This window comes from Eutrigla gurnardus (genome assembly GCF_963514095.1).
Source record: "Eutrigla gurnardus genome assembly, chromosome: 9".
Lineage (NCBI taxonomy): Eukaryota > Metazoa > Chordata > Actinopteri > Perciformes > Triglidae > Eutrigla > Eutrigla gurnardus.
The window spans coordinates 23,826,534-23,970,712 of NC_139923.1; the positions used below are offsets into that span (position 1 = coordinate 23,826,534).

The following is a 144,179-nucleotide window of genomic DNA, read 5'->3' on the forward strand; positions in this document are numbered from 1 at the left end:
TTATTATCTTTCCAGTGAAATTGCAGCGTGTGTGTGTGTGTGTTTATAGATGTAACCGTTTTCTTTAAGCTCCTGAAGAAATTCTGGTTTGTCAACTAAGATATTTGTTGGTTTTGCCTGAGCCTCTCACTTCCTTATTCTCGTGTCACTTTCTCTGTGCTTGTTCAGACAACAACAACAAACCAGCTGGCAACAAACTCCCTTGTGTCACCTCTCTGTGTTAATGCCCCCGAAGATCCCGGGAGCAAGTATGACGTCTGTATAGGATTTCAAACGCACACATACATGCACTCGCCAGCTGTGACCTCCCGTCACGGCTCTCACTCTCCTGTTTATTAGATCACCCGCACCTGTTAGGATGAGAATGAGAGGAAGTGGCGTGAAATAAGGATTGTGTGTTGCCTTAATGTTCCCCAACATTAAGAGCATTTTGAATTTGCTTCACTGTTTATTTCAGTGTTTTGTTTTATTAGATCCCTGGATGGATCACTCTCCAGGGAACTGCTGCTGAGACGTCGGCAGGTTGGTAAGACGGTTCTGCAGAAAATCACATTGGTGTGTTCATTTGTGTAGATGAGTGCACACGGATGTATTCAATGTCAGCAGGATCTTAAAGAGCTTTTACCAATTGTATGTTAATTATTGTGTGTCACCCTGTACTTACCTGGCAGGTGGTTCCAGGTAGGTGAGGCAGAGCAGGCCGTTCACTAAAGTAAGGGGAAGAGAGATGGGTTGGTTGTTTGCTGTGAGGTTGGTCTTTTTTCTCTTTAGTTTAATTAACTTTTATTAGAATTCCCACATTAAATTTTTGTTCAGTAAACTTTTTTTTGCTTATAAATGCCACTTTTTTTAATATATATATATATATATTTTTTACGTGCTTCTTTAACATCCTTTTTTTAATCTCCAAACAACATCTGCCCTTTATATTAGGCGGTCGCTCTACACAGAGAAGAATAAAAACAGGTTAACACATAACAGGTCAGCAGGAAATCATACATCCCTGACCTGACTGACCGAAGCTGAAAGGACAAAACAACAACAAACGACGAGACACAGACAGGAAGCAGATGTCAGTACATGTCGGTTAACGAGATATACAGAAGGACAGGATCAAACATAATCACGGCACGGCACACGACTATATTAGGATACCATACATCCTGATGTATGCATGCTATATAGGTCAAAGGTCACTCCTTTTGTGACGATGCAGTTCATAAATGTTTAAGGGATGTAATAGAGATTCTCAGGCGGATATACACTCAGCCGTTTGATGACTTAGATAAGTTTAGCAGATGTTTATCAGACGTCTATTTGTCTGTAGACGTCTAGTTTCAAATATTCGGAGTTGAAAAGTGAAGTTTAGTAGACGTCTAGTCTTAGATGTGCTAAGTTTATGCATTCTTTTTTTTAGGATGTCTTTAAAATACGTGTGCTATACATAGCCCAATAACTCTTCCTCGACATTCAAAGACGTGTCGTGCTCAGGGCTGGTGCACTGAGGTGGTGGTGAGCTGTTTAGTGGTAAATCCCCTCTGTGTGTGTGTGTGTGTGTGTGTGTGCGTGTGTGTGTGTGTGTGTGTGTGTGTGTGTGTGTGTGTGTGTGTGTGTGTGTGTGTCTTTAAACTACGGGATGGGCCGTGTGCTCCGGGACAAGACCAGACAAGAGCAGCGGCTCTACATGGAAACCCCACGGGCGGGCAAGCACCGCCGCCATGGCAACCAATCAAAATGTGACACTTCACAACTGGTAATAACTGTATTTGAAGTTTAGGTAATTGATGGTTGCTGGTTGAATTTCTTATATTAGAATTTAGCACGAAACTGTTCATTATGACACCTCACTGCTTTTCTGGCATTTTTTCTTTTCACTTCAAAATAAATGTTGCATCTTGGGAGGTAAAAGGAGACGAAGATCTCCTCTGAATGCTCCTCTGTCTGTGTTTTAACAGGCCGAGTCTACCTGCCTGCACAAGAAGAACTTTTCCTAGCATTTACATCACACGCTGTGGGCGGTTGGCAGAGCAACAGACTGGCAGGGAAATGCTGAAGCCTCCCCAACAAATCGGTACTCGCCGTGAAGAAATTTCCCTTTTTATAGTGAAACGGAATGATTCACCCTATGAACCATCAAAGGTCAGGTTTGATGAGTAGATTTAGAGGAAACCAAGAACTCTGGGTTTGGTTTCAATATCTCTTTAGAGAGAGGAGATGGTCAGGCTCCATACATACTACTGAAATATACAAAGTAAGACACTTTACTGAAAGTAATCTGCTGTTGTCCCAAGACCCAAATCTCACCACAAAAATGATCTCATTAAACTACAAAAAGATGAATCTGTTAAAGCATGAGCCTCCTGACTCCGACATGTGTTAACCCTGCGGTTAGAGAGTATCAAATCAAAAGCAACCCTAAACTTAAAAGTATCAAAAACACTCGGATCAGACGCATTAAAAGGATTTTTGTTTTCTTGTTAAGCTCTAAATCCAGAAGTGGAAGAAGTTTTTCAGCATTTTATGTGAAAGTAGTAATACCCCTCTGTGTTAATATAAAATACTGTTACATTACAAATAAAAGTACTTGAAAGTACACACCAACACTTCCAGGTCTCAACCAGTAAAATATATTATATCACATAATATTTTAGAATTTGACCAATTTGTATATAACAAATATCATTTTGCAAAATGACTTTCTAAAGATGTCAAATAAGGGTAAAACAGTTCAAACAGCAGCATCACATGGTCTTCATCATCATCATCATCATGTGATATGGTCGACAGCTCCAGAACAAGCGAGAAAGTGGACCAAGCCAACAGCGATGAGAAGAAGAAAAGCTCAGAATAATGGAAAGTTTGAACACCTACGCTTCCATAGCAACGGGGGGAGCTTCATCTGCTGATGAAGACCATGTGTTGGGGTCAAAAGTGCCACAATGTGGCCCTTGGGTTGTCTAGAAGGTGGAAATATTCAAGTAAAGCACCAGTAAGAGACAGTACTTTAGTTACTGAAGGCTACTTAGTTACAGTCAGAGGAAGAGATGTTACATTACAGGACTATTCAAATCAAGATGTCACTGATTTACTAAGAGAAGTTAACTTTATTTCACAAACATAGGAGATGCATGAAATTGGACCTAAGCATTTCGGAGCAGTGGGCTGCTATGAAATGCCCGTGGAGCATTTTTTGTGATTCAGTTTCTCGCTCAAGGACACATCGACATGCAAACTAGAGGAGCCGAGGATCAAACCGCCAACCTTGTGATTAAAGCACCTCCCCGCTCTTATCTCCTGAACCACAGCCGTGACAGCGTGTGATCTCGTGCAGCGCAGATAAAGAAACAGACACATGACACACGTCGCCTCGGGTGGACCAGACTCCCTCCCTCCTCCCTCCTCCCTTTTCTTCTCCTTCCTCTCCTCTGCTCTCTGAAAAACATGCCCAGACAGATCCTCTGTCTCTGCCTCCCTCTTGCATATTGGGGATGGGCCTGCAAGCAGAGCGGCGACCCACAGAGCAACCCACCCGACCTGACATCCGACCTGACATCCGACCTGACTCCCGCAAGCACCTTCAGCCAAAACAAGCAGGACACGCCTCGGTGCAGCTGGCCTCTCCCTCGCTTACCTGGGGAGAAAGAACGCAGAGGTGGAGCGGGAGGCCATGGATCACAGAGGAAGAATAAAGGGATTATTATAATTATTATAAGTATGGCTCAGTGCTGAAGCAAAAACAGACGGCAGCTGCTCAAAAGGATTTATAGAAAGGAACCTGCTCATTAATGCCCATTATAGAAAAAACACATTATTATATATCTTAATTACTTATATTTCATAATATGATGTGTTTCCAATTGAACGGAATAGTTCAATTAGACGAGTTGAATGAAAATATCAATAACACGCTTATGTCTGCTCCCTAAAGTTGAAGCTACAGCTCTAGTAGCAGCCGGTTGACTTAGCTTAGCATAAACACTGGGAACGGAGGGGAACAACTAGCCTGCAAAGACTTCTGTTCACAAGAAAGTTTCACAAAGACATACCATTGCTGTAACCACCACAGACGTATGGATACTAACAGGTAAGCAGACGTATATGAACTGGTGGTAACAGGCTGCCCACGCTCCTGTTGATGGATCACTTTTTGACACTTTAACCAAGAAATGCCCTCATGATGGGCCATTTTTACACCTTAGATTTGGTACGGGTTAAACAAATAGGATAGTGTTAGCTTTAGAGGCGCCGGTTGTTGGATTTTGTTACAGATCCGGGCTAGCCGCCTCCTGTCTGTGTGCTTAGGCAAGCCAATTATTTATAGTGTTAAGCAAGAAAGTGAGCGAACGTATTTCTCAAAAAGGTCAAACTGCTCGGTTGAATTTCCAGCAATGAGAATGAATCTCCTCGGGGCATATGAGAAACATTTTGGCTGACATTAGAGAAAATAAGCGTTTGAAAAAAATGAAGTGGTTGATGTCATTTTTCTGCAGTTTCGTCTGACTCAGTGTTGTTTTTTTTACGTTCCCCTCGGCGTGTTCATTGATGGCAGCGCGTGGGATGCTGCGTTTTGAGCGGTTTACACCCTTCGCTCACCCTGTGCCAGGAGAAGTAAACACACACCGACACGCATGGAGACGGACAAAGAGAGAGATCCAGGGCAGGGAAACTGATACAAACTCAGTCACAACCTCCTTTGATGGAGTGCTTATACTGTCTGGAAAATAAACACACACTCCTCTGGCCTAATTTGGACCGCCGCTGCTTCCGTCAGGCCTGTTGGACGACACAATGGCCCAGTGTGCACCCACTCAAACATCCAGCTAACTGGAGAGTAGAAACAAACCACGTGGGAGGAGATTACCCCTTGATCCGTGCCCAGCTACCAATCTGCCCACTCTGCTGCCTCAATGGAAAACAAAACGTGTCTTTTTTGTTAAGATTTGGGTCAAAGATGGTAGAAATGTACATTTGCTGCTTTAGTTCGGTCGTAGGTAAATGGCCCACATTCAGAAAATGTTTAATTTACAACATTTATCGTACAATGTGAGAAGTCTAGACAATGGTACAACACTTCTAACAACTGCATGTCCCTGTTTGGGCAGGCTTGACTCTTTCATACTCATCTCATCACACTGCAAAGGCTTCCTTTGGTAACGTGGATGGGAACGAGATTCTAGAAACAAGAGGAAGTGACAGCTATTCCACGGAAGAAATTGAATAATGCAATAAAATACGATCGCTTGTGTGTGTGTGTGTGACTCACATTTTCTCAAAGCGCCGTTTATTGCCCGTTTCATCCTGCAATTGATGCCTGCTGACTCAATAATTCTTAACCGGCCCTCGGCTGGTAGGGGCCGCAAGTGATAACACAGCTGAGTGCATCCCCCCCAAGCTATTACTCTGCAGCCACAGTAGTCGGAGAATAGGAGCCATGAAAAATGTTATAGTTTAGTACCATAAAAATGTCGTGGTAAAGTAGATCATAAAAGTAAGGAAAAATAATACAGCCACTGTATAGTATTCCATGTGTAATGACCCTTACAATCCACTAGGGGTGTGTGTTGCTTTTTTTTTTTTTTTTTTAAGAGGACTGGTGATCTCAGCTGATGAGCCACAAGACAACACCTTTTTCATGACTTTTTTTTTGACATACTGCCAAATAAGTTATTACATAAGTCATAGTATATGTTGAAAAAAGTCACAAAAAATGAATCGTATAGTATGTCAAAAAGTCATAGTATATTACGACTTCATTACTGCTTTTTTGTCATGAAAAAAGTCATAGGATAGTATGTCGAAAAAAGTAATGGAAAAAAGTTATAGCAGAGAATGTTGAATAAAGTTATTAAAAAAGTCTTTGTATAGAATGTTGAAACTGCTGGTACTGAACTCATAACCTTGTATTTTCCAATTTTCCTGAGCTGAGACGTTATTTTGACAAACTTTTTCACCTGCAACAATTTTAAAACATCCATAAAGTGAGATATTTGCAGTCCTTGAGTGAGTTTAACAGCTTTAGCTTTCCTCTGAAACCATTGCTCAACACTCACATGCGTGTTTCACACAGCCAGTAAGCCCCCGATTAGTATGTAGGCCGGTCCAATGATTGTGTCATACAGTGCTGCAGTTATACATGCATTATCACTAAAGGAAGGCAGTCATGAGTAAATATAATTAGCTACTGTTTAGAAGGTCCCAGGTTGGAGACCTCAGTTTAACCACATCAACAGCTCCCTCTAGTGGAGAATACCGACTACAGAGGAAATTATTTTCTTCCATCAAATGTAGCATTTCTCATTGGTGGATAATCGTTTCTCTTACAAGACATTAATGAGAGCCGTGACAGACAGTGACAGGGTTAAAATGTTTTACTGTAGTGCTACAGTACGCCACAGGTATGAATGAAAACAGGCAATATTATATTCTCTGTAGTTTCATTCCATATGACAAAAATATCTGGCATGTAGAATCCCCACAACATGGCAGTAGAGTAGAAAACAGGAAAATAATGAAAAGAACAAACAAATTCAGGTGTAAATAAAGCATTCAAAGAGTCAACTTCCTTCTTGTGCTCTCCGATTCTCTCCCATTGGGTTTATCAGGACTGGCAATGGAGACTGAAATTCAAGGGTTAAAAACCAGTAAAAATCAAGATCACAGATCTGGCTTTGTGTAGCACAACCATAATGGCTTACTCGCACACATGTGCTCCTTCTCTCACACACACACGCGCACAGACGCACACACACACACGCACGCACGCACGCACAACAACCTCGCACCACCCTGGGAGAGCGATTGTCGCCCCTGGTCTCCGTCCTCCAAGCTGAATTAGATTAGGAAAGTCGAGGTTAATCACCCAATAAATACATTCTGAAATCTCTTTTTTGAAACACAAGACCTTCAGACAAATATATACAAATTGATTAAAATAAACAAACAACTCATTACTAAGTGTTTTACATCTTAAAACAGACACTTGAACGTGGAGTGGACCAAGATGAACACACAAACCCCTTCTATCAGGCCAAAGTATTCCTTTTTTTTTTTTTTTTTGTATTTTCACCCGTTCTCTCATCCCTTCCTCCATACGCTGCTTCTCTATGTAACTGATTGTACACACTAGTGTCGTGGTCTAGACGGAAAGCAGTGCTACGCTATTATCCCTTCTGTTACAGCACTACAGGCACACAAATACAAAGACACTCTGTTTGGCTCTCTGCCCTGCCTCCTTCCCATTATCCTTTCCCCCTACGTGTCACTACAAACACACACAGTGCTCCCTGTAAACAAGTACTCTTTGTCCTTTCGGATTATAAATACTGTTTTGGTAAAATCATCATCATTAAAAGACGAGATGGAGTGTATTTAAGCGTACATCGATACAAAACGCACAGAATTGCACTGTTGGAAGATATTCCTTCTACGTTTGTTTTTTTTTCTTCTTCTTCGCTTTTCTTCTTCTTTTTTGGCTTCAGCGTTAAGGCTCAAATCTGGAGTGGAAGGGGTGTAGGAGAAGTCCAAGCGGTGATCTGCCTGCGCCCATAGTGCCTACTGTACTGTAGGTACGAACAACACGCATACAGGCACACTAACAGAAACAGTATTGCAGGGCAATATAAAAAGATACTAAGGAATGGTGAAACATCCTCTTTGTCATTTCTTTTTGCAAAATCATTCTTCATTTTACATTTCATTCTTTTATTCAAAATCTTTTTAGCCTATCATCCCTCCTTTTTCTGTCCAAAGTGCATGGGTGCCGGTGCTATTTCAGTCTGGCTACACTAGGGGGTGCTGTTCCTCTCTGCAGATGACTGACAGGCGGTGGCTGTGTTTATTGCTTTAATGTCCATGCTGCTCCCCTTCAGAGGAATCAAAAGGGACAAAGTTGCCCTCCTAACACTGATCTGCCCTCGTCTGCTGATTGGAGTCTGTGCTTTTTGGAGGGATCTGACTCCAGATCAGTGTCGGAGGGAAACTTCTCCCCGAGGAGCAGGCTCAAGTGAAGACGTAGTTGAGGAGGAGCTGGGAGAGGAGCAGCACACAGAGGACGAGACAGTGACGGCCCGTTAGCGACACGCTGTCGTCTGTCGCCCTCTGACGAGTCAGCTGGCGACTCAGAGCCACCAGGTTCCTACAGGGAGAGAGCAGTGTTTAATAAAGCCCAGCAGGAATAAAGTCTACATGATGTCAATGTAAAATCAGTGTAAAACTATCACAATAAAACACAAAAACAACCCTTTTACACTGGAAAACTGACTGTTTCAAATTATTTTTATTTAACAGATGGACCATGTTGTATTCATCCAATAGTGGATATTAATGTGTGATTTTCTAATTCCTTTTGAATGCAAATCATAAAATGTTAACTACTTACACTATCCTTCCCCTAAACATACATATTACTTTTTCAATTGGAAACATTTCTTTGCACCAATAACAAACATATTCAAGGTCTGAACTTTTAATGCTACCCGAACTCCCTCCACATGCATGTAAATGTGTGTTATTTTCACCTCTGGATGTCCTGCTGTGTCTTCTGTATGGATGTGACGGAGGCCTCCAGCAGGGCGATATCCTTCACCTCTTTATTGCACCGAGCACACTGGTTTGAGAATCCTGGGAACATGACAGGTGAGAACATAAGACTTGTGTTCCACAACTAAAGATCTTGTTAGATTTGAGTGCGTGTGCGCCTCACCTTCATTGTCCGAAGACTCGTGTGTGGGTTCTGGTGTGGTGCTGCTGCTCTCGGTGTTCTGGCTGCAGCTGGACGGCTGGCTGCTGGCCTTCCTTCGCTTCCCATTCATCTCAACCTGTGAGACGGCAGAAGAGTCTTAGTTTGCACGTTATTCGAACTTCACTGCATGCAAATTGACAATGAAATGCGAGGTGATGCAACAAAGATGGGGGTTTTGCTGTCTGGGCATCTCTGCTGTGAATAACAAGTGAGAAAGAAAGGGGCCGACCAGGCTCGTTAGTGATTTTCGAGTACCTAAATATCAGGCTTAGTCTTACTTGACAGGAAGCAGTGCAGCCTTCCTTTTGATGAAATGTCAATGACACAGCCATCAATAATAGATCAACACAGCTCTAGTCTGGAAGAGAGTGATTGTTCTGGCTAACCTTCTGTTGGCTGGCCCAGCTATGGCTGTAGGAAAGTCCGTTGTGTTGCCTCTGGTTTTTCTCGTGCGTCTGAACCACTCCGTCCTTCTCGAACTGAACCAGACAGCGCTCAGGGTCCCAGGGCCGTGTGCTGCCAAACAGGACAACATAATAAGCTTGTGGAATTTGAACGTGAACATGGCATTATTTCCATGTCTTTCCTTACTCTACAGCTAAAGCTCGTTATACTGACCTGAAATTTAAAGTAAAAAAGGTGCAACCGTGTGCGTCAATAGCGTGTGTCGTGTCCAGTGTTTTATTTGCTTGGTGTGAGTGTGTTCATACTCTATGTGCCTGTAGGTCCACTCGGAGGTGACGGGGTCCTGATGGAAGAGTCGTGAGACGGAGGGTTTGTCTCCTCTCTCCCTGGCCTCGGCCCGCTGAGCTTCCTCCAGCACAAACTTCTCCTGGGTGGCTCGCAGCTGGTCCCGATCCATGATGGCGCTGGTCACGTGCTGCCACAGTCTGTCGGGAGCACATCAAAATGACGTGAACACGGGCATGCGTGTTGCACATGCAAGCAGTAAATTGGGAGCTTGTGATGTGGTTACAGATCTTTCTCACAGCGGACATGTTCGTCATGAACAGGTGTGGCTAGTGTTAATAAATGCAGGTGTACCACTTTCAGAGCCCTGGTTGGTTGGTTCCATGACTGGCAAACCCACACTGATAACATTGTTAACGTCACCTGCTTACCTACAACATTTTTGTTGTGACAAACGAGGTGTTTGTTTCATAAATTAAAACCTCCAAATATAGATTAATGATGGATTGACATACATAGGTGACATATGAATCGACTTGAGCCATGAGCACGTTACCTTTCAGACTCAAACTCTCCCTGCTGGTCTATTCGCACCACTTGTCTCTTGAGGCGGCTGCTGCGAATGTCTGAGCTCGGGTTCCACAACGTCTCCTGCTGGCCCGAGCGCTTCTCATGGATGAACACCTCGTTGTCCTGAATCCAGGACGGCAATACAATGTTGTGTTACTTTACATCCCATGCCACTAGAAACATACAGTTTCTCTTAACAATTTCCAGACCATAAGATGATCAAAGTCATTTTCAAACCCTTCCAATACTCAACTTATTTTGATCCTTCAGCCCGCTGTGAGAGCCCTCTAAATGGGCTCCTCTACTTGTCTTCCTGCTGCTCCTAAATCCTCTAATTACCAATTTGGTCTCTAATTACTACAGAGAATCACTAAATACTGAGCGGCAGTAAGTAAGTGGCAGAGACGGATGCTGAAAGACGGACTAAAGAGGGAGTTTGAGATGGCAGGTGGCCAGGGACAGAGGGATAAAAACTCTCACCCAGTGTCCATCAACGGTGGCCAGTAGCTCCTCTCCCATAAAGATCTTCCCGCTGATCTGATTCACAGAGCAGGAACCTCCAAGGAAAGGCTGCAAAGTGTCAAAACCTTTACTTAAACTGCTGGTATCCCAGAATGTACAGCATCAATTGCAGATTTAGTAAAGCAAGTATTATAATCTAAGAAAAAAGAACGAGTCCGTGTGCATTTACAAATATTATTGATGTTGACTTAAAAATATACCTTGAGTTTGAACTCCAGCTCTGTGAAACATTTTGTTTTCTCACACTCAATGGTAACCTTCCCACCAAGCTCTAGTGTCATAGTGCCGTACAGGATACCTACAGGAGACACAGACACAGTATTACAGCAACAGATCAACAGCACATTGATGAACAGAATGGAAATGAGAAGAATAACTGAATTCACTTTTCCACCTGACAACCTCCTCCTTCTGTAATATACGCCGTACCGATCGTCTGTGAGTAAAGAACTTATCACTCCAACCATGTAATTAGCTGACAAATGGACTCGGTAGTATTAACGGGGACACTGAAGGTTACCGTTAAAATTGGATTGTTATTAACATAACAGGATTAAGAGGGACAGCAACACTAAAATGGACCTTTTGTCTAAACGATGTAAGTAAAACCCTCCACAGAACGTTTTTATTTTTCCCCAAAATAGATGATGCAGTATTAAGAAGATTTTGGGACGCTACTGCCAAAGTTAACAGCAACAAGGTCATGGACAGACTAATTAGTGGTCACAGTCATCAGTATTTAATTGAGGGCTATTACCTTTGCAGTGAGCATACGGCATGGTGATGACATACTCTTCGTCCCTGCCCAGGAACAGCAGCCTGGCTTTGCCATCCAGAATGGCCGACAGAGAGGTACCTACAACAGCATGAGGACAGTCACAGTGATTAGAGAACACATTTTATTTGTAAACCCCCCTTAAAAACTTATATACTCACAAGTCATTTGATTTTGTTTGCCTCTAAGCAGAAACATTAATCTTGAGATGCATGAACAGGATCAATGGGAAACAGGAAATGATAACCATTTCTACCCATAACTTCATTATGTCCTTGGATGACTTCTGTGTAGGTCTACTGGCACATTAAACAAACATTAAATATTGTATTATGCTGTGTACCGTAGAACTTGGATTTGGCCAGGATGCTGCCACTGATAGAAAAACCATCCTTCCTATTGCAGACATAAAAGGCAGAGATGGGCGGATGGTGGGATACCTGGCAGAGGGAACGGAGAGAGAGAGAGAGAGAGACAGATATTTGAGCAGCAGTGTGTGAAAAAGAGGTGTCAGATACCCTCTGGCACACATTATTTTTACACCCGCTGCATTTCACAGGTTTGTGCTCTGTGAGTTTGCCAAAATGTGCTAAATATTTCACACTAGGAATGAATCACGTCCTGTGCATTTACACATTCCGGCTATGAATTTTCACCTGTTCGGCTATGTAGAAAGTGCAGCTGTCGGTTTGAGGATGAAGCCAGCAGCAGCGGAACGTTTCCCCCAGGATTGGGTTGTAAGGCTTCTTCAGACCCTGGAAAATGCAAACACATTAGCATTAAGGTAAGCAGCTTCTACCACAAGATGTTGAGCCTCCTTCCAGGAGAGACTGTGACTGAAAAACAGAACGGAGAAATGACCATTTACAGAGTAGTTTACCATGCGAAAGCTTTGGCAAACACCAAACAGCTGAATCTTCTGCTTACTGCTGATCTTTGAGATGGTAAAATGGAATTTGAAAGACCACTAAGGTAGTAATGCTATAGCTACCTACCCATCACTTTTAAAAAGTATTTATCTAAATACAGGTGCTGCACCTTATAATCAGGGTTTCCCTATATTTGGGCCATTATGATACCAATTTGCCACCTGATGAAAACAATCTTACCTTGGGCTTCTTGTAGAAGCCAGACAAGTACCACCTCAACACCTGCTTGATCCGACCGTATGCACTCTCCTCCAGTGCAGCTCTGTGGGAGGAAACATGGTGAAGGGGATGGACACGGTTAGAACAGGAAAATCAGACAGATAATAATCCCAAGCTTTATCTTACTTTGACGGAATATGTACACACTCTTATGGACACACACACACACTTCAGTAAGGGTTAAAGTAGAATTTGGCAGGCTTGGCAGGAATAATTAAACATTTCCAGTTAGAGGGGCCAGAGGGGGGGGGGGGGGGGGGGGGGGTCCAGGCTTAATATTAAAGGGGTCACTGCACCCACCCCCTTGCCCCATTTTTCTCATGAAGAGTCATGTCTATTTTTGTATAGTCAGCTGTTTTAACACACACATACCCCTGTGTATGTGTGTTCTGTGACTTATTAACCGTATCTACAATAATTGAGCATCTTTGAGCTCGCCTGTTGTCTCGCTTCTAGCGGGGGATTCTCTGTAACATCTGGTTAAGTGTTGCAGGGGAAATGACTGTGGGGTGAGTATCTCGTTGACTGGAATCAGCTGGGAGGAACACCAGGCTGCAGCACATCAAAAATTAACTTGCTTGATATTATTATGTCTCAAACTGCCAATCAGATGTATTTACTATCCTTCTGTCCCACTTTCACGCCTGATTATAGTGACTTTAAGTTATACTGACTGTGAGAGCAGATCAGCATGGTAGTAGTAGTCAGACAGCTTGTCCAGGAAAGAGCGGGGCTCCAGGATGAAGGTGGGAAGCACCACCTTGGACAGGTCCATGCCTGGCCGCAGCTGCTTCAACAGGGTCCAGATCAGACCCTTGTTCTCCTCTGATACAGTCTCCACCTGGGACGCCTCCCCAGCCTGAAGTAACACATACAGATATGAGTGCACATGAGTGGGGGTACCTTATAGTCACATCGGTGGCTCTCCAGACGGAGCGGTTGAAACAAATGGGACATATAAAGAGAGGATTTCCGTTACATTTGAATTCATATTAGGCCGTGGCAAGTAAGAGAAGGTACTGATGGATACAGAATGCCTGGAGTATAAGAAACCGTGCTGCTGTGAGGGAACTGTAACTGTGACAAAACAATGCAGAGCTCCCCGACATAAATACTGTGACTGAAACCGCAACTCACCTCAGCCATCTCCTCTGTGCTCTGCTCTACATAGGCTGTGGCCTGTGGCCCCGGGGACAGCTCGTCCGATTGGTCCATGTCGCTCTCTTCCGTCAGCCTTCCACCGTTCTCATTGGCCGTAGTGTCCCAGTCATCGTGAGCCTCGCGCTCCGATTTGTCTGAAAAGCCGTCATGCTCCATGTGGTGATTGCCCAGCAGCACAGTGTCATTTAACCTAATGGTAACAGAGGAGAAGTGCACAGCAAGGTTAGAATTATATTAAGCAACAATCAATGGTTTTATTTCTACTGCATGTCCAGTTTAGACAAGGATGAAATACTGTAATAAAATACAGACAAATAATAATCCTAGGACTTAATGAGGTGAAGCTTCTCAGTCATCCAGGTCATGGTCATCTTTGAAACCTTTTTTTTTTTAACTCTAATCCAAGAGTCTTCTTCAGTTCTAACTGACTAGTGGGGAGTTTAGGTATTTACCGTATTTTAGGGTCAATAATACTGTGAGAGGCATGTGACTCCTAGACCCTCCCAGACCTAAACAAAGTCCAGTTGCCAAAAATAAAGCTTTCAAATTAGGTAGTTCCTCTGTAAAAAAAAATATATATATAGATATATTTTGATATATTTGACAGGTTGTATCTTCACATCACATGTTAAGTAACTGGTGTCATAAGCGGCTCTCATAAGCATGTCAGCAAGTCATTACCAGTGACGAGTCAAGTGAATGTAACTTTAGGAATGTTTAATGACCTTGATTTGACATTAAAGACATGAGTAATGTCACATGACATTACAAACATCTTGTTTAATTTTTACTTCAGGGCTGCCAAAGCTATGAGAATTAAGGCAATCTATAAACAACTAAAACATTGCATAGATTTCTGAGAAAAACAGATATAACCTGCAATGAACCTTCAAGGCTCAGGTTGACCTTTAAATGTGTAAAACCTGGCTGACCTGGATGTATTAAGTACATTTGACCTGCCTGCCTGCATTTTACACACGCTGTTATGTATACACACACACACAAAATTGAGAGATTACTCATTTAAACGGTATGCTATGCTGGTAAATAATTGTCTCAACGTTGAATGTTTCAGTCTTGGCTGCATCAAACCGAAACCTCAGTTATCAGCACTCCAAAAGCAGAACAAAGTTGGAAAAAAAGGGGAAACAGTGAAGAAAGTCACGCCTCAGCTTCTAAATAGCCAAAGACAAGGGAAGCAAAAATGAGGGAAGCAAAGAGGGAGGGGTGGGGGTGAAATCAATAGCTCAGAGGGAACATCATGGTTCCAATCCTACAGCCATTTTACAAGTCAGACAGTGGACGTCTGTGTACTCTGGTGGGTGCACATGTCCAAAAACATGTTCAAAACAAGCAGACAATTGCAGACATGAAAGCATGCGTTCTCAAAAGGTCTCAAATCAGGCATCGCACATATCCTCTAAACTTGGTATGGAACAAATACAGTCAAACAGGAGTCAGTGGAGGATAATTGTAGCGTGTCATAAGCTCTCAAACCCACCTAAGTGATGGGATTGTGGTCACAGAAAACAAGGCAACAGGGAGTTCAATTTTCAAAATGCCTGAAGGCTCGACAAACGAGAACAGTCACATTCCTGAGGACTCTGAATCACCAGTAACGTTATTTATTAATCCAAACACACCCTGGATCACATGCGGCTCTCCTTACCTCAAAGACATACAGCGTACAGACAAACTCTTCCTCAGGAATCAAAACACCACAAACGACGTTACCAGTAAATCCCAACACAAGCGCAGTCTGTCCTTATCTCTGCTCCTGTGGGCACGTAAATGCTTTTAATCTAAAAAAACAAACAAAAATGCCGTTTGGCTCCCTCGACTCTGCTTCCTGAATGTGTGTCGGATGTGCACCGTTCTGTCTGTGTGCCAATGCGTGTGTGTGTGTGTGTGTGTGTGTTGTGTGCGGGCTTGCAACGGCTGCCGTCTCTTTCTTGGGTGTGTAAGGTTCTCATTTCATCTTCCTGCTCCTCTGTCAGTCATGTGATCGTACGGGCTGCTGTGACTGGCTGGCAGAGGAGCAGGAAAGGAGGGAGAGCTGGGATGGATGGCCAGAGGGAGGGTACAGCTATGGAGGAGGGAAGAAGGCGAGGAGGAGGGGGTGGGGATGTCTAGAATTGCAAACAGCATTCAAGTGGAAATGGGAAAATAACTATGATAGATAGGTAACATCTATAAATCAACAAAGGCAGATGAGGTAGCATTTAAAGACCCTGTGTTGCTGATAGTAACACTGCAACATACACATTTTTGTTTCCCCTATATTTAAATCGGAGTTTTGTATAGCTACAAACACTCTAATGGGCGTAAGCTGTCTTGCAGATAAAAAGCTGGGAAACAACTACGTGTTCGACTGGCATTCACTTTTCATGTCAGCTTAGTCACTATTTAGGCAATCATTTCAGAATCTGTATTGAATGTATAACTTTGCAATAAAAATCTATTTTTGGAATATTTCATAGACACTATAAATTCAGCACATCAAACTGACAAGTTTTATAAGGCTCTAAAAGCCTCAGCAGTTTTTTTTTTTACAACATAAATCACCGTTTGGAAGACATTTTCACACTCAAAGACTCTTCTATCCTGCTATTTTTAGTAACATTCTCTCCAGGGCCCAGGAACGCAGGATTTTAACCATTTCACAAAGTGCTACTTTATACACACAATGAAGCAAAGCTAACTACCAGAAGTTTCCACACTCAAACGTTCAAATGTAAAGAAGATGACCACATGAGAGGCACAAGCTAGAGTCACACTCCTATATAATCATACGGCATTTCCTCAATGAAACAAAATGACACACCACAGTATACTGGTATAATTGGCAGAGTGCTTACTGTAGCTGCTTCCTACAAGATCAGATGGTTTCCAATATAAGCCGCCAGGCTAAATGTAAATGTTTAACAATGGCCCAGAGTCAGTTGCCTGGGGCAACTGGGAAAACATACACTCAAGGCATTATTATCATTCAAAATTGCAGAATCACCTTTTCTTCGATCATGCTGACCCTGTTTTTGTGTTTATGTCACATCAGGACATAAAGTAATGTTTATACACTCTTTACTGCTCTTACTGTTCATATCCATAACTATATATGACTCTATTATGTATACCTGCCTCTAACTAGTAGTTCTTACAGTTTAATGGTACCGTCTCTGGAAAACCAGATACAGAGTAATATCTATTAAAATACATTTTTCTTATTTTCTTTATAATACAGTCTTATATAATGCTTAATTTGGCACCTTTGAAGCAAACACACATTTAAAGTTCTGGTTTTACAAGGTTACAGTTTTCTAATCCAATGGCAAATACGTAGGATACAATGTACGTAGTACCTGACATTATATTAGACATGCTTCCCTGAAAATATACACAGGTTAAAGGAGATATTTACTACATTCAAAGCATTAATATAGCAAAGATGCAGAAGCATAGCACCCACACTCGTTTCCCCTCAGCTAAACACTGTTAGCTCTGCCAGCACGTTTGCCGTAGTTCTACATTTTACGCCCTACAGAGCTGTGACAGCTAACCTTGTCTGCTGCATTGGGTTCCAGTGTTTTTAAGAATATTTCTGGAAATTTCTTAAGCTGCTATTCTGAGTTAAACACCAGGGACTGCAAAGATATTTTAAACATACCGCTAGGGAATTTCTGACTGCATAAATAAGTCAGCGTAAACGTTTTTGGTAGAAATACCAACAGTCTTGTGCATGAATGTGCAAGTACAACAACTTGGAGTATGATTACAGGAAACACAAATCATCTAACTACTAATACATGCAAAACTGAGCTAAATTATACGCGAGTTGTCAGTGTATGCAGCTGTACAAGTGTCCAAGTACTTACTGAAGCAGCTCTGCATCAGTGAGTGTGGTAGACTGCAGCAGGTGGAGTATATGGGAGGACTCGGAAGATGTGCTGATATCCCCTTCTTTCCCGCCTTTGGCTGTCAGCTTGTAGAGGCTGGAGCAGCTGAGAGCCAGCTCCAAGGCATCCATCCAGCACCGCCCTGGAGGGACAGACACATTTAGAGACTGGAAGGAGGGCATTCAATAAATAATTCATTGAAAACACTAGATTGTGCACGTCCAACCGAAACAACCGCACACAGGCCTCACCGTCGGACTCAGATGCTGCTCGGAAGATCAGGTAGTTGCTGGGTAGGGGCTGTGTGATGGAGCCAACGTTCTCTCCTTTGGGACCCTGAGCATATGGATGAAACGGTGAGTCACGCTTCATTCCACTTCAGTCATGTTGTACCAACAGAAGCAAAAGGCTCTCTCAAGGGCCATGAGCATAAAGGAGCACTTAACAGGATCATTATCTCTTGAAAATGCAAACTACTGGGTGAATAAAAATGAAAGGTAAAAAAAAAAAGCACTGACAAGAGTGAGCATCAATATGCACTGCAAAATGAACATAAATTATTACAGATCTGTTGTCTCACTATGACCACTTAAGTCTTCTTTTCATCATTTGTTATTGCTGGATTTATAAAAATGCCAGTGAGCCTACAAACATGTCTGACCTTGACAGCCCAGATGGATTTGTCCAGTGGGTGAAAAAGCTTGAAGCAGAATCCGTCCTTCTTCGAGGGTCTCTCAATCAGTTTGCATGCACTGAGCAGGATGGTGCCCACCCAGTGGTCCGATTTGGGGGTCTTATAGACCAAAAGAACTCCGGGCTTCAGGGCACACCACAGCTTGGTCCAACTCTTTAATGAACCACGGATCTAAAGAAGGACAGGGGATGATAGAGTGATTCAGCCCAAATGTGCAAATTACAACTAGGATTATAATGAGCAAAAGGCATAAATGACAGATGATACAAAGTCTGAATAATGTGTCTCTAGAGATAATCTATTCTGGTGTGTTCCACATTGTGGAATAATGTAGTAGCTCTGTCTAATAGACAACATCCCCTCACCTTTAGCCAGTTGGACATGATGACAACACTGGGATCCTTTAGTGCACTAAACAGCTCTTTAGTTGCCCGTTTCTTCTCCTGCCTATAATTCTGCTTTTGGACCTGTGAAACAAGACAAAGGCATATGAATGAGTCATCAGTCTTACTAGTCACAGGACTGAACAGGGAGTACCAACACTAGGTGGAAGCAGAGTCAACCAAATTCTAGCGCTCACACCGTCTTTGGTTATCATTAACATGTACGCATGCATACAGGTGAATTAAAAAAAGGTTCCTGAATGGCTTGTGTCCCAATGAGCTGACAGAGTTACTTAAGAGCTAAATCACATGCACTTCACGATGCTACCATTTTCATACTAATGCTCAACATTTTGCACAACTGTCTCATGTTAAGAAGGTGATGTGTACCTTGAGAGACTCCTTCCGGGCCAGTTTCTCTGTGGGGGAGGGGCAGTCCTTCTCAACACCATTAAACATCCTGGTCTCAGACTTGAGGAGGGAGGAGAGATGACAGTCAGCCAGCGAGAAATTTTTAAACTTCACAGGCGGTTCTGGTACATAACCACTTGTTCTCTATGCACTATATCAATAAGAATCACAAAATTTGGTGAAGCCACACATGCGTTTAGTCTTGTCTACTTGTGTCAAAAGAAGCCTGTTATAAAAATACACCATGCAAGCTTAAGGCTGTGCCCAGTCTCCAATTGTCCCATAATGGCTTTCAAGACTGAAGAAAGGGCAAAGGCCTGAGATGCAGCTGCGCCTATGAAATATTCCACATATAAACAGGCGAAATTGTGAGATGTGGCAAGGCGACAAAATGAGGAGACGAGACAGAATGAGATAACCCAGTTGCCATTGGAAACATTTATTTACCACTACTAACTAGTATTACTAAAGAACGGAACAAATTGTTATAATTACTTCAACACAGGCAGAAGCAGGGCATTAAACATCTGGGGCACATACAAGGTTAGTGGTAATAAAGACACAGTTCCCACCATGGCCCTGATATAACTGTATTAGCAAGAATCTGGCACTACGATAAGCATCATGATACAGGGGTTACGATTCAATATATTGCCTTACTGTAAGCAAGGCGTATTATAATGATAGTTTAAAACCTAATTTTAGGAAAACTGTCATGATATAAAAGGACACACAACTAAATGCATATAGTTATCTAATGCAAAACATTGGGATCTGCATTAGCATTTATCAAAGTCCCTGAAACATCCAACATCACGGCAAACTTCGAGAGAGCACATAAACTATATCTTTGAAAATGTAATAAAGTGTTGACTGAGTTAATCTTTGCATGCAAACTAATATCATTATTGATTATGTTTTTTTTGAGAATCAATTGACTATAACAAATCATAATATTACAATACAATACTGAATCCATATTTTCTTTACACCCTTAGCTTTTATAAAATGTATAATGTTGCAGTGTCATGACGTAAAACTGTTATTAATTCCTGGTTTGTTAGCACTGATTTATCAAATCTGATTTCATGTTGAAACAAAAATCACAATCTTGTATATTTAATGATAAAAAATAGATAAATAAAATTGTAGGTTTGTCCAATATCTCCAATAATTTTAGTTTGCTAATGCTGCAAACAATCAGAGGGGGAAAAAAAATACAAAAGGACAGGGGCTCACCTAATGAGTCATTTAGAGTGAGCTGCCCAATCAGTATCTGTGTTCTTACCTTGCTGCCTGGTGATTGGGCAGGACTAAGTTCATTACTCAGCATGGAGAGACCGTTCCTGTCTGTGTCACTGCCTGGTGGGAACCCACAACACACAGTCACATACAAATGAACTCCGCAAATAAACCTGCTGACAGACAATTAAAGCATGGCAGCCCCGGAAGCAGATCGTAAGCAGCAGCTGAGGTTTGTTGATTTGTATGGACTAAGTACAGTACGCCATCATTTCACAGACATTAGACGCCACTGGCACACGTCACTGAAATATCTTAATTTGTTATATTCACACTTCATTCGTCGGCTTTGACCTCTTGGCCTTTTTACCTGGGCTGAGGTTGTAGAGGTCGTTGTCTCCTCCATAAGACAAGTTCCGTGTGAGGGTGCGAGGGTCAATTTTGGGTGGGGAGGTGGTGCTGGGGCACAGAGAAAACCTCCGATGGAACAAGTTTTCCTCCTTCATCCTGACAACCTGCTCGTCCTCTAAGGGAGGGGGAGAAGTGCAGAGGGAAGACAGGAGGGAAGGGAAGATTTGGAAAAGGAAGGAGGGAAAAAAAACAATCTGATTAGAAAATGTTCCGACATTTTTGCATGAATGCATTTGTTCATCAAATATTAGGATTCAAAAGAATGCAAGTGACAAATCCTGTCCTTGTAGCTCTTCTTCTTTTTGATATTATCTTACTTGCTCTTTCTCCGTGCATCACTAATGCTGAGCTCTTAAACTCCACCCTCGTCTTTCTCTTTGCATATAGCTATCATTCTGTCGGGACCCCCGCCCTTTCTCGCCTCTCTAACACTAACAAAGACCTACTGTACCAGGACATGTCAGCCTGTCAACATAATAGCACTGTGCATGGCAGTGACAAGCAGTTCAGACTGCACATTGTCAGTGTATATGACAGATAGCGTCTCCAACCAAGTTCAGTCACTCGGTCGACAGAGACTCACTGTCCGAGAGGACCCCCACCACCATTGGTGCGACTCCTTCCTCCTTACAATCGGCCTGCATCAACAGGCTTCACTTCGGAAAATGACTTAGCTCCCAGAAATGTTTCTTCTACAGTCATTCCCTTGATATCCATCAACTAATGAGATGCACATCTCAGCACACAAAAGGGGACAAATGCAGCGATGGCAGATGTGGGCAGTATTCAAGCTGTAGCTCTGCGGCTTCGTGTTGTGAATTTACAGCAGTGAGTGGATTAGTCATATTTTTAGGCCACCATGCCCACACAAAGAAGACAAAAACACATACAAGAAACCATACAGGAATACAAACAGAGAAATAACCGTGTCAAGAATTTAAGTCTTCTGTGTGTTGTTAATGACAGGTTTTCTTCTTTGATACCCAGACACACTTCTGCTCTCTCTCTCTTTTGCCTTGTTTTCTCCTCTTCTGAGCTCTGTAACTATCGACAAGTGGCAAACTATTTATAGCATGTTATTAACAACTGCTGAGGGTCACGGCTGTTTCAGACAGATTTAAACACAATGCTTTTTTTTTGCCTAACGGGAGGTGAGGTGACACGAACCAGAGCCAACTGTAAAACACTGAGGTTAATGGAGCTGTTTCCACCTGGGTCTGTCTGGAAGGCCACACTGTTCTCTGCTGAGATCGATATAATCCCATTCATTTTATTTTAGTGCAAAAACAAGACCCTCTGACTTCCAGCCTACAGAGCAGACTCGCCTACAAGATCTCAATTACAACATCCAAGAAGAGCGCGTTGCATAATATTCATTCATAGAACATTTTCACGGACTGATTCATCGTTTGACTCTCCCACACCATTGAAATGTGATGAAACCGGTGGATGAGGAAAACGCGTTAATAATGGTAGAAGTAAAACATGTAGGTTGACTGTGGCTTAAACTGGAAACCACATGAAGTGCGGGAGGAGTCTTGGCGGTTAACAAACTGCACCCTCCCTCTTCAAGTAGGTTACATATATGCACATATTAAAAATGCACAAGCACTCTCACATCCGTATACTCGACAAACCACTCCCTGCCTCCCTCCTGTTTTTACCCTGCCTATGTGACTCATTCTGAGTCTGACTCCCTTTTCATTTATGATCTTGCAATCCCTTTGGTACATTTCTTCCTCCTGCCCTCACCTCCTTTGTCCTTTCATAGAGGTAGCTATGAGCAACCAAGATATGAGATGGAAAAGTTACATTTGTTCCTACAGAAAAGGAGCCTTAGTTGTCCTTGTGGAGCAGGTCTATAAATAGTACTCCATTGCTGCAGTGCATGTGTGCATGTGTAGTTGAGTGCTGAACCCAGAGTGCGGTGCAGGCTGCATGGAAAAGAGCATGAAGCTTTAGCGTTACACAACAGTAAACACAATGGGCTGCCAAACTGTATAAGGACAGGCACACATGGAGAATTAATACCAGTTACAGTGCAGGGCCAGGCCCTAGGGCGGGTCAAGATATGGGCAGACATGGAGACAGACAGAACAAACCAATCACAGCTGGTTCTCACAGCTGCAGGGCGGAGATTTGCTGGACTGTGTGTGTGCGTGTGAGCATATTACGCAGTCTAGACTGGGCATGGGTGTGGAGTCCCTGCATGCTTAATGTGTTAGTATCGTGTGGGCCTGTCATTGAGCATATACGGAGGCCGTCCCATTAGTGTTCGTGTGGCGCTTGTAGAATGACGCAAGCGTAGAAAACGAGTGTGTGGACGGGCATACGTGACCGTGAGTGTGTGCTTGCCTTGTTGCTGCAGACCGAAGGGAGGATTACACATGCACACGATGTAGTGCCAAAGGAGGGAGAAAATACTCCCCTCCAATCCCAGCAGCAGTGGCTGAGCTTTGAGTGCGCATTGCTCACAAACACACATAATTTAGCACACGAATTACACACACCCACAAAGGTTTTGTTACAATCTTACAATAACTAAGACACAAGGATATTTGAAATTTAATAACAGCACACTGTTTCCGTGTCCAAATTTAAATCAAAACATTACAGGCTACTGTATGATCGGGTTGCAAAGTTGAGTGATGGCCTTTCCAGAAGTGGGCGAAGACACACAGTGTGTGTAATAGAGAAGCTATCACTGTGAGCGGAAGCATAACTGGACATCAACAGCAAAAAAGGAAATTCAGATATCAGTGGGACCCTCATAAATACAAATAGCTCAGATAAGTTGGAAATTAAATAATAATTGGTGGCACTTAACATCATGTGACCTTAGGGAGAACACTGAATCGGAAGAACCTTTGTTTTATTCTCCGTGAGTGAAAATATAAGGTTTTTGAGGTCACATGAGTTTAGATATTGAAAAAGGAGAAAACATGAGAGGAACCAGTCCAATGAGAACCCAAGGAGAAATTAAAGCACCATTTTGCTTGCTCGAAGCAGACACCCTTTGATTGACCTTCTATTAATACTGAAACATAACATGCATTCGTGGGAAACCTCGACTCTCACAAATCACTGTGCACCTGAAGTTTGACAAGCTAGGCTAACATTAACTCCATCTACCGCTGTCATGCTGCAAGTCTAATATTTACCCAGTGATAGGAACAACTTGTGGAAAAGATAACAGCGAGGTAGCAGCACTGGGCAAGTCAATAACACACGTTCATGCGGCACACATTAACCTTGAACTATGAGGAAGAAGAGATAAAACCACAAAACAACAACAAACTATCTGACCCACAGTAACCTTGTCGAGGTGAAAGCAAGTCTTGCTGTCACATGAGGCTTGCTCGTTTTTAGTAATCATTACACTGGCAGGTGGAGGGAGGAAAACAGAGGGAGGTCTGGAAGGGACCATGTTGACATGTTCTAACCTGTATATTGTCACCATGCATGACTGACCTAACACGAATAAATCCCAGTCTCTCTGAGGGACACACAAGGCTGGGCAGCAGAGGCTGAGAACTGAGGCTAGTTCTTAATACTATATGATATAATAAGATATAATGAAATATTAAATGAATGAAATAATAAATAAAATATACCAGATCACATTATCCTAACCAAACTAGATTCCACCCCAAACACTGTATGACAATCTGGCTGAGAAACCTTTTGGTTGTAGCACCTAGTCCGTCTTTATACTAATACCTGTAACTGTAGGATGCAAATGTTACTGTGCTTCTGTGGGTTAACAGTTAGTGTTTGTAGCTGCAATCAAATCACTGGGTTTTATTCAGCTGAAAAAGTCAAACTGGGGAGTGTTTTTCAGTTAAATTCACATTGAAACAAAGGCTACTTTTGGTTTACACAAAGTCTGGGAATCCTAAATTACACACTGACACCCAATCTGTCAACACAACATCTATTTAAGATGTCATATGGAGTTCAACTTCCCTTCCCCATTTAGTGTTGGCTCTTCACCCTGTCCCTGCTGTCATTCACCTGTCTCTCTCTCTCTCTGCTAGGCCTGCTAGCACGTAGAAGTTACGTCCTACCCGGTATAAAAACAACTTTAAAAAGGTAGCTGTGCCACTGCATCAGAAAAACGAGACATACATTCACCTGCAAGGTTTCAATATGTGATCCAAAGTCAGGTCAGTGTAACCCCCCTATTCATGCGCCGTCCATTTGGATATTTTGGAGCACTGTTGGAATGTACAGTTTAGTTATTGAGAGCAATACTCCCTCAGAGCGACACAGCATATTCTTGACTATCTGTCTGAGGAAGTGGAGCAGCAAAGAGCCAAGCACAGTGAATGTGTGAAAGTTTCTGTTTTTCCATTATTTAATAAAACATTCAGCTTAGTTATCTAGGTTACATTTTCACCAACTCCTAACATCAGCTACCGCCAATGTGTTCCATCTTATTTTTATAGGCATATTGTTGGTCTCATCATAAATCATTGTTATCCTCACAAGAGGCACTAGATAAAAAGTATTTCTTTCATCATTTTAACTCATGAGCTTGTTGATTCATACAGAAATAGAACACTGTGTCTTCAAACACCAGCCCTCTCACTTTAGTGTAGCGTCAGATAGGATTTACAACCACAATGTATTACGATATAAATCATTTTAGAATAATAAAAAAACAAAAAAACATTTCAAATTCAAATGCTTTACAGTGCAGTGCAAGTTATTGCAAAGCAGGATATTTTGAGCACTTTCCAGTTCATCAAGATTATTCTTTTCTTAGAATATGAGGGAACTGCTCCAAATTCCTGATACAGCAAACATAATACAGGACAAACTGGGTTAATTTAATGGGTGTGCTCCAAGTTAAAAATATGGCAACACCGTTGTGCCATATGATTTGAGTTCTTGGAGTTATATTTGGTATTGAGATAACTAAAAAAGTAAAGAGAAGTTATGTTTAACAGGTACTTTGTTATTGTTATGGAAAAACATTTTTAAAGTCACCCTACAAGCCCTGTGCATATAAATAATTCACCAAGTTCTGCATGGACTGATGCACTTTGCTACATTTTCATTTGCCACCATACTGTTGCCTGGGTGATGTCAAAGTTTGATGAAAAAAAAAGAAGGGGGAAGGCATCCGAATAAACTGAAGCTGACAGCTCAAGTACACCGACACACATTTAGTCCCTGACATACTGCAAATTTCAGGAACAAACCTATAATTTAAAAACTAAAAGACATACATGCTTAAAACCAACCCCCAAAACCTAGTTTATGACAGTTGATCACAAGAGCTATAAATTATTTCAAAAAAGGAAAATGGGTATAGAAATATACTATTCTTCACTGAAGGACAGTACCCACTATCAGAAGCTCAATTTCAGTGACAGCCGAACACAAATATGGCCTTGACATTTCAAATTGTGTGTGCACACTGCAGTATGTGCTAAGTGTGTGAGAGCATTGCAATTCTGACAGCCAGCATCAAGCCAGCTGTTGCTAATATGATGGCACAGATTAAGTCCAGACACTCTCTCCATCCTTCTATTGCTCCATCTGTCCTACCTTCAACAACCCCAACCCTGTTAACCCCCATCTCCAGTGACGACGGGCCTAATGGATGGCCATATGACCTAGATATACACCAATAAGCTGTCGCCAAGTACAGTATGTGCATCAACAATAAGCACCGCAATGCACTGTAGCAGACGGACCACTTGTTTTTTCCAATGTGGTACAATGGAGAAAGTGGAGATGTATACACAAGAAAGATATACATTTGTTATTCTATTTACTCATTTTCAGTGCATTCCATCCACTGCCTCTGCTGCAGAATCGCTCAAAAATTCTTTCTATAACACCAACATCCACTGGTTCAGTTCTCATTACTATTGACAAAAGAAAGATCATATCATTTTTTCATCTACTGACACATCCTCTCAAACAAACTGCTCAAAATCACAATGAATATATGAGTAATGCTCTTTCCGAGCGCAACTAAAAGAATTCAGAATCCAGGTTAAGAGCTCGACAAAGCCGCCCAGTAACACGTTTTCATTCACCAGAATCTAGCCGATAACATTTTTAAAATGCTCGCCCTAGGTCAGTCCCAGCAATTCAAAACATCGAAATATCTGGAAGTAATTAATAAGTAACAAATGAAAACAACTGTAACAACTGTGTGGAGCACACGGAAAGGCAGAACTAGGTCAACTGGGGGCTAATTTTGTGATACTCTGGCAAGATGTGTGGTTTCGTCGTTCTATTCTGAGTCTTGTGAGGTTATATTTTGAGAAAATGCCTTCCAGCCAGACTTTCCATTTGATCTTCCTTAAAATAGGAGACTCCCCTTGTCGTGTGGGGACTACAGTGGTCAATTACCATGGTGAACATTCACTACACCTACACCATTCAACCACGATCTCCACCCTGTTCTATGCAGCATGACCCTCCCTGATGTCTATAATGTACATCATGTAGCATCATGGAATACATCATGTATTCTATGACCATATTGCAACTTTCTTCATGGTCTTGCTCATGTGATGCAGGTTTCCAGTGTGTATGTAGTCCGGGAAAGGCTATCCGAGTTCTTGCCCAACTGTGATCTTAGTGTTGGGGAGAAGGAGAGGGCTTATGATTTGTCAATTGGGAAGAGTGCCTCCAATGTTCCACTGGCAGGAGACACAACCTCCCTTCGTACACACAGCCGCTCTCTGGTAACAGAGGCTTCTGTCAGGGAGAAGGGAAAGAGCAAGGTAAACATAGCCTGAAAACAAAACCTAGTATTCCCTACAAGGGGGTGGGAAATGAGCTCAGAGTCTGGTTTAGGCAGGGTGAGAAGAAGACAATGAAAATTAATTGTATACAAATAAAATAATACATTTGCACCCTCAATTCGCTATGCACACAGCCTGAACAAATAACTGCTGAGTCTTACATGTCCATCGTTACCATAGAAGGTTTCCAGAGGTTTCAACAACCTCACAACTCATTTTTGAGTAGGGTTACATTTTATACATACACACATTTGATTTCATCTGTATGTTTGCATTGTATCATGTATCTCAACATATAATTAATCAGTCAGGTTCCTACCTCTTAATGAAACTGAAACCTCTACAATTCACCTATCTATGGTTCCACACACTGGAACCATGTGACCTGTGACTAGGGCTGGGTATGACTGTTGATAATTGATACCACAGCGATACTTGTGAATGAAAAGCTATCAGCCTAATTAGGAGACACGTTTCTATAAATGACTACAGCATATTTCTCTACTATATATAACTGTTAATGTTAACATTCAGTTTTCTAGAAATGATAGTTCATAATGTAAACAATCATTGTGAATGGCAAGCAGTATCAGTTCATTGCAAAACCAACATGTTGGCAACATCAAAAGAAATTAACTAAACACTCATTATACCAACCCACCAAATGCTGTTCTCAAATAATTAACACTTTATAGTTTCATTAAATATTTATCAGTAGATTTTCCAAGTCAGTCCCTTTTCAAATCCACTAGAAGAACCACTCTTCACATCGGCATAAATAAGATCGACCGCAAAGCACATATTCAAAGGAAAATACATAATTTATTAAGCTGGTTCTGACCATTTGCTGACTAGCAACCTAGCATATGAAGCTATTTTTATTTTCTATTTTTAATGGAGTTCAAAGCACTGTGGAGCACAGTGCTTACTCCACAAGAAATGCACTGAGGCTACAAAACATTGCTTCCAGCAAACTTCTAGGAGTACAATGAAGGCAGAACAGCATCACTGATTTGTTGTAACTGAATAAACTGTAGGCATATGTGACCCAGAGGGTCAGAGGGGAACAGGGCACACTGGGTCTGAAAGCCTCGGAGAGGGCTGGGGTACAGAGGCAAAAGTCTCAGAGAGCATAGCAAGATGTTGCTTTGCGCTCCGAGACTGCTGACGGGATGGCATGAGAAAACCTCTCTCTTAAACACGGTGAAGTGAAAGTGAAAGGAGAAGATATGTCTGGGTAACATTTATTTACGAGAAATGCCAATCTACAAGTTTGACAAAAATCAACAAATGTCCTATCCAGCCTCCCTCTGGCTCTAAACGCCACACCTGTATTTCTGCAATGAATCAACCAATTTTACTGAATACGTTGCACTTTGAATTATATATAAGGGCTATGCAAATTAGATTCTTTCTTGTGTTCTACTTCAAGTCGCTGCAGCGATTATAATGCCCTGTTACATCATGATAAGACGTTTTTATAGAGCTGAAAACCTCTTTGACAGAAAAGGTAATAATAAGATGTGAATATTGAGTACAAAGAGAAAATGGATCCACAAGTCATCACTGGGCAAAGTGTGGGACTCGGGGGAGGGCAGGGGTTCTTCCTCCTGCCTGCTGGAGAGACAAGAGGTGTGAGGGGCTGAAGCAAGGTGTCTGCCAGCAGAGACCTGGAGGCTGCCTGCCCTGATTGGACAGAAGGAGAGCCATTAAGCAAATGATAATAGAGGTGTCAGATAAATGACTTTCATTAATTAAGCTAAAACAAAGAGCAGCCCAGTGGGAGGCACCAATTCATTTTAGCAGCTACCAAATATGAATAAATGATGGCTTATATAAAATAAAATAAAATTAAATGTGATTCGAGCATTTTCACACGCCAACACAGACCTGCTGCTCCTACCTTCCCTTCAAGTCATGAGCTGGTTGTTGGCCCGAATACTGACTGCATATTTTAAAAACGGTATAAAAATACTATAGCTATGAATAGAAAACTGCTTTGCCAGCTTAACTGTGGTGCAAAACCTTTCCAACAAGTATTAAACTTCAGGAAACATACTTTGAGCCAAACTGCAGCCCTAAAACTTTGTGAATGAACAAAATGGAGAAAAATGATGGTTCGAAATGAGTCAGTGTGAGCAATCTCACACCTACACAGGTATATTTAGCACCCACAAGGTCAGTGAATGTTGCTGGCAAGATACAGCAGATGTCTATTTTTTTTCCCCCAACGCATTGTCAGTTGGTCAAACATTAGAGATGGAACCAATCTGATCCAATATTGTTATCGGATTTCTATATAAGCTACTGATTCAAGTACTGATCATATAAATATGCAATAATAGTGGAAAATGTCCCTCTGGCCGTGCAAGCAAGCTAGTTAGCCACTTTTGCATCTTTAGCACAGAGGTCGAGTGGCTGCTCCAGGCCTAGGACAGGAGATAAACAACACATTACTTTTATTTGCATTTTCACAGTAAGGGTCCTCCGGCTTTCAACTGGGCAAACACAGCCAGCCTGCCGTGTCCTATCACAGTGACGGCCTTTTGCCTCATTAAAACAGGCAGCGACAGTCACTTGCGGTGCTCTTAAAAAAAAAAGAGATTAATTCAAACACTCAACTAGTGTGCTTTTTATAAACTGACATGGCCTGCCATTTGTTTGGTCACAGTCAATGACAGTCTTTCGGGTCTTTAAGCAGACCATCAGAGTCACATACGCTGCTCTCAATAACCTATTAAACATTTACTTGTAGAGGGGATGGATGGATCTACTGGACCCGAATATTTGACTATTCTCTTATTCCTTTGCTTGGTATTCAGTTTTTGATTTTGGTATTCAGATTGTTCATTTTTTCATTTTTATTCAATATCAAATAAAAATACAAACAACAATAGTGTAGAATATCAGAATCCTTAAAGACAAAACAAATCCGAAAGACATGGCATCCATCTCAGGCGAGTACGGAGAAATGTCTGACTGAGTGCTCCCTTGGTCATCATGTCATGAAGACAAGTCAAGCCAGAGCCCTGGTCACCGTGGCTTACATAAGAACGTAACCCATTGGGGGGCTCGGGGCCAAAAGGACTGAGCAGAAGCCTCCGCAGGCTGCATCAGGCACAGGCTTGCAGCAGAGCACTGCTGGAGAGGCGGTGTGTAATGTGCAGTGACATCAGCCTCAAGGTTCGAGATAGATCTACATTTGCATACAGAAAGATTAGGAGAGGAGAAGCTGGTCGCAGACAGGGGTGTGTGTGTGTGCAACGTCCACAAGAAACAGCAATCATGGCTTCAATCGTGACACATTTTGTTAGAAAATACATGTCTCTGTGTGAGCTTTAATGACAAAAGCCTTTCCTGCACACCAAGTAAGAGGTTAAAGCCCTCATCTACTCAAGGCAATAATCAATATAATTTTGGTCGGGATAATCGTGGCATGACATTTTCACATCGTCCCATGCCTACCTCAAACTACACTCCCCAGCCAGGAAGGGGGAGAGAGAGAACAAGCCAACTTCCCACCACTTTTCATCAAAGTCCAAGCCTCTCGTGTCAAAAAAGAAACTCTTACCAAAGAAAATAAAGAGTTGCTGGCTGTGTGTATTGGGCTAGGTGCTCTCACGTCCGAGATAAATTAATAGTGCGACACCAAGACTTGCTTGTGATTTGTAAAACACTGAATGGAAAGTAATTGGGTCAATCTCCTACCAGTGCAAGTTCTGCTCTTTGTCCACGCAGTTACTTGATAGTCGTGTCACAAGCCAGCTCAGGAGCTAATTGACGTAATATAATGAGGCAAGACTTTTTCTATACGTATAATGACTGAACAGCTACTGTGTTCCAGTGGGATTATGAAAATACACAAAAAAGGGCCACTTTGTCACAGCTATGCACCTTGGTTTATTTGTTTCTCCTGCGGGAGAGAACTAGTTTTACTCGTTTTATCTGCAAAGTTAAACACACGAGATGTCGCAATTGCAAATTAAGCTAATATGCATGTCTTTGGAAAACCTTTGAAAAGTTCCAGCCGGCTAACCCACTGCACCCTTAAGTATCAGTACAACCAAATTACATAAAATATGTTTTCTTACTATCCACAGGTGGCATACAGTTGCAGTTTTATTTGCCAATGTTTGAGATCTTCACCACATAGACTTCTACGACCGCCCGAATAAGATGGAGATCTACATTTTTACTTTTGCCGTTATGCATCATTATACTGAAAGAATCAGAAGTCCAGATGTGTCACTAAAACATAGGAAGTGTTTTAGCTCCTACACGAATATGAATGAAGCCACTCTCCCACTACCAGGAACACATTAAATATACATAAACCTCACTCTGGCTCTTCTTGTTAATCACATGACATGCACTTTACTTTGCTGATCAAAAGAGACTGCTGGGTACTTGATGTGTCTGTGACTGGAGTTGACTGGAGTTCTCCAATACCCAGTGCAGATGCTAAAGCAGATGCTATTTACCATTAATAGCACTCCCTTTAATCTATTCGGCCTGACCACCAATTTAGACTGACTTTAGATTAATTATTATTAGGTCATGCCCTGAATGTATGACTAGTCTTTCATGAACCTTCTCCAGGTTAACATTAAGTAACAATATACAGGCCTATGAGAATTCAAGGTATGACCCATACATATCTCATTGTTTCATTCTATTCCTGCCACCGCACTTTAAATCATCCATGTTAGACTATGCTACGTCAAGTAATGTATCATCAAATGAAACGCATTTAGAGCCTTAGGAAAGGCTAAATATGGAAAGGAGAGCTGCTCTGCTATTAACAACAACTTCTCTACAGCAAATTAAAGACCAGGTCCCCACGGTCATTATAATTTCAACATGTAAGACCTTAGTGTACAAGGAAACGAGAAGTCCACCAGATGTGTGAGAGAAAAGGATGACCATAAACACGATATTTTGGAGCTTCTTTCATTCAATTAAACACAGGTGAAAATAAGTTTAAAGTTAAATTGGTGGAGACGTTGGATAAGACAATGTTCTGCTTTCTGCACTTTCCAGATGGTTAAACTAAATTGTTATCATCCCACTATGGGGATGACTGAAACAAACAGAGTGATGTGTCGATGTGATAAATTAGAAATGTAGAGAAAAGTTAAGACACCCTTCATCTGTTGACCCACTTTCTTTTTTAATTCAGTGCCCAGTAAATGGACACTACATATGCACAACTCTAAGCCTTATTAATGGAATGCAAAGCAGATATGGGAATTATGAGACTAGTCAGTAGACTGAAACATAAACTATAAAGTATTTATAACCATTAATCTACACACCATAGTAAATAATATAGACTGTCAGATCTGAATGTGTGTGAGGCTTTTAAAGCAGACAAAAAAAGGAAGAAAAAAAAAAGAGTAGGCTGGGTGTGGGCTGCTAGGTTCAGGCTGAGCCATTTTGCCTGGTTAATGTGTAATTTGCAGTTAAATCTCATACGTCTCTATGCTGCAAACACATGCCAAGATAAACAGCTTGAGCAAGGCTGGATCCAAACACTTCCTGACTGATATGAGCAGGCAAGTGGTGTTGTTTCACGGCTGCAACAGTACAGCCTGCTACCATCTTAGGCCTGGACGGAATAGCAAAGCAAACACAGTTTAAGGATACTAGAAGCATAGGCTGTAACTGTGTCACTTTTTTCAGTGCGTTTCCAGTGCGTTTTTTTTAGTAAGTATATTATGAAGACCTGTTTTCCATCTTTGCACCAAATGGACAGATGTGCTGAAAAGATGACCGTTTTCCATCCTGTATACAATTAACCAACACGCATAAAAGCACTCCAGGAGAGACCAAAATTGCCAGTGTGCTCAGGGTTGGAAGCTTGAAAAAAAAAAATAGTAACTAGTCATTACACTACCTCTGCCACTGTATGAAAGATCAACATGTACTCCAGGCAAACTGCCTGTTTTAGGTCTTTGCGTATCTGAAGAATCATTCTGTAGCCGACTGTCCTTGTGCAAACCCAAACATTTACTCCCTTCTAACCCAAATTAATCTGACACACCCTGTAAGCCGCTGATCTTAGTTCTGTCAAGCGTTTTTGCTCCTTTCGATGGTGCACTTTGGTCCAACATTGCAGCACTGACACACAATTGCTCACATGGAAATGCAGAAGTCCAAAAAAACTGTTCAACGGCGCTAACTGATGATCAGCAGTGGTTAGCAGAGTAGCTGCAGAGAGCAAGTACACTGAAACTATAATAAAAACTGGCATAAACAGAAAGTACATCTACTTTAGACATCTTAAGAGACATGCCCTAATTCTCACTTCTGCTCAAAAAGTGAATTATCCCTCCTGGCAACGCAGCGTAAAAAGGTTCCTGCATGTGTGTCAAATTTGGAAAGTAGACTGATGCCTGAGAGAAAATGTGTTAAAAGAGTGATGCCTTAACCTTGGACTGTAACATGTGATGCATGTGATTAACCATGTGATTAACTGAGGCTAACACAGATAGCCAGCCGATTCAACACAGCGTATGCATTATTAAGACAAGCGGTGGCCCTGCATGTGAGAGCTCAGCTTACCTTTCACCTGAACCGCAGGAGACACCGCATCCAGAAGTCTTTGTTGGAGCAGCCTGACTCACCTGCAGAGATAAAAAGTAAGAGTAAGGTTTCACTTAAACTCACACAGTGCAAACAGACAAACGGCCTCACTGCTGGTGTCTCTCCTTCCCATGCTCCTCCTGATCACACCACTGTGTTGAGGAGGGTGGAGCTCCACCTCACCCAGTCTCGCTCCTAAGGGACCAGCTAACGTCTCTCTGGGCCAAATGCACAGTCTGTTTGCCACCTGCACACACACACACACCACTCTCTGCCGGTTACAACTAGTCTCCAGCTTACATAGATTTGGAGTTAGACAACTTGAACAGTCTATCCTTCATCCAATCCAGTAAAAAAGGTCATTGAAAGTAACAGCATAACTGATAGCACCCTCAATGCTTGTTAAAGGAAAGAAACAGGATTCTGTTCAGTGCGTGTTTACTGAGTCAACAGAAACACTGCGGCAGTCACAGCTCAAACACAAACAGAGACACTTACATCTACACTCACATTCACGAAGGACTTCTACTCTTACCCTAACACTTCACACTCTAATAGGATGTGAAATCAGGAAGACTGAAGGAATCTCACGGTATTATGTACATTTTGAATCCACCACTTCTCATTTTAATCTGAATTTTGACTCATTCCAATTGGTTGCACTTGACATGTAGTATATTGTTAACAGTTTCAAAATGCTTGTTTTCAACACCCCATTCTGGTCTTACTTTGTTTCCCCTTGAAAAGCCTCTTAATCTTGCCCGTGCAAAGAACAATGCATTCTCAAACAGCTGGGATGAGTGATAAGCCACAAATCTAAAAACCAAAGCAAAAACAACATGGACATAAATTCACACAGCGGCGAGTGCACACGCACACACACATTAATATTAATACATTAACATGATTCCTAACCGACGCATCCACAAATAAAATATTGTAATCACTCAACCCCAAGCAATTCAGGCGTGAGGTGATGGTGACCTTGGCCTTTGAACAACGAAACTGAATTACTTAATCCTTGAGCCCAAATGGATGTTAGGGCCAAATCGGACACTTCTTAAGGCATTCCTGAAAGATCACAAGAATGGGAGTGGTGTGAGGTCACACTGACCTTGACCTTAGCCCTTCAAAAATGTATTCAGGTCATCCTTGAGTGCAGGTGGACATTTGTACAATATCTGAAGAAATCCCCGGTCCCGGCGACAGGCATAAAGAAACCTTGGCATGGATCTCGGCCAATAACACTCCAGTTAATGGCCTTACAGCCGGCCAACAAGTGTAAAATGGGTTGGGCGGCAGAGACTGACTCTGTGCCTTTAAATCCTTTCGCTGAGCAAGAAGGAAGCACTTGAGTATGTCTAACCTAAATAAGAAGTGAACTGAGAGAGAATCCCTGAGCTGACAGTGCTTGAGGGGAAAAGACAAAGGGGGGAGGCAGGGTAGAGGAGATGTAAGGCAAACACAAACAGCAAGTAGTGGAAAACAGAAAGACATTGAGAATATGGAAGGAAGGGAAGAGGTTTCAGATTGGCTGAAAGGGGCATGGCTACTTGGCATGATGCGATACGAAAATTTCATGTCATGATAATCCTGGCCAAAATAATCCTTCCCTACCATGATAGCAAGCTAGACTGTCATCATCCTGCTGATAAAATTCACCACAATCAATTTATTTGGTGTTTTTTATCCCACTACGTTCCCATCATCAAAATAAACAAAACAGCCCTTGTTTCTCTTATTCGTAAAAATAACAAAATAAAACGCATTTGTTTTGGATTTACCTTCATCACTTCAAAATGGATTTTGATAACATTGACTGTCGGACATACAGAAACTACTCCAGCTGTATAATCTGATATATGACACTATTACTTACTGCAGAGGCTTGTGGGTTTTCCAAAGCCTTTAACTTTGAAATGGTAATGATAGCTTTATATGACTGAGCCAACGGAAATACAGTGAGGGAATGATTAGCCACTCTAGCCGTGCAACTGAAAACTATATGGTTATGGACGGATGAAACACTGCCACGTGCTAACATGCTCTTCATGTCTCTTTGCAAGCATGCAAGTAACATTTATATCCAAACACTGTGAGCTCGCCAACTTTCCCAGCAGAAATTAAAGTCTGACTCATAGAGGGTTGCAGTGATATATCCAGTTTCACAATATACAACAGTAGGAACTTTCATGGTTATCATAGCGTAAACATTTGCTTATTACCGTTTTTGCAAAAAAATAAATAAATAAAATAAAAACCCACATGCACATTTGCTTTCCTACTGAGCTACCTCGTCAGACTCTGTAACCGGTGCAAATAAACGTTTTAACATCGACCATAAAATGCGTTATTGAAATTACTTTCCACATAATGGCTCCATATGTGCATTGTCTGTCCACTTGGTTAATTTCAATATAAAGACACACACTGATCCCGATCTGACCATAGAAACACACAGTGGCGTGGCTGACAGAATTGTGTGTGATAAGATAAGGATAAAGGTGCAGACAGGATCAGTTTGTCCACTATTGCGCACCTACAGTCAACTATTTTGATAAATATTTACAGCACTTGAGTCGTGATGGCATTCTCTCAGTTATTATCAGAAATATTGTAAACCAAACAATCAATCAATTTATGGAGAAAATAACAAGCATATTAACCTATAATGAAAATAACTAGCCTAGCAGTTGCAGCTGGATACAAATCAGTTAAAAAAAACAAATGCAGTAAAACTGCTACCTGTCCAACATGCTTCAATGAAAACCAAAATCATCAAGCCACTGAGGGCTGGATTCAAAAGTACAAAATTTAAATCATGGGCTGATCCAACAATACTCATAATGAAGTGTGTTTGTCCGCCGCATGCCAGTATGCTCTCCCGACAACGTCTGGGCATGCTCCTGATGAGTTGGCGGATGGTGTCCGAGGGCGGATCTCCTCCCAGACCACAATCAGGGCATCAGTTGCACAATGTCCAATAGGTGCTCAATTGGATTTAGGTCTTGGGAACGTGGGGTCCAGTCAGTGACATCAATGCCTTTGTCATCCAAGATCCTCATGCCACCCTCTTGGAGCCTGTTTCTGACAGTGTGGTCAGAAACATGCACACCAGTAGCCACATTTGTCACATTTTGCTTTACCAAGTTAGGAAAGCGATGTTTAAGTCAAGCCTGACATTGCCTTACAAATAAAAGAATGATCCTTGAAAAAGTCAGAGATCGGTGCATTACAAGTGCCCTTAGGTACCCTGGGGTTATTTGACCAGTGAAGCCATGGCACCCAGACAAACAGATCATATACTTAATCATTCCCCCTGCATGAATGCAGAAAGATCCCAAGCCTAAGGTGACAGCGACACAAAGTGAGCACTCACTGCTCATAATGACAGCAGATTAGACTTTACAGGGATGGCATTAGGTCTAAGGGCACTTACCACTAAGTGCACTCAAATGCTTTTCATACTAATTACAGCTCATCATATACACTCCTACCCTGGGGCCAGTTGTCTTTGCCTTTAGGTTTAAAACACTATAATACCAGTAAGCTCATCTATAGGCTCCAGCAACATGGGACCTACAGTCAATAGCATCTAAACGGGCCCTATGCTCCAGTGCTTGAGAACTTAAGACTGTGCTCTTAATTATGATGGTGATGATACAGAATAGACTATGAAGAGATTATGAACCGTAATGTTAAAGTAAACAAAAAAGCAGAGCAGTGTCTTTTACATTTAACAGCTTAAGATACACTTCTAGTGACTACTACTTTCATATCAGATTTTTTTAAAGTCTTGCCTGAGCCTTCTTGTGCTCTGACAAAGTCCAACTATAAAAATAGATTTTGTTGTAAACATAACCACTAATTCACATTAGCATTGTACTCGATGTAGAACCCAACACTCTGTATAATTATTACCCAAATATGAACCGTGAATGGCAATTCATTGTCATAACTTAACAGTGGCTGTGGGCGGCCAAGTTATTAAATAGGCTGTGGGCACCAGGTTGTTCATTAAATGTTTCAAATCTGCAGCACAATTGCAAAGCAGGCTGGTACGATATAAAATCTGCAAGGAGAGAACAGAGCTCTCTTAGGTATGGCATGGTTCTACTGAGCCTTACGTAAGTACAAGAACAAGAATATTCAAGAATATTAAAGGGAAAGTTCCAGCTCAATTTACATTATAGGCCTAACATCCACCAGTTAATTTAAAAAAAACAATATTTCGATCCCTGTATAGTGTCTATAGACAAACAAATTCAAAGCATATGGGTATTCCTCTGCACATTTGTTGACATTTCTTGTATTTGAATTACTGAAGTCATAGCTAAAAGACCACACTCCATAGTGTCAAGCGAAGACTTAAGTGTCACAAGAATCCTTTTATGTAATCTCACACACTGTCACTTTCTCTCCTCACCTGAATACTGCTAGCAACACACACACACACACACACACACACACACACACACACACACACACACACACACACACACACACACACACACACACACACACACACACACACACACACACACACACACACACACAGTAATAACAATATATAATAAACATACAACAACCTGCTGTAAACTCAACACAGACACTGCAGTTTATCCCTGGAAACTGCAGATTATCAGCATTTGACATAGGGGTGTCCACAGTGCTGGATCAAGGACTGGACTAAGTCCCTGTGCAAAGCCAGCCACTCAGAATAAAACAAATGTAGATTGTGACATGTGCCTTTGTCCATTCTTACTGCAGATAAATAGCAATATTGTAGTGTATCTATTCCATCTACATTCCATCAAAAACATGCCAGCATGAATCATTTACAAACACAAGCCTTAAATAAAACCAAGCTTTTCATTTCTGTGACTTCCCGTGTTAAGATTTGCAACACTATGTTGTCAGATTCCTGCCTAAGTTTTGCAACTGCTACAAAGTAAAAATACAGAGTTCAAAGTAAAGTTGGCAGCATTTACAGAAGCAGCAGCTCCATACATTAAGGTAGAGATAAGTCAGAGGTGGATATCGATTGCAGAGGCGCTAGCTACCATGAGAACACCGCCACTGCCTCTGTAAAAAAAAAAAAAGGAGCTGTCGATCTATGGTGCAAAACCTTTTCTATAAATACACTCACTAGCCACCCGGCAGCCTAGATACACGTCAAGCGGTCAGGAGGTTAGTCGCAAACCCTAAATGTGTCTGTGTGTGATTGATATAGTAAGCAAGAGACAGAATGAGGAAGAGAATATGCTTTTTTCTGTTGAAAGAAGAGACGCAAAAAAGACGAGACATTCTGTGAAACAATTAAAACTGAGGAGAAAAAAGATGATTAGTTATCAAGCATTATAATTATGCAAACATTGCCAGCACCGTGCAATCTGCACAAAAATCTCATGATGGGGAGAAAAAAAGTTTCCGGTAACATAATAAACTGTTGCATCCGAGATCTTAAATAGGACCCGTTTGTCTTTGTCGCACTTTTGTAATGAGAAAAAAGGAGGCTGCTTCCCCAGATGAATGTGGTAACACAAAAGACTACAGTCTACAGACATTACGGGGTGTTATAATGACAGTGTCATCATAAAGAACGGCAAATATAATAGCAGTTAAAATTGGGACATTGCAAATCACAGTTGTAACAAAATGACCAATGATGTAATATGGCCTTTATCGTACAATATCTACAAAGAGTATATACTGCTACGTTAGGCAGTATAATGCATGTGACCTTGTGTGCTCTCTGGTTTAATTTAATGATGCAGCCAAGTCATAACCTGGAAAAACGTCAGCGTTGTCGTATTGTGTTGCCACAGATGAGGTTTCTCTGTGGTGGGGGTGGGGGCATTCTGTGAGAAAGGGACCTGCTTTTAGACATAAAAGGCCAACTTACAGCTGTTACGGAACTTTGGACAAAAATAAAAAAAACCTCTGCAAGACCACGGGAGGAGAAGTGAATCTTGGCACAATCAAGGCTGCTATAAGTGCGTTTTTGCTCTCTAGTGGCTGGGTCAGATTCAATATGGAGCAGTATTAGCCTAGATTCCCCCACTAGGTGTCGGGGAAAGCATTTATATCTCAGGGGAACAGGAACTGCACTGAACCATTTATCAAACTCTGGTGTAGGACAATTCCATTGCTAAGAGCAGTGAGATTCAAACTTATAGTTTATAGGCCCCAGTGTCTTTTGGACAATTACTAGGAAGACACTTCATCACAATACTGACAATCAAATGGTTTTTTTTTTCCAAGACTTGAAAGAGAGAGAGACACCATCTTTTAGACAGAAAAAATGGCCTGCCTACAGATTGCCTTAGTATATTCCTTCGACCTTGGTATTTTGCAATTCATGGAAAAGCTCCACTTATCACTGGCATTTGAAATTAATTGTCATCAGCAGATCCATCTCTTCATTTCGCTACCACTTCTGATGCATTGCTGTGGCAATGCATGTCGGTGGTGACACACAACGAGCACAAGGTTGAATATCGAAGATGCAGCAGAATTTATACAATGGCATGACAACGACAACTCAGGACAGTTTGACAGCTTAAATTCAACAAAAGAATGATCCAATAATTATAGTAATTTAAGCAAATGAACGATACTTACATGATTATTCCTCTATTTTTATATCAGGCTCTATTTTTCACTTCTCAACCATGACAGCGAGCTCGACAGCTTTTCATGCGACGATGTTCACGATTATCCCGATAATGGATATTCACCACGATTAACTTGTTCTAAGTGATTTGTTATCGCGATCCGGGATACAATCGTATATCCTCCCATCTCTAGGCAGGATGCCAGGACGCCCTTGTGTGGCTTCTCCTATAGAGATGATGGACAGTTTGGACTTGGACACGGTATTTTCAGATTATTCGTCACAGCACAGAATGGAAGTTGGGACATCTGTTGCTGTATCTATGCTAGAAAAAGCTAGCTGTGACTAAAAAAAATAGCACGAACCACCCACAGAAACAGCTCTTCACATTCTCACCAGTCACCACCCTTTTCTCTTCCCTTCATTCACTGCTACTCTCTCCCCATTTGTCATTCATGGCAGAGCAAAGCCGCCGTTCTAGTTGACGAGCTTAGGGGCCAACACCATTAAATATCGCCACCTGATTAGGTAGACGGTCACATGACGTGGTATGACCAGACTTTGGGTGTTAAGAAATCAGCACAGCACACTCCCAATTATTACAAAATCCAAGTTGCGACACATTTAAAGCAACACACATTTGATCAAAACCAGATATGCAAACAGGAGCAGTCTGTTGTTATTGATCACATGGCCTATTTCCAATGGCAACACACTAAGAGGCACCTTCAAATGTCTGATATGTTTCCATCCCTGCTATTGACAACACTTGCAGCCTGACATTGTGCGGTCATTCAATATCGGATCAATTTTTGTCCAGTGCCAGTGTGACAGAATATCCTAATACAAGGCCTTCGTTGTTCTGCATAACCCACTCTGAAAGATGGAGTCAATTGAAACTACAGACCGATTACGGAAACAGTGAAACAACAGAGCTTGACAGACTTGACAGAGCTTTGACAAAAAGAGACAGTAGGGAACCAGAAGCAGACTGTTAAACTGCCTTTTTTCTCACTCAGCTGCAATTTCCCAAATATCACCCGACAGTTCACTTCTAGCACCGTGGTAATCATTTTCTCTCGTGCTTGGATGGCCTTCTCCTGAGCTTATGTTTTTTTTTCAGTACTTTGAGTGACATATTCCAGTACCCTTTTAACTATTAACTAAATTGCACTTCTGTGCTGTTCGCATCTCGAGCAAAGCCCAACTCCACATAATACAACACGATTAAAGATGATGAGCTTTTCAATCTTTATCTGTGCTGGAAATAGAAAGAGCTGGATGAGGTGAAGTGGCACTAAAATCTCCACATTTAGTCATTATCACAAGTGTAGTCCGACCCATAGCAGATGCTTGACCCTGGATGTTTTATCAAAGTCAATATTTGTGAGTTGTTTAAAAAAACTGATTAGTATATATTAGGATGGCTCTCTTAAATTAACTTTTTCAAGTTGTGACTAAGATTTGTACATTTTGCATTTGAAAATAATTTCCCTTAGCACTATAGAGTAGACAAGCTATGTAATGTACATACTGTTTTCCTCAACCATATTTGGGGATCTCTGTACTACAATTTTTCCTTACTTATCGACTGACATATCCGCTGGTACCTATGTGTCTGCGAAAATACAATATCGACCAATGTATCGGTCTGGTCGCAACACTCAATTTCTAGCTCGCTGTCATGGGGGAAAGTGAAAATAGAGCCCGATAAATACAGGATACAAAAATATTTTTTTAAATGTATTCATTCTTTATTTACGCAGGGCGACTCATGATCATATCATTTAAGATTATTTGATTGTTTTTCACTGAAAAGGATGTTCTCTTAAAAAAAACATAATTTTGTCTTCTCTGTGATGCAATAAAAATATGATATTCTTAACATTATGTTTCATGAAATGTTCATATCGTCCCACGCATACTAATACATTACATTCTCAATGCAAAGGCTGTGTATGCTTCGTTTCATATAATCTATCACAAGAAACTCAACATCACCTTGTGCTCTCCATATGAATGGAGAAAGGTCTCTGCAGAGGAGATTGTGTACAGTCACAATGTGCTAGTGGAATATATGTCACAGGTTTACTGCCTTGGCATTGCACCAGAAACAGTGGAATTGAACTGTTGTTGAAGATTTCTCGGCCTACACATACCGGCATTTGACATTTAAATGTCTACAAGCTTCACAAGGCTGCCTTTGAGCCATCCACACGCTGCATTGTGTCTTGGCGTTACATACTGCATGCTACACGTCGCGCCCTACATGACATTACGACGATATAACGTCATATAACGATTAGTAACGTTAGCGTAAATGAATCGCCATGTTCCGGTGATTGCTCTGCCACACGCGTTGTTACATCGGGGTAATATTATCCATTTCGATTGGTCCAATTCACCGCTACGCTTTGAAGCACGGAGGTAAAAAAGCGACAACTGAAGAGTATGACAGAGGTGGCAGTTACTCGCCCCTTGCTCGCTTTTTCCACATCCACCCGAGACATCGGCTCGGTTCACGGTTGCCATGCAAACAAGTGACAGCAAAGCCGCAGCCGCATGGGGCAACGGTCCGCTAACGGGCTGATGCTGGCTCCTTTTATACGGCTAGCTTGGAACATTTTTGCCGCGACTCGGGCAGCTCGGGCACGCCGCACAAAACACAAGATAGCGTGACTCCCACCACTAACCGAATTCCTCCCAATATTGCGACATTACGACACTCAAAACTACCGCCCCGGGAGGAAAAACAAAACAAAATTGACGTTAGTTCTTACCAGTTAACGCTATCCGAGCTCCGCTAGCTAGCGTAAGTTAGCACATACAACACACGTTATCTGAACAAATACAGTTTACGTTCGCTAAAAAAGACCCGTTTCTCCTTCGAGGCGTTGGCGTTAACGTAGCGCGAGAGCAGTTAAACGTTAACCGATTTTAAACTTACTTTGTGTCCCCCCGCGTGGCGCTCGTACAGTTGTTTTCCGAGCTTCCTTCACGGTCCGGCGTCATAGCACGGGACTGTGCGAGGTGGATGCGGGGAGAAAGGGACAGCAGGCGGGCTGTGGCGGACGGTTGGAGTCGGCTGGAGGAGAAGTTTCAACATGGAGAGTGTGGAGAGGACTGGATCCTCCTGCTGCGGTTCATCTGGTTGCTGCCGCTGCTTGTTGCACGGGGCGCCGTGGCGACACCTGTGGCGACAGCGGCGTACAACACCTGCTGCTCGGTACTGTCGATGGAGATGGAAGAGACCACGTGACCCTACAACTACACAGTTTTATTACATAATTTAAAATCAATTGTTTTTAAATTAATTAATTAATTAATTTTATAGCTTGTCAAGATTATTATTTTCAAAAAAAATGCACAAAATTATTATAAAGTGTATTTGACAGTGGTGCATAACATTTATATATACCGTATATATTGCACAATGTGAAAATACTCCATTAGAAGTTAAATTGGCACCTGTCATTGTTATATATATTTATATTGGATAATTATTTTTGATTAAATGTTTACATGTAAGTAAGTAACATTTTAATGCTGCAGTTGTTGTAGTATTTTTTGTATTTTCCATACTGAACAGTTTAATCTACTTTATAACAACGCATCAATTATATAAGATGATATGAAAAATTGTAATGTGTAAAATAATTTCTGACTTTACCTGATAAATGTAGTTGAATAAGAGGATAATATTTTTTCTGAAAGTAAAAAAAAAAAAATAGTATGAAATGGGAGAAAATGTGTTTACTTGAATATATATCAATCTCAAAATTATATTTAAATACAGAACTTAACTATTTGCACTTGGTTACTTAATTTTTCATTAACACAACAAATATGTAAGCCCTATTGTTCACAGAGAAATAGCTAAGCATTTGCATTTTGTAATATCAAGTCTGAAAGTCTTCATGCTGCTACTTTCTTGACATAAAGAAGGTCAATGAAAGGTCATGTGCTCTTCTACTTAATTGGTGGCGGTTTTCAAAGACAGCTAAAATAAACAAAATTATTACCGCCTCATATCCTGGTTCAATCCATTATGATGGATTTACTGGCACATATTGAGCTCTATTAAATTAAATTTGGATCACCCAGTTATCTTTTGTCCTAATTTAATTTTCTATTCACAGGTTGGATTGCTGTCATAAGCAGCTCCATCTCCCCTTAAACCCTTTGTTGCAACAGACAGCATAGCAGACTATGAGGCATTCAAATGCCACATCTACTTTTAGATTCAACTTGTGGATCGGACAGACATCATACAAGGATGAGTGAGAAATACGCGAGAAATGAAAAATAAATGACACACAGCACAGATAATGTCATATTTGGAGTGACATGAGCTTGTAGATGTGTAATATTATTAAAAAAATAACAACATTATGATGAGAGTAAAATGAGAGGGTTGGGCTGCTCTCGCTCACACTGATTCAAACCACACACTACATAGTCATACACAAATGTGGGGTAAAACTACAACAACATCTTTAATCCCATTTTATTTTACAGATTGAAGGGTACACAGATATAAAATCCTTCCTCCTTTTTTACTTTTATTTGCATTGTACCAGCAAGCAGGTATAGGGTTAAAAAAAACACCCTACAACTTTTCTGACTATTCTAGTTTTCATTAAGTGCTTTCGATCATCAAGAAAATTATGATACAATAAAATTAAAACATGGACTTGAACATATAAAGGTTAACCACACAATTTCAATTACCTTCCTAAAAAAACACCTGCCTGATGGAAAAGTCTGGCCTTTAGAAGCTGAAAATAAAGCTCCTGATTTTAACACCACAAGTAATGTCCATAGATAGACCAGATAAACAGCAGGAAGTGACATAACATGGTTTTTTCTTTGAGGAATGTACAATGTCGAGAAGGAGGACATAAACAAAACTAAAACAATGGGTGTGACCCTCTTCAAAGTACACACTGATGCAATGTGGATTTTTCTACCAGCACCCTCCCTTAGCAAAATGTTCAGGTTTCATTGTTTTGAGTTCCTGAGCTTTTTTTGTTTTGTTTAATGCAATCCATCTCTTTAATCGAAAGAGAAAAAATCTAAAGTAAAATTGTAACAATTAAATGCGGAGCAAATACCAAAATGTCATTAAAACAGTTACACAAAGCACTGGCCAATATGTAATCAATGATATTGATTTTTAAAAACTTCTCTATATTTTTTTAAAAAGTGGACAGTGTATAGAAAGACGAATGCATCCAGTGCATTATTCACTACAGTGCATACACATATAAAACAAACAAAACTCCTTCATTAAAAAGGCATTGCACGGTTTAAATTGGCTTAAGATGTGCAAAAAAGAATTGACTGGAAGATCTGACACTAGTTCAATAAAATATAAGGTTCCTGTAAGAAGGCAAAATCATAACAGTCCCTAACTGTCCCTGTTTGTCTTTTTCAGTTTAAGACAAATGTAATAGAGTGCCACCTACTGGCACTCAAGCATACAGGTTTAAAAAAAGGCACATAATAATCATACCAGCAATTCTTTGTACAAGAAAGGTTAAATTAATTACACGTTTTCTTTGTCTGTATTAATACCTATACAGCATCCAACATATCATACCTGAGAAAAAATTAAGTCATATACAGTAGTAAACAAGCAGAAATCAAAACAACTGAGCAATACAAAAACCTGCAGTTATGAGAGAAGGAGAGAGAGAAAGAGATTCTATATTTCACACAAAATGTACATATAATCCAAATATTTTTGGTCAGTGATTATGTCCCATATTGTATTGCAATATACAGCTCCCTCCCTTATCGAACATTCAAAATTATCAACAAATAAATACCACAAAATGGAGGTTTAAAATCTAGAAAACTACCAAGATTCTTAACAAAAGCGTGACAGTCATAAAAAAATAAATATAGCACAATTTGTTAAAAAGCGTTCCTTTTGCAAATGTCTGCTCAGTTTCTTGCTAAGAGTAAAAGGGAAAAAGTAGAAGCCCTGAGTGTTTCCTCAGGCCTATGCATTGTGGTACCGGTTTTTGGGGAAACCTTTCTTTGGTTCTACGTTCTCGTAAATAGAGAGTGCGGCCGTATTTTGGTAGATTAGATCCACGTTGGTTCCAGTTCTTGATCTGATGATGTCCATGGCACACTGGTTTAAGAACACAAACTGGTCCTGCAGGGAAATCAAATATAAAAAGCTCACTAAGCTGCAGTGTACTTCATTTACTCTTCACATAATTCAAACTGCGGGAGGCGACTTTAAACGAAAAAAACCTGTGTCCCACCTCTGTCTGCACCATGAGGGGCCGGTGCATGCGCAGATCGTGGACGATGCCGTACACGTCCACAATGTTGTCCCTTTCGATCTGGAAGATCAAGCGGTCGATGGCTATGAAGGTACCTGTGCGTCCAACACCGGCACTGAGGGACAGAAAGACAGAATGTCAGCTTCTCTTCATTTCTGTTATATAGAACTACAGGGAAACGTGTGCATGTGAGCTCTGTCTGACCTGCAGTGGACCATAGTAGGAGAGTTTCTGGAGTATTGGTCCATGTGCTCTCTGACCAAGTGTCTGAAGCTGATGAGGAGCTCTGTGGTTTGTGGCACACCATGATCTGGCCAGGCCGTGAAATGGAAGTGACGCACTGAGCGGGTCTCTGCTGTTTTTACCTTAAGGACGGACATACACATCTTTAAAATTGCAATTTACTGGTTTCATGTTTTAATGCTATGTGCCTTCCTATCAGACTCATTCGATTTGAGTGTTCAGCAGAGGGTTGTTAGTTCACTCATAGTGTTGATGTAGCTGCAGGACGAATTAAGCACTGATGGGTGATGTCGTCTACTGACACACACTGTTGATTTTTACTGGCCTAAAAATATATATTTTCTTCTGTCATTGGCATACGTTGCATCTTGCCACTTACATTTTTAATGTCAAAGTCCCTGATGGTCCAGTCTTCAAGTGGTATTTCAGAGGTTGTTGTCACAGTGATGTTTTCAAAGTACTTGATGCCATAATCCCAGTATTGCTCGCATTTCACCTGGAAAAGGAAGACAATTGTTCAGTTGCAACAGACGGCAAATACTCTGAATTCATATTCTGATTTGGAAACACCGGTATTTACAATACAGATACATTTTAAGGGGAATTTCTTTGATATTTGTGTCAATCTGCTGTATTGCTTGTTTGAGTTCTTACTTAAAAAGACACTTTTTTTATGCATTAACCTGTTTGTGTTTTTGCTTCAATCCATATCAAATGTTTAAGAATACATATACTGTGTTTGATATGTATTATACTTTTGATATAATTAGTTCATGGAATATGCTACTGATTAAATCACAAGGTGTGTGCGCTCATGTAAACATGCACGTTGCTGCAAGACGTTGCGTTTGCGTTCGTACTCACTCGTCCCTGTTCATTACAGCGTGTCAGCATGACCAGCGTCTGTACGTTCTTCTCCCAGATCATCCTCCAGAAATCGCTGACTGTGGTGGGCAGAGGACCCTGAGCTGCGATAAACTCCTTCCTGGAGTTGTAACCCTGTCAAATGAACCATCCGCCCAGACAAAGAAAGTATATCCATCCCGGTCAGTTTTCTAGTTCTCAAATGTTTCAGACATCACCGTGGATGGAGGTGGAATAGTTTAAATAGCATGGCATTAAGCAAAAGGAATGAACAGTTATGTTGTTCAGCAGGGTGTTTTACTGATACCGAAGCAATGACTGAGGCAGAGAGCTGTGTAAAAGAGGGTCAGTACGCACCGGCATGTAGTTAGCATTGATGTAGTCATCATATGGACTCCCATGGATAATAGAGAGTTTCACCCTAGAGGAGTCATCTAGGAGGCGAGAAAAGAGGGCAAATGAAATGGAAAAAAGGGCTACGTGTAAAATGGAAGGGCCACACAGATGACGATGACTGATAGGCGATGATGTCGTTCAAAGAATGAGGCGTGTTATTGTTGGAGGCAGCGGAGGTGGATTTGTTAAGGTGACTCACAGGGAAGCACGTTGTTGTAGCGGTTCTTGGGCTTGTTCTCCAACATCAGAGCACTTGATTTTGATAAAGCTGTGCCAACAAGCTTCAGGTCCTTTTTTAAAAAAACAAAAAAACGTGTGATTGATGATTGGATGGCTTAATGCCCCAAATCTGGTGCATGTGTAGAACTAAAAAAAGAGCAATTAGTAGGGATGCACTGATATTTGTAGTTATCACATTTACACATACATTTATATTGTTCTAATTGTTAAATTAGAAGAGCAGATTGATATCTCATCGCTTTCAATATTTTTTCACCAATAACTGGCTAAATTATCCACCAGGTGCCCTTGAATATTTAGCTCATGTTTCACCTCAAATTCTTCAGCAAAGCCACAGTTGGAGTCTGCTTTCTGCTTCTTGTAGTAAGCCTCATAGTCCTCCACCCTCACAGCCACGCTTCTGCTCAAACGGAGACCAGAGGTCAGACAAGAGTCATGAGTTTGGTTCAGAAAACCACTGCCTCTTTACTTTGTGTTATAATTTCAAACACTTGATAGAGCTCATCATATTCTATGAGAATACTTACATTTTGGCTCTAAAGAAAGAAAGGAGGAAAAAAGCGATATTGACCAACTGTTAGAGAAACAATTGTTGTCAATTTATTTTAGACTTACAATGACGTTGTCAAAAATGAAAATTTTACCTCATGGAATGAATCTGGATGTCCGACGTTTCTTTGTTGGATATCCTAAAGTGCAGAATACGGAGATTAGTCCTGTGCACACCTACACTAGTAATTTTCCTCAGTGATGACTATGACAAACCTTTTCCAGTAGATAATGAAGCCCATGAGGATGATGAAGAGAATGAAAAAAATCCCCAGCGTTACTCCGACAGCAACACCAATGACAACTAAAGCATTGCCAAAGATTACGAAAGGAAGACAAAGAATGAGGCCGGTGAGCATTTCCTCACATTATTGGAGCATTTCATGGCAAAAAAAAAAGAAAATGTTGGTTCTGAATGTGATACCTGGGTTCTGTGGGAGATTAACTTCAATAAAGAAGTTTGTAATAGACAACAGAGACACTTCAGTGTTCACAAGGCTGCGTTGCAGAGTCAGATTGGTGAACAGCACAATGGCACATCTGCAGGATGCAACAAATCGGTTAATGACAATGTTTTATCTAGTTGTTGTTCCTAATCTCTAAATCTCCAATCTTAAAATATATCTTGATAATTCCATCTTCAAGAAGATACTACTTTATATGATATGCTTCTGCACACCTGCTCACAGAAAATATTGTTTGTGTTCTTACCGGTATTTTCCATTGGCCTCGAAAGCACCATTAGTGTACCCCTCCCATGTCGATTCGTCTCCTACGACTATGGACAGAGAGCTCTCTCCACTGCGGTAGTTGAAGTTGCTCTTTGCGACTGTTGCCAGGTAAACTGAAACATCGTTTGCCTTCCACTGATTGTAAGTGTTCCCCACGTACTTCACTGACACGTTAGAAGTTTCACCTGGAAGGACAGGAATGACAAAAAAAAATGTTTTGTTGTTTTGTGACATAATCACAACGCTGTCTGATATTAAGGAGAGAAAAAGTCACCCACTAGGGAGCGTATCTGTCACCAGCACCCCAACGTGCGTGATTGGTCCATTGCTGCCGTTCAGCAGGCTGTTGTCAATCTGAAGGGTGAACTGGTTGTATTCCTTGCTGCTGACAGTCACCAGTGACCCATGGTTCTCTGGAATGGGTGGCTCTTTGGAGGAAAAAGAAAAAGACAAAAGATTAGTTTTTACTCAAAAACATGGAGTATTTACATCAAACAGTTATGAAGTCCTAATGTTCACGAAGCACAGTGTCTTACTTGTGATGCCTGTCCTACAGGAAACAACCTCAGGGCTGCTGGGGCGTCCGCAGCTCTGAGTCTCCACGCTCAGCTTGTATTCAGTGAAGTGACGAAGGTCGGACACAGTTAGATTACAACAGCTGATTGCTGAGCTGATCGTGCTATTGTTTAAAGCGACCTGGAAGCCAGAGTGTTGGCCGCTGGGTTTGTCCCAGGTCAGGATGACTTGTGCGTCTTTCGTGTTCGGACCGTTACATTTCAAGCTTTCCACCGGACCTGCATCTGCAGCATCAAACAGAAATGATTGTCAGAAAAAAAAATCTGAAGGCAGCAAATCTATGAGAGATGAATCGAGCCGTTATGACCATACCTGTGCAGTTGGAAATCCGTCTCGGAGCGCCTTCGGTCCCGTCAGAGGTCACTGTGGTGACACTGATGTCATAGAGTGTGCCGGGATTCAGGTTATCAATATTAGACAAGTTTTTTTCAATTAATTCATTAGTAATTGGCCCATCTGAGCTTTGCCAGGTCAGATTGTAACGATAGCTTGGCTTGTATTCCTCAGGCACAGCCCACATGACGTTGATGCTCTTCTCTTCTGGAGAAGCCATAAGAGACTTCACACTGAATGGTCCTGTTTGAAAGAGATTTCATTGAAAAAGGTGTAAATGTTACTCGACAGTTAAGATGAAACGTGACACAGCTTGTGCTTGCACATTGCTTACGTAAATAAAAACCTTACTTGTAGTGACCATGTGGATCTGAACCATCTCACTCTTAAAATCCATCACGCCCACTGTTGCTACAGAGAAGTTGTAGGAAGTGCCAGACAGCAGGGAGGTAAAAGTATGACTGGTGCTGGTGGTGTTGATTTGTCCTCCCTGGGGCGAAGGGTTAGTCAACTGGTATTGGAACATTGCACCCGTCATTAGGGGTGCTTCCTTCCACCTCAAGGCAATGGAGCTGGTGTTCTTCGCCAGGATGTCAATCGGCCCAGGAGGGTTAGGGACTAGAGGGGTGGAGTTGCAGGACGTGAACAAGCAGAGTATGGCTTTTCCAATGCATACCAGAACTTTACCATTGACAACTTCTCGTAAAAAATATCACCCTTAAGAAATGTACACTCTTCAGATTAGAGAAACTACCAAATATGTTGACGCCTTTAATTTTTGGGCAAAGATTTGTTATCATCTTGTGATAGCATGGTTGTGAGCAGAAACTCCCTGTTTATGCAATGAAGGAAGCTTCACTGACCTAAATTTAATGGGAAAACTTGCATTATGAACCTGTGTGATGCCAGAGAAGTGAAACTTCCCACGCCATTATGCATCATGTCCTTGAAAGCACCATCAAGGTTTGAGTCTCGAATGTCACACAAGCTTCAAAGTTAAGTAAATTGAATAAAAACCACTGGATGCCTGGAGGACAGGTGATCCAAAAAAACAAACTTTTAGAAAAAAAATAGCATATGCAAGTTGTTGTTTGATACATTCGATATAGGTGATTAGAAATCTAACAAATGTGTCATACTTACAAGTTGCGTTAGTAACGGATCCGGATGATGCATTGAAGGGTCCACTAAATGTGGTAACCACGGCGACGTAAAGCCTTCCAGCGGACAATTCTTCAAACAGAAAGGAGGTTTTGTCGGCGTCCAGCATGACCTCATTTGCTGTGGGCGTGCCGTTAAGGGAAACATTATATTGCTCCACTCTCCCAGGAGGTTTGGTCCATGACACCAGGATTGAACTATTGGAGCCCTGGCTGGAGATACTGGGCTGCACTGCCTCAGGCTCTATTATTGTGCAGAGAAGTAACGGTTACAAGCAGATCAACCACCACAACAATTTGAAATAAAGCGACAGAAATTACAGGGAGGAGTCTTACTAGTGTACTGAGAGGTGCAGTTTTCTTCCCCTTCGATGCCATTCGCTGCCCTCACAACGACACAGAAGGTGCAGTCGGTCCCGGGCGTGAGCTCCGACATGACGGCATTTTCTCCTGCAACGATTTTGTTTTCGGAGCCACAGCCTGTGGTCTTAATCAGATATGTGTATTCAGGCTTGTACTCCGCTGGTTTTGTCCAAACCAGATGTACAGCAGTTGTGTTTAAGGCTTCAGCTTCCAACTGTCCAACACTGAACGGACCTACAAACAGAGCAGGACATGTTTTATTGCCAATCAACATAAAGCACACCATCTTCTTCGTCAAATACTGCAGCATGCCCTTCAGTACAAAAAGGCTACAGAGACGGCTGATGTTTAAAGAGAAAATGACTGTTTTGTTCTTTATCCGTGCCAGGAGAATCATTCATGTGTCTGTGAGTGAGTGTGCACCTCCGTGTCTGTCCACGGCTAATCTCAGTGCAGAAAACTGAGTTTTATTTTGGAAAGATTGTAGAATGTGTCTTTTTTACGAAGACAAAGGCTGATTGCCTGAAGTGTGTTTTACGACACTTTACCTTGGTTACAGACACACCTGGCGGAGATCTGCACTCTAGTTTACTTTGGGGTTCATTTATCTATTTCCCAGGTGTAGTGACAGTATCTTGGATAGGACGTTCACGTACGTGTAAAGTAGGACACGGTCACAGGAGCCGCCTGAGTGCCATCTGCTGTCTGTGTGGTGACAGTGAAGCTGTAGTTGGTCCCAGAGAGAAGTCCAGTGATGGTGATGCTTTTGTTGGAGACAATTTTTTTGAATGAGTAGGTCTCCACCATATACGAGTAGTGAGGTTTGCTCTGCGGCTGTTCCCACTCCAAGGTCACTGCATCTGTGGTGATGTCTGTCTGTCTCAGCATGGTCACAGGATACGGTCCTGAGGGAACGAGACAGGTGAGATACAGTGGGACATGCCGAACAGGAACATGTGTTTTCAGATTTGGGCAAAATAGTATAAATGTGGAATGCTCAGGTGAGATTTCCATAATAAGTAATAATGTGATATAAACCATCTGGCTCATACAGCAGTTAAATAATATCACCATATGGCAGAATCTCTAAGAATAATCAAAAGTCAAATAATATTAAATTCATTATGATTATGAATTTTACAATATATATATATTTTTACAAAGATTTATTACATTTGGGATATCTTTGGGACTTGTCACTGTTGACATATTGTAATAAATAAATACATAAATAATGATTACGAACACTAAAGTATAACAACAAAAAAGAAAACCACACTTAGACAAACTTTAAAAATGTAAATAATAATAGTGATAACCGTGGCATGATTGAGTGAGTGTTAATGACACTCACTGGTATAGTTTTCTGTTGTCACTTCTGTGCTCTCATAGCTCCACACGCCTACAGTAACAACAGATATAGTGTGGGGGCTTCCGGACTCGAGGTGATCCAGCAGGAACCAGTTGTTTACAGTCGGAAAGGACCCGTTAACGCTGGACACACTGAAGTTGTATTGATTATGGTCCATGTCCTCTGGATCGGGCCAGGTGAAGTTGATGGAGTACACCGTCTGAGACACCACCGTGATGGGGCCTGGAGGGTTGGGAACTGAGCAGGAGAAGGAAAACCGCTTCATTATCGTTTCATTCAAATGCTGCTTTCTAAAAATCAACATACAGTAAGTCAACGTAACTCACAAGTTGCGTTGCAGACACTCGAGTTGCTACTCTCCAAAGGTCCACTCTTGGTGACGACTATGGCACAGTAGAGCACTCCTGGTGTCAGGTTCTCAAACTGTGTGTTGAAAGTGGCGTTGTTTACTTCTCTGGCGTTTCCCACTATTTGGCCGTCTCTGTGGAGCAGGACGGTGTAGCAGAGCACCTGCCCCCCTGCTTGTTTCCAGCTCACCGACATGGTGGTCGTGGTCCCCATGGCCATGATGTCAGAAACTGCGTCAGGCTCTGTAATGTAAATTTAGAAAAACTCTTTAGTATTAGCTCTGCATGAACAAATTCAATGGATTTGAAGACATCAAGTTCAAAGTTAAAAGAATAATTGTAACACAATTAAATACTACTGTACTGTAGTTGGTTCTACATGCAATCACAATTTAAGTGTATAATGGCTTCTGGGAGAAATTAATTCATTATTTGTAAGTAGGAACTAGAATTAACTGCAAAATAAAGGAGCGCTCTAGTGATTTTACACAAGAAGCTATATTTGAAGGATCTGTCACATGACTATGATATCTGGTCTTTCAAAATCTATTTTTGCACAAGAAGAGAAGAGAATCGGTATTTTCATCTTTTAACCAGCGGCAATGTTTGTATTTCAGGAGTTTCAAAGACGTACTTGTGTAACTTGACGTGTTCGCCACTGTGGACCTGACCCCTTCTACGACTGTAATCACATTAAAAGTGTACAGTTTTCCAGGGATCAGATGGAGGAAGGTGAAAGTCTCGTACTCAGTGGATTCATTCAGAAACACTGCGCCGTCCTGGAATGCTATCACCAGGTAGGAGTAGGAAGGTTTGTGATCAGGTGGTCTGTCCCACGACAGCCGGATGGCCGTTGTGTTGATTCCCTCCACCATGAGGTTGGTCACCGCGTTGGGCACTGCAGCAAATACAGCAGAGGTTTACGTGAGACCAAAGACCACAACAGGAAACGGCATTTAACATTTGTGCATGTTTAAACGCAAGGCCTTACTTTTTTCCCCCTCTTTATTGAACATACCACAAACATACAAAAGCTTGTAGAGGAGAAAACACAAGCAATACAATATAACATCGCAATCCTTTAGAAGAAAAAACTCAACAGAAAAAGAAGAAGGATTTATACAAAGTAAAGTAAAAATAAATATTTTCCAATCACCTATGCAAAAGCATTAGAATACAAAATGGAAAAGAAGGCAAGACCATGACATAAAGGAGTACATTTCAAAACAGTAAGAAACAAGATATATCGACATAAATCTTTTTCTCTATTTTGCTTTAATGTATTTTATAAGTGATGTAAAAGAAATATTTGAAATCATTTATAAACCAAATAAAGGAGGGTTTACTGTTTCTCCATTTGCTACAGTGAATATTATATTTTCCCATGTTAATAATCGTAAGGCCTTACTTGTGTAACTGAATGTCTGCTCCGCTGCGGATTCACTTCCTTCTGCCGCTATGGTTGTGACGGTGATAGTGTATCTGGTCCCTGGCTCCAGTCCGGGTACTTCAGTGCTGATATCGCTGACTGTTACTGGGTTAATCAGTGTTCCTGTGGCACTGTAGGTTTGAACCCGGTATTCGTAATACGTCTTGACTCCCTGCGGTTCGGACCATGTTACTTTTACTGAGGTGGTGGAATGAGGGCTGGCTGCAAGGTTCAAGACGGGGTTGGGCACTAGAAAGAAAATGACAAACAAGGGAAATGTTGATTAAAGGTAGGTACTGGCCAGATCAAACAATAGGTAAGTTATACAAATATTGCAAACATGAATTTAGATTTACTTACGGGTAAAAGCAGAATTATGGACGGCCGTGCTCTTTATATTCTGGGGTCCGATGGTGATTACAGTTATATTGTAGGAAGTTCCAGAGAGAAGAGAGGACAGCTCTGTGCTGTTGACCGAGGAGCTATCATGTTGTACTTCGCCACCCTCAGGCTGGTAGATGATATTGTAGCTGATGTTTGGAGCATCCTCCATCAAATCTGGAGTCGCCCACTGCAGATGGAGCGAAGAGTTTGTGATCCGACCGATGTTGATGGAACCAGGAGGCGTGGGCTCTGGGAGGTCGGAATAACAGGAGGACACACACTTATCACCTGTGTTTCTGTTGTTATTCAAGTCTGATCGGTTTCACATTCACAAAGCAAGTATAACTCTAACATCAGGCTTCACAAGAGCTGAAAACATAATAAACAGTACAGGCTGTTAAACTTACCAGTGGCGAATGAGCGCTGATCAGACGTGTCACTGAAGCCCCCAGCTACAGCGGCCACCGTGATGAAAAAGATTCTCCCAGGAGGTAAACCAGTAAAGACGATTGTGGGGGATGCTGTTATGTTGCTGTACATATATATCTGTTGCTCATTTGAGATGTTGACCATGTAGTGATCAACCCTCCCTGCAGGCAAAGTCCAGGAGATGTTCAGGGAATCGGTTCCTCGTGATGCCACTGTGATGTCCTCAGGCTTTACAGGCCCTGTCCAATAAAGGAGTAAAAGGTGGGTTCAGTTCCATGTCATGAAATCGTGGGGGAAAAAACACAATATCTAATTATCTATCTAATAACCATTTTATATATATATATATTATGACTATGAGTAATCCCATATTGGATATTTAAGATCCCTATATACCTTAACTTCTAATTAATCTAGTTTTAAAAGACATATAAATACGAGTAACATTGACATTATTTCAACTCAATGAATAACAATTTTACAGTAAATCGATTATCATAATCATTATTAAATCAACCAACTAATTGTTGCAGCTCCATGTGCATCATGATTGGTTGTTAACTTCTGGTTTTAGCTGCCTTTTAGGAACACCCTTAAAAAACCCAAATAAACACTTGATGAATGGTTTATAATACAATATAATAAGCAGATATATGTGTTAATTAATGCATCTGTAAACAACTATAACTCGTTCTGTGGGAATAAAATGGTTGGTGTATAAAAAAAATAACAATGTAATCATAGTATAATGTTTTCATGGGAGGTGTTTTACAAATACTGTACATTAATAAGCACAAATAGTCCTAATTTCTGGAATCTCATCGCTGCTGCAAATATACACTTTCCGAAATGATCATGATATTTCCTAAAAGTATGGACCTACTTGTGAAGGTAGTTATGAAGATTTCTTTTCCTTTGTTTGAGGGATAAACAGCAACAGCAGCCACAGAGATGTTGTAATGGAATCCAGGGGTTAAATTGTTGATAGTAAAGGCGGTATCAGTCGTGTTATTATTAAGGAGGACTCCTCCTGTCGTCCACTGAACTGTGTACGAAGTCGTATTGCCCTCTGGTGCAACCCAGTCCAGGGTCACAGACGATGTTGTGACAGTAATGATGGAGATATTCCTGACAGCAGCAGGTTCTGTGAATGCAAGAAAAACACAAGATGAGGGGAATACATTCATTTTAGCACAAACAGGAATAAATGAGAAACCTCTTGCATGACTTTCATCAGAAGTGTGCATTTTTACTGTGGAATAGAGTTAGCGTGGCTTACTCGTAACGGAGGTGAATGTGCGAGCCGCTCCTTCTGTCTCGTTGTCTCCGGCGACGGCAGTGATTGTGATTGTGTAGATGGTACCAGGGATCAGGTTTGACAGCACAGCAGAGGTGTTGTTAGTGGATAGGGTCATCGGCGCTCCATCATTGTGGTGCCACTCCACCTTGTACTTGAACACCTCACCAGGAGGTGGGTCCCAGTTCAGGGTGATGGAGGTGGTGTCTGTGGACACAGTGGGTTCCCTGATTTGACCAGGTCCTAAAGCAAAGAGGAGGAGGATATCGTTAGTGGTTCAGAAGAGAGAACCAAGATCCAATCATACTGTACACCTCTGTGAGTTAAAATCACTGCAGTCTTCTCCAGCAGGACTTCCTCAGCACATTTAAACGTCTACTTACTTGTGTATTGAGAAACAAGTGTACTCTCTCCATCAGTACTGCCATCATCTGTCACCGTAGTAACAGTTATTTCATACTGGACGCCAGCAGTCAGGTTAGTAATGGTCATATTTGTGTCAGAAACATTGACAGTCTCACTGAAATCCCCATGAGTCCACTGTACTCTATAGAAAGAGCTCTTTCCCAGTGGTTTAGTCCACATCAGAGATATAGAGGATGTTGTGACATTAGTGACAGTGAGGTTCCTGACTGGCTCTGTGAGAACAGAGAGGTGAACGCCATGGAGGAAAGATGACACAAGTTATCTTTGACAAGATACGGGAATAACTTCAGTCAAGTTTAAGTCCAAGTAGTCCGGTTTAAATGGAGGCTAACTAGAACTGATCAAATAGACACATATTACATGCAGATAGAGGACTAGAGCACATCTTACTTGTATACAGTGAAACGGTTATTGCTTCTCCTAAACTTTCCTGATCTCCAGCCACTGTAATGACAGTGAAGGTGTACCGCTCTCCTGCAGTCAGCTCAGTGACGTTTATGTACGTTTCATTCACAACGTGACTCTGATTCAAATCTCCAGCAGTCCACTGTACTCTGTAGAAATGACTATTTCCCTCTGGTTTGATCCACGTTAGAAACACAGAGGATGTTGTGATTACGTCGACAGTGAGGTTCCTGACTCCTTCAGGCTCTGTGAGGGAAAAAGGTGTTGTATGGGAAAATAAAGTCTTTGATCGTCACATAACAGCTAAATCAGAGACGTGTTGCACCAAAAACAAGACACCCAGCCTCGTCTTTAACCAGCGACCAAAACACCTCTGACCTCTGATAGGACAGCAGTTTGACAGAAAGACCTCCACGGATCCCCAACACTCTCACCTTAAAGGCAGAGTAGGTTATTTGGAAAAACCACAGAGACTTTGACTTTGAACGCATCGCCGATCCAGAAAAGTCCCACCCCTTCATTCAGATCTTCGTTCAAAGCCCCTCCCCCAAAACGCCAACCCAGTGATCGAGATCGGCAGAATGCACGCAATCAGGAAGAAAGCATTTACAGACAGACAGGACGTCCAATTATTTACTCTGGACCTACTTTTTTGATTGGACGGGGTTTTTACAGTCCTGCCACGGCCACAGATGATATTTTTTCAACTGGTTTATGTCAAACCATTTAATAAATTCAATGCTATCAGTATGTTACGAGGATTTCCAGTACAGAAAGTGTTTCTGACTAGAATCACCTACTCAACCTTTAAACGTCTACTTACTTGTGTATTGAGAAACAAGTGTACTCTCTCCATCAGTACTGCCATCATCTGTCACCGTAGTAACAGTTATTTCATACTGGACGCCAGCAGTCAGGTTAGTAATGGTCGTATTTGTGTCAGACACATTGACAGTCACACTGAAATCCCCATGAGTCCACTGTACTCTATAGAAAGAGCTCTTTCCCAGTGGTTTAGTCCACATCAGAGATATAGAGGATGTTGTGACATTAGTGACAGTCAGGTTCCTGACTGGCTCTGTGAGAACAGAGAGGTGAACGCCATGGAGGAAAGATGACACGAGTTATCTTTGACAAGATACAGGAATAACTTCAGTCAAGTTTAAGTCCAAGTCGTCCGGTTTAAATGGAGGCTAACTAGAACTGATCAAACAGACACATATAGTATTACATGCAGATAGAGGACTAGAGCACATCTTACTTGTATACAGTGAAACGGTTTTTGCCTCTCCTGAACTTTCCTGATCTCCAGCCACTGTAATGACAGTGAAGGTGTACCGCTCTCCTGCAGTCAGCTCAGTGACGTTTATGTACGTTTCATTCACAACGTGACTCTGATTCAAATCTCCAGCAGTCCACTGTACTCTGTAGAAATGACTATTTCCCTCTGGTTTGATCCACGTCAGAAACACAGAGGATGTTGTGATTACGTCGACAGTGAGGTTCCTGACTCCTTCAGGCTCTGTGAGGGAAAAAGGTGTTGTATGGGGAAATAAAGTCTTTGATCATCACATAACAGCTTAATCAGAGACGTGTTGCACCAGAAACAAGACACCCAGCCTCGTCTTTAACCAGCAACCAAAACACCTCTGACCTCTGATAGGACAGCAGTTTGACAGAAAGACCTCCACGGATCCCCGAGCCTCTCACCTTAAAGGCAGAGTAGGTCATTTGGAAAAACCACAGAGACTTTGACTTTGAACGCATCGCCGATCCAAAAAAGTGTCAACCCTTCATTCAGATGTTCGTTCAAAGCCCCTCCCCCAAAACGCCAACCGAGTGATCGAGATCGGCAGAGTGCACGCAATCAGGAAGTAAGCATTTACAGACAGGCAGGCCGTCCAATTATTTACTCTGGGCCTACTTTTTTAATTGATCGGGTTTTTACAGTCCTGCCACGGCCACAGATGATATTTTTTCAATTGGTTTATGTCAAACCATTTAATAAATTCAATGCTATCAGTATGTTACGAGGATTTCAAGTACAGAAAGTGTTTCAGACTAGGATCACCTACTCAACCTTTAAACAACTACTTACTTGTGTATTGAGAAACAAGTGTACTCTCTCCATCAGTACTGCCATCATCTGTCACCGTAGTAACAGTTATTTCATACTGGACGCCAGCAGTCAGGTTAGTTATGGTCATATATGTGTCAGACACATTGACAGTGTCACTGAAATCCCCATGAGTCCACTGTACTCTATAGAAAGAGCTCTTTCCCAGTGGTTTAGTCCACATCAGAGATATAGAGGATGTTGTGACATTAGTGACAGTGAGGTTCCTGACTGGCTCTGTGAGAACAGAGAGGTGAACGCCATGGAGGAAAGATGACACGAGTTATCTTTGACGAGATACGGGAATAACTTCAGTCAAGTTTAAGTCCTAGTCGTCCGGTTTAAATGGAGGCTAACTAGAACTGATCAAATAGACACATATAGTATTACATGCAGATAGAGGACTAGAGCACATCTTACTTGTATACAGTGAAACGGTTTTTGCCTCTCCTAAACTTTCCTGATCTCCAGCCACTGTAATGACAGTGAAGGTGTACCGCTCTCCTGCAGTCAGCTCAGTGACGTTTATGTACGTTTCATTCACAACGTGACTCTGATTCAAATCTCCAGCAGTCCACTGTACTCTGTAGAAATGACTATTTCCCTCTGGTTTGATCCACGTCAGAAACACAGAGGATGTTGTGATTACGTCGACAGTGAGGTTCCTGACTCCTTCAGGCTCTGTGAGGGAAAAAGGTGTTGTATGGGGAAATAAAGTCTTTGATCGTCACATAACAGCTTAATCAGAGACGTGTTGCACCAAAAACAAGACACCCAGCCTCGTCTTTAACCAGCGACCAAAACACCTCTGACCTCTGATAGGACAGCAGTTTGACAGAAAGACCTCCACGGATCCCCAACACTCTCACCTTAAAGGCAGAGTCATTTGGAAAAACCACAGAGACTTTGACTTTGAACGCATCGCCGATCCAAAAAAGTGTCAACCCTTCATTCAGGCCTTTGTTCAAAGCCCCTCCCCCAAAACGCCAACGGAGTGATCGAGATCGGCAGAATGCACGCAATCAGGAAGTTAGCATTGACAGACAGGCAGGCCGTCCAATTATTTATTCTGGACCTACTTTTTTGATTGGACAGGGTTTTTACAGTCCTGCCACGGCCACAGATGATATTTTTTCAAGTGGTTTATGTCAAACCATTTAATATATTCAATGCTATCAGTATGTTACGAGGATTTCAAGTACAGAAAGTGTTTCTGACTAGAATCACCTTCTCAACCTTTAAACGACTACTTACTTGTGTATTGAGAAACAAGTGTACTCTCTCCATCAGTACTGCCATCATCTGTCACCGTAGTAACAGTTATTTCATACTGGACGCCAGCAGTCAGGTTAGTTATGGTCATATATGTCTCAGACACATTGACAGTCTCACTGAAATCCCCATGAGTCCACTGTACTCTATAGAAAGAGCTCTTTCCCAGTGGTTTAGTCCACATCAGAGATATAGAGGATGTTGTGACATTAGTGACAGTGAGGTTCCTGACTGGCTCTGTGAGAACAGAGAGGTGAACGCCATGGAGGAAAGATGACACAAGTTATCTTTGACGAGATACGGGAATAACTTCAGTCAAGTTTAAGTCCAAGTCGTCCAGTTTAAATGGAGGCTAACTAGAACTGATCAAATACATACATATTACATGCAGATAGAGGACTAGAGCACATCTTACTTGTATACAGTGAAACGGTTTTTGCCTCTCCTGAACTTTCCTGATCTCCAGCCACTGTAATGACAGTGAAGGTGTACCGCTCTCCTGCAGTCAGCTCAGTGACGTTTATGTACGTTTCATTCACAAGGTGACTCTGATTCAAATCTCCAGCACTCCACTGTACTCTGTAGAAATGACTATTTCCCTCTGGTTTGACCCACGTCAGAAACACAGAGGATGTTGTGATTACGTCGACAGTGAGGTTCCTGACTCCTTCAGGCTCTGTGAGGGAAAAAGGTGTTGTATGGGGAAATAAAGTCTTTGATCATCACATAACAGCTAAATCAGAGACGTGTTGCACCTGAAACAAGACACCCAGCCTCGTCTTTAACCAGCGACCAAAACACCTCTGACCTCTGATAGGACAGCAGTTTGACAGAAAGACCTCCACGGATCCCCGAGCCTCTCACCTTAAAGGCAGAGTAGGTCATTTGGAAAAACCACAGTCTTTGACTTTGAACGCACCGCCGATCCAAAAAAGTGTCAACCCTTCATTCAGATCTTCGTTCAAAGCCCCTCCCCCAAAACGCCAACCGAGTGATCGAGATCGGCAGAGTGCACGCAATCAGGAAGTAAGCATTGACAGACAGGCAGGCCGTCCAATTATTTATTCTGGACCTACTTTTTTGATTGGACAGGGTTTTTACAGTCCTGCCATGGCCACAGACGATATTTTTTCAATTGGTTTATGTCAAACCATTTAATATATTCAATGCTATCAGTATGTTACGAGGATTTCAAGTACAGAAAGTGTTTCTGACTAGAATCACCTACTCAACCTTTAAACGACTACTTACTTGTGTATTGAGAAACAAGTGTACTCTCTCCATCAGTACTGCCATCATCTGTCACCGTAGTAACAGTTATTTCATACTGGACGCCAGCAGTCAGGTTAGTTATGGTCATATATGTGTCAGACACATTGACAGTGTCACTGAAATCCCCATGAGTCCACTGTACTCTATAGAAAGAGCTCTTTCCCAGTGGTTTAGTCCACATCAGAGATATAGAGGATGTTGTGACATTAGTGACAGTGAGGTTCCTGACTGGCTCTGTGAGAACAGAGAGGTGAACGCCATGGAGGAAAGATGACACAAGTTATCTTTGACGAGATACGGCAATAACTTCAGTGAAGTTTAAGTCCAAGTCGTCCGGTTTAAATGGAGGCTAACTAGAACTGATCAAATACATACATATTACATGCAGATAGAGGACTAGAGCACATCTTACTTGTATACAGTGAAACGGTTTTTGCCTCTCCTAAACTTTCCTGATCTCCAGCCACTGTAATGACAGTGAAGGTGTACCGCTCTCCTGCAGTCAGCTCAGTGACGTTTATGTACGTTTCATTCACAACGTGACTCTGATTCAAATCTCCAGCAGTCCACTGTACTCTGTAGAAATGACTATTTCCCTCTGGTTTGATCCACGTCAGAAACACAGAGGATGTTGTGATTACGTCGACAGTGAGGTTCCTGACTCCGTCAGGCTCTGTGAGGGAAAAAGGTGTTGTATGGGGAAATAAAGTCTTTGATCGTCACATAACAGCTTAATCAGAGACGTGTTGCACCAGAAACAAGACACCCAGCCTCGTCTTTAACCAGTGACCAAAACACCTCTGACCTCTGATAGGACAGCAGTTTGACAGAAAGACCTCCACGGATCCCCAACCCTCTCACCTTAAAGGCAGAGTAATTTGGAAAAACCACAGAGACTTTGACTTTGAACGCATCGCCGATCCAAAAAAGTGTCAACCCTTCATTCAGATCTTCGTTCAAAGCCCCTCCCCCAGAACGCCAACCGAGTGATCGAGATCGGCAGAGTGCACGCAATCAGGAAGTAAGCATTGACAGACAGGCAGGCCGTCCAATTATTTATTCTGGACCTACTTTTTTGATTGGACAGGGTTTTTACAGTCCTGCCACGGCCACAGATGATATTTTTTCAAGTGGTTTATGTCAAACCATTTAATATATTCAATGCTATCAGTATGTTACGAGGATTTCAAGTACAGAAAGTGTTTCTGACTAGAATCACCTACTCAACCTTTAAACGACTACTTACTTGTGTATTGAGAAACAAGTGTACTCTCTCCATCAGTACTGCCATCATCTGTCACCGTAGTAACAATTATTTCATACTGGACGCCAGGAGTCAGGTTAGTAATGGTCGTATTTGTGTCAGACACATTGACAGTCACACTGAAATCCCCATGAGTCCACTGTACTCTATAGAAAGAGCTCTTTCCCAGTGGTTTAGTCCACATCAGAGATATAGAGGATGTTGTGACATTAGTGACAGTGAGGTTCCTGACTGGCTCTGTGAGAACAGAGAGGTGAACGCCATGGAGGAAAGATGACACAAGTTATCTTTGACGAGATACGGGAATAACTTCAGTCAAGTTTAAGTCCAAGTCGTCCGGTTTAAATGGAGGCTAACTAGAACTGATCAAATAGATACATATTACATGCAGATAGAGGACTAGAGCACATCTTACTTGTATACAGTGAAACGGTTTTTGCCTCTCCTAAACTTTCCTGATCTCCAGCCACTGTAATGACAGTGAAGGTGTACCGCTCTCCTGCAGTCAGCTCAGTGACGTTTATGTACGTTTCATTCACAACGTGACTCTGATTCAAATCTCCAGCAGTCCACTGTACTCTGTAGAAATGACTATTTCCCTCTGGTTTGATCCACGTCAGAAAGACAGAGGATGTTGTGATTACGTCGACAGTGAGGTTCCTGACTCCTTCAGGCTCTGTGAGGGAAAAAGGTGTTGTATGGGGAAATAAAGTCTTTGATCATCACATAACAGCTAAATCAGAGACGTGTTGCACCTGAAACAAGACACCCAGCCTCGTCTTTAACCAGCAACCAAAACACCTCTGACCTCTGATAGGACAGCAGTTTGACAGAAAGACCTCCACGGATCCCCGAGCCTCTCACCTTAAAGGCAGAGTAGGTCATTTGGAAAAACCACAGAGAGTTTGACTTTGAATGCAACGCCAATCCAAGAGTCCTGCCCCTTCATTCAGACCTTTGTTCAAAGCCCCTCCCCCAGAACGCCAAACGAGTGATCGCGATCAGCAGAATGCACGCAATCAGGAAGTAAGCATTTATAGACAGGCAGGCCGTCCAATTATTTACTCTGGACCTACTTTTTTGATTGGACGGGGTTTTTACAGTCCTGCCACGGCCACAGATGATATTTTTTCAATTGGTTGATGTCAGAGCATTTCATTTATTCATTGCTATCAGTATGTTACGAAGATTTCAAGTAATATAACAGAAGGTGTTTCTGACTAGAATCACCTTCTCAACCTTTAAACGACTACTTACTTGTGTATTGAGTAACAAGTGTACTCTCTCCATCAGTACTGCCATCATCTGTCACCGTAGTAACAGTTATTTCATACTGGACGCCAGCAGTCAGGTTAGTAATGGTCGTATTTGTGTCAGACACATTGACAGTTTCACTGAAATCCCCGTGAGTCCACTGTACTCTATAGAAAGAGCTCTTTCCCAGTGGTTTAGTCCACATCAGAGATATAGAGGATGTTGTGACATTAGTGACAGTGAGGTTCCTGACTGGCTCTGTGAGAACAGAGAGGTGAACGCCATGGAGGAAAGATGACACAAGTTATCTTTGACGAGATACGGCAATAACTTCAGTCAAGTTTAAGTCCAAGTCGTCCGGTTTAAATGGAGGCTAACTAGAACTGATCAAATAGACACATATAACATTACATGCAGATAGAGGACTAGAGCACATCTTACTTGTATACAGTGAAACGGTTATTGCTTCTCCTAAACTTTCCTGATCTCCAGCCACTGTAATGACAGTGAAGGTGTACCGCTCTCCTGCAGTCAGCTCAGTGACGTTTATGTACGTTTCATTCACAACGTGACTCTGATTCAAATCTCCAGCAGTCCACTGTACTCTGTAGAAATGACTATTTCCCTCTGGTTTGACCCACGTCAGCAACACAGAGGATGTTGTGATTACGTCGACAGTGAGGTTCCTGACTCCTTCAGGCTCTGTGAGGAAAAAGGTGTTGTACGGGGAAATAAAGTCTTTGATCGTCACATAACAGCTTAATCAGAGACGTGTTGCACCAGAAACAAGACACCCAGCCTCGTCTTTAACCAGCAACCAAAACACCTCTGACCTCTGATAGCACAGCAGTTTGACAGAAAGACCTCCACGGATCCCCGAGTCTCTCACCTTAAAGGCAGAGTAGGTCATTTGGAAAAACCACAGAGAGTTTGACTTTGAATGCAACGCCAATCCCAGAAAGTCCCACCCCTTCATTCAGACCTTTGTTCAAAGCCCCTCCCCCAGAACGCCAAACGAGTGATCGAGATCGGCAGAGTGCACGCAATCAGGAAGTAAGCATTGACAGACAGGCAGGCCGTCCAATTATTTACTCTGGACTTACTTTTTTGATTGGACGGGGTTTTTACAGTCCTGCCATGGCCACAGATGATATTTTTTCAATTGGTTGATGTCAGAGCATTTCATTTATTCATTGCTATCAGTATGTTACGAAGATTTCAAGTAATATAACAGAAGGTGTTTCTGACTAGAATCACTTACTCAACCTTTAAACGACTACTTACTTGTGTATTGAGAAACAAGTGTACTCTCTCCATCAGTACTGCCATCATCTGTCACCGCAGTAACAGTTATTTCATACTGGACGCCAGCAGTCAGGTTAGTAATGGTCATATATGTGTCAGACACATTGACAGTCTCACTGAAATCCCCATGAGTCCACTGTACTCTATAGAAAGAGCTCTTTCCCAGTGGTTTAGTCCACATCAGAGATATAGAGGATGTTGTGACATTAGTGACAGTGAGGTTCCTGACTGGCTCTGTGAGAACAGAGAGGTGAACGCCATGGAGGAAAGATGACATGAGTTATCTTTGACGAGATACGGAATAACTTCAGTCAAGTATAAGTCCAAGTCGTCCGGTTTAAATGGAGGCTAACTAGAACTGATAAAAGACACATATAGTATTACATGCAGATAGAGGACTAGAGCACATCTTACTTGTATACAGTGAAACGGTTTTTGCCTCTCCTGAACTTTCCTGATCTCCAGCCACTGTAATGACAGTGAAGGTGTACCGCTCTCCTGCAGTCAGCTCAGTGACGTTTATGTACGTTTCATTCACAACGTGACTCAAATCTCCAGCAGTCCACTGTACTCTGTAGAAATGACTATTTCCCTCTGGTTTGACCCACGTCAGAAACACAGAGGATGTTGTGATTACGTCGACAGTGAGGTTCCTGACTCCTTCAGGCTCTGTGAGGGAAAAAGGTGTTGTATGGGGAAATAAAGTCTTTGATCGTCACATAACAGCTAAATCAGAGATGTGTTGCACCTGAAACAAGACACCCAGCCTTGTCTTTAACCAGCAACCAAAACACCTCTGACTTCCACCTTTGACAGTCTTCAGCAGACTCTGACTTTATAAATCACATTTAAAGGACTACTTACTTGTGTATTGAGAAACAAGTGTACTCTCTCCATCAGTACTGCCATCATCTGTCACCGTAGTAACAGTTATTTCATACTGGACGCCAGCAGTCAGGTTAGTAATGGTCGTATTTGTGTCAGACACATTGACAGTCTCACTGAAATCCCCATGAGTCCACTGTACTCTATAGAAAGAGCTCTTTCCCAGTGGTTTTGTCCACATCAGAGATATAGAGGATGTTGTGACATTAGTGACAGTCAGGTTCCTGACTACTTCAGGCTCTGTGAGTGACAGGGGTGATATGGCAAAGATTTTTTTAGTGACATCATACAAAGCTTTAAGTTTTTACTCTGTACACAAAATTCTTCTTTGAATTAAGATCACGCTAGAAACGGTGCAAACAGTTCTCTATTCTTCCTGCTAAGTTGCAGCTGGAATACGGCTTGGCTCTATTTTTGTTCGACTCTCAGCTGGTGGCACCGCCACACTTCTTCGGGTCTTGAGAGGTGACCAAATCTCATTTCAGCTGCTGTATCCATGACCTCATTCTTTGGGTCCCAATCCAGTTCTTGAGCTTCTAATAAGAGGTGCCTTGTCATCACCATGGTGCAGTACAAAACCCCCACCTGCATATCTCTTAGATACCTACTTCCTTCATTCAGAGGGGTTGTCATCCTTCATTTTACCCAGACAAGTTAACTTTATCTGGCTAATAATATACTTGCCCACGTCATACTTTTGAAAACTGTGTGATCCTTTGTGAGGCCGTGCTATAAGCTACATGCTAACGTGACCTGATGGTGGCGCTAGAAGAAAAGTAAGAGGATCACGATAGTTACTTTGATTTATCCTGAACGAGGCATGAAAATGTCCACCAAATTCCATGCAAACCCATCCAAATGTTTTTGAGATCACTACTAATAGTTGCGCTAGAAGGAAAAGTCAGGTGATCGCGAACGTCAGTCGGCATCATCCTCTGGAAACCATGAATGTCTGCACAAATTGTCATCGCAACCCACTAAGTAGTTTATTTCAATAAATAAATAAAATAAATATCCAACAAAGGCTCCTGAACTCTAAAGATACATTAAAGAGATGATCCATCAACAATGAGCCAAATATCTAGAGCTACAACCCGGATCCAGAACAAAAAAGGTAAACCTACACTTGTGTGTGAGGAGAGCACAGTTGCCCATCCAAAAAACGGTAAAAAGCTGTAAAGTAAAACTGCATTACTTGTGACTGAGGTGAATGTGCGAGGGTCTCCTTCTGTCTCATTGTCCCCGGCAACCGTAATGACTGTGACCGTGTAGCTGGTCCCAGGGATCAGAGGTGATAACACGGCAAAGGTATCGTACGTAAATATCATTATCGGAGCTCCATCACTGTGCCACTCCACCTTGTACTTGAACACCTCACCAGGAGGTGAGGTCCAATTCAAAAAGATGGAGGATGTGTTTGTGGACACAGTGATTTCAACAACGTCACCTGGTCCTAATGCAAGGAGGAGGAGAGGAGAAATAATAAATATAAAATAAAAAATCCCCGTAAATCCGTCAAATTACATAGAATGTGGTATTGAGTTTTTGAAGCCCTGTTCTTCTCATGCAATTGGTAAGTGACAAATAAAAACAATGGCTGCAGAGTGCAATTCATATACGACAAAGAACATGAATACCACTTTATAGGAGAACCAGTTTGATGTAAATAGCTTTGACTACCTTTTTACAATGTAAGCCAAAATCAAAGGCGTACTTACTTGTGAACAAAGAAACAGTGACTTCCTTTCCTTTAGTGAGGTGGTCCTCTGCCACTGCAGTGACCGTTACGGTGTAATTGGTCCCGGGAGTCAGGCCAGTGATTGTTATAGATGTGTCAGTCTTATTTTCTTTCCCACCAGTCCACTGGACAATATAGAAAGAGATGTTTCCCGCTGGTTTAGTCCACATCAGAGATATCGAGGTTGTTGTGACATCAGTGGCACGGAGGTTCACGACTTCTCCGGGCTCTGTGAGTAAAAGAGAAGAATTCATATTCCACATTCTGATCGTAGACGTGGTTTCAGTCTGGAATATAAGCAAATCAACAAAGTAAATACGTAAAGTAAACACACGTACTCGTCGTAACCTCCGTGCAGCAGTTCAAACACTGGAGGAAGATTGGAAAGGTTGTTCCAGGACTCAAACCAGTTAATGAACTGTTTCCAAAGAGACCGTTCCCAGTGGAGATGTTGCAGTTTGGTCTGGATTCAAACGTGACTGATGTTGTTGTTGTTACTGTTGTTAAGTTTTCTGTTTCACTGCTGCTGCATTTGTTGCCTAAGAGGAAGAAGAAGAAGAAGAAGAAGAAGAAGAAGAAGAAGAAGAAGAAGAAGAAGAAGAAGAAGAAGAAGAAAAGAAATGAGCAAAACAGCAGAGATGCAGAGATATTAACAGGAGTGACGTTATAAACAATCTTATTCTGAATTCAAAATACAGTATGTAGCTCGACAACATAAAGAATGTGTGTACTTACTGGCGCATCCTGCTCGGGAGGTCTGCGGAGATAAGGACAGAGAAAAGCAAATTCAATTCTCTTACACCAGCAGAGGTCAGCATTGTGTTTAAAACAGCTTTAAGGCTTCAACTAGAAACCCAACCACCTGTTAAATAAACACAACTGATGGTACTGTTAAATATGCAATGTTTCTTTCAGCTCTTCCAGTAAAGCATCGCGTGATGCGTGTTTCACGCGTGTTGCACCCTTAATAGGGCCGGGTACCACCCTCAAACAGCGCTGATTATGAAAAAGGCTTTGATCATATGTTTCCTGATTTAGATCATGTGTGAAGGTCCAAACATGCTTATATTAAATAACCAAGATCAAGTCTGATATCGGCACAGATGCTTTGATAGTTTATGAATTCATTTTATTGACCGAATGCAAGTAAAACGTATAAATCAGCCTGGAAAATAAACACTGTGTAATAATGATAATACACCTGTAGTTCATATTGTTCAGAAGAGAAAAAAAGATAATGGGATTATCAATAAAGTCCCATTGTTCCTTGGTGAAAGGAACAAAGTTTGTGTGTCAGTACAAGCAAGAAAGTAGATCCTGGTAACACCCGAATAATCAATATGTGACCTCAGTTCATGATAAGCCGACAATGCCGTTCTTCCTACTTTCCTCTGGATGTCTCATCTTCATCATGCTCCAAAAAAAACAGCAAACAACAATATAACACACTCACATGTGTCCACACACCTTCCAACTCTCTGTTTCCCATCGTGACTCTCCTTTGTGTCGCTCCCATTCCACATTACTTATTAGCCAGAAAACCTAAATCAGTCCGGAGTGGCTCGCTGACATGTTGCCTTTCAGTCTGTTTACCACACAGCTAAACATTAAACACATGGCATCATTGCTCAAACCCGCACCATTCTCTCCAGCATAAAGGATAACTGACAGGGTCGAACATTAACTCCTGATCATGACTGAATGGGAGAAGTCCTCCACATCAAACCAGGTTGTACTTGGAAATTAAATACGTCAATGATCAATATCACATTGAACACGATAATATCGACAATATTGCTCTAAATATCAAGAAGGAAGAGGATTTTACGACAAGGCCGTTATAAGGAGCTAAGCGTTTTTTATTTCTTATATTCAGAATTATACTTGCATTGTAAAATCCATAGAGCATACTTTGGCTAAATGTATTGCTAATAAAGGCAAATCTGAATTTTATACAGAACTCGTAGAAAGAAAAAGGTCTGTTCTGCTTCAAACGTTGCCCCTTTCACCCGCCCGTCCCTGGAGACGGGCGTCCTCTCCTTAACTTTCTTTTTCTATTCACAACGGTGAACCCTTCCCTTCCTTCCAGTCCGCTGGGACTCCATTCTTCTTTCTGGAGCACCGCGGTGCCACACGGCGGTGCACGGGGAGTTCAAGGGTTCAGTCCGCTTTGATGATGGTCGTCAGCCTGTCAGTGTCTGAGAATGTCAGGACGACCGATTACACTTGGTGTTTTTGATTCTTTAACCACACTAACCATTACTTCAAATTATCAATCTGAAGAAAAAAAAAATCCCCTCACTCGGTTAATAAACAGCCTGCATGAAGAGGAAGGAGATGATATGTCTGCCTTGGTGTCGGAGCCAGCGCGGTTGAGCTTCACACTAACGCCCTGTCAGAGAGTGTAAATGGAGACGCTTTCTCACTATCTGTACTTTAGTGACACATTCACACTCACACCAGAGAAGATGGTTTTTATGTTCTATAAGAGCATTCCCCAAAGAGGGAAGTCGTACCCGCTGCATATGGAGACAGTTCAAAGATACACACAAGTGTTTTTTCTTACTCACGATACGGTCTTAAAACCTTATATCTATAACCTTTGTTACTTAAAATAGTTGAAAACTAAATATGCAATACACACGATAGATTCAATAAGGGAATAGGAATGACTGTATTGAATAAGAAAATAGGATGAAGGAATAAAATAATAATACAACTTTAGAGCACTTTTCGAAACAAAATGTCTTTTTCACACAAAAATGCATCATCAGAACAGTGATGTGGATGAAGATATTGAGTTAATAGAGACAAATGTTAACTGAAACTATTAAAATTTTACAAATTAAGTAGTGACCTTGTGCAAACAGTACAGTTTTTATTTTGTTTTTGTTTGTTTAGTGTCAGCAAGAAAAAAATCTTTATTTCCTGTGTGGCCACAGCACAAACTTAGACACAACAAAAACACATCATTACTGCATATAAATCTCATAATGTTTTGTTGGTAAAACCTGAATGTCTTCAGAGACTAAAACACGCTAAGAAAAGGGACGTTAAGCTGTTAGCCTCGTTTAACCTCATCATTAACTTAGTTTCCTGTGTGGTTCTTCCCCATTTTCAAGCCCGTTTCCAGCAGAAGCAACTGATGTTTTTGCTCAAAATTTTTGATAGACAAGCTATGTTAGCTAGCAGGAAGTAGCTAACTGGAAAGTCAACCACGCGTAGAGTAAATATTGCACTTTAATCAGCTATGCAGAAATGACTCCTAAAGAACGGCCAAATATCTGGATGAGTAAACAAGCAACAGTTTGCCATCATGCCAGCCACGGCAACCTAACCTGATAAGGCAATGATTGACGGCAGCATTTTCTTTAAGTGTAACAGAACAAGGAAATAAAGAGCCTATTACAGTAATGTGAACAAACTTTTCCTGCTGTGAGAAGTTGAGACGCCATGAAAAGAAAATGTCAGACATATTCAAGTCCTTCACATCAGGGTTTAACTAAACAACATGGCCTGTTTAGTTGGATTCTGTGCAAATGATCTGACTTTAAAACAGTTGTATCAGACAGTGTGTTATGAAACAACAGTTGATGTGCATGACATATTCCAAAAATGCTCAGAAAAACATGGAGATTTGAACATCGTCATGTGATATGATCAAAAGCTCCAACAGCTACCAGTATCTTATGGTAAGATTGTTTTTTAATGGTTTCTAAGTTCAACAACTATCTGTAAACCTCACATTTAGACACATTTAGTATTTGGTGGGTGTGTTTGTGTCGTAAACTCTATTAAAAAAGCCAGTTTGTGTGGTGAAATAATCGTTATAATTTAATGGCACATAAACTTGAGTGAGCACATTACAACTTGAGTTTGAACTGAAGTTGCTGCTGGTTATAAAACTGCTCTCTGTGTGACAAACTGAGCCTCAAGCTCCGCAAAAATATGGTAAAGGTCACATACCAGTGTGTGAAAGCCAAGTATGACAATCTCATGTTTAAATGTTAAACTGACCTCTGGGAATGTGATTTCTCTGAGCCATGATTCCCAAATATTTTATTTCCCTTGGCGCTCTTCCTAAGTATCACTTATTTTCCTCGTGACTAAATAAACAAAACAACGTCTCAAGCCATTACGGCTTGGCACCGGCTCAGAGAGCAGAAAATAACTCAAACTCAAAGTCCCATTTGGGGAAATGCTGCCTTAGATATACTGAAGTTCAGATCATGGACATCATTTTTTTTTATGCATCTACTGGGACACAGCTCCACCCATCTGCCCCCCCCTCCTTGCTTCATCCCTCAGCTCTAGTCTGTCTCTTATCTCAAGACTTTGTAGGAGTAATTGTGGTGTTAAGACGTACTGCTGCTGAGTCACATCACCAGTAGTATCAGCTTGTTATTATAACTACACAGAAGGGGAAATAATTCAAAAACTCAAAGTTCTGAACAGTTCGTCTCCCGCACGACGTCTGGAGGAGCAATACTTAACGTCCACTGTGAACAAACTTGGCTAGGACTCAGCCAGTGACCCCTTTGCCCTGTGTACTGTATCCGTGCCCTTTGACTGGGCCTGTCTGCATGGGGAGGAGGAGGAAATGGCTGTACTGACCACTATATAAACATTACATCAACCCTAAAGGCAGCCTGCCGGCCTGCCACTCTCTGGTTCCCTTTCATTCCTCGCAGTCTGCCTTCGCCGCCGATAACGCCCAAGTTCCTTCCTCCAGAATAACACTTGGACCCAAAAACAATCAAGAAATCACCTTAAAAGCTGTTTGCTCCGAGATCATCCTATTTAACCTTAGCCCCCTATAATCTGATAACTTGGAACAAAAGCGTGAAGGGGGGGGTGAAAAGTGCACAATACTGCTCCTTGAATTACGCAAAAGTGGCACAAGGTGGAGGAGTTGCTGGTGGTGCCCTTGTTGAGTTGCTGAGTGGAGAAAGTTGATTCCTCCGCAGCTGTAGTTTCTGCAAAATGGCGTTATCTGACTCAAACCGAAATGTGTGTGTGTGTCTTGATGATTAGCAACGCAAAACAAGCTTCACAAGGAAGAAATGGAGACCAGAGTCTTCTTCCTTTCCTTTTTCTATTACATCTTTTCTGTTTTTGGGGGTTTGTTTTTTCAGCTGTCTCATGCATGTCAGTGCCAGTGACTCATCACTTTTTTTTTTTCTCAGTTTGATTATTCTTTTCTGCTCTTGCAGCGTTGGCGTGGCGACAACTCCCGTCCTCGACTTGATTATGTCGTTGTAGATAGCGGCTTCATCAGTTAGCCTGGTTTTGGAGCACAGCCGGCATTTTCTTCACCCATGATTTTCAATATACACTACAACCACATTACACAACACAAGTATGATATGTGGTGAGATTTCTTTGAAAAAGTTTCACTTTCTTCTGTCAGCCTCTAATAAACTGTCAGCTTGTTCTCTATTTAAAGTTCATTGCCTCAGCCCGTGAGTGACCTACTCATTGTTTCTGTTCTATGGTTCCAACATAACTTCCTGCCGCTTCCTGAGCCCACCCACAGACTCCCGATAACATATGTGAACATCATAAAGCACTTTTAAGTTAAGCCTCACGCTGTTCTTCGTGCCTCCAGCTCATTAAGGTCAATTAACGGAAGACAAGAGTCACACGACATTGGCTAATAAATCATCACTTATCTCACTTAGTGCCGGCATGAACCCCTGCTATTGCCAAAACATCACTTAAAAGACTGGGATGTTGCCTCTTTCCATATGTAATTCTTTAATGCCAATCTGTACTTTTTGGGTTTGTTTTCATTCATTAAGATACATTTTATTGCAACCACCATGAATAACGTGTTATAATGTAAATTTGATCTTGATTGATTTTGTAATCGTGGATACTTTAATTGGATCACAGATTAAAATATATTCTTTTTCTAACTGTATCGTCACATATTATATCTAATTCTGCCGAGCAACATTAATGTCTTTGCTTCTGATTTATTCACAATATCAAAAGGAATGCATGACCTTTGACCTCTCAAGCTACATGCACCACAACAAAAGCTGCATCTTAAAGGGTCAGTTCACCCGAATAACAAAGACATTTCCGCAGTTCTCTTTCAGTGGTCTATATTTATGGAAAAAGGCCCAGATCATTAATAATAATATTTTCTGAATGATCTGGACTCAACCTACAGTTCTGGAGTTTTTTTAAATATACATTTTAATCATTGCCAAATGGAGATAAAAGATTAAATGACATTACATTATAAATTATAATTTATTTTAATGTAATCTTTCCCACAGAGTAATATAATCCCACAAAGTGGGTTATGATTTATAAGTGGGTTATAATCTATTTATCAACGTTGTGGGAAAACCTGGAGACTTGAGATCTGACCGATTACTCATAGTGTCAATTATAGGGATATTCACAATCTTGTAAAGGTCTTTGTTATTAGTGTAATTTAAAACCAGAGTCGCCTATTTCTATTAAAACACGTCTTTCTTTTTGGTGAGATTTCTGCCACGACTGACAAACTGCAGCAAGATATGACTGTTCATGTATGTTAGTAAGAAAACAAATTATGTACAAAGCATTTTATTGGGTCCTGTCATGGATCGCGTCTACTGTTGATTTATTTTTTCTACATACAGATGATCCCTTGTTGGTGTCTGGGTTTAATTTGCATTCTGCATACAGTGGCATAGCATATAGCATTTGAGACACAAAACTTCACAAGAGACATGTAACACGAGCATTCTCCTGTGGAATATCGGAACATGAATCATGTCAGCCATGTCTAAAAATATCCCCTGCCTCCAAAACCTCCCCTGTGCACGACGGCTTCAGCTATGAGTGTTTGTTTCCAGGTGAGGTATCGGCCTCCCACATCGCAGCCCTGCTGCTATCAGACAGGCCACATCAGAGGCTATGGAAATGAGTGACGTAGTATTTGCCGTTCCCAGCGTTGTGCAGAGTGCGGAGCGACTCGCCACAGATACCCATCTGAGCACAATGCGCTCGCCATCACAGCTTCCTCCTAAACGGTGCCGGCCATCTGACAGGAGGAAGATGTGCACGGCCGCATGCATACTCGCCCACAGACTCTGGACTCGGAGGGCCGGGCCGTCACACTGATCGCAGAAGTGTGATCGGTGAAGTAATGTGCGATGCAATGTGTTAAAGTGTGGCGTGGGTTGTGGTGTGTGCTCGGCGGAAGCCGACTGTAGGTTTTAGTGACTGGCTTCTTTGTGCTGTATTCATGGGTGTAATTACTGCTTTTAAATTATCAAAGAAACCATGGCTATATATGTCCTTCCCCTTTTTTTTTTTTTTTAAATGGAGAATCTGAAGAACAATGCATGCTGGGATAGGCTCCTGCCCCACGGTTTCATCCGAAGCAGAACATTGATATCGGTGTGAAATTTCAGGGCAATCTGTCAAATAGTTGTTGAGAAATTCCGCTAAAGAGAGAAAAATGCTGGTGGCTCTAGAGGAAAAGTCAGGAGGTCAGACCAGTACGTCCTCTGGGGACCATGAGTGTTTCATGGAAGTGCATCCAGCAGATGTTTGGAGAGTGCGCTTGTTATTGAGGTTGGTGTACGCCGAAATAAGACTCTTTTCTTGTACTTGATATTACCGGCTAACTCCACCCGGGCCACCTACTGGAAGCAGCCGGACATTACTCGTCTTCTAGCTCTGGACGCAGACGTGATTTGATATCAATGTGCAAAATTAGAGTAATACAGTCATTTTAATCAAATATGCGTGATTTTTAGAACGTTGAATTACCTAAATCCAATGACTTTTTACACAGTTTCAACATGAACGCTGAGATCTACTCCACTACTGATGCACAGACTCAGACTGGTATGCTCCTTTAAGTAATAGAGAGACACTACAGCCTTGCCTGGCCCGTGACTTGCTCAAAGGCCACTGGTAGAATGATAGCTATCTGCTGACAATAAGGCCTTTGAGCCGGAGAGAGGAGCCTGCGTCTCATTTACATGGACTGGGGAACTGTGACTCTTTGTAATTCAACTCGCACACGCCGAGCTTCATGTTTGGGGATGTTCATTTGAATCTGGACCGTCCTGACACAGGCGGAGGGGTGTTGGGATTTGGACGAGGGTCCGTCGTTCCACAAAGGAGGACTTCACTCGTGACTTTTTTTGCATTGTAGCACGATAATCGAATGCAAGGCTTTCTAATCTGGATACAGCGAGGAGAGCACATTTTGGGAGAGGGACGGCGGTGTTGACATCATCACACGTCATCCACATTTCAGAGCGATGCATTGTAATAAGCAGCTTTCCAGAAAGACAGTGTCCCGTCAGTCCACAGCCACAGACCGGCCAGTTCTTGCAAGTGTTAGAAAACGTCACGTTTCCTTGTTGCAAGATGTCTCCCACTGATAGCAACGTCACCGCTCTCTTTATTTGCGCATGCTATCAGGAGGCCACGGACAGAAGAAAGAGAGAGAAACAGATTGGACGGGAACAGAGCTCCACAATCATGCAAAGTGTTGTACTTTTCCTGGGTCGCTAATGTGTCGAGCTGGGACTTTTGCACGCACTCTCTCCAGACTGCACCCAACAAACCACCGCTTTATTTTTTTTGGGCCTATTTTTAATCCCATTTCGAACCGATTCCCCAGACAGCCAGACAAATTTCACAACAAGCTTCTTAATACAAGAAAGGGACAAACGGTATATTAACTAAGCTACTGAATGGACGTGTTATTTCAAGCAGACGAGCTGTGGCCGGATGAGTGCCTGAGAGGAAGGACAGACTCATTAAAGAGACAGGATTGGAAACCGGGTTATGAATTGATGTTAATCTACCAGTTCTGTTTGATTAAACGTTATATGTTAATTCAAGAAGAAACACTTATACATCAGACTTTAATAAGGGTATTAAACTCAGCAGGACAAAAGACAAATATATAGAATATGGATTAACAAACAAATCCTCAATCTGCAACTCAATTATTTTGCCTAATTACACCTCTTCAGAGATCATCGTGGTTAATGAATTGTGGTGGCCTTGTGTTATGAGTGAGAACACCTGTGTGAGAGGCACTTCACCGCCCTACTGTGGATGAAGAGGATTTTGATGACGTGGGAATCAGTAAAGCCTTTTAATAGTCTCCTAATCGTGTAACTTGACCTCACACAACAAAAGCTATTTCACTTATATCGTATCGCTGAAGGTCCTCTTTGACATCGTGTGCAAAGGAAATATCTTGAATGCTGAAATTCCAAATTGTATATTATATACATTGATATATATATATATATATATGAAAGGGGTTACAATTGGAGATGGGCGGCATTTCTGTTCCTTGCATTTGAAATCAAATTCATTTTCATCAGATAAATATGTTGAACAGCGGAATAAAGACACGGCTGACGGGCATCAAGGTGCAGACGAGCTCATCCATATCTGACGATGACATAAACGTAACCTCCAACATTGTTTTAAAAAGGGGAAGTGAAACCAAGACCCAAGCTAAATTAAACCAATGTAGATCGCAGACGGTGGCGTCTACATAATTAGTTAAATTATATCACGTGTTCAGTATGGAAAATGTCAGCATGCAAAAGTCTGCCTTTCAGGGAAGCAAAGTACTTCCCCTTTTTATTCTGTAACTTCCTTAGTGCTTTTAGATTTTCAAAAATTTCTTTTTTTGCTCTGTTTTGACGCCACTAAACTAAATTAAACTAAATTCAACATCTGATGCATCCTAGACCAGGAATTCTCCGTATGTTGACCCGATTGCAAATGGTCTTTTTGAAAGCAAAGACATTCTGTTGTCCATACATTTCTCAGGCATTTCGTATAATTTATTATAACATTTATTTTTTTCTTTCTGGGTTTCTGAGAGAGAGACACAAAAGGCACGCCGCCCGTCACAACAGTCACTTCCTAAGTTCTGCAAGTGAGCGTTGACAGACTCACAGTGTGTTAAAATGAGACGTCAACACACAAACAATACGAGAGGAAAACAGATTAGAAGAGTGAGAGAACTGAAATGAAGCAACTAGAAAAGAGCGGAAAAGACAACAAGAGGGAGGAAAAGGAGGAAATCAATTACAGCAAAGAGAAGACTATAAGGAAACAATCACAATATGTTTATGTCCCCTCTGCTACAAACTAAGAGAACCCTCGAGGGCTGATTTCAAGTGTCCAGAAGCAACAAAGGAGACGATCGGAGCTCGGAGCTCTGATTTCATCAAAAGACAAGAAGCTGGATGAGCAGCAGGTGCCGACTCAACGAGAAAGTCGTGTTCAACTGAATTATTTCTGACGAGGCTCAAAAGACCTCGAAAGTGAAACGACACTCATTTTCTTGCAAGTTATGAGAAATTCGCTGACAACGTGTTGTCATAACTGTAAAACCATATCTTTGATGCAGAAGCGGTTAAAGCCGTCTCGTATGAAGCACCATCGGTCTGCAAGCCAGCGGTTAACCAACTGTGGCGACAGGTTGACATTTGCATGTGAGCCGTGTGACCTGTCCTCAGATCTCTGCTCGACCTGTGTACTCTTCACAGGAGTTGATTAAGTCAGTGAGCCATTGCACCTTTACTTCCTCATTGAAACCGATACAGTTATCAAGCCAAAGGAGTGGTCACCATAAGACGACAAATTTAACATTTAACGATGAGAGAAAAAACATCTCAGGGATTCTTACTGCCTTTTTTTTCCTCCTGGAGGTCTCAACTTCCCAATTCAATTAAAAAAAATTACACTTAACAGTTCTATTAAATCTATTAAATTCAACTCCGAGGCCCAAATCTGCTGACAGGATGTAGAATATAATTAGTGCTTGACTGCATTGAAGAAAGAAGAATTTAATTTAATGTACACTACGATTCAATCATTGTTTAATTGATTAAATATGATGTGGCACCAGGTTGTAAATGTATAGTGTATTTAGATATATAACACTAGTACGTTAAAGGTGCATTACACAACGAGATCGGGGGCATTTTCACTCCCTACGGAGAAGTAGGTGGTTTGTCAGGTCCTTTGTTTTTCTAATCTGATGCCTCGGGGGAGAAGTTGTGGTTAGGGTGGAGTTAAATATTGTGGTTAAAGAAAGTGATTACGGGGAATTTACTCTAAATCACACATTTATACAGAAATATTCACCCAGACCTCCTCACCTGGAGGTTTTATTCTAGAAACTCATCACACCGCTTCTGCTTTAGAGCATCAGTCTCCACATTGTTAACTCAAAAATCTATGTAGACCATTTACAGAAAGGGATCGATCCGACTCCCCACAACTATATTGGTGCCAATATTGATCATATTTATTGGCTCAGGTAAGCTAAAAACAGCTTATTTGTCACTATGACTCCGTCCTGTGTCCCTACGCACTGGGATCTGAGCATCCCTAGAAACCGGACTTCCACAACGTTTTACAATGCTGTCTTCAAAATGACCAGAGGGTCACAACGCACCTTCCTTTGTGTCGCCTTGGATTGCCTCTAGTCGTACCTATAAACCCTATGCTGGTGTGGGTCGTGGCTGCAGGAGTGACAGGGACACTGAGCTGCACCTCATTCCATTCCTGACCCCTTTGTGTCGGCCACACACATCCTCACATGCCATTCTCAACCTCTCTCACCCTCTTTCTGTCCCCCTCTCTCTCTCTCCAGAAAGACCAGTGGGACAAGGACAGGTGGGTCTGTTGTCTGATGGATACCCCAATAACAGATACGTAAAGGTGTTTTAAAACACACTAAACATGTTAGTGACGTGAGCAAACCTGAAGAAACAACTGGCTGATAAATACATTCAATTAGAAAAAGTAATATATTTTAATATATGCTCTGTGCGTCTTCCAATAAACAGCCCACCATTGTTAAAACTGTAAATCTGAAGGTTGGTGTATTAATGACTTGCTGACATAAATTTGAATCCAATTCAAACCCATGAAGAACCATTCTTCTTCTTATAGAGATGCCATTCTCATCTGCCACAATTTATTTCTTTGATTGCATTTTTGGAAACTTTTGGAACAGTTTCTTACTTTTATACAAATAGCTTTCTCACAAGCGTGAGCTGACGTGCTGCACCAGCTCCTGACTCCAGAAGTAAATCACCTTTCAGCGGCTTTTACCTGCGCAACAGGTGCACTGACTAAACTTTTTCTCTCCCTCCTTCTCTCTCTAAACTGACCTTCATCATCCCAACAAAGCAGCCCGTTGTCACCAAACCAAACAACACCAGCTGGTTTGCAAAATGACAGATGAATGAAAGAGACGCGTTGTTTACCTGGAGGAGCGCGATGAAGACCAGCAGGCTCCACGGAGAGACGCCGCAGCGCCGCAGAGGCGTCATGACGCGTCGAGGGGCAACGAAGAAGAAGGAAAGAAACTTTTCTACCAGTTGAGGGCTTTCATGTCCAAACTTTCCCTCGCTTGAAATGTCTCTCGGTCAAACTCTGGCTGCATTAGGAGCATTAAAAGTCAGATAAGTGGGAGGAAGAGGAGGAGGAGGAGGAGGAGGAGGAGGAGGGGAGGCTTTCTCTTCTCGCTGTTAACGGGGGAGGAGCGGCCGGCCAGCCAGGCGCGTCACTCCTGGAAGTTTTAGTGAAGTGTGCCACTCCTCTCGTCCGCGGCTCCACACGGCTTCACCCCCTTCTGTGTGTCCAGCAGCGGCGTGTGGCTGCGGGCTGTGCGGGAAGAGGCTGCTCGGCCATGCAGAAGTGAGGGTCACCCCCGCATTCTTGCCATAACTTGGCCGCGCTGAGTGGAGGAATTCATCCGAGGGGTCCCTTCATTCGCGCCGAGCGGCCATGCATGTTTTTTTTTTTTTTTTAAGTTTACTAGTTCCACAAACAAGTGATGCCACTGGCTTCACATAAGAATGAGCGTAAAGAACAAATAAATATATATATATGTGGTTTGGGGTTTTGTTTCGTCTGTTTCCTGTTTTATTTTGAAATTCACTCCATGTGTCGTGGTTGGTTGTACTTCCTGCTTTAGTGAGCATCCCGCCTTTTTAATTGATCAGTGTCACCTGTCCGGCTCTGGCCTCACCTCCCGCTCACCTGTTCTCTCTTTAACACTTGGTTCCTGTTTTTCTCTCACGGGCCGCTTTGTTCGCTTGTTACTGTCTTTGTCTCGGCTCGTCAGAGTTCTGCATTTTGCATATCGTCGTGTCTATTTTTAACTGTATCTGCTTGAGTTACATGGTGTATGGTTTGACCTGCAGTTATTACTGATGTTTTCTGATCTGGGTATGAAAATCTGTGGTCCTTCCTCATCAGTGGCGGCGCCAGGGAGGAGCTAGGTGGTGCTGTAGCTCCCCCTATAATAGCCATAGCACCCGCCCAGCACCCCCTAGAAATGTCTGTAATTTTTTTATATATTTTTTTTTTGTGAAATATTATTTTCAGAGGTTTACATTGGCAAGCTTGTATGTTGTATCTATAGCCCTTGTGTTGAATACTTTTACATATATGCTTATAGTTGCGGAACGAGTATAGTTAATGCGGGCGTGTACGCGTGTGTAGCTATATATACCAAGGGTGGTCCGATGCGACCGCCATAATGAAATGCCCCGAAATTCAAAGCACCTTCTCTTAAGTGTTGAGCATCCCCATAGCACCTGCAACAGAAAATCTCTGGAGCCGCCACTGTTCCTCATCCCAGCGTCTGGACAGGGACGTACTTGGTTCACGGAAGAACGACAGAATGTAAAGTTTTAGTTTGCAACAGCGAAAACATGGGGGGGGGGGGGATTGTATGGTATTTTGACTGATACGGACAGGAGGATGGAGGATATGCATGAAGGTCTTCTTCCTCACTGGAACAGGGGTTTGCTTCAGACCTTCTTCGGGATCCCAAAGAACAGGGCCTCAGAGAAACATGGTATTGGAGGGAAAATGTACTTATTGTAAGTCTCTGTGGACAAAATGTAAATGTAAATGCCGGTCTAATTAATTACAACATGGCTGAAAAGGGCCTGTTCTGTGAAAAAGGCTATGATACTAGCCAATCAGAGGCAGAGTAGGGCGGGTCTTCACACTACCCTAAACTTCTGATGGCTGCGAAAGAGGTCCTTTACCACTTCAACAGTTAAAAAAAAAAGTAACTTAATGCTAGTGTTAGCCGTTTGCACGATGTTTTACATCGATCACTTCCCCAAATTAGAGTAACAGCCTGACTTGTCAAGTGTTATTATAGCTATACTGATTCCAAATAAGGCAACCGTTGCTGTTCTACGTTTTGCTCAACTGCAATCAGTGAGCTGGTGAAGACCCGGTCTGCCAGAGAAAAAGTAACACCTTCGAGTAGTCGAAGGGTGGTGTTGAACCTTCGTTTCTGCACCTCCTCCCTCTTCATGGAAGAATCAGGAATGAAATAAAACATGGGAGTGTTATGTGGACTAGCCATGTCAAGTTTATTTATAGGGCATTTTTTATCAGTTTTGTCACAGAGCGTTGTACAGGAAACGGCAAAGAACAGACAGCTCGTGCATGACTGGCTGTAAAACAGCAGGCGATCTCCTTTGGGACACCATGGAGATGAAGAAACCATTTTTTTTTTAGAAACTGTGGTGGTAAGTAAATGATTGATACCTGATACTGAACCTCAGGTTGCATGTAAATATGAAACTGCAATGATGCCCTTCAGCATAATATATAAACTGGGTGTGAATGTTTGTTTTGGAAATTCAGGAAATTTGTCAGGCACAGCGATTTAATTGTTTCGCAAGAAAGGTGGCCATTAGCTCGCTTGTCCGTCCCTGGTTTCTCCTGCTGGAAGAGTTGATCAACTTCCCTGTTGCTTCCTTGGTCACCTGCCGCTGGAAGTTGATCCGCAACACACACATTTTGGGCAGAATATTACTTTTCAAAAAAAATCGTACAACCATTATAATCACCAGTACTTCAAAGTAGCAGGACAGCTCGTTGTGAATCGCTCTGGTGTGTTCGTGCAACATTAACGCCTCTTAATACTCGTGTTGCATCGCTGAAGGTTCGCTCTGGCGAGTGGGTGATTTTCCTGACCTTTTCAAACAGCACGCTGGATGCCGAGGCCGCCGCCGCCGCCGCTTTGTGACAGACACGTTCATAACGGCTGCTGTAAGTGGCCCCCGCTGACGGCGGCTAATGGAGATGGAGATGATGTGAACTGGTCACAGTGACCCACCATTCCCGAGGAAATGTTACGTAATCCTCGGGGGGGGATTGCCGCAGTGTGTTTCTGCAGGCCTGTGTTTTTGTTACCATATACAGAATATAATTTTTTCTGTGTCTAATGTTTGCCATCTCCCCACAGTCAGGAGATACGGTCAAACAGTTTCATGTGTGAGATGCTGATAGTATGCGGGCATGGGGGAAGGAATGCCATGTTATCTGCGTGAGTTCATAAACATGCAGCTTCATCATCTGCAGCATCGACGTCAACAGTCAGATATACTCTCACTATACTGCTGCATACATGCTTTTATTCTGACCTGATTTCTTCAAACAGTCAACAGTGCAGCGACCAACGTGACGAGGCCAGTATCAACACACACATGTCACCGAGGCTTAACGATGTAAAATAGTGGCGAGTTGTGGAACAGGGTGTGTTTTTACTGTAAAGGCTGTACATTTTCTTTAAAAGCTCACAGGTCTATTACTAGTCTGTATCTGTAAAATGTTCTTCGCCACTTCCCTTTATGCCACTTCTCTTTTTATTTTGTCTCAACATGTAGCCTCATGTGAAATACACTAAAACTGGATGACACATCACTTATGAACTCCTGAGTGACCGAAGGTCTTCTCTCCGTATCACAGTACCATCAAGGTTCACACCACCCCAGAACTAATGTCATTGTTGGAACCTAAACATTGGACGGAATCATTTGTTTTTACAAACTTTTTTGTCTTCCTTGTTATTTATTCACGCATTAATTAAAGAACTGTTGCATACAGATGGACATGAATTGTGTATATTTCAAATAACTAATCACAGTCATGAAATAACCTTTCTCTGTGCATGGATCTGTGAGTAACTCCTCCAGCACAGTCATTTTTCTCTGCGTAAAAATGAATTCAAATCTTTACCTTCGTGGCCATGCCTTAAACAAACAAGTTTTCTTTGCTTTGCACTGCTTGTGAAACACCACACTCGGTTTGTTAGAAGAGACACGCACGTTCAAGAATGCAATCTCATTGGGAAAGCACCCACACAAACAGCATGTATGTGTTTTTCCAGAACATGTCTAGTTTTACATGTACTTGAACACGTTTTCGAAGAAGCCTATATGAGAAAGTGAAAAGGGAATAAAGTCATCAGTGTGTTGTTGCTGCTTGGAAAGAGTAAATCATGATATTTTGTTGCAAAATGCAGTTTTGTAAGGTTTTCATTGGCGGAGCTTCAACACAGAACTGAGATGTTTACAGTAACTCCAGGTGTTGTGTTTGAGTTTTGACCCAATGAGCCAAATTCTGCAACAAGTGAAAGAAACTTTTACAAACGGTCTCCAATGGCGGCTTCTCAGACGGTTGTGTGCAACAAGTTTTCGCAGCAGGATCCACCCTGTGGGGACCATGAATGTCTTCATGACCTGGAGCCACACCGTTAGCATGGCTAAAAGTAGAGCATTGTCCACGTATCCCTCGAAAAAGTTAGACATTTTGGGAAATATGTTCATTTGTTTTGTGGCAACAGTTCCACATGAGTCTGCAAAATATGAAGCTGCGGCTGGTTTGGTTAATGTAGCACAAAGTCTGGATATTAAATTTGCATGGCTCCTTTATTAGGTGAATATATTCGGCATGTTTGTATTATATACTGGTATTGCATGCAAAAAAATTGTGCAATTAACTCACATAATGCAAATAAAAATGCAAATAAATGTGTTTGTTCTTTCCCTGTGTTTGACGTGCCGTCATTCAACATTGTTACTCACAAATAAAGGTAAGTGAGCTCGTCTGTGTGGCGCCTGGCGGGAGATAAATCAAGCAAATCAGACACATTTCCATGAACAGACAGCCTGTTGTTTATGTAAATTTTGTTTTTTACAACGTTTTAAGTTTTTAAACATCATAACCAGGAGTGACATTGAAGGGGATGGTTTCTATACGTGCTGTTCATCATGAGGCGTATTGGCAATTGTAAAAAAAAATAAAACCCCAAAAGAAAACGTTTTATGTAAGAATAAACCCCCAAAAAGAGGTGGGATTAAATCAGGTGGTGTCTATTTGATGATCGAATGCATATTTTGGTTGCACATTTCATCAGAGAAAGGAGGAAAGCGCTTCAAAGGGCAGCACGAACAGACACGGAGCGACTCGGTTCAAGTTCAAACATCAATCTGAAAGAGTGACCCTTTAAATGTTGAAGTTACGAGCAGGAAAGAAACCAAAGCATTTCGTGCTCCAGACCAAATAATGAAGACAATGGAGGAATTTCCTAATTAAGACAAAATGGTTATATACGTTGGCTCTGAGCCAGAACTTCAAACTGGAGGTGTTTATCAGAGATAAAGAAATGTTCCAGCTGAAGAATGTGTATGATAAGTTGAAGCCATTGCTGGTTGTTGTGACCCAACAGACATTTTATATACATATAACTGGCATAGATTTAAGTACGTGAGAAAGTTAAACATTCTCTCGACATCATCAACAAGATTTTCTTGCCTTTTATTCCCATTTTGGGACAACTGGGAGGATGTTTTTAAATGGTTCCAGTCCAAGTGAACCCAACCTTTTCCTTGGCTATCTGTGTGATAAAATGATAGCTCTCTGATAAAAAATAAATAAAAATATCCTCAAACTTGCCGGAATAATAATTTAAAAAAAAAGATTTGGCGTTTGCTCACACAATCTGCTGAGGTCATTTTTCTCTTTGAGATCCAGTGGAAACACAGAAGGAAATACCCAGTTAATTCTTTTTCTTTATATTTATACTAATAATCGAGTGCCGAAAACTCTAGAAACTCCAAAAACCTGTCAGAGTTTGTTGAATAATGTTAAATATAAGTCATATGTACACGAGAAGGAGGAGTAACATGAGGTGATGGGCTGAGACAGCTGTCAATCAAGCAAAACATACAGTTAACTACTTCCCTTTGTACTTTTTAAATATATATATATTTAATTAAATTGGATGAAAACAATGTTGCTTTATAAAAAGTAAAAGTGAAAAATAAATACAAATGAATACGTGTGGAATGTGATAAAGGGAATTTATCGGACTAAACTCCTCCAACTCTTAATTCCACAAAACTCCATATTTGTTACACATTGCAGAAGCGTGAATCACACTTAACACTGTCACAGCAAAGGGTGTTTCCCATATAAATGTGTGTTTAGTTTGTAATTGTGTTTGTACAAAAAAAACTAAACAGATCACAGTGACTACCAGAGCACGATACTGTGACTCCCCATCTCTCCATCTTGCTTCGCTGTCTCTCGTTTGTTTGTTTATGTCGAGAAAATGATCATAACTGTTGCTTTGACCCGTGAACATTGGTGTTTACGTCTTTGCTGTCAGAGCTTGTTGTTTAGATCTGACCACTGGAGTAAACAGGGACTCCTAATCTAGCGTTTGAAAACCGTCCCATCTGAAGTCTCGTCCCTCGACGGGATTTAGCAATGTCCAAACGAGGTTGCTGAGCAACGTGGGGTGGTGAGGTCGCTGTGACGGAGGCCTGCGGCGAGGGAGGCGACGCACTGGAAAGACATTATCTATCACGCTCCATTAAAAACTCTATTAAAGATGTTTGATTTCCTCAGTATTGTCTGCTTCCCAGATTAGAATCAGATACTCTCACAGTCTCCGTTCGCTGCCACAAACACATGCGTTCGTAACTCGGATGCATGATCAATAAATCCTGCAAGTTTCAACACACACACGCAGACTCACACACACTCATTCAGTTTGACTCATTCCTGAGAATAGAAGTCACTTTGGTCAGGACCCCTTTGGTCGTCACTCGGGTTTCAGCAAAAAAACGACTTGCTTAGGTTTAGTCAAGTTAAGTTTGGGTTAAAATGACTTAACTCAAGTAAATTACGTAGCGTAAATTAAGAAAATCGTAGTTACAGAACTTGATACAAGTCTGATTTTGGTTTCACGCAGGACACGAACAGCAGCCTCCTTGGTGAACATCTCGTGTTGTTTTTACTCATCTATCTATATCTAAAAAAAGAAATCAAAGCAGCAGAAGCCACGATTTCATAAAAAACTACTATTCCCATAATGCAACACATAGCATCTGTTTGTTAGACCCTCCCTAGTAGAAGGAGTGCAGTTCCACTTTAATTAGTTCCTAATTTGTTTCTTTTTTTTCATTTGAATGCCCTTGTGATGATTTGGGTTTTGTTTGAACCCATGAATGACTGATTTCATTAACATTCCAGTAAATATGCTTCCCCCCCCCACAGTTGAAACACTCTGTAGTTTCACAGTGTGTCGACAGGAAACTGCCTGCGGTCATCGGATGAACACTTCACATCACCCTGATTCCCTCCAATGCAAATGTGCAGCAAGATTAGCCCATCCGTCTGTGTTAACCCCGTGTTTTATGGCTCCAGATAGGCAGGCGGCAAGCTTCCATCTTTCACCTGGACGTGACATTTTGAGTCGCAGTCAAATCTGCAGATTGGCATCGGTTTAGTAAGAGACAGGAAAGCTTTAAGCCCAATTAGCCTGTTATAAATGTCCCGACACTAAACATGACTTGGCTAAACACTCCAGAGACATGCAGTAATGAGACAGACTCAGCTGGAGTCAGTCATGAAGACACCTGCAGTGAGACATTTGGACCACTAGAGGTCTCTATTCTACATTAAGTGCAATGCTGCTCATCCTTTGACACTGAGGATTCATTTAAATATAAGTTATCTTTCTCATTTTAACAAATTACAGTGCTGGTAAATGTAAAGCTGTTATAATATGTGAATGCATTGTATCTTATTTACTCTAATTTTAAGTTTTATTCAATTTATAAATACATTTTAAGTACATTTCTGTTGCTTCCCCCTGTCAAACTTACCATTTCAAACACCGCATTACAGTAAAATAGCATTGGAAAAATCAATGTCAATGTGTGTGGCGCAGTGAGAGAGAAATGAGGAAGTGATGTAACAGTTCGGCCTTTCAGTGGAGCCGCTGGAGAAACAGACAGCTCAAGGCCGCCGGATATCAGCCTTGTCGTTTTAAAAAAAAGGGATAAGGAGGAAAAGATAAGGAAGGACAGAGGATTTAATTGAGTTGGTTGGAGTGGAGGGAGAGATATATGGACAGAGAGGACCCTGACGTGGTCATAAATAAAGGAGGAAGAGGAGATGAGGAGAGTGTGTTCAATACGAGGAGATACAGTTCAACAGTCAACTAATCGCAGTGTTTTTTCATATTTACCATAGACACCTATATCAATCTATTATATCTAACTATAACCAAGAAAAGTATCTTTCCCAAAATGACAAACTATGCCTTTAACGTAGCTCTGATTCCAGTGTGTGCGTACATTTCTATTGTGTTCGGTTATTCCTAAGTAAATATTGAATATTTAAGTTGTACTTTAATTAAGAACCTGCAAGCTGCAGTGTAGCAGGACATTTTGCTCCATCTACCTCTTGTTGTTAGAACTGACTCAGTCTGTTTTGCCAGGTATGTGTGTCAGCTAGTCTCAATGGTCACCTTGTGATCACTCAGTCTGTATTTAGAAAATGTCTGTCCCAGTTTCTGGTCACTTGTGATTACTGACTCTGTGAAAGGGTGAGAGTTTGAAGACGAAAACACAAACACAATAGCCACTCCCTAAAGCATGCCTTATTTACTGTCCCTTTTAATGTGAATGCGAGCATAATTTACAAACATCATGTTGTATAGAAGCGATGCACACCATGTTTACCATGTTTAATGTGTTGTTTCTGCTGCCCCCTAGTGGCCATAACATCAATAAAGCAAAGGACCATACCAGTGGAATTCTGACTTATCTCCATTAGCAGATTCCTCTTGTCTCTTGTTATTTCGTGTGCATCAATTAAGTAGAGCTCAGTTTACCCGCCATTCACTGACATTCATGTTGAAATTGTGTGTAAAAACACTGTTTAATTGATTTATGTAATTCAACCTCGTGAAAGTTGTTAATTTTATCTAAAATTACTGTATTACTCTAATAAAACCCATTACAATTTGCGCATTGATATCAAATCACGTCTGTGTCCGAAGCTAGAAGCAGGTTCTGGGTGCACTTGTTATTTATGCCCGGCTGCTGCCAGTTTACGTAAGTGGCCCGGGTGGAGCTAGCCGCTAATATCAAGTTCAAGAGAGTGTCATTACGGCCTACGCCGATCAAAATAACAAGCACGCTTTCTCGGCACGTGTTCGCTTGACTGCATCCTATTGGTTAAAAGCTATCAGGAAGCAGTGATAAACAAGCTTGTATGAGATACCGCTCGATGTTGGTTTACGATCCTCGATTCAATGTAAAGACGAATCTACTGTTCAGAGAACAACTCGGCAACATGTCCCAGTATGAACATGAGGAAGACGGACTGGGAGGAGTTGAGAATAATTCATTTTTGGCGCAACTGTTGCGCCGTGTCAGTACTAGCATGAAAATCCGGCCCGAGGTGTACGTTTCAGCCAATCGACGACCTCCTTTATACTTTGGCCCCGCCCTCTGAGCTGTCAATCACAACAGAGCCAAGACAGCCGTTGGGCTGAAAGTTATTACGCCTGGAAAATGAATTCCGAACTCGAATGTGAGCTAGAATGAGGATTTTGACGACGAGGTGAGTTTTAACTAACATTAGCAAACATTTTCAGGTAAAAACTGAAATGTTTATCGAATAAAGACAAAACGTAAACAGATAAACGTCTCACACATTTTGGTAAACATTACGTTTATGTAAGCTAGGTCGCCGATGTTGTAGATGTACAATGACATGTAGTAACGCTGGTATGGACCTTTTAAAATGATTTCTCAGCAAATATGTTTGTTTATTTTATGATGGTATACTGTAGTCAATTTATTCGCATAGTGTTTATGTTGCCCAGTTCTTGTGCTGATCAGATAGTGGCTGTTTTCTGCTGCTCAGTTCAGAGAGCTGACAGGGAAAGGCTAACATATGGCAAGACAGGGAGGAGGGAGACGGAGAGAGCATAACACACTGAAGGGGGGAGAGACGAGAAATGACAGGAGGTTGTAAAGAGAAGAGAACGTGTTGCGTAGGAAGCGAGAGATACCGCGCAATAAGTAAGAGCAGCGAAACGTTGGGGGAAATGATGGAGACCGGAAATAAGAGTGCAGACCTGGGTGATGATGGGTGGGGGAGATGGAGAGTGAGAAACAGGGTGAGAGGTGGGTGGCACAGCCCTCGACTTGGAAGCAGAGGACAGTGGAGGGAGGGAGGTGGGCGGGGTGTGTTCGCTGCTCAGTGCTGTGTTGTGATCCGACTCCAACCGCCCGACACACAAACGTGTTGTCGTAGGATTTACAACCCCAAACCCATTCGTTCCTACTGAATATTTAAAAACGAGTAATAATAATACATCGTTTAATTTCCCAGAACAGCCGGATACTGTAGCTTTTAGCCGACATTTCACAAACAGGAGTACAAATTGCATTAGTTGGAGACTACTTTCAGTTGCGGATTAATACACATCCGATGCTCTAATGAATATTTGCGGCAGCAGAACTCCATGGCACAGACCAGTAAAATATATATGTGGAGCAAATACAACTTGGTAGTAGAATACATTTGCTGTTGGATTTGGCATTTTCAAAGCATTTGTTGAAAAATATTGTGATATATGATATATATTATTAATGGTTTATCATGTGGGAGCAGTCTTTTAGAGGTGAGTCCCGTTAATGTGACGGTGTGAACACATTTATGTGCCCACAATGTGATTAATACACACACACACACACACACACACACACACACACACACACACACACACACACACATCTCTCTCTCTCGCTCGCTTGCTCTCCCTCATTCTGGCTCTGTTGCCAAGGCTACCGTACAGCCTCTTGCTGCATATACCTAGACGAAGCTGCTGCCTGTGGATCTCTCTCTCCTCCAGGATACAAACAAAAGAAAGCCCATCAGACTTTTTTTTTTTTTTTTAAATCTACCTCCATTTGTCTTTCACACATTCGTGGATTCTGCCTCTCCAACCCTCACGCAACATCCTCTGCCTCTCACTGGCAGTCTGTCTCCTTCACACACGCAAACACTCTCCTTCTTCTCCCAGACGGAGCGGCAGTAAAGGGATTGCCGTGGTTCTCGGTGTTTGGCTCCTGGTCTTTGGCTCAGGGGGAGCAGAGCAGCAGATGGCGATGTGAAGACGGGCTCAGCCAGGTAAGAGGACTTATCCTAACCAGACTTAAGGCTCTGTGAGAGTGACGGTTCCAGCCCTGCTCTACTCCCTCTGTCTCTCCCTCTTTTTTCCCCCCTTCCGTGGTTGTGCGACATGAGGTGAATACCAATTCCTCAGCAAAGCCCCCATGGTTCACACGGCTGCTGCGCTTTCCCGGCTGTGAAAAGGTAGGTGTGTGCTATGTAGCCTCGTTATGTGCATTTATTTTTCCCCCGATCATTTGCCAACAGGTTGGTTCTTTTCCGACTATGAGTTTCCTCTCCAGTCTATAATTATTCAAAGCTTGATTTCCTCTGTATTGTATCATGTCTCTGTGACAATGTGGGAGTTACCAGAAAGAGAGAGAGAGATGCAACAGTCCTGGGTGATTCATTACTAATCCATCCAGCTCTGCACTGTGTGGTCGCTCTAGCTCACCGTAGCCATGTACGTGATATGAATGGGGTTTTGTCTTAGCATGAATGACTGCCAGAGAATGCCATTCTCGCGCTGGTGTTTTGATGCAGTGCAATCATGTAACGCGATCCTTTGTCGCTGGGAATTCAAATTTATCTCCAGCAGCCCGTGAATCAATTCGCTATGCACCACGTTTCAATTATTCATACGGTATAGCTTACGCTGAATTGTAAGTTTATGCGTGTGATAATGAAATTTCTCTTTAGAAATTGCCCCCCGGAGATGCTGCAAGAGATTGTAGGAGTGTATGTAAACAATGGAGCTGATTGATTATCTGTCTCTGTTAAAGACGGGAGGAAGCTGCGGGGCTTGCTGGGCGTTTAATTCTAAGGTCATTGTGGGCTTATGCGTGCATAGATGTTATCGGCGTGAGTGTGTATGACAGAGAAAGGTTGATGAGGCAGGTCTTGGCCCTCGCCACTTCATCTCAAGTTACCATCCCGTCATCACTTTCAGTGAGAGCTTCCTGTTACCTCGTCTTCCTGCCACATTCAACGCTTCAGCAACACACGCTCGATGCTTCGCTCTCAACGCTCTTTTCATTCACCCAGAAACGAGAGAACAGCTGCTGATTTTATTTTGTTGCGGTAATGGTGGCGATAAAGCAAAACAAACCCTGACCATTTATATATATATATATAAAAAAGTCATTATTTTTCCAGATGTACACACTGGAAGCATCAGAAATGTACATTAAAACACGAGCCAGCTGTCACCAAAAATAACAAAAGCAAAAAAAAAACAGATTAATCTACTTGTTCCTGATTGCAGGAAAAGAGCTTTACACAGCTGTCAGCAGACAGTCCTGTGGTTCTGCTGGGGCTTATAGTACGGCACGGGTCAGACTCTGCTGGATGTTGGCTGCTTTGTATGGACGCAGATCAACGGAAACGCTACACACATACTGTATTTGAAGACTGAGGGGGAGGTGTTTGGACCCACAGACCTTCAGTGAGCACTGAGGCTGTATCAGCTGTCTTATTTGCCATTAATCCACTTACCGTGGTTGTACATTTGTATCAGAATAATGTGTTTTGAATAGTTTCATGATGTCAAACTGCTTCCATCGACTAGTAATAATCAGATTGATTCTGCTACTTGGTCCTCTCTGATTTTGTGTCGCAAAATTTCTTTGAATAGCAAATTTTTGTGCGTTGTAAGCTCCCCAACAATCAGCAGGAACATTGTTTATTAGCTAAAAAAAAAAAAGCTAGCCAGCATGTTGTCATTTCTGGTTATCTATAACAACCATCATCATTGTTGAAACTCACAGAATTGTATCTTGAATTCTAGTACCAAACATTCATGTCAAATGTGGCTCAATTTGGAGGAAATGTGTACAAAATAATATGACATCTAGAGGATTTCTATCCGCTGGGTCGTATGTTCATAAAAACAAATGCGTTGTGTTTTTTTTCCCCTCAGTGTTTACATCATGAAGCTTCAATGAAGAGCTGGAACACGCTGAGACAGAATATACATGAAACTGACACTCACAGTGTGATATCGGCATACCGAGGTCATGTCCTCAGTATTATATCTGGCATTGTGGGGACGTTATAAATAAGATTTACCTACCAAAAGTCCTGGTCATGAGGAAAGGACTTTAACTCAATATGTTTGGAAATAAACCATAAAAAATGTATAATAATAATAATGTTTGTATATATATTTCTATTTAAATAATTTAAGTATTTATTTCCGGTGTCTGCTCAAAAAGTGTGAGTGTAGGGGGTACTCCTAGACAAAACCAGGCTAGACCAGCCCAAGCAAACAACAGGAAAACAACAAAGATATTTACCTCAAAGAATGAAAGCAAAGAGAAGCAGACTTTTCGTTGGACAAATGTGATTATTGTCACTGCTCTCCCAGGGCAGATGTATGTTTGTGTTTTTTATTTTTTCATGCAGTGTGCCTGCCAAAGTGTGTGTGTGCATGCTACAGTATGTTGGTTGCCACAGTTACCAAAACGCCAACCTCACTGCGTCATTGCCTCAGACAACCTTCACACAAAAAAAGAGCTGCTTTCCCTCCCATTCATCCCTCCATCAACTCATCGCCTTGCCCATATTTTGTTTAAAAACGGAAGCACGCTCAACTTTCTGAGCTTCTTTTATATAACACACTTTATGTGTGTATGTGTGCGCCTGTTATATATATATATGTGTGTGTGTACGTTGTATGCATGCATGTTGCCATGACTACGGGCCGGGCTAACTGGCGTCATCACTTCAAAACCACCTTCGCAGCAAGCAAAGAGAGATAGAAAAGGACTCAAAGCAGCTCCCCTCTGTTCAACACCTGCATTCTCTCTCTCTCCCTCTCTAACACACACACACACACACACACACACACACACACATCTCCTGCTACTGGTGTGGTCTCATATTCCGCTGAGCTCACCTCATTCGTTCAACAGGGTCCAGTGGCACAGAAGAAGAGGAAGGGAGATGAGAGAGAGAGAGAGAGGAGAGCAGAGAAGGCTTGACTTCATGCATACTGATTCGACTCGAGCAATCTGAATGCATTTCTGAGGGTGTCTGCTGAGTCTGGCTCGAATCATCCCCGCCTCGTAGGGAGGGAGAGAGAGAGGCAGAGAGAGAAAGAGATGGGGAAAAATATTGACAGTTTACTGTGTCACCCGACATCACCATCCTCCGCTCATGAAACCACAGCTAGGAGCTGACAAGGGTGCTACTCTGATCCATCTTTAGATGGAGAAGGACCTTGTCTCAGCATGGACAGTTGAGTCACAAGGTGTCTTGACTTTATTTGCAGCATTTGGAGACATGATGTGTTTGAATGGCCTGTGAAAAATGTCTCTTTCCTTTTTATTTAAAAATATAAATTGAACACATGAGATGTAATGTTTGGCTGTTGTCTTCTGTCCTTCAGATTTGACTCTGTCACACAATGGCTGACAGCTGCTGGTTGCCACAGGATACAGGATTTACCTTGATCATGTGATGTGACTCCCTCCAGTTCCCTGCCATCTATCATAGGTGAGTCATGTGACAGGCTGCAGAGTTTTTTTTTTAAAACATCCCATTAAGCCAACTGGAAAGTCATTTTGTTGTCTGCAATGTTAGTTGGTCATTGATAAAAAAAATAAAAAAAAATTGGTCCAAACTCACTGGTGCCAAATTTAGCCATCAGCAACACATTCAGATAAAAGTGATAGGTGCGGAAACACTACACCGCCACTCTCACAGGCCCCCGCATTCACACATCCGCACACACTGTGTGGTAATCAGCCAAATGTACAAAACACCTTTATTAATGGTTGAAGGACAAAAGTGCAGGGCGGAAAAGGGCTTTGAATACACTGCTGACTGTGTGTGTGTGTGTGTGTGTGTGTGTGTGTGTGTGTGTGTGTGTGTGTGTGTGTGTGTGTGTGTGTGTGTGTGTGTGTGTGTGTGTGTGTGTGTGTGTGTGTGTGTGTGTGTGTGTGTGTGTGTGTGTGCGCGCGCTGTCAGTAGATGATGCTATGCTCAGGACGGATGAGAGGGATGAGAGCCACTCTGTTGCCAAGGCAACGGACCGGGCTGTAAACACGCTACCCCTGACTCATCTCTCCACAATAGAGTCTCTCTTAAACACACACACACACACACACACACACACAGTCACACAATAGAGTCCAATCTGAGAGAGACAAGAGGATCTGGAGATGAGAGCCTCTCCAAGCTGCTTAGCTATACATCTGAATAGGCCCGTGGAATAAACGCAACTCTCTCTGTCATATACAGGCTCATTTAAAAAGCACACTCTCACAAACACAGCTCACACGTAATTGAACCATAAATCGATATGTAGCTTTGTTGAATTTTCTTCTTTGTGTATGTGTGCAAGTTTGAAAGCAATACTGCCCAACAATATTTCCCACACTGGACTTTTTGTGTTGATAAGGCTAAATTCATATCTTTACATTGCAGAAAGTATAGTTTGCTGCTCTGTTAATGCCTCTGAATATCTAATTTAGTAAGTTTTAACCAACAACCAATGCACACTGTATTCATTTAAGTCAAACAGTGTTTTTGGACTCTCTTTAACAAGGGCATCATGACCCGCCGGCTGAGCAGCTCCACCCGTTCCCACACCGAGGACTCCATCTTCCTGAGGCCCGACGAGGACCCCGTCTGGCTGGATGAGCCCACAAAGACCGACAAAGTAGGCGACGGAGGCCCTAAAAAAGACGGGCTCCCAAAATGCAAAGATGGACCTGTCGGCATCCAAAGCTCCCAGAGAGAGGAAGTGTTTATGCACAAGGTGTATTCACTGGTGATTGAGATCCACTGCTGGGCTGCGCTGTTTGCCGTCTCCCAAGTCATGGTATGTGAATCAGTTGAAACCAAGTCTTTACTCGTTCGATTTTTATTCAAATTTCTGAATTTGATTAAGATGACCTTCCTGCGTAAGCTTGGGTTTTCAGCTCAGCATGTAACCCAGGCTAACAAAATCCACAGTAGCGTAATTGCGACATTAGCGATGCAAATTGATACAAGGTATTCTCACAACTTGATTCTTTTTTGCCCAAAAAGATTTTCTCATCACCTGCGTCGTTACATTGTCATCTTCTCCAAAGTGCTTTATTCGACAGCGTGCTTTGTTCTTGTTGGGCTGGAAAACTTTAATTTAGTATTTTTATCTCAGCTGACTTCATGTTTGATTCATTCTGAATAAAAAGAAAGACCACATGTTAAAAAAATAAATAAATAATGACCTTGTAAATGTGGCCACGATTATGACACCAGACTGCATCTGGTCAATTTGCATTTTTTTGTATGCATGCATAATAGGCCATCTTCTTTTCTTCTCTGGTCGCTTTCCATTGAGAGCAGCCACGGCTCTGCCTGATTACCAGGGCATGAATGACAGGAGAGTTCACAGTCTGCCTTCCCTCTCTCCTCCCAGGGGTACTGGGTGTTTTTTGTCGTGGAAGGAAATGGACCTCTCTCTTCCATCTACAAAGCCCTGCAGGTCATCGACTTCTACCTTGGCTTCTTCTTACCCTGCCACCCCATTTTCGGAATGGACGTAAGTGTCCGTGCTGGATCTGACCTACAGAGCTGTTTGTTTTGGATGTCTAACCGCCTCTCCACGTGTCTTTCTCTCTCTGCACTGTCCAGTCCATGGTGTTGATGAGGGAGGTTGTGAACACCAAACAGCACAACTGGATTGTCTATGGAACTGCAGGCACCGGTGTAGCCATCTGTGTTGTCATGGTAAAACACTGCACAGATCATTCAGTATATCATAACTTGTAATCATTTGGTGATTTCTGCATGAATGTGAGATTATAATGGATGTTGTAATTTACCATAATGAAACATGACTCTTTGCAAGAAACTATATTGACTGGATAATTAGTTTCTTGTTGTGTTATGTGATATTATTGATAAGTGGATTTACATTTCCTTCCTCCCACCATCCTCTCTCCAGGTTGTCCACATGGTGTGCAAGTGGCGTTACGGCACCGGCTTGTGGTCGTCAGGAACAGTGACGCGGGACATCGGCGATCGCCGTCAGTCTGTGAGCCGCCAACCCTCCTTCACCCTGTCAGAGTGGACGGACGCTCAGGAGGACCTGCTGGACATGGACCCCGGGCCCCAGACGCCAGTCTTTGACATAGGCATCGACACCAGGACAGAGGGAGACGCCGCCACCCTTACTGTCACACCAGTGGGGCTTCAAGAGAGGTTAGAGTGGGCTGGGGGCATTTTAAACACATTATTGCACGACACAGATGGGTAACCTCGTACTGTACATCCGTATGCATTTGTATGATTCAATATGTATCACACAGGAGGGGCTCCAACGTTTCCCTGACCTTAGACATGTGTACACCAGGCTGCACGGAGCCCTACGGCTACGGAGCCCAGCTCTCCCCCAGAGACCAGACGGCCAAGGAGTACCTTCGACAGGGAACGCACACCCTGACCCCTGACATGCTACACACACGGGCCATGGATGACCAGAGCCTGCAGGCTGAGTTCTATGTGAGCGCAGCAGCAACAGCAGCTCACCCACCTACACGCTTTAGATTCACGGGGATGAACAAAGACTCACCGGGAAAAGATGCACACTGACACACACATAGACAGAGGCACAAATGCACACCCAGTGGAGCGCCGCACACACCCGTAAGCGTTTCCACTGTGTGTTAGTGGGCGAAGGAAGGATAGATACGGGCATATTTGCATACAAAAACCCACAGAGGATTCCAGCATCTGCAGGGCAGAAAGATGCACGTTCAAGACCACACATAAGTTGTCCCTCGAATTTCAATCGCATACAATTAGACAACAGTTTAGTGTGAAGGGCAGCGGATGACTTAATGTTGCACATTATGTTCTTACTGTTTTGTTGTCTGGTCGAAGGCACGGTTAGGACTTCCCCTCCATTTCTGCAAGGACTGATTGTGATTGCACCCATTGTTCTGTGTCCATCGGCAGGAAACTCCCATGAACTTTGTGGACCCTAAGGAGTACAACTACCCAGGGCTAGTGAGAAAGAATCGCTACAAAACCATCTTACCCAGTAAGTGCAGCTGTCGGAGTGTTGTAAATTTGGTAAAAAACTGCTTTTTTTTAATAATTTACATACTCATCAATATTTGAGCTGAAATGTGTGTGTAAAAGGTCTCTGCGCTCCAGAATACTGATACTCACATTACGCACAAAAAAGATGCAGACCTATCTTGCAATAAATCCGAGATGCGATGTGTGTACGCATAAATATTTTCCCATCTTCTCCTGCTGTAACCTCTTTGAATTTCAACCCATCTGCCTCCCTTTCTCGTGATAATCTCACACTGCCCACCTCCAGACACACACAGCAGAGTGATCTTGAAGTCACTGGATGAAGAGGACTTCCTCACTACTTACATCAATGCTAATTATCTCAAAGTAAGTGGAACATGTGTGTCAGTTCTTCGTCAGTTCATCGGCTTTGTGATGTAGCCACTGTAACTTTATTGGTTCTGACTGGATATGACTTTGTATTCTCAGTGTGTGTCCTGCTAAGCGTTAGTAGATACACATAACTGTGTATATCTCTCTCTCTCTCTGTCTCTGTCTCTCTCTCTCTCTGTCTCTCTCTCTCTCTCTCTCTCTCCAGGGTTACGGGGGTGAAGAGTGCGCCTACATTGCCACTCAGGGTCCCACCGTGAACACAGTGGGCGACTTCTGGAGGATGGTGTGGCAGGAAAGAAGCCCAATCATAGTGATGATCACCAACTTGGAGGAGAAAAATGAGGTCAGGGTGGTGATGATGATGATGATGATGATGATGGTGATGATGATGATGCGTTAATGGATGAATGGATAGATAAGCTGATAATGGGGATGGGTAAAAATATCCTGAGTGTCCATTGTGTTCCTGCAGAAATGTGCAGAGTACTGGCCCGAGGACACTATGACCCACGAGGGCATCGAAATCACCGTTGTCACGGTAACCCAGGAGGATGACTACAGCTTGAGGGTGTTTACTTTGAAGGTAAAAAACATAAAAAGACTCCTAAAAATAAAACACAAAGGGTGAACGCAGTGCACAACATTGCTGAAAACAAGTGGAGGGGTCAGCTCAAACGGTTTGCAAAAATATCATTTTTTGCATTTATCTGCAGTTGTATCAAGCTGTGCAGATACCTAGTTTAGCAGGTATAATGTTTTGCCATCTAGTCTAGCATGTAACAAGCTACTAAGCAGCACTAAAAACAAAGTGCAGTTGAGACTGATGGCATATTGGTGTGACAGTAAAACTCTCATAGATGGATACCTCAAAACCTGGACAGATAAATCCAATAAATGACTCTAAATGAATTGTATGTGCACACACATCCGATCTCAACATTAATATTAGACCATGTAATAAAAACATAAAGCACTGTTGTGCAGGCTTGTCTGCCATCACACCAGATTGCGATCCCAGGTTGTCAACATACCAAGCAAACACGACCCAAGTTTTCTTGCCAAAGTAAATGTTTTCATCAGACTGTCGACTCTCATACTCCCAGACGTGTGTGTTGGGCGGTGGTTTATGCACCGTTCCTGATGGAGCCTTACTTTTCGGTCCCGTTCATGTGCTCATAATGGGTCCTTTATATTGAATCTGGAGTCACAGTGGCATTGGCAGCAGGCCAAACATGATAATTCTGTAAATGCATCTGATTACTAAGCGCCAGGGGACCATTATATAATTGAGGTAAAAACATGTTTGTGATTCACGTTAAAAGCGTGTTCTTTATATTTATCTGTTGGATTAATGATTATTGTGAGGGAACTGATGGATTTGATTATGTGTTTTTTTTGGTTGTTTTATATATATATAAGCACTCACTTTGTTTTGCTCTGTGTTTATTGTCGTCATAGCGACCAACACCAAGGTCACAATTTGGGTATGCATGCAGAGCAAGGGGCTGTCTGTCTCATTTACATGTGTGTGCAAACATGATCGCATCCGTATTTTATGCCTGAATGCCCATTTTTTTGTGTGTGTGTGTGTGTGTGTGTGTGTGTGTGTGTGTGTGTGTGTGTGTGCCAGTGTGGGGAAGAGGAGCGTAGTCTGCACCAGTACTGGTACACCTCATGGCCTGATCAGAAGACTCCAGACAAGGCTCCACCGCTACTTGAACTGGTGCAGGAAGTGGAAAGAGCCCGAGAGGAAGCCCCGCCCACCAGTGGCCCCATAATTGTCCACTGCAGGTACAAAAGTAGCTTGTTTGTGATACAGGAAAAAACCAAGATCTAAGAAATGTGTTCAGATGCCTGTGTCAAAAGGCCTATAATAAACCTTTGTTGATCATTTACATGTGTAGGGGAATTTTCCCAGCTTCATATTAAAGAAAACTTATTTTCTTCTTTTTTTTTTTACAATAGAAACCACTTAGTAAAGCAGAGCATTTGTCTTCTTCCAATCCTCCGCTGTCTGATTTCCCCAGGGAGGATTTGCCATTAATCAAATTAATGAGATGAGTGCTAATCAATGCACGGATCCATCCATTTTTCTCCTGCATGCCTTTACCCTTCCAACTTTTTTTTGTCCGCAGTGCTGGAATTGGTCGAACTGGCTGCTTCATCGCCACCTCCATCCTGTGCAAGCAGCTGAGGACCGAGGGTGTGGTTGACATCCTGAGAACCACCTGCCAGCTCCGTCTGGACAGGTGAGACATTGTTCGCTCTTAGCTCACTCTCATGTCTATCTTTAGTTCTCGGCACCACGTTGTTACGGGAAAAGAGCCGAGTTGACGTAGTTTCAATTTCTACAGTAAGTGGCTGTGAGATGTAACTAATAAGTAATTCATTATGGCTCTATTCCCCCTAAGTGTCCCAGTGAGCCATGCTTGATAATCTACATGCACAACTGCTTTGCTCTGACCCACACACACACACCGGTAGAACCATAATAAAGGTTACACCTCCGTTTGGCTAGTCAAAATGTCATGGTCTGTAACGTTGCATTGGTCCGTTTGAGAAAATGAGTAGAACAGTTTATCATCTGCTGGAACTGTTAAATGGTGACCCTGTTTTACTTCAATACGGTAAAACGTGAAGGTGAAATTAAAATATGAGGGCTACTTTTGATTAAAACTAGGGAACTACTAGAGAAGTCTCTTAATTGCACACAGATTTAATGAATGCCATTTTAAAAATCTAGCATAGTTTAAATTTATAGAGTGCTTTATCCAAAAAAAGAAACAAGGATAAGAGTCTACAGCTAATTTACCTGCTCTGTGAGACTGTAGGCCAACTAACTACTACCAAGCTAAATGCTAATGTCGCTAACATGCTCATAATGAAAATGCTCACATGCAGATGTGAAGTTTGTTTTGATGCTAGCCTTTGCTAAAAGACACAGAAACAAAGTGCAACTGAGACTGATGGAAACGTCATTAGTTTTACAGGCATAAACCACTATTTGGAGGAATTAAACATGTTGTCCTGATGGTCGCGCTGCAGAAAACATGAAGGGTCATCAAAGTTCATGTTCATCCTGGGGAGAACATGAACGTCTTTACCAAATGTAAATGGGACGGTTGAGACATTTCGCTACTGTGTGTGTTTCTCAGGGGCGGGATGATCCAGACGTGCGAGCAGTACCAGTTTGTGCACCACGTCCTCAGCCTGTACGAGAAGCAGCTGCCCCGCGCTGCTGAGGAGTAGAGTGAGCTCCACAGCCACACCCAGACCGAGACACACCACTGTACACTGTATCACCTCTGGTGGTACGCACCACTGTACCTAGCATCATCTCAATCTCACCCTTTAACAAGTTCAACCCATGTTAATCCCCTCGGCCAAGACAGACTTGCTCGGACAGGACTGAATGGTTGACGTGAAATCTGTGCTTACTGTACGACTTTCAGCAGAGCAAACACAAGGAAGTGGTCGCCCCAAAAATCCTGATCAGACACCTGAGTGTCATTGATCCACACAGTCCCGGAGAGTCGTAACAGTCGGGCCCGAATTAATCCTAGACCGAACTCCTGACATTTCATTTGCACTGCTGAGGTTGATTTTTTTCACGTTACTGTTCATGATTCTCTGTCAACAAGGCCTCATTTAGTACTTAGTCCCCCCTAAGTAGTTATGAGAAGGTTAAACCGGAGCTGAAGTATAGTCGGTTCACCTGCAGTGGTGTCAATTTGCTCTGAGGAGGAAAAAATCCAAGTTCAGTCTCCCAAAGTTAGTGTTAATAATAAGGGCCCATACAGTATAAGTGCCAGCACAATTCAAATCTAAAGAGATGATCAAATGCCAGCCTAATACTTAGATGTAAAACACACGAAATATAAGTTAACTGACATAATTTCTCATTGACTCTCACTTTTAGTGTTAAAAAAAAAAAAAGTCATAATAGAAAGGCCTGTTTTCACCTTTTTGATGCATTAAGGAGCCACCTCATCTTCAGGTTGCATGGTGCTAAGTGTTCATTAAAGGCATGTGCAATGTTATGGAACATAGGAATGTATAACAATTAGGTTAATTAACTAGGGCTTCTGTGCAATCTATGATATTAACGGTTTTACCATGCTGCCTATGCAGTCCTCACAGCCCATGGTGTTTACAGTAAACAACAACTTCTGCATTAAGGCCACATAGACTCCAGAGGCACAGGACAGCAAACCGTTGCATTAAGAAGATGTACCACAAAACCGATGACGTATGGTCACATAAAAGCTAATCTTCTTGTAAATGACCCATTGCTCTCATGATCGCCCCTCAAGAGTTACATGCTCCATGATGCCTCTGCTTTCAACAGTAGCTTGAACACATCCGTGAAGTAAAAAGCCCATGATTGTTGTATAGACAGGCCAGGCCTAATCTGTATGAAGCACAATAGACCAACTAAGGTTGTCTCTGATGTTCAGCTGTAAAAGTTATTTTTTTCTCCATATCGTGTTTTGATTGTGTTGAGTTTAATGGATTGCATGTGCTGTATGGGACTCCATAGGTCCACAATCAAAGCGACGTGATTGGTTGTCCTGCTTTTTGTTGTGTAAAAGGGTTTAAGCCTATTATATTGCTTGCTCTCGGCCAATGCTTTTGATACAGTTTGCTTTTGTGAAACCAACCAGAGATATTTTTAGAACATTTTGATACAATCCTTTCGAGTAGATGCCTTGTGTATATTTCCGTTTACACCATGATGGAATGTAGCTCATACTGTGTATCAAACCATCGGTTTATATTGCAAGATTTGACAGAACAAAATGTGACAACTACCTAAGTTACCTTACAATACAGAAAGTAAAAACGATTATTTTCAGTCTTCAGTATTATTACGTTATGCCTTTAGGCTTTGCTTTAATATGCTTTGCTTTCTGTGTATGTTTTTATTGTTTTTCTTAGAGAATTTTTACCTCAGACTGAGTTTTTTTTACGCAGTCCCCACTCGATTCCATCTGTGACCCTCGGCCACTCTCAGTTGACAACATGAGAAATAATTGCTATGTGTAAGGCAGCTAAAACAGTGAAGACAGACAGTTTTCTATGTCACAAAAATCACGCTCAAATGTCTTCTATCTCCACTCAATGCATCAGATCAACAGTCATGAACATTATCAGAGAAAGGAGTTAACTGTGTGGCCTCGGACCAATTTATACAAACATCAAACCAACTAGCAAATTAAACTGCCAAAATTACCTTTTACGGGAAAATAGGACTGGGATTGATAAGGTAAAAGCTACAATCTGCTGTCAGACTTTTGACATAATCCTCTGATAATGTCCATTGTACTCAACTGAAAAGCTTTTATTTTGAGTGCTTGTTTTCAATGCTTACCTACCTGGACCTCCTCTGATGATCGAAATGGGGACGACGAACGAGCCAAAACTGTCAGACATACATACAATCAACCAGCAATCAGTATTCCTCTCCCCCGCTACAGTATCGCTTTAAGTTGTGAATTTTTGCATCCAAATAAAGGTAGATTTTCATGAATCTGTGTTCCTGTCTCTCTGATTTTCAATTGTGCAAAAACACACACATCTCTGTTAACTCAGAGCATCAGTGAAGCTCATTAATAAGGCTCTTTAAAAAAAAGAAAGAAAAAAAAAAAATATATATATATATATATTTTTTTAATATATATATATATATATATATATATATATATATATATATATATACATATTTTGTAATATATATATATATTTAATATATATATATATATTTTTTATATATATATAAAATGAAAATATAGCTTTTATGGCTTTGTGTTGAGGTGTGCTTTTACTCTACCAGCCCTACAGAGTGCAATTAAATATTTCTACCACTAGGTGTCAGTATACACAACGTAATTACGCATACTGTCAATAGCTTTTCCTGCACCCTGCATTCATCTGCGTACTCACTAACACATCTAGTAAGCAGAGCAATAGAACAAAGGTTTTCAATCAAACAAAAGAACAGCTTTTTTTTTGTCCATGGCAGACATTTTAAAATATTTGCAGGTAAAGCACAGGTAACATAACATACTGAAAATAACATTCCATCAGTGTATTCCACTGAGGCATGCTGGCTCACTGGGACATTTAATGGAACTGGGCTGTTATTAATGTTATAATTTTCACCTGTGCTTTCCTTACTCTGATCTATCAAAATATTTGCCCATTAAAAAAGGTCCATTCATGATACTGAACACTTAATGTGACATTGTGGATGAATCAATGTTGGTAATCCATATACAAAATCAGATTTTTTTTTCAAGTTGAATATGTTTTTGGTCTATTTTTCTCGTGTCTGTGTGAGCTGTACAGACTGTGACCTGCATTGGTCTCACGAACTTCCTAATTAGAGGTCTAATTAGCCAAGGCCTCTGAATCATTATAACAATGTTGCAATATCTTTGGGGTTTGGGGTTAACACATAAAACACGATTCAGACATGACGTATTTGTACAGCAATCTAAGTGAAACAAATACATTACCCAAAGTAACATTAATGTAAGGGATCATTATAAAAAATAATATAATCATTAGCATCGTGAAAACATTATATGTTACTGGGTTGTTTTTTTTTTATTACATTTTATCACTGCTCATTGTTATGGCAGCACCATAAAATCATTGCGCGGCTCCTTTAAAAAGTCGGACTGTCCCTTTAATCCGTGGATCACAACGTTGACGTCACCCAGTCCCTGAGCCGCCGGCGCTGATTGGCTCGAGGTGACGTCAACCTCATATTTTTTTCTCTGTTTTGCCCCCCCCCCCCCCCCCCCCCTCTCCTCCTCTCCCTACTGAACCATGACCTCATCGCTTTAGTTCAAGAAAGTGCTAAAGTGCACCTCCTGTAACGACCCCCCCCCCCCCAACACACACACACACACGCGCGCACGCGCGCTAACCGTTTTACCTATCACCTTGCCTAGCAAAGCTAATCTACACCTCCACGCGCTCCTCCACCGCGTATCCTGGTGTGTTAAACCGCCGTCAGGAGCGGTGTGTAGCCTTGTCACCGCGCGCGTTCATGTCTCGTTCGTTACCGGCGCTGTCACCCGCCGTCAGCTGCAGCGTCCGCAGCCCCACGGCCAGGTAAACACCGGCCAGCCCCATGAAGACACCGCGGCACTCCCCCTCACACATGGCGGCCAGTTGAATAACAGGCAGGAGCTGCTGCGTGGAGCCCGAGGTGAGTGTGTGTGTGTGTGTGTGTGTGCGCGCGCGCGTGCATGTGTGTCTATTCATTAGTAGAAACGAGAAGTAGTGTTATCAAGTGCGTTGCTAAACACAGAGCTAGCTCACGTTAGCAACGGTGGTTTGCTAACCGTGCTCGTGCCCCCCCCGCTGCTGCGGCGAGTCTGGCAGCGCGCACTCCCCCCCCTACTACCACCCCCCTCCCCCTTTATGTGCGCTCCCGTCTTATTATGGGAATTAAACCCGTCCAGGCTGAAGTTATCGATTCTTTTATTTTCACAAACATCTAATTGTTTACCGTCCGAGCATTTCAAGGTAGGTTATATATATATATATATGCGTGCGTGCGTGTGTGTGTGTGTGTGTGTTTTCTGTGCAATCTGCGCGCTGTTTGTAATCATGACAGCCCGATCAATGGAGTGGCTTCGTTTTTCGCATGCGGACATATCCACGCGTCATAACAACGCGGGGCAGGTTTCCCCACTCAAAACAGCGCGCAGTGAACCTTTTCCATAAACGTGTATTTAAATGTTGCCCGACGCTGATCGTGCAACGTTTGTGAAGGCAATCGGCCGCTCAACTCCGCGTCGCGTTCTATTCTTATTTCTAATCTAGGTCGGTTTATTATAGTGCGCTATGACCGCTCGCCCTCCATCATTGTTATTAACGTTATCAAACGGGACACGGTGTCCCATCTATGTTTTTTTGTGCGCATTTTCTCGCTTTATTGGTCATAAAATATCTGATGTTGTTTTTTTTATTTAGGGATTTCCACCTCTTATTTATACGCTATTTATAGGCTGTGTATCTTATGTCAGGTATGCTGTTATTTTTGTGTATCCATGTCGTGATTATTGTTATGGGGTAGTCCCAGCTTGTTATGTGACCCTGCAATTTGCAGCAGCCATACTGGGAGAGTATTGATTAGAGGGCATCAAAGAGGCTTTTATACCTGGTTAGGTCGTCTCCAGTACGATGGTGTTTCTGCTCCACCGGAGCTCTGACCAAAGAATTGATTTATTCAAATTACATGATCACTAGAGCTTCTCATGTTGCACTATTTTTTTTTTTTTCATGTATGGCATTTCCGTATTACCACTCCAGGCCTGTCACTCTACTAACCCTATTTGTAATGAATACATCTATTATTTACATCCAGCCTGCTGGAATATGTTGCTATCACAACCACATAGAGGCATTCATAAATACGTGTTTTTAGTTCCAGCTGATATCAGGACGCACTCAAGTCAGCTGAGAGAATTAATCAATTAATATGTTGATGGAAAATTGATTTGCAACTATTTTGCTAACAGATTAGCTGTGATTTTTTTTATTTTAGTCCAGAAAATAACCAAACATTCTCATTCAACAGTTGAACCCATTAAGAGAATACATTAAAATGAAATATTTTTCCCTTATTTCAAAGAAGAATGACACAGAAATCAGCTAAAGTAACAAAAGCATTCAGGGAATGGGTTAGAAAAACTCCGATAACTCCTAATAACGAATGACTAATCCAGTGTTTTGAAGGAAAATCAACATACCCAGATATGACCTATGAACCGGTGGCCTTATAATGCTCTCTGTTGTTGCCTTGGATACCTGCAGAGTTACTTGTTGTGGTCACATGAACTCAAAAGAGACGCAGATGCAAGCTTTTAGTTCGTGAGAGAGGCCGTGTCACCGAATAAAGGACCTCAGATGCTCTGATGATGTCATTGTTTGTGGTCTAAACAAACACTACACCTCCCTCGTCGTGTGAGGCAAAGATCCAGCTTCATATGAGTCTACGTGAGGCTCTGGCCACAGGTGACGTTATGCAGAGCGTTAATGAATAACCTGGATGGTATTACATCAGTGATGGTTGCCCTCCAGTTGCTCTCTTTGTGTTTGCTTCTCTCGCTGACGTCTGATACGGCAATCTGTCCGTGATATGGCATTATTGAACCGTCATCTCGCTCGGCTCATTGTCTTGTATGAAAGGAACCCGTGAATATGTCTACGTGGTTTATCCGTTTTATGTAAAGTTACTTCCCTTTTATTGACCTATTACAAAGAAGTGTTTTCCATTATGGGTATTTTCTTATCAGCAGGTGAGTAAGAGAGTAACAGCATTGTCTGTCGATGATTTGTGTGACTGTTTTTTAAAGTAAAACATGTTGCACCTGTTTTGTGATAGCAGGTCAGACGTGAGAACGGAGAGGTAATATAGTTGCTTCACACTTTCTCTGAGGTTAGGGTTGACACATGAGTAAGCGCTGTATAAATGCGGGGATGCGACCCATGTGCGTAGCGGTCAGGGTTGTCTCGTGCTCGTCCTAATGCACAGATATAATTCAGATATTCAAATTCTCCCAACAAAGAAATCCTCGAACCTTGAAAATGAACCTGTTGATCCGGTTCTTGAGACGAGTCGAGGCGTAACTGCGTCGCTTCGTCTTCAAGGCGCTCAACCTTGTCCGCCTGCTACGTGCACTTGCATGTGGACTATTTTTTTTGTTTGTTTTTTTGGAAAAGCACTCACATGGATGTTGTTTTTCAACCAGCTCGGGACAAATGCTAAATCTGTAGAACGGGTCGGACCGAACCAGAAGAGAACAAATCTCTTAAATCGTCGTACAGCTCGAGCTTGTGAGAATCTATTTGCGTAAGTGCGTGTAGCATTGTCGTTTTTTTTATTATCTCCCTCCCGTCTTGTATTCTGATCCAGCATCAGCACCAGTAGCATCCCATCATCATCACCTTCCCCGTGCCCCTTGCTCACTCCATCCGGGCTGTTTCTATGGCAACAACAGAATCTGCTCCGGGCCTGTACACACTGTCTCCGTCTCTCTCTCTGCTTTCTCTCCTCTCGGCTTGTTTTCCTCCGTTCAGCCACAGTCGCACAGCAAGCCTCTGGTCTGCTGCCTATTTCGGTGCGAGGAGCTTGTTTGTTTTTTTGCTCCTTGCTTGTTCCTGATGGGGAAAGAAACGATGGTTTTGCATAAGGGGCTCGGTGGGGGGTTGTGGTAGATATGCTGAGTAAGCATACTGAGATTTATGCTTCCTCTCTGTGTCATTTATAATGGTGTGTGACTCCCTCTCCATATTCTGACACATTCTTGTCCCTGTCTTTATCCACTCAAACGTTGTCCACTGAGCGAGAGGTTACCCGTGATTGTCTAGCGCCGTAGGAGATGCCGAGCGGCAGCCTCTCCCTCCTACTATACTTCACACACATGTAAACCCATGTCGCACGCCTCCCCTCCCCATCCCTGTTCACTGCACAAGAGCAAGAACGAGAGTAATAAAGGAGGAAGGAGGGATTCGGAGAGAAAAAGTGAGAGAGAGGCTGGGCGGGTGGTGGGAGAGCAGTCGCTATAAGACATATGCAGCGTCAGACGTTGTGCTCGGCAGCAGAGAAACAGAAAACGAGAACGAGGCAAACCCCCTGGAAGCTGTGTTGTTTAGCTGGTCGGCGGAACGGCTCCGCGCCATATAAGGTATGATATAACAGGTGATGGGGCAGGTTGTCATGTAGCATAGAGGGGCTGTTTGTTGGAGGGGGGGGGGGCTGCAGCAAGGCTTAATGTTTCTGCAGGATGCCTGCCAGGTTGTGGGAAAGTGGGGGAATGTCACTGTCAGTATGTGCTGTGTCGCTGTGTGCCTGTCTATCACACAGGCATTATGTTTGGGCAGTCTTCATTGACTGCCTTCAGTATCCTATATTTTTGTCAAGATGTCTGTTATGTCTTGTGTCTGCCCGAGCCTCCGCCGTACTGTAGCCACTTTCTGATGCAGCAGCAGCAGTTAGTCTTTGTTTACAGTGCAGGCAGTCGCTGCCGTCCATCTAGATGCTCTTCCATGTTCCTGTGCTGCTGCTTCTGCATCAGGCAGGTTGCCAAGCAGCAACAGCATGTGTAGATCTATGTTCAGGCTTGGGCGGCCGCCTATAGGATATAAATATACACATATATGTATGTGCCTCGTGCGGGTAAAGGAAAGTGGTTATTTTGTGGATCCGCGGAGGAATGAAGCACGGCCTTTTACTGCTATGAGTTGGACTGCGAAATGTCATCTACGTCTCAAGTTTGGTGCAGCCGTCGGTTAGATTCCTCCTTCACTTCTTATCCCCTTCTCCCTTTTTTACGTGTCTCCCTGTTTGAAGCCTCTCTTGTCATTATGACTTTCCTCCCTGCTCTGTCTTGCCCTCCCTTACCTTGAGCTGCTATGCTGGAGAGACCCTCACTGAATAACATCCTTTGCTGCCCCCCCTCTCTCTCTCTCTCCATGGTGTCAGAACAGAGGTGAAAAGTTGCAGAGCAGAGCTGCCTGGATGTCTTCCCAAGACAGTACCGATCAGAAGACATGCCGTCTCTACATTCCCTTGCTCTCCTCTGTTCTGTTCTCGTTCTGTTGACATGGACGGTCACTTCTTTTTCTATTAGCATAACATCTTGACATCTCCTCTTTTCTGTCTTAAGTGGCCACGCGTGTTGCAAATACGATTCATTAGGTAGTGTTTCTTCTGTGTTTTTGTACTTTTATCCCCCCCCCCCTTTGTCTGTTTCTACGTCGCTATCCGTCGTGTACTCTCCCTTTTCAACTGAGGTTTAAACCTCCATTTAGGCTTTGGGGTAAATGAGAGGAGGCCCATTCATTTTTCATGACACCATGTGCCTGTAGATGAATAAAACAACACGACTGCATTCACATTCTGACCTTCTCACTTGTCGCATGACACCTGCTTAACCGAGGAGCTGGTCTTCAATCTACACAGGGGGTTTTCATGTTTATACACTTATTCCTCCCACACACATGCACCCGATGATCCCAGATAAATGTGTGTGTGTGTGTGTGTGTGTGTGTGTGTGTGTGTGTGTGTGTGTGTGTGTGTGTGTGTGTGTGTGTGTGTGTGTGTGTGTGTGTGTGTGTGTGTGTGTGTGTGTGTGTGTGTGTGTGTGTGTGTGTGTGTGAGACGTTATAAGCGCTGTTGTGAATGGGAGCAGGGAGGATAACGGAGTGATTAGTGATAGGTAAAAGTAGGCAGTTCATCAAGTTTATGGATGTGACACACACACACACACACACACACACACACACACACACACACACATACACACATACACACGTACACACACACATGCACACATATACAGGATGTCACACAGGCCGTTTGCCTGTGTCCAGACCTGCTCTCTGAATTCCCCTGGCTTAATTTATCTCACGCCCTCAGTTTCCTGTTTCATGAGCTACCAAGAGACCCTCGATCAACAACAACCAACCTTCACACACACACACACACACTTATGCAGACATGCACACACACGCACGCACACACAGACACGCACGTTGTCTATCTTAAGTCACTGGCTTTGTTTTTGGATGTGTGATAGATCTCAGGACTGATAAATCCCAGGGGATGATCCAGTTGGCTTTTAAGCCTTTAAATAACTTTTATATTCATGTTTAGCATTGTGGCTATTTTTGGCGCTGCCAGTAAAAGATAAAACAGTGTATAAAAATAAAAACTTGACTGTTGTTGTGGAAATTAATACGAAATAAATTCTGTCATTGTCGCTTTGTAGACGTGGGGTTTGAATGATTTTATTTGTTTCACCGGGCGAGAGAGAGTCTGATCATCAGCATCTCAACACTTTTCTTCTTGCTCCTCTCTTTTCAGGCACCATGGATCTCTCAGCACCTGCTCCGGCGGTAGCCCTCCTCCACTGACCTCGCCTCCTCCTCCTCCCCATCTCTTCCTCCACCTTTCCCTCTCTCGTCTTCCCGTCTTCCTCCGCGCCCCATCCCTCACTCCTCCCCGTCTTTGTGACCCAGGGTGACCACTCTGACATCATGGCAGGGGAGAAGGGGCCGACGAAGCGAAGCGCCATGGACATCAAGCGCCTGGCGAGCCTCATCCAGAGAGGGACGGGCCGCTTGCTGGTGATCGACAGCAGGACGTTTTCCGAGTACAACGCTTCGCATGTGCAAGGTGCGGTCAACGTCTGCTGCTCCAAGCTGGTGAAGAGGCGACTGCAGCAGGACAAGGTGTCTGTGACCGAGCTGCTGCAGCCCAACGGAAAGGTGAAGGTGAGCACACCGGCGAGTTGATGCGTTGTAGGAGGCGATGACACCGGATCCCTTACCATTTTAATAATCCGCCAGAAAAATCCCTGTGAATTGTCGTTTTTGCTGTTTGTTTTCTCGCACAAATGAAACAATCTAGATATAAAGTGTTAATTAGTGAGCTTCGGAGTTTCCCCATGTTTCCAGTCTCTCTGCTAACCCGCTGCCAGTGTAGCTTTATATCGACCGCACCGGCATAATAGTGTCAGTATTCCCATGTGACTCTCCATCCAAATACAAATATGTGCATTTTCCTAAACTATTACTATTTTTTTAAAAGGTTCAACTGGAGTCCATGGATTTAATGACTCGAGTCAAGATATGGATATTCCCTCCTTAACCCGAACCCACAGACCAACAACACCCAGTTAAAAATCTGATTATTTTTATTATTATTAAAAAGAAGAGAGAAAAAACGACTCTTCTTGCAAATTAAGGGCTTGGAATAGATTTGGTTCATTTACAAGTCAATACAATCTTGCTTGTTTCGTCAGAAGCAGGACGACGATGCAAAACCAGGAATATAGCAGGGACTCCTTTGATAACAACCTGTTGAGGAATTCTGTGTTTAAATAGAGACATCAGGTCTACAGCTCTATGTGTTGTAATATTAAGGAGCAGAGATTTTCCTCGAACCAGTTCCCATGTCAACAAGTCTTCGCCCTGCTGAAGTGTCCTTGGGCAAGACACTGCACCCTTGATATCCCAGAGCATTTCCGAGCAACAGCCTGACCCGTGTACCGCTGCGGTCCTAGATCGGTCTCCTGAGTGTTAGCCCGAGCCTGCCACCACATCAGTGGGTGCTATATTTGGCGGGCAGGCGGGCGTACTGTAGGTTTGTTGCTTATCAGTGGCCCTGAAATCGGATCCTCCCGTTTTCCATGACTTCTTCTCCGAATATGACAGCCTTTTTTCCATCCAGCCCGTCCACCCGTGGCACGCTAACTCCTGTATTTTTAGTCGCTGTGTGAAACTGAAGGAACTCAGAGAGGGGAAACCTAAGCAAGGGGGGGGGGTTGTGTGTTTTATGTACGGGATGTGTGTTGTACCCTCGTGTAGTGAGCTTAACCGTACAACACCCAACCGTTTTACCCGACTGGACGCATCAACAAAGCTGTGGAGATGGGAGATGAGACTCCTCTTCCTGGCTGCACGCACTCTCCAAATGTTATTTTTAGGTATTCATTTAACTTTAAAGCATGGCATGGTGTGCCCAGTGCAATAAAACGCTGATTCACTGCCGATGACGCCTTAACAGGTGACATTTTTTCTTCGGGTGTGACACATTTGGATTTAAATAGCAGCATTAAATGTTAATTAAATTGTTTTACTTACTACCTGTAACACATCTCAGTCCTCTTATGAGTAGTTATAATCAGCCACTATCGTATGCCCTTCATATACTGTGTCAGTCCTGGAGTTGCGGTGAACAAACTGACTCTGTATTTCCATTCGTTGCACAGTGAGAGAAATTTAATCACCAAAAAACACACCCTGCCCACCAAATGGCAAATAATTAGACATTATGGCTTATGATTATTGCTCTGCAGCTCCGTGCTGGATTACAGTTCACACTGGTAGGTGACTGACACTTTCCTTATGGTCAGATGGTAAAATGGAGGAGAACTGTGGATTATTGTTACTTTCTCAAGTCAAATGACCTTCGGTTCAGCTAATAGCGTCCGTATAATTGGTACATTGGCTGAGAGTCCCCCTGCGCCTGCTGTTTCTCACCAACTCTGTTATTCCAATTACTTTTAATTGAACTTTATTGCGGGAGCTTCTGGCAGTGAAACCCGCATGCCTTTCTTCTCACTCAAAATGTACCTCTATTAACTGGACAAGGATCTTGTGTAACACCTCCTTGTATTAGTGCGTTCTGCCGGGCCGAGTAACATGCACCTGGATACAGAAGAAGCTGCTGAGGCCACACAGGAGACCCTGCATCTCCCAATGACTCATCCCAACCAACCCATCCAGCTCTTTGCTCAGATAATGGTTTTATTTAAGGTGGCGATGATGCGTGACCCATATTCTACGGATTTAGACGGAAAATAAAAGCTGGAGAAGTAAAAAATAAAAGAAGAAGCTGGAGCTGTTGAGCTGTGAAGTGTGAGAGGTTTTGGTTTGTCTATTGGATCCATCTCTGTGTGGGGCCATGTGGTTGGCAAATCTCACACTGTGGCACCCCATGGAGCCATGCTTCCTCTTGATTTCTCTCTCACTTTCAATCTCGTGACAGCTCTGTCTGCCCGTCTGTCCACTCCCCCACCTCCCAACCTTCCCACAACCATCGCTCGCCGCTTCCCACCGCCGTCCCCATGGCGTCATCATTTATTTTCTTCTTCCTCCCCCCCTATCTTGTGTTGCCCCACGGCCGGTTTGTTGTTATCCATTCCCCACCCCCAGTAAAGAGGATAAGGCTTGCGATTAATGCTAGGCTGGATAAAGCTGGAACTAGCCGTGTGAGAGAGGAGGGCCCGACGGACCCAGACTCTTTTGTTATTGGCTAAGCATGACATCATCCCTTTTGTGCGGCCACTGGCAGGCCGCGGGTTGGGCACGTGCAGATGGGCTGTGCGGTGTTAAAGCCGGCTCCCAGCTAACCCCACGCACACACACACACACCATCCTCTCTACCCCCCACATGGCTCTGAGCATCGCCAGGAGCCGCCTCAGCCAGCCAAGGCAGCAAAGGACACTATTGTGGCTCTTTGTTGGGGAAGTGAATGCAGGAAGCGGGAGAGCAGCACTGAGGGTATTCATGATTGGGCTGCTGCCTCCGCCTCCTCCCTGGCTATCTCCCGCCTCACATCCCATTGAGCACTAATAGCCTGCATCCCCCAAGGCACTGCACTCACCCTCTTTCATAGATGCTCCCAACGCTTCAGTTAACTGAGCTGAATGAACATCCATGACCAGCACAGCAGCAATCAAAATGGTGTCCTCTTTCTTCTCCCATTCACATCCCATCACCTCTTTACTAATGCTTTCCATTAAGGCAGGTCAGAGAGCGCTGGATACAGTAGGTTAGGCGGTGGTGGACCTCCGCTGGGTGAGGATGGCACAGGCTTAGTCGGGAGTGGGGCTTCCTCGTGCCTTTTCTGACTGGCTAGAGGTCAGGCGGCTGGTTTCTTGGCTTAAGCCCGGCTAATCCCTGCTGCTGTGATGGGGACAGCCGACCAGACGGGCCTGACAGATGGACCAGTGGTTTTCACTACCAGCAGTCTGGCGCAGCACCATTCCTCCTGTATGCAGGAGGCCAGACTTCCCAGAGTAGTAGAGATAGATGGTACAAGCTTCCACATTGTTGAATGTTGTTGAACTGAAATATTTATAATCACAAGCATGTTTCAAGTCCTAGTTTTGTAATGTGAGAGAAGAAATGGACCCATAATTATGGCTGTGATTCAGCATTTTTGATGTAATCCCCCACAGTGTCGAAATCTAATTACGATGAGCTCCACACAGGACGCTGAATTTACTTTCAATTTTGAGAGAGTATTTGTATCGGTATGATGTTAGAATCAGCTCTAGGGGGGAAAACATTCGGCTATTTTTTTTAATAACTTTGGTTGGGGGATCAATGACAGTGGTGTAGTTTTAAACCAATTTAATTTAATTTTTGAACCAAAGTCATTTCATCAAAAAAGCAAATAATAATTTTGGTCATTTTGGCTGCTTTCTCTGTTCCCAAAAATTGGAAATTTGGATTAAAAAAGCAATTTGAGGATATCAACCGTAGCCGAGGGAAGCTGTAATACATGGCATTTTCAAAAAAGTTTCTGCTGTTTCACTGTATAAACTTGATGATAAATTGAGAAAGTAATCAACAAATGAATAGATAATAAAGATAATTGCTCGTTGCAGCCGCACTTTGACGGTTTAGTTACCACTTACAGAGTTAATTAGTTGCTTTGTTTACAGTGAAGTCCCACACCTGTAATTACAATTCATCTTATGCCTGCAAGTGTTGTGATACCAACATATTAGTCATGATAATGGAACAGTAGCCCAATCATCGTTGTTTGGCATGACGGCCATGTCGAAGTAAAGAGAGCCAGGCGACGGGTCTGTGATCTAGTCTGTGATCTTAATTGGTAAGATTGGCTGAGTCCCCTGCTGCCTGGCTCAGGGGGAGACGGCACGTGACCAACTAATGCTTTTATACCACAAAGAAGATCCCCATCAATCCCACTTATGACGCACCCTATGTTGTGTTTATCTTCCTCGGATTGGCTGTGATGATACACGATTCAAGGCTGGTTTTGAAGACTCAAGGGCGGGTGTTCCTGAGAGTTTGTAAAAATACACTCGGGTGTTTTTTTTAATTGTCAGACAGGACAAGACATGCTGGTACTTTCTTTGGGAAACACCACACTGTTTCGTAACAGTAGTATTGTTCTGAACGCGGACGTTTCCAGTAACTGCAGAACAACATTTCAAAGTGAAGGACAAAACATTAGTGTTCCGTGTGTCATCAGTACTGACAGCAGCAGCAGAACTGAGAACTTAGTCGATGACTCACCACGTGGATTGTTTCCCAGCGTGCCCAGAGGGCAACTTAGGGAATTTCTTTTTTGTACGTTTCATTCACAATTTTTCTTTTTGCCAAGTTCATACAAAGACGCTGTATCTGGCGGTGGTTTTTTTCTGCAGAGCCGGATATGTCATGCGTTTGCTTTGATGAGGTCATGGCATGAATCACTGTTTGCTTTAAAGATCCTACTGTTTGACATAGACACACACTCACATACTGTGCGGAGGTTTCAGACGTAACCCGCTGCACCACCACGAAGGAAAAACAATTTATGTTAAAATAGATTTTTTTGTTTTTTTTTAGTTCATGTGGCGTAAATGAAAGACGGAGGGAATGATTCATAGATAGATTTGCGGATATGAAATGTGGCTTTCATTGTATGCAAAGTGAGGAGGATGACACGGTGTAACCGGCTCTACAGCATGCATGGGCTCTTTGTAGATGACAGTTTAGTCTGAGGCTGACAGAAGAATTGTATACTCAAAATAAGACCATGTTGTGAGAAATTTCATGGAGGAACTGCAGTTAAAAGAAAATAGTTCCCCCCTGAAACTGCTCACAACAAGGTGCCTTGATTATCTTTAGTAACTGGGTCATGATTTCTGGAAAGAGATATTGCTGTCGAGTTTTTTTGGCGCTCTGAGCACCACAGGCTGAGTGCCCATTTTATTCTAGAGAATATATTCTCCATTCTCTATGGCTGATATCTCCGAAACTACACAACTCACACCAAAATAAAAAATCTAGATTTGTAAATAGTGCAACCGATGGAAGGAAATATAGATTCATATTTTTGACTTTAGCTTTAACTGTCCCTTTAAAGGGTCACCAGATCCGGTGACCTCATCCCTGAAACGGTCAGTGATGACCTCACGCTGCACATGCATGGGGACATCAGGGACTTTCAACACCCCGCCACATCTTCACAACAGACACACACTTATACTAGTGAGGACTTTCCACTCACGGCATTTATTCCCGAACTCTTAAAACATAATGAGCATTATATAACTCAAAACACAAAGCCGTTACCTAAACCCCTAAAAGACTACTTTGCATTTGGTCCTCATAAGGATAGAAGTACAGGATATCTGCCACACACACATCACACCTACACATGGAAGTGGCAGCTGCCGGTGCCAGTCAATGACATCATCTGGCCCCGGGGGGTGGGGGGTGTAAGTTTACAGCAGCGAGGGGTATATGTCACACCGTATGTGGTGGAGTATTAAACTTGACAGGTCAACTGTGAGGAGAGGTCACGGCCTGCACGTGCTCCATCAGGATGCAATGAGCCTGGTTAAAATGTGCCTACAAATCAATCCATTATAAATGAACGAAAGAGTGATTTTACCGTATTTTCTGCAGAATATGAATCAAAACGACTGACTGTTGCACACAGTGCCATCTTGTGCCTTCAAAATACACGTGTGTTTTTATTCTCCCCTGTCGATACTCCAAACAAGCTTCATGCTCGCAGTCTGAGCTGAAACAGCCGTTCGGACTGTTTTCTGTGGGACGTCCCAGAGAGGACGCACTGAGAGGACTGCGTTTCAGGAATGTGGGGCCATTTTTAGACTGTTTGTGCTGATGTTGTGTCACAGGCCAGTTCAAACACAAACACACATACTGTCCCACTCAGCGCTGACCTTGTCATTGGTCGCTAGCGCTGCTGAGGTCAGGGGGAAACCATGTTTCACTTTCTTACACAAGCACTTAAGCGTACGCCGGGGCCGCTTCCACGATTCCACAGATATCTTTTGTGTTGCCATCCGTCATCTATGTTTCATGGTGTGTGTGTGTGTGTGTGTGTGTGTGTGTGTGTGTGTGTGTGTGTGTGTGTGTGTGTGTGTGTGTGTGTGTGTGTGTGTGTGTGTGTGTGTGTGTGTGTGTGTGTGTGTGTGTGTTTACAGAGGAGCACTGACAGTAAAGCCAAGCCTTAACTCGCAGCCTTCTGTCACACCTTGTTTTCTCCTTCCCCTTTTATATTTTATAGCACAGGGGTCAGTAGGAAACATGAGAGACTTCTGTCTCTTGCCCGACACTTTCATTCTTTCTCTTTTACACCCACATTTTAGTGTACACACACTTGTCCCACTGGCTTCCTTCAGTTCTCTCTCTTGCTTCCTTGCAAATCTCCTCTGTTTATCGCTGTCTCCCCAAAATGCAAATGAACGGGAGAAAAATAACCTCCCTCCCTCTGTGGTCATTGTTTCTGTCCTGCTGTGAAGCCAGCCTTCATGTTCTTTAGCGAAAGCTCGGTTGATGCTGGATCTTAGCATTTGGTCTGCCATCGCCACCTTCTGTCCCTCTCTTTACACCTGATCATCCTCCTGCCTCTCCCCCTTCCCTCCTCACAGCCTCCTAGTTCCCCCCTCTACTTTGCGTCTCCATGGCCCCTCCTTTTTCCTCCTTTCTGCCAGTGGCTTCCCTTGTTTACCTGCAGTGTGCATGCGTCAGAGCGCCAGCACAGTTAGTAGTAGTGGTACTGTAGCACTGCAGAGGGATGAGAGGTCTGTACTGCTGCTGCAGTCTTGACTGCCAGACCCGCGCTCCCTCAGGTCGTTGACCTCTAACACTGCAGCATATCACACACTGAGCAGGAGGCGTTGCTTTAGCCCAATCATCGAAACAGAATCTACTGTAGAGCCAAACTCACCCTATTGTTTTACGATCATTCATACACTTCTATTAAGTGTAGAGGCTGCAGTTTTTCTCCTCACTGACGGGATACAGTTTCAAATGTGAGGACTGGAGGGGTAATTTCATCCTCTTAGTTGAAACATTGAATGAATCCTGCAGGGTTTTTTTTTTTTTTAAATACGGATGAACTGTTAACGTCATCCTTTCCAGTTGAATTTGAATATTCAGAATAGTTTCACAGGCAGAAGACACATTCAGTGCACCACATATGAATACAAAAGTGTGAAGGAGGGATCATCTACTGCTTGTTTTTGCCTTAAAGGTGAAACTTTTTTGCGCTGACAAAAAGACAGTGTGTGTTTGTACTGTGCATGTATGTATAGTTAAAGGCCTATAATCCTCAGGCTCCCAAATTAGATCTGATCCCATTAGGATTATTAGCCAAAATTATCCAGGGTTAGTAAAGATGGAGGGGGATTCAAAACAAAGGAAGAGAGGCGTGAAGATGAACATATAAGAAGGAAAATGTACAAAGTGTGCTAGACTGCTATGGGCCGAGAGACTCGGGTGAGGAAAGGAGGGTAAACGCTGTATTTTAAATTTAAAGCACTCAACATATACCTTTATTATACAGTCGCCATAGAGAAATGAGAGGAAACAAGTGGATAGAGAGTTAGGGAGTCACATGTAGTAAAGTTCAGTGAACACGTAAACCTTTGAAGACATTAGCAGTAACCTCTTTATGCGTTATAGAGGTGCCTCAGCTTTTCATGCTTTTGTGTCAGTATTGCTACGAGATCATATGTAGAGGAAGTCACTGGTAGTCAACTGTAAAAGCACTGTGAAAGGAGTTAAGTTGTGAGACAAAAAATATGGACCACACCCAGACCAGACGACGCCATGGAAACGACCTGTCAATCACGCAGTAGCCTCGCCCCTCATGGTTTGAAGAAGACTTGAAACTAGTGATTGAGACTATAAACTAAAATGTTTACGATGTTTACTGAGATAATAAATCAAGTGACTTCTTCTTATACAGTCTGACTTTCTTTTAGAACTGGAGGAGGTGCCCCCTGCTGGCTATTAAAACATATTGCATGTTTAAAAGTACTTGTGCATTGGCTTCACTTTTCACACCCGGAGTTTGAATGTAGGCAGGCAGAGCTAAGCAGCGTTGACTGACCTCTTCCTGTCTGAATTGCCTGCACAGCCCCAACGCTGTGACCCAGCTGCTCTGTGAGCAGAAACATAGTAGTCATAATACATAATAGTAGCTCTGTATACCATGATCATTACCAGCGTGCCTTTCAAGGAAGGGATGGTGGAGATAGGGATGAGAGAAAGTGCACTTTTGCCTGGAAGCTAGCAGCTTTTCAACGCTACATTTCAGATGAGGATGGTGCACTGTATGTTAAGGTAAACAACGTGCCTCATCCTCGTCCCCCCCTCCATCTTATTTTTCTCCTCCCTTCGCTTCCTCTTGCATCTTTCTCCATCTCCATCTCTCCCTGCCCCACCACTCCACTCCCCCCACCCTCTTCATCCCTCCCTCCCTCCCTCCCTCTTCTCTCCTGTCCAGTGGCGGTTCAATGATGCAGTGATTCATAGCTGCAGTAGGTGCTGCCTGCTGGTCATGTGACCAAAGCCTGCCTGACAACATGGGGAACAACACAGCCTGGCTGGTGTGTGTGCGCAGGCACATGCTCACACTCTCTCTCTCACACACACACACACACACTCTCTATCACACCATTCTATGCTCACACTCGTCTTTTCCCACACACTCATGCAGACAGCATCACACTGATGGACTGATGGATGCCCACACCCTCAGCTTTTATGATTTTGCTTCCATTAGGACAAGCAACCCTCTCAGCAGTATCTGCACTGTAAATAATACCGTCACAGTCGCACAGTGCAAACTCAGCCCTAATGAATCATTCATTATCTGATGCTTTCTAACTTACTGTAGCATCACCTGTAGTTCCCTGGCATCCATAAAGCCCAGTGACAGTGGTGTGTGGTGAGATCATTTTCTCCCTTATCACCGTTTCCTGGTTCGTATTTACAGCAGCAGAGTGGTTTATTGGGAGTAACGATCTAACTATTCCAGTCATAATAACTCACTCTGTCTTCCTTGTTGGTGCTGCAATGCTTAGCATACTTTCCACAGTAACACTGAAAAATAACTCTCCCCGCTTCCTTGTTATTTATCCTTTTGTGCAGGTGGAGCTGGGCAGGAAGCAGGAAGTGGTGGTTTATGACCAGAGTTCCAAAGAGGCGGGGCATCTGTCCAAAGACGGCTTTGTGCACATTCTCATGGGGAAGTTGGAGGGCACCTTCCACAAAGTCTCCCTGCTCACTGGTATGCAATGAGTGTGGAGCATGAGTGTGATGATTTTTTAATGCAAAAGATGTGTTCCTTCATCCAGGATGGTCATTTCTGTATTTACTTCCTATTGTGCAAGTGGGGCAGGTGTGCCTGATTTGGGCGTAGTTCCACAGTTTGGTCAGCAGATGTCACTGATGAGCACATCAACGTGTTCATCTCCTGGCATTATACCCGTTGTTCCTCGTTTCTTAACTGGCAGTAATCACAGGTTTGCAGGTTCCCAGGTATGTGTGGAGATGGGAAGAAGAGGGGGAACTCTAAACGCACAGATACAAAGCCTCTCTGATGACTCTTTGATGTTTAAGCTTCCCGGAGTCCTTCTCTTACGCAGCATCACTGAAATGAAGCTTAACTTTCAATCCTCCGGTCTTATTTACCACAGTTATTATCCTGTCATAGTGTCCACTAAGCACACTAAGACTTATAATTGAGCCCCCAGCAAGACCGTTAATAGCCTCGTTGAGTTAATAGCATCTTGATTGCGGTGGCTGCAGCTTTTTGAGGGACAACGTTCCACCAGCAGAGGCTTACGGGTCCGTCTCAAATGTGTCGGCGCAGAATGGGGTAATCTGCCTCAGTCAGGATTGAGAACGAGACGTCAGAGAGGCACGCTGCTCGGGCATATCTCTGCACTCCTCTCTTGCATCCCCACATCCCCATTCTTCTCCTCCTCCTCTCAGTTCTCTCCCTCCGCTGAGAGATTAGTGCTTTTTCATGAGTCATTCATAGATGTCAAGGATTGCCTCAAAGCACCCGGGCTCAATTAGTCACAGAGATGTACCGAACACATGCTTAGTTTGGGCACACCCACATGAACTGTATGCGCACACACACACACACACACACACACACACACACACACACACACACACACACACACACACACACACACACACACACACACACACAGTAGCTGATTGTCTCCAAAAGCAGGGATTTTCATCCTCAGCTTTTTTGATCAGACATCATACTTAGTGAAAGACCCCCTGTCAGCGATTCCCTCCTCTTCCTCTTTATCAGTCTTTCTCAGCTCACTCTCACGCTACGTTTCATCAGGAGAGGGAAAAAACAGAGGAATCACACTTCCACCATTGCTGTCCCTGCTTTTCTGCTGTTTCCACGACAACAGTGGCAGAGAATATTCCCCAGAAGGACTCAGCCAATGGCGTTGGCTGTTGTTTGGGTAGTTGTATTATTGGGGTCAGTGGAGCTAGCAGCCTGCGATTGTACATACTGTATGTTTACGTGTTTATTATGTGCAGATAGGGGGGGGGGTTGTTGCGTGTACACGTATGCACGCTTGCATGCATTCATTCATGCGTGCATGCATCGGTGCACGATGACATGCGGATGAGTGCTGCAGGATTTGTTTGTGTGTGTGTGAGTGAGAGTTTTCATGAGAGGGAGATGGTGTGAGTGACAAGAAGGGGAAACGGTTGCCAGGGAACTTTCTAAGGCTTTTGAACAATGCTTCTAATTAACGAGACATAGTGCTAATTAGAAAATATACGGGGAGGACAATTTAGATGATGGTTTTTCAGTTCTTTCAACAGTCTTTTGTTTTACAGTCAACAAAAAGCAAGGAGCCTGTGGTCTAAAAGGGTGTATGTCTTTCTATTTGGGGTGCAAAGAATTTGTTAACTCAGCTTTAGAGCCGACAGTGGGACAAAGTCTTCACACAACAGCCACCTCAAGCACACAAGGGTAGTAATTTTCAGCATTTTACTGCTGAAAAAAGTTCAAACCATCTACAGAAATGCTACAATTAATTCCTCGTCATTCATGGAGCAGAAAAGTCAAACGATCCTTTGCTACTAGCCGAAAAAAAACAAATAACACAACATCACCGTGGACTCTAGAACAATTTGACAATCATATTTTACAGGCTAAAAACTGATGGATACACTAAGAAACAATAAAGGTTATCATTAGTTTAGGGGCCATAAACGAATGATAACCTTTATTGTTAAATCAAGTATCTTTTTCCTTCCTTCCTTTTTGTCTTTCTCCTCATCCCAGGCTTTGATTGGCTTTACTTCCGTCTCACATTCTTAAAGATTCAAAGTGAAAAACATCTCTTTCCCTCTCTCCCTTCACTCCCTGCCCTCCCTCCTTTCCTCCCCCCCTGCCCCTCTACTGAACCTCAGATTTATGATGCTAATAATTCCTGCAATGACTTCATATCTGACTGACTCTTTTTTTTTTTTTTTCTTCTTCAGCCTCACGTATGCAGACCACACAGGCACACTGCACACATTGCTGCAAATCAAGTGAGGGGTAATGTGGATGGGAGGGAAACGGGAACGAGGGTCAGATGGAGAGATGAAAAGAAAAGAATCCATAAATGGGGTGAATAAAAGAATGATCAGTGAGCTTGCTATCTGGGAAGAGGATTTTCTGCCTTAACTGTTGCTGTTATTCCGATAAGATTGCCAAATGGAGATTAGGGCACCTTCTTTGCAGAAACACACATCTCTCTGGCTCAAATTTGGAAGAATTTTAATGACTTAAATGGTCTATAAACAAGGGTAATGATTGGAGGGGGGGATGCTTGAATGGCATGTTACACAACCTAAGTGCGTGTTCTGGGAGCGTATTGATCCAAAAAACAATCGGTAGGTTCATCAATAGCTGAGGTTCACAAAGCGCCCCGCTTCCTCCATGCGGATGATGTCACGGAAGCAAGCCGCGTCCCAACAGGGCCATTGTTTCTGTGAATGAGACGAGTAATCCGGGCAGCGAATTACGCTCGCTCCCTGTGTTTACTTTTGAGGATATATATTCAGGCAGGATGTGATGGCGGTTGGGAAAATGTTCCCGCGTGCCTCCGGGTCCAAGCGCTTCGTATGCATTCGCTCACGCGTTTGCGTTGTTACTTCGTTGAGTGTGTGAAAGTGTGTGTGTGAGAAAAACATATCTCTCTGAGGACGGCAGTATTTTTACCACAGTAATGATCTCACCCGGTAGGAGCTCAGACTGATGTGTCTTGCCTTTTTCAGATTGCTGTGTGTGTGTGTGTGTGTGTGTGTGTGTGTGTGTGTGTGTGTGTGTGTGTGTGTGTGTGTGTTTTCTTGGAGCCAGCTGCCTCCCCAGTGGGTCTAAAGTTTGCGTGTTTCCCACCAATCTCGCAGCACACAGTCAGACCAGCCTGCTCGTGTGCAGCTAGGTGGAGTGTCGGCCGCTGCCAAAGTGCGTAGCTGTGTCGTGCGTCACGTCCGACTCTCGTGTAGGTCTGCCAGGGTGAAATGTTTTGATGTTTGGCATCTGAACCTCATGTTCCAGTTTTAGACGGAATCGAAAGAGAATAATCAAAAAAAAAAAGGGAAGCGAGAGAAATGAGTGTGTGGGATATGCACTCATGTTCTCCAGATGAAAAAGAGAGTTGGATAATGATTTCAAGAGGATGAAAACTGACAATGCGTTTTATTCATAGCGCACACATTTTGTTGAAATACTGTTAAAGCAAGTAGGTAGAACAAGAAGGCACTGACAGGAAACGGAGTCACTGTAGGTCATGGAAGAGGAAATGAAGGTGTAGGGATGCAGGTTTGCAGGTGTGTTTTTCATGTCTATAATCTGTGTGTGTGTGTGCGTGTGTGTGTGTGTGTGCGTGCCTGGAGTTTGCAGATGTGCAACACTGCTCCTAATCTTCCCAAGCCATCTGCCAGTGTTTTTCGCGGGATTACTAAAGCGTCACACGACTGGGTCAGAGAGAGAGAGAGAGAGCAAAGAAATAAGAGAGGGATGAGGAATAGCGGCACATGCCGGACATGTCTGGATTCTCTGCACTGGAGAGATATGGAGCGTGTACTTAACTTATAGTCCCCAATCATCATGATTATGAATATTTCATTTGATTTTTAAGGGGGGGAAAAAACTCTGGTTCCAAACTCCCAAATGTGAGTTTTTTTTTCTCATACTCATAGATGAAGGGATTAATCAAACTGCAGATTAGCAGATAATAAAAATGATTGTAAGTTGCACTACTAGCTGCTCTACAAGGTGAATTGTCTACAAGAAGGAATCCAGGCAGGAAAGCATGAACACCTTAACAGGCTTGGTGACATTCAAGCTGTCGAACCAGGTTTTTCAATGTGCTTTCACACTACACATAAGTAGGTAATTTATTTGATTTCTGGGTACTGTATACTGTTATATTTTCCCATAGATGCTCACAACGTGGGGGGGAGATATAGACGTGGTGAGACAGGAAATAAAAAGGAAACCTTGACCTGCAGTATTCTCCAAGGTTTGGTTTGATATTCCATTCTTGTATAACTGAAAAATGGCATACCGTGATAATTTATACGTGGTACATACTATAATATCAGTGTGTAGTATTTTCCTAGGACACAATTAGGGGTTTTTAACGTCTTAGCATGCCGACTCCCACGCTGTCAGCCTGTCAGCTCGATGCAACGGCACCGAGGACGAGACATGGCGATGACATACTGATGAGAGGTATTAGGAGATGAAAGGTGCCTCTCTCTCTCTCTCTCATTTTCTGCAGCCTACACTCTCTTTGGCCCACATACACTAAACACACACACACACACACACACACACACACACACACACACAGGAGCTGCTGTATGCCCTGGGGCTTTGATGAGATCAGGTTAGGGTGTGACTGCTCCGATAGAGGTGCAAAGGTCAATTCGGTTATGTGTCATTCTTCTGTGCTGTTATACAACGTGGCGGCGGTCCTGTGTGTGTGTGTGTGTGTGTGTGCGCGTGCATCTATGTGTGCGTGTGTGTGTGTGTGTGTGTGCGTGTGCATCAGAGAGAAGCTGAAGAAGTGAGGTAATCGTGGGAGGCCGATCCTCACAATGCAACCGTTCACAGAGACATTCCAATGAGCTACATAAGGAGGTCTGTTTGTGTCCGTGTGTATGTGTGTGTGTTTTTGTGTGTCCGTGCGCATGTCTGCAATGAATATGTGCATATGAAGTGGCGCGTGCGCGCGCATGAGGCAATGTTTGAGAGTGCACGTGTGAGAAAAAGAAAAAGACAATACAGGAGGAGGAGTGCCATTGAGGAGATGAGGTAATACTCCTCATTTCATCCTGAATGTGTGTGTGAGAGAGTGTGTGTCTTCACGTAGGTCCAGTGTGTGCGTGTGTGTGTGTGTGCGTACGTACGTGCAAGTGTTGAATTGGCTACATTTCTGTGCATTCATGTGTGTGCATGTGTGTGTGGTCGGAGAGCTCATTCAGGGAGACGGGTCGTCATACTGACCCATGGCGCGTTTGTCAGCCTCCTCAGAGCTGAAAGTCTCGCTTCATGGATTCTTCTGTTTCTGGAGTCCAGCAGGAAGCCCCCGCATCCTCTGAAACACACACGTGTGTGCATGCATGTGTGCATATGTGTGCGCCCGATGGACTTGGATCGCAAATTTAATGCGATTAGAAAATGTCAAATGTTCAAACTTTCTTAAAGAAAGTGCATTCTTTCCAGCTGTGTCATCACGACTAGATGCAAACAGAAATGTAGCGAGCTGCGTGATTGAGATCAGGTTGACGAGTTATTTGCTTCTCCGTGTCTCCATCCGTGTTCTGATTGGCCACAAGTCACATGTTGCACATCAATTCTCGTTTGTGTGCCTGAGGCTCATGTTCTCCCCTCCTCCATCCTTCGCCTTTCCTCTCTCCACCTTCTCCGTCATCCCCCTTCTTAACCTCCTAACCTGCCCTCTCTGCACCTTCTGGCCCCCTTCCTCCGCCCTCTGCCTCCCCCCCTCCCTCCGACCCCTCTCCATTACGCCGTGGGGAGCTCCAGCAGATCAATGATTTCATTGAGAAGGAGCCAGTGGTGTCATTAGGAGGTGAGCTCACCTTCCCCGGAGAGATCTGACACATTATTCTTAATGGCCCTCGCCTTCCTCTCCATCCCTCCTTCAGCCCCCTTTACCCCCCCTGTTTCTTCCTCATTTTCCCCTCCTCCTCCTCCTCCTCCTCCTCCCTCTCTCTCCTCTCTTCTGTTTCACGGTGCTGAGAACAGAGCTCTATTTTTAGTTCCAGACTCCTGCGGTCGTCACATCTGGCGCCAGTGGCCTCGGTGCTCTCACCCTGGCCTGTAGATACACAAACACACAAGGAGACACACACACACACACACACACACCGGCCCCACCCCAACCAGCACCGAGGGAGCACAAAGGTCAAAGAAAATGGCCTACAAAAATATCGATGACATCAGCTCCGTGCTCTGAAAAAAAAAAGTGTTAGAGACTTTGAGGAGAAGCCTTGGAGCTCCAGAGCGGCGCGATGCTCTGGTTTCTGCAGTCACTCTGCAGGTATGCAATGAGCTCCTTATTTAGGCTCACACCTTGATGGAGGATTGTGCCAGTGCTTAACTCGCGCACACACACACACACACACACACACACACTCCCGCACTCCCGCAAGCAAGCAAATGCATGCACATATGGACAGACTCACACACATACACACACACACACACACACACACACACATAATATGGTAACGAGGCCCAGAGGAGGCCTGTACCAAGTTGAGTTTTATGTAACAATGTTCTGTTTCTGCCCGTATTCTCACCCCTCCCTCGTCTGTCTCATTGGCCTCACATGATGAGCTTGATGTCATTTTCCTGTTCTTTCCCTCAAAAACAGGCCAGTGTGTGTCTGTGTGTGTGTGTGTGTGTGTGTGCATGCACAGTGTGTTGGGTGCCTGTTTATGTGTCTGTGTGTGTTTATGTGAGTTGTTGCCAAATGTTTCCACCATGACGTGATCTGACTGCTCTGCTTGCCTCCTGCTCCTCTTCCCCTTCTCCTCCATCACTCAGAGTCCTTGGCTGACTTAGAGGGGCCACACACACACACACATGCAAACACACACAATGCACACAAGTGAACACACAATCATATACTTTAGCATGCAAAGAGAGACATTTTCTCCCACATGCACACACAGGAGTGAAAGGCATAAATTGCAAGCAGCATGGATATAAAGATTAGTGCTGAAGATGTCAGACGCACACAAAGTATTTAATCTTAGATGTGCGTTTTTCTGTTCATCCCTTTCTTTATGGTATGCATGCAGAATAACAACATTTATTGCGTCCTTTTGTGTAGACTTCATACAGATAATTCAGTATGACATGCTTTCTTTTCTCACAAAACGACGTTCACCTGTTTTTCTACAGAGTGAAGCCGGTGGAGGAATCCTGTGAGACAGTGCTTGTACCACAGTGGCCTGAATACCTCCGCCATACTTGTTTAAGCTGCTTTGTGTATACAGTCCATTCACAGTGCATACCTTCTGGCCACTGCTGCATTTGAAATCTATCTAGAAGCCTTTTGAACGTCCCAGCCCGCCCCTGTCATGCATTCATCCGGGGGTTGGAATAAAAATAGTTTGTTTAAACTGTTACCTAGGCAGTGTCAACACATCGGGTCAACAGGAGCTGAAGTTGAACAGCAAGCTAACCCAGGGCCGGTTTCTCTGCGCGACACCCCCATCAGCACCTCATAACTCCAACTTCACCGTGAATTCGGGCCAAGTGCTCCGTAGTTCGGGTTGCTGCGCCATCAGTTTACCACGGCAGCGTTTTTCTTTTTTAGTTTTTTTTTTACCCTGATTACTCTGACACACATGTGGAGTGGAAATTTCCAAAGGGAAGAAGAAACGGGGGAGAAAGGAGTAGCTTAAAAAAAAATGATGATAGTTTATCCCGGCTCGAGGTTGGCCTGCATCCACTGGATTCCATTCATGCTCGGACTGCCCACTGCCGCTCCTGTCGTAGCGTCATTCCCTGGAACAATGGTGGATTCCTGTTTATCAGCGTACCGTCTTGATGCTTTGAAGCTGATGCACTTTATCTCCGGCATACCGCAGTGCTGCTTCCTTGTGTTCCTAATTGGTTGCCATGTTGATGTCTCTTAATCAGATTTAGACTGTACCTCTGCCATGCGGATACGTTTTTTTTTTAATTCCTTGGCAACCTTCTGAAGTGTGTTACAGTAGGAGAAACTCTATTCGATCGTGCACATTGCTTAGGATGTTCCAAAAAAAGACGGGGGGGATTTTTCTTTTCTGGGCTCGTTGGCATTGAGCAGACTAGTTCCCTCGAGCAGAGCAGAGGGTTTAAATCCTCCGCGGTTTAACACTTTTCCTGGTATGTACACAGACTTGTAACGGAGGTCTTATTACCGTGATTTCATGCTGACCACACACAAACTTTTGAGCTGAACCTCTGGAGCTGCTGCTGCTGCTGCTGCTTCCTGATAAAAGCGGGAGATTTTCCATCGCCACAGCAACAGGCTAATTTTAGTGTTCCAGGCAAGCCCACGGCCCCCAGATTGAGGAATGCAGCAGTTTTGTGATCATTCCCGGTCCTCCTGATATCCTCCCCCTCTGCACACATATAAACACACACAGATACTAACACACACACACACATGCATAGTTGAAGGCAGCCTTCAGAGAGGCCACTTCCACTTCTGTTGTGTAACTATTTCCTGTTTCTGATAACGTGACATCAGGGCTCCCCGGGGTGAAAAGAGGGAGACGCCTAGGGAACTCAGCATGTACGTATACAAATGTGTGTCCCGTGGAGTGTTTGTGTGTGTGTGTATTTGTACTTTTTTAACAGTGTCTTTCGATTTAGGAGGGGAAAACGAGTTCAAAAGTACCATCATCTGCTTTAAAAATAATTTTAAAAGGCACCATAAAGGCGTTGGCAGGGAGCAAACAGAAACAGCTTGCCCAGTTCCTCTCACGGCATCGCGTCATCCCTTCTCTATTGTTCTTCTGTAGCTGGCGGAGTGATGTCACTGCAATACTGTGGATGTGACACAATCCCCATACACACACACACACACACACACACACACACACACCGGGTGTCTCCGGGGCCTGTAATGGCAGGAAAGCCAGCCCTGACCGCTGGTGTTGCGATAGCCACTGTCACCATGTCCTGTACGCCCAAATGCAGTCTCCAGGGCGTTACGCCCTACTTCTGCTGCACATCTGTGTGTGAAAGGTCAAGGCTGCAAGACTAAAAGTTCAGGGATGTGCTCACTTCCTGTGAATGAATGTGCAGAGTTTGTCTTTTTTTATTTTTTTTTATGTATTCCGCATTTTTTCATTAAAGTCTGTAATCTGGATTGCATGTATTTCTCTTTCAACTCACTGGAACACCAGCAGAAATATTTGATTTAAATTCCTGTTTAGGAAATAATTATATGAAAATAAGCACTGATATGCATTTGAGGTCAGTGGAAAAAGTGACTAAATCTTTTTAACACATTTCACACCTTTCACTGAGCCATGCTGCGTGGGCTCATGAGATAATGGGAGGTGTAGAAGAAACAGATCGTCTCAGGAAGTGACAGACTGCAGAGAAACACCGGTGCGGTCTGAGACAGGTAGACGGGACACTTGTAGACTCTGAGTAAAACCAACAGAGGGACCAGATGGCTCGGCTGCCACAACTGCTGTCAGGACAGTCAGCCTGCATGCTGTGCTCATCGAAGCTAACTAACACTGAACTGATCTGAGACCAGCCTGTCAGTCTGCATGTAGCAGCCGTACAAACTCATTAAAAACAAACTGATCCGCTGTCAGCTCCTCTGTCGGAGCGGCCGTGTTATCACCCTGCTACCGTGTGTGTGTGTGTGTGTGTGTGTGTGTGTGTGTGTGACATTAAGAGAGAGAGAGGACTAAGGTGTGTTTTCAGTGTGTTATTGCCTCCGAATGGTGCAAGGAAACCCTGTGCATCTCAGCTCAGTCTATTAGCATTTAGAATGAAATAACCATCCGTTATGCACAAGCGGACCTGTATAGACAAACTCACCTCTGGGGAAATCAGATGAAAGCAGTGTGTTCACACGCACACACACACACACACACACGTCCATGTGTTTTATTCCTGCAGGCTGGTTTGCATGCTCTTATTCACCCTTTATTCTCCCTCTCACGCACATGCAGAACTCCATCCATACAACCTCAGAAAACAGCTGTGAGCCATCTCACCCTCGGCTAAAATTAACATTTATCATGTTATACTCTCACACTTTTTAAGCAAAGTAAATGCTCGGGCTTCGTGTGCATGCAAACATACTGTAAGCACATGCCTGCGGTGGCCCGCAGCATTTCATATTGAGCATTAACAGCTCCCTTTTTTCTCCACGCACACACACCGCTGAACATCTCCAACTGGGATTTTTAAGTAGTTCATCTGGTTTATGAGGGCCCGTCTGGTCCTGAAAGCCCCCCTTGGTGTGTTTGATAGCTTACCCTCTTCTTTTTCTTTGTGTGCATGTGTGTGTGTGCGCTTTGTATAAGCACTTGCTTGAGTGTTATATATATCTATCTGTGTGTAAACTAATTTCTTGCTGCAGCAGCTCCGGGTGGTGAGCTCCTCCAGGGGGTTAAGTTGTTTGGAGGGCAGGGGGTCTTCTGCATGACTGATGCAAGCAGGCCTCCCTCCAGGCTGCACAGATATAGATGAAACTACCAAATGCATGAGCGCACACACACACACACACACACACTCACACACAACTGAGTGCGTCACTGCTGCCTTAATCGCATACACCCCGCCTCCCGCCTGCTCTTTACATCTCAGAAGCACTTCCCTCCATCTTCCCCTCGTCTTCAGCTCCTCAACCTTTTGCTTCTGGCGTCATCGGCTCATGTTTTCTGTCTGAAGACGGGATGAAGGAAGTTCTAAGAAATTAAGTTGGGAAGCCACATGGCTGAGGAGAGAATATCGACACACATACGGCACGCACACTATTTGAATGTTTGGATATCTGTGCAATACAAAACAAGAACGATACCTTTTTTTAAATATATTTGTTCCTTTTGTTCCTGCAATACAAAAGTGTATTAAATGTAAGACGTTTGCCTAAATAAAACATCTTAAATTGTGTATTTAGTGTATTGAGTGATATCTAATCAAAGAATAAAACTATACAATAAATAATAAAGAAAGAAATTAAATAAATAAATTAAAAAGCAATTTGCACCACCAAAGCAGCTTCCATCTCTCTATGGATTCAAACACCCCCCAATTGCATCCAGCACCCCCAGCTACCTAACCCCCTCTCCTCTCCTCCAGCACCTCCCCCACCCCCGATTGCTCCATCCATCCATCCTCCCCTCTCCCTCCCTCGGTGACTACCTCACCCCCCAGGCATGGCAGCTGTGTTCTCCTGTAGGCATTACATCACTGCAAGAGCAGCCTTGTTACTGATCCCCTGACAACCAGCACTATCAACACACACACACACACACACACCTATACACATACACTTGTGCACATATGCTTGTGTTTACGTATGTTGGAGCAAATAACTGTCTATCTCATCCCCTCCAACCCCCGCAGCAATGTCCTCTCTTGTCTTCCTCTCACCTTGCCCCGTTCATCCTCTTCACACATGGTCGCAACACATGGGTACACACACACACACACACACACACGTTAACTCACACACACACATTAACTCATCACCCTAACCTGCCCCATCCGGAGAATGACGTCTCTCTCTTTCCCGTGGTGTCCTGACAGTTGATCTGTGGTGTCAGATGACGCTCCTGTCGCTGCCTGTCTCACCGGGGAGGGAAGGGTGCACGGGGCCGCTGACCAAATAGATTAAATGTATTCTGCATGGAATATAAAGCTGGATAGACGGGTTTTTTAAGGAGGTATTGTTTGCATTGGTCGTTTTAGACGGTGATTATTGGTGGATTGGCTCAGTTTCCTGACAAATATGTGTCAGAACCAAATCAATACATAACTATGTGATTTTGCGACGTGCAGCTGTGAAAGAGACACAAGAAACAATGAACACAAAGCATAGAAATGGGTTAAAACGACTCAGAAATACGTCAGTGTGAATATAAAATATTCCCCTTCCAGGACAGAAAAAAAAAACATGTATTACTTAAAGCATTAAATGTTTTTAGTTAAAGAATTGCAGGGGAAGTGTAAAAGAGTGAAGACGACGGACAGGCCACACCTGTCAGTTTACACCACATGATATATTTGCATTCACACAAAACTAGATTAGAATGTGACCAAATATCCACACTGTTTATTAATTTATTTGTTTTCTCTCCAGTCTTCGGGTGCAGATGAGGTCTTTACATCAGTTCTCCATTACCCTTTGCATCATTGACAACACATGACCCCTCCACCATGTCCTTCTGGTCTCCACGGCTCCTTTTGGCCTTTACACACCTTCTCTCTTTCTGTCTCGCACCGCTATCTCATACTCATCTCCCTGTCTGTTTTGGCTGTGTCTCTGTGTAAACCGTGCGTTGCCCCAGTAACAAGCCCTCGACCATAAAAGCACACTCTAAATCTAAGAGATGTCAGTGGAGAGGAAGAGGGCGGGGGGGATACCCGGAGTGAGCGTCCTACCTATTCCTGTCGCAGCAGGGCACACATGTGCAGTCAATAAAAAAGGCCTGGCTGTCATTTATAGCGTCTTGGCTGTAATCCTCTAATTAACACGCCTACTATTCTGAGCCTTGTTACCCTGCTGAGGACGAGAGGAGGAGGAGGAGGAGGAGGAGGAGAGCGGTGTAAAGAGAGTGAAGGTAATGTGTTTGCTTTAGGAACTCAAAAAGAGTTTGACCATAAAAAAAAGACCGGCAGCTACTTTTGTTTTGTTGCTGTTGGCTTCCACTGCTGCGGGTGTGCAGGTGTGGGGAAGTTGTCGGTTTTTATGGCTTCGAGCCACACACACACACACACACACACACACACACACACAACCAAAAAACCGAAGCGTGCGTTCAAACAGGTTGGACGATCGGTGTGTTTGCAGTGCAGTGACCCAGGTTGACCACTGTGGAGTGCCACACCTGCTCCAAGCAGCTTCAGATGAGTGTGTGTGTGTGTGTGTGTGTGTGTTTGTTCTTGGTTCGAATATCCTCCCAAAACCGATGTCTGCATTTTTCACAAAGCTCATCATCGCCAAGTGACCTATTTCCTCCCCCTTCTCTCAGTGACCCGCTGCTGAGCAGAGGGTGACGTAAAGCTGTTCTCACCCGTGTGTGATCATTCAGGGGTCTGCAGTGATGGGATGAGGTCAGTCAGTGAGCATGCAGCTGGCCCCCCTAACTAGACATCTTGTATAAGCTTATTTGCTCTGTTTTCTTCTTCTTCTTCTTCTTCTTCTCGTGCAGCGATGACTTAATGTCCTCGTAGCCCATCTGACCTGGTTTGAATGTAATCAGTGTAGCGTGAAGCCTCGAGCTTGAACAGACAGTCAGACAGGACACTGGCCCACTCACGGCAGGCTTTAAAGAATCTCGTGCCGTTTTTATTAGAACCGAGAAAGTTGATGCAGCACAAAAGAACCGCCACGATACAAACCTATGTTTGGGCTGCTGTTTAAAATGATTTGCATAATAACTTGCTAACTTTCAGTTAACCTTCAGTCTCGTCCAGCGGTGAGGTTAAACCCTGTGCTGCTTTGTTTCCATAGCTGGACTTGTGGCCGACGTGTTTGTCATTCCATAGTAAGTACCAGAAGTCTGTGGCCTGTCAAATGGGATGATGGCTGCCGACCACGAGCTCGTTTGGTCTTCTCATCACCTCTCTGCTTCCCGTCGTCTTTTGTCCGCTCATTTCTCTTTTTTTTTCTCCTCTCCTTTTTCATCCTCAAACACGAGAACACAGTGTCCAAAAAAACAGGCGCGTTAGACATGAGCCAGAGCAGGAAACATGGCAAAGTCGCACACGCTCCCTCACCTTCGGAAGCAAATCAGCTTCCAACACAGTGACGGTCCTAATCCCCCCCTCTGCAGCGAGTGTCATTGGCTTGGAAGCTGCAGGACATTTAAGGCAGTCAACCCTCATGTAGGTATTCAGCCTCTTCTTACGATACATCTTTGTCAAGAAAGAATTTTGTTTGGAATTTCATATGAATATAATATTGGAAATCTGCATCCCATTGTGGCTTTTCAAGTTCACAAACCCCTCAGCAAATCTTTTAAGAGGCATATTGTCGTGCACATCATTTTCCTCTCTTCCCTGCAATCGACAACACAAATACTACGGCGCTTATGTGTCTGCTCCACCGCCTTCTAGCTGTGTCTTAGCCCCCATCCTGCTCCGCAGCTAGGCCCCTGAGGTGGCCGCATATTTGTTGAGTGAGTAAGGAATGTGGTTACATGCCTTAGACATTAGCTATGACGGAGCGCTGGCTCCACAAGAGAGGGAGGGTGCGGAGGAGGAGGAGGAGGAGGAGGGAGGAAGAGAGGGAGGGAGGGTAGAGTCTGAGCTCACGGCAAGTGAGCTCATTCACCCCCAGAGCTCGAGGAGAGAGTGCAGCTCCGTCATCCCCTTTGCTGAGAGACAGAGAGAGAGAGAGACAGGGGAGGAGGGAGGCAGAGGGAGGAGTGTAAGCCGAGCGACTGAGCCAATCAGAGACGGGGAGAGTGCAGCAGCACAACAATAGTGGGCAGCTCTTCTTGCTGTGGAGTCACAGAGACAGAGCGAGCGCTCAGAGAGACACACAGACGCTCTGTAAACCAGCTGCAGGCGCATTACAGCTGGCTTTCACGTACAGCCTTTACAGACCAGACACTTTTGCTTTTTCCTCCCGCTCTCTGTGTGGCGACCATTCTTTTCTCACAAAAGCATTTTAGGAATTTTTTGTGGTCATTTCATGGGATTCCTGCATAGGTGGATTTGAGGAGCGTGTCCACAGACATTTGGGACTAGTTTTTTTTGTCATACTGGGTTTTGTTCTCAGAGGGTCTGGACGCTGAAACCAGCGACTTGACCAGTGGACTTGAGCACCAGCTGGAGTTTTTGTCTACTTTGGGATTGTTACACTCAGACTTTTGGGCTCGTCTCAATCGGCCCCTTGCTGGTTGGTTCTGACCATTTTTTTTTGCGTGGCGAGGGCTCGCTCCATCCCTAAAAAAAAGAGGGGGGGCACCAGAACAATTTGTGTGTGCGTGAAACAGAGTGCGTTCTGGGGGATGCCTCTGGATGTGGTGATTGCCCCAGCGGACGACTGTTTTTGGCCGGACCTGCAGGACACAGACATGAGGCTGAAGATCAGGGTCCGCCGTATGAAGGAGGGGAGAGAGCTACGAGGTGTGTATAGATCTGGACTCGGTGCAGGAGAAGTGATTGAGAGTGTGTGTTTGAGAACATAATTTTGTCTTCTGTACATGTTGAGGACGTCGGCCTTGTGTACAGGGGTTACAGAGCGAGACGAACATGCCAATAGCGTGTGAGTTAATGTTATACAAACACAGACGTTGCTGGCGGTTTGGCTGTAAAATGCACCGCCGCTGTGTACAGTTGAAGGTGTGTTTGAGGGGGAAAGCCCCTGATAACGCTCTGCACATGAGTACAAAGGCACAGTGGGCTCGCAGGTAAATGAGCCCTTCCTGTCCGTGCACGCTGCAAATGAAAGGTGGACGTGAATCGAGTTTCTAAGGACGTCTGCTGCATCGATAGTGAGATTTACTGCTACAAAAGAATACACCGACAAACCCGCTAATTGTTTTCCCACCTTTTTGTTTGCACAGTGTTTAGAGAGAGAGAATAGGAAGAAGGGGGATTAAGGGGATGACATTATGAAGATGAGAAGCAATGAAGAGGAAAGAGAGGAGAGAAAAAGGTCTCTGGGGGGGGGAGAGGGATGAGAGCCATGACCGGCGGTATGACATAGTGCTCATGCTCTCTCAGCCTGTGGTCATTGAGATGTAAAACTATCACAAAGGCTCTTTCTGTCTCTTTCTTCCCCTCTGTTCTTGGCTTCTTTTTCCCCCTCCACTCCTGTTCTCTCTCTCTCTCTCTCTGCAGAATGGTGTCTTGTGGAGATTATGTTATCAATATGTGTGCAGTGTGCACTGCAGGTGTTTAACATAACACCTTTCACACAGAGCGATGAGGCAATGCAGAGCCGTGGCGCTGTGGAAGAGAATCCTTTCTGTATAGCAACACACTTGCATGCATACGGCACAAAAAAATGGATTCAGTCATCGAAAATGTTGGACCGTCTTGGTCCTCTTGTGGGTGTAAAGTTTGCATGCAATTGTAGATATGCATATGAGAAAGCCGGATCAAAGCAGTTAGAACGGCAGCCTTCCACACCTGCCACACTTGAGTTTCTTTGTGTGTGTGTGTGTGTGTGTGTGTGTGTGTGTGCTCACGGGCATGTACCGTCAGTCTCGGCAGGATTTTGGAGCCGAAGTGTCAAACTCGTTATCTCAGGAAAAAGCTAGCAAACAATTCACACGTTTGCCGTGAAAATAGAAATTAGTGTCTGTCACGGGTTATTTCCAGGCACTTCGACACGTCTCTGTGGAAATAGACTTGTGAATGCGGGCCGAATTAGAGGAGCGTTTACGGCCGTGTATTGCAATAACACGATACTGCTGAAACGGCAGTTGATCAAAGTGACATACTCCCGCTATCTGTGTACTAAGATAGAAGGGACAATAAACAGCCGCCAGCCGAGATGACACGCGTTAATCACACACAGTCGGCCCCGGACATCATCAACCTGACGCCCTGCATGAAAAGCGATGACATCATCCCGCTACCTCATCTGTGGTCTGTGCATCTCCACATTTGTGACAGACTCTACCCCCCTAAAACACACACACACACACACACACACACTGCCATCAATTCTCCGGGCTGCAGCACAGCCTTTGTGGAGCTGAGTGGGACATGTGTGCAATGATGTCATGTTGGGAGGGGGTGGGTGGAGGGGGGGGGGTCACATTGAGATGCAAATGTCCCCTCATAGTGGAGGGGACAGCTGGAGGGGCACAGAGGATGGCGTCATGTCTCCCCCGATATGAACCACAGAGAGAGATGGAGGGTTGCGGGGGACTCATTCAGGCAGATCAATGCCCCCAGGCTTCGGATTGTGTGTGTGTGTGTGTGTGTGTGTGTGTGTGTGTGTGTGTGCGCCTCTGTCCATTAACAGACGAGTTAAAGAGGGCAACTGAAAGCTACACAGAGACTGAAACACGCAGAGACGAGAGGGAGGGGGTGAGCTTGTATTGACGAGGCACTCAATTGTACCAACAGCAGTGATGTAACAGCAGAGCTCCCATTTACCATAACAGCCGGGCAGGTGATGCATGTCTCTGCTCATCCTGTCGATATCCCCGGGATTCCACTTCCATTCAGCTTTCTGCATCTATTCAAGAAACAGCAAACCCCCCCCCCCCCCATATTTGACCCGAATATATTCTACCAAACACAGACTTGTGAGATAATAACCTGCACTCTTAAAGTGAAATGTGAATATTAAGCCGTAGGAAGTGACTGATGAGGAGGGGGGAACCGGCGAACAAAGGAGGCCTGAGGGCTCCGCTCTGACACGGCAAGAGAGGAAAATAAGCAGTTGCATAAATGAAGTGGGCAGAGGAAAACGGAAAAAGGAAGTCACCGCTGGCTAGCATTGCCGATGGCGACACAGTGCCCTCTTTCCCAGTTATGTGTTTTCTCTCTACCCCAAACCTTTTTTTTTTTTTCTGTGTGTGTGTGTTTAAAATTGGGTTAGTCACATCCTGTCCAAGTCAATTTTCCAGAAGTACATGATACATGATGTATTGTTCACGTGATGTGGAAGCCCAAAAAAATAACAGTTTTAATAGTATTTCCGTGAGGCACAAGGTCACGACTCCAGCATGTGACCGGGAATGACAGCGGCCTTTATTTCCGTTGAGCAGAATGTGATTCTATTCCGTTTCAAACGGAGGAGGGGAGGATTCGACCCGGGACGAGCATGAAGGCACCCCTTGATACATATTGGAGTTACCCTGTGCAGCCCAGCTGGTTGGCTTCATCTGTCGGGTTTAATGTGCGCCGGTCTATACTGGTTATCATGAGGGTGAACTCATCTCTCCCAGTTGACATTGTGACGTCATCGTCGCGGACAGCTGGGCTGGTGTGTGTCACGGGGTATTTTCAGTGACCTCAGTGTGACTGTACAGTGTGTTTATGTGTGTGCTTAGATTGGAATGGACATGTGTGTCATCGTTGTCTTTTGGAGAATGTGAGGCCACGTCTCTTTGGGTTTATTTGGCGCTCAGTGTGTGTGTGTGCATCTGTGTGTGTGTGTGCCCTTTGGGTGCTCAGTGTGTGCTTTATTCCTTCTTGACAGCACTCAGGGGGACACGGGGAGCCAACTGTCATCAACATCACTGCCCTTCCTCGCTGTCATGGCAACCTTAAGTAGAGTGGGGTCAGGTGACGAGGTGACAATAACACGCTATCTCCTGTGTGACTAACGTCCATTTGTGGCAGCCGCGTCAAGCTTTCGACTACAAGGGAGGTGTTGGTAATTGAGTCGACGTAATGTCACAGTCATGTAAAAACACTCAGTCCTGCTCTCTTATCTCTGACTCCCGTCCGCCATCATGCCAGTAACCCCTTACTCACCCACCCACCCCCCACCCGTCACACGCCGGCTCCACTGCCTTCCTGCCACTTTGATGCTGATGTAACACGAGATGAGGTCAGCCCACAGTAATCGCGGCTGTAATTATTAATCCAGGCGCACACGCGATCAAAAGGCCGAGAATTATTTCGGGGAAAAAATGTTTTCATTCATGTGTTCACTTCCCTTCACACACACACACACGCAAACTTTCTCCTCGGTGTCAAAGCGCACACACAAGCGCCGTCTCCACTGTGGAACGTCCTGTCTTCTGTCCTTCCAACAACTCTCTAACAATGTCCTCGCTCAGAGGGGGAAATGGTTGCTGTGTGACGTGAGGCGTTTCCTGTTGATTTAACTGTCTCCAGGAACATGGCGCTTCCTCACACTGTACAGTGTGTGTATATCTGGGGTGGGGCGGGCTGGGGGGGGCTATATGTAGCACCATTTATTTTCCTTGCATGTGTGTGTGTGTGTGTGTGTGTGTGTGCTCCACACCAGCAGCTTGGGAACAAAGACGCCAGGAAGAAACCCTTCAAAGAAAAAGCCTTTCTCCCTCTGTTTTATCAATTACTGACACTGTAGCACCGCCCATAGGATCACTAGAAAGGCTCTGGTGGAAATTGTACAGTGCCAGTGCAGGCTAAAGCCAAACTGTGAACTACAAATTGCTGTTTAGTCTACTCAAGAGGGGCCAAAAAGGGCAGATCGTACACACATGCTAGTGTAGCAAGCCATCGGCCGCTCGCTTCTTTTGCATTAAGCGTTCCTTCCTTATCTTCGTTATCTGATCACCCTTTCTACACTCTGCATCCACCCTCCGCTCCACTCCACCCCCCCATGTGGAGCGCTGATGTCATTGCTCCGCCGGTTGCCATTAATAGCTGGAAACAGACAACCCTTCTTCACTTTGCACTTAAAGGGGCAGCGCACCCAGAATAGCTCTGGGTCATGAGGATGCACCCTCAGCCCACAAGCTGCTGTTGTGAAATAGGGCAACAACAAAATAATCCACTGAACCTTTGCATAACCTTAAAATTTTAGATCTCATATCTGTTGAGGCTGCTGAAAGCATGCTTTGTGTGTGTGTGTGTGTGTGTGTGTGTGTGTGTGTGTGTGTGTGTGTGTGTGTGTGTGTGTGTGTGTGTGTGTGTGTGTGTGTGTGTGTGTGTGTGTGTGTGTGTGTGTGTGTGTGTGTGTTGGCCAGACGTTGCTACATGAGTAGTGCAGCTGGGTGTGTGTTACAACGGAAGGCAATGTCCTGCCTGTGCTGTGTGTGCTACTTTAGAACAGTGATGTCATGTCTCACTCACTCTCACTCCGTGTGTGTGCGCATGTGTGTGAGTGTGGGCGTGTGTGTGTGTGTGTGTGTGTGTGTGTGTGTGTGTGTGTGTGTGTGTGTGTGTGTGTGTGTGTGTGTGTGTGTGCTACGTCCCAGATTGGGTCAGGCAGGGCTGAACCAAGATTAGGTTCTAATCTCCTTTCTGGGGCTCAGGGTTTCCTTGAAGCACTCCCCTCCATTCTACATACTCCTTGGCGAGGTCACTCACACTCACTCACACACACACACACACACACACACACACACACACACACACTTCACCCTCACCTACTCCCGTTGGCCCCCACCCTGTAGTTATACAACCGCAGCACTGCAGAGTAATGATGAGTATGGGTATTTCTGTGTGTGGGTGTGTGTGTTTGTATGTATGTGTGCAAGCAGTGCCTGTGTGTGTGTGTGTGTGTGTGTGTGTGTGTGTGTGTGTGTGTGTGTGTGTGTGTGTGTGTGTGTGTGTGTGTGTGTGTGTGTGTGTGTGTGTGTGTGTGTGTGTGTGTCGACAGAGCATTACACACAGTGAGAGTGAATATTGAGCATATGTTGTGATGCAAGATGATGTGATCATGTTCAGATTGTATCTTCTTGGAGGCTATCATCTTGTTAACGTTTGTGCGTGCGTGTGTGTGTGTGTGCATGTATGTTTGTGCGTGTGTGTGTGCATATGTATGATTGTGTGTGTGTGTGTGTGCGCGCGCGGTTGTCAGGGGGATGTTACTGGGCCTCTGTCCTGGCCCTGCACCTGTGGCCTCTCTCATTCCCCCAGCCTGACGCAATGCACTGCTACAGGACATGAGCTCATGCAGGAAACAGAGCCACACACACACACACACACACACACACACACACATATGCACATATGCCAAAAGCGGAGCCGCCTGCCTCTTAAAGGGCCAGACGCACACATTCCTGGCCGCCCAGCAGTTAACCTAACTCGCACACAGAAGCACACAGAGAGCCTCTTTTTTTTTTTTTTTTTGCTCCTGTTGCACTAAGCAAGACCCAGACATTGTAGCCCAGATCCACCGCTTAAAGCCTACAGAGCGTCTGTTTGCTCTGCTAATGGTGCTCTCGATGAGTTCATGGGAGTCTTTTGCAGAGTTCCCAGGGTGTTGTGTGACTGCTCTGTGGAAAATCCTTAGTGTACCTAACCAGTTCTCTCCTTCTCTTCTTTCTCTGCAGGAGGCTTTGCTGCTTTCACCTCCTGTTTCCCCGGCCTGTGTGAAGGGAAACCTGCCACCGCTCTACCTATGAGCTTGTCCCAGCCC

At 43.2% G+C, this 144,179-nt stretch overlaps 4 protein-coding genes across 11 annotated transcripts in view; 2 read left to right on the forward strand and 2 right to left on the reverse strand.

Moving 5' to 3' along the window:
• Positions 1-6,353: 6,353 nt before the first annotated feature.
• Positions 6,354-43,760, reverse strand: osbpl5 (oxysterol binding protein-like 5). 2 transcript variants are annotated; one of them, XM_084018065.1, is made up of 23 exons: positions 43,559-43,760; positions 33,975-34,036; positions 20,600-20,755; positions 20,276-20,349; positions 18,967-19,047; positions 18,559-18,660; positions 18,161-18,364; positions 17,751-17,835; positions 17,479-17,641; positions 13,583-13,796; positions 13,120-13,304; positions 12,407-12,488; positions 11,954-12,052; positions 11,641-11,737; positions 11,280-11,378; positions 10,723-10,820; positions 10,481-10,570; positions 9,987-10,123; positions 9,451-9,630; positions 9,127-9,256; positions 8,702-8,816; positions 8,517-8,619; positions 6,354-8,134 (listed from the first exon to the last, which is right to left on the reverse strand). In XM_084018065.1, exons 3-23 carry the CDS (start codon positions 20,733-20,735, stop codon positions 7,999-8,001), a joined length of 2,610 nt encoding a protein of 869 aa, XP_083874191.1. In that variant the 5' UTR covers positions 20,736-20,755; positions 33,975-34,036; positions 43,559-43,760; the 3' UTR covers positions 6,354-7,998. The 2 variants fall into 2 exon arrangements, with proteins under 2 accessions (XP_083874191.1, XP_083874192.1); XM_084018066.1 differs by lacking the exon at positions 20,276-20,349 and having other exon boundaries at positions 43,559-43,759.
• A 1,323-nt stretch (positions 43,761-45,083) lies between these two features.
• LOC311017993 (receptor-type tyrosine-protein phosphatase beta) lies at positions 45,084-82,272 on the reverse strand. Of its 5 annotated transcripts, XM_084016706.1 has the most exons (49): positions 81,833-82,170; positions 70,296-70,317; positions 69,899-70,099; positions 69,541-69,789; positions 69,018-69,275; positions 67,802-68,062; positions 67,352-67,606; positions 66,917-67,171; positions 66,074-66,334; positions 65,636-65,890; positions 64,794-65,054; positions 64,361-64,615; positions 63,527-63,787; positions 63,094-63,348; positions 62,258-62,518; positions 61,825-62,079; positions 60,991-61,251; positions 60,553-60,807; positions 59,716-59,976; positions 59,278-59,532; positions 58,440-58,700; positions 58,007-58,261; positions 57,606-57,866; positions 57,210-57,470; positions 56,305-56,565; positions 55,874-56,146; positions 55,493-55,762; positions 54,719-54,982; positions 54,064-54,327; positions 53,720-53,974; positions 53,022-53,270; positions 52,339-52,599; positions 51,986-52,246; positions 51,194-51,460; positions 50,822-51,085; positions 50,470-50,733; positions 50,212-50,361; positions 49,914-50,118; positions 49,627-49,742; positions 49,419-49,506; positions 49,298-49,342; positions 48,966-49,053; positions 48,613-48,703; positions 48,375-48,451; positions 48,018-48,152; positions 47,533-47,649; positions 47,115-47,275; positions 46,890-47,025; positions 45,084-46,777 (listed from the first exon to the last, which is right to left on the reverse strand). In XM_084016706.1, exons 1-49 carry the CDS (start codon positions 81,896-81,898, stop codon positions 46,619-46,621), a joined length of 10,422 nt encoding a protein of 3,473 aa, XP_083872832.1. In that variant the 5' UTR covers positions 81,899-82,170; the 3' UTR covers positions 45,084-46,618. The 5 variants fall into 5 exon arrangements, with proteins under 5 accessions (XP_083872832.1, XP_083872834.1, XP_083872833.1 ...); XM_084016708.1 differs by lacking the exon at positions 60,553-60,807; XM_084016707.1 differs by lacking the exon at positions 58,007-58,261 and having other exon boundaries at positions 81,833-82,169.
• A 10,479-nt stretch (positions 82,273-92,751) lies between these two features.
• On the forward strand, positions 92,752-105,114 carry ptpn5 (protein tyrosine phosphatase non-receptor type 5). The gene is made up of 15 exons (XM_084018070.1): positions 92,752-92,882; positions 93,000-93,068; positions 96,253-96,359; positions 97,413-97,689; positions 98,272-98,394; positions 98,487-98,582; positions 98,800-99,056; positions 99,164-99,356; positions 99,813-99,897; positions 100,186-100,265; positions 100,477-100,614; positions 100,744-100,854; positions 101,902-102,062; positions 102,407-102,520; positions 103,427-105,114. Exons 4-15 carry the CDS (start codon positions 97,420-97,422, stop codon positions 103,518-103,520), a joined length of 1,722 nt encoding a protein of 573 aa, XP_083874196.1. The 5' UTR covers positions 92,752-92,882; positions 93,000-93,068; positions 96,253-96,359; positions 97,413-97,419; the 3' UTR covers positions 103,521-105,114.
• A 2,166-nt stretch (positions 105,115-107,280) lies between these two features.
• Positions 107,281-144,179, forward strand: part of dusp8a (dual specificity phosphatase 8a) — a 41,366-nt gene continuing 4,467 nt past the window's right edge. Inside the window, exons 1-4 of one of the 3 annotated variants that reach the window (XM_084018068.1) lie at positions 107,281-107,490; positions 113,158-113,567; positions 123,013-123,151; positions 144,094-144,179. The exon at positions 144,094-144,179 is cut by the window's right edge and continues 81 nt beyond it. In XM_084018068.1, coding sequence (XP_083874194.1) covers positions 113,331-113,567; positions 123,013-123,151; positions 144,094-144,179 — 462 coding nt within the window. In that variant the 5' untranslated portion in view covers positions 107,281-107,490; positions 113,158-113,330. Of the gene's footprint in view, positions 107,491-107,701; positions 107,811-113,157; positions 113,568-123,012; positions 123,152-137,475; positions 138,263-144,093 lie in introns of those variants that run through there. The other 2 variants (XM_084018067.1, XM_084018069.1) reach the window with 2 other exon arrangements.

What these genes read in the sequence shown, in the direction of transcription:
- ptpn5 (XM_084018070.1), top strand. Translation starts at nt 97,420, where the DNA reads ATGACCCGCCGGCTGAGCAGCTCCACCCGTTCCCACACCGAGGACTCC. An exon ending in ACTTGGAGGAGAAAAATGAG is followed by an intron (nt 100,615 to 100,743) that starts GTCAGGGTGGTG and finishes GTGTTCCTGCAG; the next exon opens with AAATGTGCAGAGTACTGGCC. An exon ending in TGAGGGTGTTTACTTTGAAG is followed by an intron (nt 100,855 to 101,901) that starts GTAAAAAACATA and finishes TGTGTGTGCCAG; the next exon opens with TGTGGGGAAGAGGAGCGTAG.
- LOC311017993 (XM_084016706.1), bottom strand. Translation starts at nt 81,898, where the DNA reads ATGACGCCTCTGCGGCGCTGCGGCGTCTCTCCGTGGAGCCTGCTGGTC. An exon ending in ACTTGTTTCTCAATACACAA is followed by an intron (nt 61,252 to 61,824) that starts GTAAGTAGTCGT and finishes TTTCCCTCACAG; the next exon opens with AGCCTGAAGGAGTCAGGAAC. An exon ending in AACCGTTTCACTGTATACAA is followed by an intron (nt 60,808 to 60,990) that starts GTAAGATGTGCT and finishes CTGTTCTCACAG; the next exon opens with AGCCAGTCAGGAACCTCACT.
- osbpl5 (XM_084018065.1), bottom strand. Translation starts at nt 20,735, where the DNA reads ATGAAGGAGGAAAACTTGTTCCATCGGAGGTTTTCTCTGTGCCCCAGC. An exon ending in TCATGTCCAACTGGCTAAAG is followed by an intron (nt 18,365 to 18,558) that starts GTGAGGGGATGT and finishes GTCCTTCTTTAG; the next exon opens with ATCCGTGGTTCATTAAAGAG. An exon ending in GGAGAGTTTGAGTCTGAAAG is followed by an intron (nt 9,631 to 9,986) that starts GTAACGTGCTCA and finishes TGCTCCCGACAG; the next exon opens with ACTGTGGCAGCACGTGACCA.